The 144,179-nt window shown below is 38.1% G+C and overlaps 6 protein-coding genes and 4 long non-coding RNA genes across 14 annotated transcripts; 2 read left to right on the top strand and 8 right to left on the bottom strand.

Moving 5' to 3' along the window:
- Nucleotides 1-4,342: 4,342 nt before the first annotated feature.
- LOC136237711 (uncharacterized) lies at nt 4,343-14,825 on the bottom strand. Its single transcript, XM_066027925.1, has 3 exons — nt 14,571-14,825; nt 12,755-12,846; nt 4,343-4,510 (listed from the first exon to the last, which is right to left on the bottom strand). The coding sequence occupies exons 1-3, from the start codon at nt 14,803-14,805 to the stop codon at nt 4,343-4,345; spliced, it is 495 nt and encodes a 164-aa protein (XP_065883997.1). The 5' UTR covers nt 14,806-14,825.
- A 6,144-nt stretch (nt 14,826-20,969) lies between these two features.
- LOC136239241 (uncharacterized) lies at nt 20,970-23,683 on the bottom strand. The gene is made up of 3 exons (XR_010693387.1): nt 23,042-23,683; nt 21,333-22,782; nt 20,970-21,273 (listed from the first exon to the last, which is right to left on the bottom strand). It is a non-coding gene; the product is annotated as an uncharacterized lncRNA (long non-coding RNA).
- A 10,229-nt stretch (nt 23,684-33,912) lies between these two features.
- On the bottom strand, nt 33,913-42,073 carry LOC136238562 (uncharacterized). The gene is made up of 3 exons (XM_066029116.1): nt 41,792-42,073; nt 39,981-40,072; nt 33,913-34,095 (listed from the first exon to the last, which is right to left on the bottom strand). Exons 1-3 carry the CDS (start codon nt 42,024-42,026, stop codon nt 33,928-33,930), a joined length of 495 nt encoding a protein of 164 aa, XP_065885188.1. The 5' UTR covers nt 42,027-42,073; the 3' UTR covers nt 33,913-33,927.
- Nucleotides 42,074-53,013: 10,940 nt separating this feature from the next.
- LOC136238563 (proline rich transmembrane protein 1B-like) lies at nt 53,014-67,130 on the bottom strand. Its single transcript, XM_066029117.1, has 4 exons — nt 66,828-67,130; nt 59,198-59,286; nt 54,539-54,679; nt 53,014-53,252 (listed from the first exon to the last, which is right to left on the bottom strand). The coding sequence occupies exons 1-4, from the start codon at nt 67,060-67,062 to the stop codon at nt 53,085-53,087; spliced, it is 633 nt and encodes a 210-aa protein (XP_065885189.1). The 5' UTR covers nt 67,063-67,130; the 3' UTR covers nt 53,014-53,084.
- Nucleotides 67,131-68,574: 1,444 nt separating this feature from the next.
- On the top strand, nt 68,575-73,931 carry LOC136239011 (uncharacterized). The gene is made up of 4 exons (XR_010693311.1): nt 68,575-68,779; nt 70,542-70,739; nt 72,431-72,543; nt 72,591-73,931. It is a non-coding gene; the product is annotated as an uncharacterized lncRNA (long non-coding RNA).
- On the bottom strand, nt 73,392-78,013 carry LOC136239010 (uncharacterized). Its single transcript, XR_010693310.1, has 3 exons — nt 77,741-78,013; nt 75,192-75,388; nt 73,392-73,743 (listed from the first exon to the last, which is right to left on the bottom strand). It is a non-coding gene; the product is annotated as an uncharacterized lncRNA (long non-coding RNA).
- A 52-nt stretch (nt 78,014-78,065) lies between these two features.
- LOC136239008 (uncharacterized) lies at nt 78,066-85,444 on the top strand. 5 transcript variants are annotated; one of them, XM_066029745.1, is made up of 6 exons: nt 78,066-78,210; nt 84,384-84,448; nt 84,509-84,537; nt 84,628-84,720; nt 85,166-85,230; nt 85,292-85,444. In XM_066029745.1, the coding sequence occupies exons 1-6, from the start codon at nt 78,185-78,187 to the stop codon at nt 85,365-85,367; spliced, it is 354 nt and encodes a 117-aa protein (XP_065885817.1). In that variant the 5' UTR covers nt 78,066-78,184; the 3' UTR covers nt 85,368-85,444. The 5 variants fall into 5 exon arrangements, with proteins under 5 accessions (XP_065885817.1, XP_065885819.1, XP_065885816.1 ...); XM_066029747.1 differs by having other exon boundaries at nt 78,085-78,210; nt 84,588-84,720; XM_066029744.1 differs by lacking the exon at nt 78,066-78,210 and adding an exon at nt 78,230-78,273 and having other exon boundaries at nt 84,588-84,720.
- Nucleotides 85,445-89,003: 3,559 nt separating this feature from the next.
- Nucleotides 89,004-92,523, bottom strand: LOC136237712 (long-chain-fatty-acid--CoA ligase ACSBG2-like). Its single transcript, XM_066027926.1, has 6 exons — nt 92,458-92,523; nt 92,129-92,209; nt 91,942-92,043; nt 89,670-89,717; nt 89,512-89,619; nt 89,004-89,024 (listed from the first exon to the last, which is right to left on the bottom strand). Exons 1-6 carry the CDS (start codon nt 92,521-92,523, stop codon nt 89,004-89,006), a joined length of 426 nt encoding a protein of 141 aa, XP_065883998.1.
- A 4,418-nt stretch (nt 92,524-96,941) lies between these two features.
- Nucleotides 96,942-97,392, bottom strand: LOC136237979 (uncharacterized). The gene is made up of 3 exons (XR_010692691.1): nt 97,171-97,392; nt 97,069-97,123; nt 96,942-97,018 (listed from the first exon to the last, which is right to left on the bottom strand). It is a non-coding gene; the product is annotated as an uncharacterized lncRNA (long non-coding RNA).
- Nucleotides 97,393-105,830: 8,438 nt separating this feature from the next.
- Nucleotides 105,831-113,973, bottom strand: LOC136237514 (proline rich transmembrane protein 1B-like). Its single transcript, XM_066027689.1, has 4 exons — nt 113,702-113,973; nt 111,894-111,967; nt 107,318-107,458; nt 105,831-106,093 (listed from the first exon to the last, which is right to left on the bottom strand). Exons 1-4 carry the CDS (start codon nt 113,934-113,936, stop codon nt 105,926-105,928), a joined length of 618 nt encoding a protein of 205 aa, XP_065883761.1. The 5' UTR covers nt 113,937-113,973; the 3' UTR covers nt 105,831-105,925.
- Between the last annotated feature and the right edge of the window lie 30,206 nt (nt 113,974-144,179).

Consider the following 144,179-nt stretch of genomic DNA (forward strand, 5'->3'; position numbering starts at 1 on the left):
TATTAGCTTACCAATGTCACAGGGATGACTGCTTTCTGGGTGTGCACATGTGCGACTTGCATCATTTATTGAACCACTGCAGGGTCAAACCATTTGGTAACTCCACATTTGTACTGTTTAATCATTATTTCCTTCAAAATCATCACCAGTACCAGGGGCGTAGGCAGGATTTCCAAAAGGGGGGTTCTGCCATAAGTATAGAATCTCCACAGCAGGGGTCGTGTACACGTGTAAACATGTGTATTCTTATAAATTCATTCGCAATAGCGAGTTTTTTTTTGGGGCATACTTTTAACTGACTCATAAATTTTTCACACATTCTTTCTGGATTGATAATGTTGTGATTGTAACACCAGATACTAACTTCAGATTGGTTCCCTGATTAGTTAGCAGGGCCTCAATGTTGTGTTCTTTGCCAGGTTGATAGCAGAAAAGAAGGACAAAATTCTTTAGGGGAAATGTGTTTTCTCACAGGCTGCCTCAACTGCATATCATGTCTCGCACTATAATACCTCGCAGCACAGAGCTACCTGGCGGTGCTCACAGCTATTGGTGGAACTGATTAGCATGTGAGTACTCAGCAGCCAACACCAGTTTGATAGTGTATGTCACGGGGATTGTGAATTCATAACTGAACAAGGATAGTCACTACCTATGGCCCTCTGTGACCAGGATCAAGATGTTTGATCAACTATATTATCATCTGAATAAAGGCCTTGAAGGTCCTTGATTACTTGACTTTGTAGTGTAAAGCTTGTCATTTTGTTAATAAAGGTGCTTGTTTGCCTTTTTTGAGGAACTCTTGATAGTGGAATTTATGGGCTCATTTTTCACAACGTATAACGCAGTTTGGCACTCTCCCTCCCCATTATATACTCTTGATTATGGGTATTAGTCAGGGAATATTGCTAAAATCTGGGAATTAATTCCTTGCCAAGAAATTTTCTCACCAATGTGTTTGTAAAGGTCTCTACTGACTAACATATAAATTATGAAAAAGTTTAAATTCAGGGAAACCTGTAACAGCTGCTGGAATGTGGGGTACTTGGAACCATATTGGAAAAATTGAGAAATCAACTTTTGCCTTATGTGGAGTCAAAATAGGGGGTTTTTCACGATTCTGAATTGAATAAAAGCATTTGTTTTGTACAAAACTGCTCCTTGGTGGATAAAAGGCCATACCCACTTTCCGCTATTTGTAAACCCCCTTTCAATAGGTATGTGGATTTATTTGAATAGACACAGCAATTTAAATGACTCCCACTGTCAAACACCTCAAAAGTGAATGTCTGAGTCTTCTCTAGATTCTACGCCATCATTGATGCAATTCTTGCATGTAATGCCTTTGCAAATTCTGCATGCAGAGATACACTGGACACTGTTCTTCATGCTTCATGACAATTACAGCTCGTGAACCGGAGTAGCTCCTTAGGAGCCATGAGGTGTAGTGTAGGAACTGGTTCATAACCTTGAATCCCTACAGTCCATCCATACTCATGGGGATTCAAAAACATGCTTCACAACAGCATCCAGTCCTGGGTTTGGAGAAAGGCATGAAGAGAATGCTGTGCAGCTGCCCCTTCTGTTCGGGGTAGAATCACTGGCTTGATCAGTGCAGCGGCTGCCTTGTGGGTGAACATGTTGTATTGAGTTTCTCCCAAAGTACATAGTACCTGGTGCATTGTAAATGTACTTGAAAATGGCAATACCACCCCTAATCACTGTGTCTTTAGTAGTCTATATGTCAAGGAAGATGTCCATGTGCTTGTCAATATCCCCTGCACAATACTAGTCAAATCTGGTACTTTTCCAATGGCTTACAATTGAAGAAACAGTATCTCAACCACTGAAAGCATAATAAAAGAGCAAGTAGCGCCTCTGTCTTTCAGAGAGTGCTTCATGGATCATCTTCGCATCATAAGAGCCCTTTGACATGGTGAAAAAAGTGGATGATAGGTATTTGAGCATGGTGCACGATATCAGCAAATCGGCATCTTCTGCCTGCCAGACATGGGACCAAGTACATTTGAAAGTACTTAAGTAAAGTACGAGTACTTTTGAATTTTCCAAGTATAAGTACAAGTACTCTGGCGACAATCAAGAGAGTACTTAAGTAAAGTACAAGTACATGCTGGAAGTACTCAAGTAAAGTACAAGTACATTTTGCTGTAGCAAAATGTACACTTATTCGGTGTATTGTAGTATGTAAGTGTACCAAGTGGGGTTGGTACTTTCAGGTTTTTGTCAACTATTCACTCTCTTAAACACTTAAAATGCACTAACTTTAGCAGCAGCATTGTTTTTATTTGCCAGAATTCTATGACATCATTAATCGTGGCTACATGCTACATAGTAAGGTTAGGGAAGGCACTAGAAGAATTGTACAATGCACCTTCATGCAATTTTGTTATGTACCCACTGTGTACAAACTACGTACAATGTTTGCAGTACTTACAAGTACTTAAAAGTACTTTAAGTACTCAAGTACATACAAGTACTTAGCAAAGTACTTGAGTATAAGTACAAATACACTGGGGAAATCAAGGAAGTACTTAAGTAAAGTACAAGTACTTTCAAATCTGTACTTAAGTGTACTTAAGTATAAGTACTCATGTACTTGGCCCCATGTCTGCTGCCTGCACCTGTAAAATCAACAACCGTGCAAAGCGGTGTAAGTAAAAGAAATTGCACTGACCTCAACAGAGTCATCTGTAGCAGCAGTCAATGCTACTCTCACAATTGAAGTGTCAGCATCATTGTCACACTGCACCCGGCATAGTGATCTGATATTTCTGGAATGTTAAAGAGAGGAGATGAATGAGCTCACTTTTGTTGTGAGTGTTGTCCATGAGTTCTGTCCTTGATGGCAAATGTATCATATCTGGTACAACCTGTAGATCACAGCAGGAGTTCTTGGTACATCGAATGTGGTCATGATCTTTTGGTGAGCTGCTATAGTAATCGAAGACAGAAATGGTAATCTTTTGAGAGTGTCTGCCAAGATACCGAACATAGCTGAGGTAGTTGTCAGCAATCTCCTGATCTTATTCCCACTTCGCCATGTAGAGAAGCCATCCACCATCAACCACCAGACTGGAGCAGGATTGGTCATTGAGGTTAAGCAGATTAGTTAATCCCTTCAGGCTAGTATTGGAAAATCCGGCCTAATTTGTTTTGTTCATTTTCTGGTCTTTGTTGCTAAACAAGGACAATGGGAAGGCAGTCAGCTCATAAGCTTGTCTCGACTGTTATCCCTGTGAGAAATAATTATCAGTTGGTTGAACAACTTGAGTAAGTTTATGCGGTGAAGCTTCTTTTCATTGACCTTGGGAGTGATGAGAGGGCCTGTACCTTGAACTTTATCTGCATGGTAGATGTCAATGACTTTCCATCAAGGTTTATCTGCACCTCCCTCCCTACTTCAGCCACTCTCTCAGCATTGACTGCATCATCTGTACTGCTTGTGAATCCTGTTGAGAAGGATACAAGCAACTGTTTGTCACGATCAAAGTCAAAAGGGTTGTTTTCCTCTAGCCATTTGAGGACAAATCCAATGGCTTCAGTGTCTCGCTTTATCTGTGTTTTAAGTAGGTTGTGGGGTGGAACATGTTTCTTGATATACCCTCTTCCATGCAGTGGTTGATATAGGAAAAGTGGCTGAGGGTTTCTATCCATCACTTGTGGCCAGAATCACTATTCCTCATCCTCCCTCTGCTCAACTCACCTTCTGACTTGGCCGCCTTCATTAGTCTCTGCTCAATGCAGATGTCACACCAGGTACCAGACCATTCATGACAAGAGTAATAGCCAACATGGTCCCATATGCATGGGCTGTAAAACTTTCAAAGGTTTCCTTGTATTCAGGTAAAGTTTCAAGTAGTTCTTGTGAATAGCATAAAAGTAGGCATGACATTTCCTCACATAGGAGTGGTTTTGGTGCAAAAAATGCTTTTATTCAATTCAGAATCATGAAAAACCCCTATTTTGACTCCACACAAGGCAAAATTAAATGTTCAATTTTTGTGATATGGTTCCGGGTACCCCACATTCCAGCAGCTGTCATGTGCTGCCCTACAAGAGTTGAAATTAAAATATATCAGCAGACACAAATACATTGGTGAAAAATTTCTTGGTAAGGAATTTATATTCCCAGATTTGCCTGATATCTGATAATATTAAGGAATGAATAATAGAAAAATAATGAATAAAAATCAAATGATGAATAATAGAAAAATTCAGTATTCACAATAGTGACACGATTGCAACAATAAAATTAATAAAGCCAAGAAAATTAGTTATATAGCTATACGTAGCAATAAAACTCACAACAATTGAACAATAATTAGAATACACCAACTGCAACAACAAAGGCAATAATAATAGAAATTACAATAATGAAAATTATGAAGAGGATGATTCCTAGCATTATACGATGTACATTTATTGTCTTAGCTGCTAGAGATGCTTCTCGAGCTTCTGTACATCGACCAGCATTATATTCAGTGTCCACCTATACATATTACAAAGCCATCATTTGAATAAGGAATTTTACAAATAACACACACACACACACACACACACATATATATAGTTTGTATTACACATGCATACATGCATACATGCTAGGCTTGAGTCTGTTATGCTCCAAAATTTGTCTATTATGCTTTTTGGCATTTCCCCAATTTTCTTCCTATTATGCTCATTTTTATGCTTTTCAAAAATGCATTATGCTTTTATTTTGTGTGTTTTTTCTTTGTGCAGAGAAGTTCTTCATATGATACAGTGCAAATGGAGAGGTGTCACTTCAACTGCAACATACAAATAATAGCAATAGCTTGAAATTGGATGTGTTCCAGAGTTCATCATATTAGAGCAGGGGGTCTGGTGGCATATCTATAGTCCCTCAGAAGCTATAGACATTTTAATTGTCTAATATCTTTGTAGTTTTGTATGGCAAATAAAATATTATGCATTGTTTCTGATTAATCTTCTGAGTTGTAGCGATTGGTATTCAAAGGACAGCAACTGCTCAGTATAATATGTAACTTGCATTTGCATCACCATGCCATGAACATATTAGCCTACTGGGGATATAGTTCTGTTGCATGTGATGACTGTTCTATTAGAGTGTTTGACTGTTCTATTGGAGAATCTCAATCTTTTAAAATAATTTCCTAGCTTGATATTAACCTCAGTCTCACTCCAGACCTCATGCACTATTGTCAATGACTAGCTATCTACTAACCTATAGTATCATCAGATCTTCTATTGTATTGCTTTCCAATCGAACTTCCAATAATCATAATCACTATTATTTTATTCAAAATCAGATGATGAGACATGTTATATAATACCAAATTTAATGATTGAAGCTCAGCTATACTGCTTTTCCATGCCTTGGTACTAGTTAGCACATGACTGCATGTGTGACGTGTCCTATAAAACTCAAACTCACAATGAAAAATATTCATTTTGTCAAGGGGTGTAAACATGTACTTCTGCATTTTTTCTACTTGTTATCAGGATTCATTTCACCATCCAAAACAGGTCAGCCCTTGACTTTGTGACTGTTATGGCAGAAGTTATACTTAATGTGGCGGAAATTTTCCCATTATGCTCCTAATTATGCTCCATTATGCCAGCATTATGCTTTATGCTTTTCATCCCCTTTTATGCCAAAACTCATGCCGGCATAATTGACGCAAGCCTAATATATGTACATATTATAGGTTTATCTTCAAAGACCATTTCAGTGCTAAGATGCCCATTATAGGGCAACAGCATAACAGGACAAACAGTGACAACTTCATATAGTTTTCAGGCTTAGCTTGTCCAAATGTAGTTGTCTGCGGGATTGATAGTGGCGTCACCACTCCCTGGAATAGGAAGACATGTGTAGTGTATTACATACTGTACATAATGCAAAAACTGATCATAGCAAATAATAATAATATAATATGTGAGATGTAATTTCATACTATTTCTTTGGTGTGTAAGTTTATTGTACACCTAAATATGAAATGATACAGGTGACCATGATAATAATGTACTGTTTCTTTCTGTGTTGGTATAAAGAGTGGACCCAGGAACTGAGGAAGGATGCAGCTTAGTTTAGAATACAATCTTTGTCTTGTACTAGCTCACTCCATGTCCAGCATTGTATAACTAGACCACTATATCTCAGTGTAGTGACTCTTATCAAACAGAAACTTTATATGTCTGTTCAGATAAAGTTTTGACTGGTTAGCAAAAGCTATTCATTGTTTATACTTCCAAGGCTAACTCCAACAAGTCTTTGCCCCAACCATTCAACATGTGCATAATGTTTCAAGCATGGGGCCTGCATGTTGAACTGCCCATGCTGCCTGTGGTTTGACTTCCCTGGAATAGTTGGTATTTAAATAAAGTTTCTGTAATAAACAACTTGCTTGTCTAGCAACATATTAGATTAGCGTGCATCTTGAAGAAAAGTATATTCCCATTTTGGAGAGTATACGTACTTAAAATAAGTGCTGTGACAAAGAAAAGTGGTTTATCAAAGCAATGGTGATCTGCTGAGTTAGCTACACTGTAAAAATGTAATGATGTACAGAATATCAGTGAAGTGCCTAGAAAAGGTAGTTTCTCTGTGGGTTTCCACTTTCTTGATCCTCAGTCTCTGCATAGGTTCACTGCTCATAATTCAGGAAGAAGGGTGTAGTCGGAATTGTATGGAAAATATAAAGTATACTTGTTCCATTAATCTTTGACCAAAATGCATAGGCAGTGGGCTAGGGGGCCACTTAAACAATGCCTGTAAGAAAAGATCAAGATACTCTAATAGAGCAGTCAGCTACTCTAATAACACAAACATAATGAAATTGGCTTTCTGGGCTTCTAAACTATGAAAATTCCCCAGAACACCAAGAATAACATACTTCTGTTGTATGCTTTCAAATTGCATGGTAATGGATAGATTTCATTGTTAAAGTTTGCCCCTCACTCTTTGGCCGGCTCACCGCCCCTGCCAAAATGTACTGTAAAGTAGCAAGATTACACTGTCTAGGAATTAAGTGATGCCACAAACAACATTTGAATTAGGCTTGTGAAAATTGTGCTCAAATTTTTCATTGATATGGTATTCCAAATTTCTCCAAAAATATATCATTATGCTTTTATTATTCCCCAAAAAATAATTTCCAATTTTTATAACTTTTTCTTAAGTGTTATGATTTAATCACTGCATCAAATGCTGCTCAATTCTTTTTCTCCTTCATTATTCTCAAAATAATTTGGGCATAAGCTAATTTGAATATCTATATCATATTTTAAAAATTGTTAATTTAAAAATGAAGTAGGGATCTAGTGCAATAAAAAGTAGTGAAACAAGAGATGAATGATGGTGTTACAGCATAGCTCAGTGGGAAATCCCTACTTTGACATTGAACAAAATAGTCATAGCTAATGTGCCAAAGTAGGGACTTCCCACTGAGCTATGCTGTAACACCATCATTCATCTCTTGTTTCACTACTTTCTATTGCACTGGATCCCTACTTCATTTTTAATTTAACAATTTTTAAAATACTAGTTTGTTTAGTTTTTTTTGTTATGGCACAGCTAGCTACAGTGTAACTTATATATTAGTCCACTTGTATTTTCCACATCTGTAGGTATGGGAAAGGCAGATACCATCACTTATAAACATCTTGCCCATTTGCTCAGTGAGAAGTGGAGTTCCTCATATTCTGTCGTTATGCTGTAGTTTGGGGTTCTGCTTGCTGCACTCTTCAATAATGAGTATCAGGGGATTGCCCGTTCTAGATGCAAGCGTCTCTGTATGCCTCCAGCTGTCGACCTTGCTGTTGCTGAGGGGTACCTGACTCATTTAGAACTATATTATACTAATTTTATATTGTGCTTGCTTCTTTTTCTTATAAAAATAACTATGTCTTCCAGAACAATATAACTTGTAACTGTTCCATCATACATGACTGTGTGTATTAGAGTGACTGTTGTATTAGAGTATATCTGAGTCAGCCAAGGGATGTGCAGCTAGCTAGACCAATAAAGAGTGAGGTGATCTTGTTTATTGTTAAGTAAACAGCTAGATTGTTAAGAGGTCGGCTACTCTTTCGCTATTATCTTTATTTGGGGGCGTGGTCACAAACCTATTGCAAACTGGATCCCAATTGTGAAGTTGCAGATGTCTAGCAAGTGTAACTCTTATAGTAACGCTGGGACTGAAGCGCTTCTGAAATCCAGTTCTGAAATAATTCTGTAGTGTCTAAATATGCTGCTGATAGAAAGCGTTAATGCGGAAAATTAATGCCTCGATATGGTTTTGTAGGATGAAGAAGAAGAAAAGCAGCCTGATTGAAGATAAAAGAAAAGACAAGGCGCAGAGGGCCTACATTCATTGGAACCCCAAAAGGCACATCCCACTGGTGAGTTTGTTATTGTGGCATAAAATGGTGGCCATGCGCTGCTTCGTTTGGCCTCTAGCCTTGCAACTGTGGTCAGTAAGGCAGTGAGGCAGTCAGTGAGACTAAAGTTCAAATATTGGCAATGTTTTAAAATTCTATATCTGGCCACCTGTAAGTGTTGTTATAGTTAATGCTGTAGTATATATATTATATGGACTAGTACTATTCTGTAAACGTGATTTGTATTGTGTAAAATGTCTCTAGGGTGATTTTTGAAGGCAAATTTTGGGTGGCACGCAAAAGTTTCGCCGCAATCCCTACTTAAACAGTACGACTGTACTATTTGATATTGCTTTAATTTATGTTTGTTCTATGGCTATGTTACTTTTGGATAAAGAGTTGCACCGATAATTATCAATATTCCGGAAACTTATATATTGGCTACAGAATCACCAATTCTGATACCAGTACTGATACCAATATGTTTTAGTGGTGGGTTGTATGTCTGAATATAGAAGGTTTTTGGTATGTGACATTAGAAATAATTGTAGAAAAAGCATAACAAAAACGTTATAAAGGTGGTTGCCAAATTGTTTTTGTTAAGGAAAAACAAGACTTGTGAAAGAGGTATGATGATAAGGTCTAACCAAGCAAAGAAAAAAATTATTTACCTTGGGGATTTAACCTGGCCATTTTGAAAAGCTTAGTAATTCAAGCCTCATGTAGTGCTACAAAGTCAGTCCAATAGCGGATTCAGCATGGGGCATCCCCGATCCTCTGTTCTTTCCTTTTTACTTTTTAATAGGAAGAGCTAGCTATATCTTGTAAGATGCCAGTAAAGGCAATACAGTAAAGTAAATTAAAGTACCGACACCTTTAATACTAATAAGGCAAACAAATTTAGTTTCAGGCAGATTCCCCTGAAACCAAATTAAATTTGCTGCTATATGTATGTACTAACAATAACAGACTGTAGTTAGATTATACTAGTTGCCTCAGAGTTTGTATTTTTAATGGTGTGGATCCAAACTTGTTTGTGTCCCTCCCCTTTCCAGTCCTGGATCTGCCTCTGCAGCCATGCACAAAGATGTGCAATTATTGTATAAAATGTCTGCTGGAAAGTCTGGCAACTTTTCACCAATTTTTGATACCACTGCATAGCTGATGTGACAGCAAACCACTACAATTCAAACTAAAATACACCAGTTAAAGCATCCTGGACCTTCACCTTTAGCTATATTAGTGTATATGAAAAATAAAATACTTGGGGTGTGTTTGATGAGTACAGCACTCTACTTTGCCTCATTCTTTATTAATTCAACATGCTTCCTAATATATATTATACTAGTTAAAGCACTGCTGCACATACAATATGGGTCATTCCGTGTCAAATCAACAAGGAATTTAGGGTCACCTCTCGGATTTTGACGAAACTTGGTGTGTTTGTAGTACCTATGGTGCTTACCACTCATGCAAACTTTTAGCTCCATACATTCCATAGTTTCTGATTTATGACCACAAATATTTTGAATATCTCATGAAAAATTGGTCCATCTCTAGTTACAAAGTCAATTGCAACCTTGCACTGTGTAAATATTTGTAAGCACAATTTTCAGAGATGGAAGACTGTTGATTGACCTTTCCAGTAATCCCTAAATTATGGGATATCTACTTAACTATGGTTCAAAAGTACTTCACTGAAAACTTTAATCCCTTATATTTTGAAAAATGCTGCTTGAAATTTTTCGAATTCTTTTGTGAATAATGATTGGGTCATAGTCTATGTTTGATAAAATTTTTGTGGTGGGACCACAATGGGCTCAAGAGATATAATGAATTATGTTGTGGTATGCGGTGGAATTTATTGCTGTATTGGAGTGTACACCTCCAATGACCACCCGCAACAAGGCCATGTCAAGTTTGTCTTACAGAGTGAAGGTGTCTAGGTACATTGCAACTTATATTAGTGACCACCTGTATTGAAAGGCCATCTATGTGCTGCAGTTAAGTTATACTTCTTTAATGTATAGCACCAAAGCATCAACCCTTTCTAGTAAATCCAAAAATGGTCCTAATTATACAGGTTGACTATAAATTACAGATCTGACCACCATGTGTCCATGAACATCATGTAAATGTACCATCTCTTCACAAATACCTTCTTTATTAAGTTGAATACCACTGTAGTGGACTTAGCCATATTTAAGTTGCGTACGTGGCTACATAGATACATAGTACAGAACTCCTCAGAAGGGATACCTGGGTACCTTGGTAACCAGGACACCTGTTTATACACTGTACTCCCACTCTAGCGGTGCACATACATTTAGACCAAGATACTTCTGTGGCTTCTGTAATATGAGCACTTTATTATGGTCCTAGCAATGGAGGGGTTTTACTATATGCATGTATTACTTGTGCCTCAATGTGTGAAATTAATTGCTACATTACTTTACATTCATGACCACTTTGAAGATCAAGTCATAAACTCATACACATACTCATATAGGACATGCTGACCACATACTTAACATTTGCCTGTACTGATCTTCAAAGCGTCAACCCAAAATACTTTGAAAAACCATTTTAGTAATTACAGTGCTATAAATCACACATTGAGGTGCAAGCAAGTATTACTAATATAAAAACTCTTGGTACAAGTAATGCATCTACCGTATATAGTGTAACTATTCTATTCCCTGGACCATTGATGAAGTGTTCATTTTTGAGAAACCACAGACTTGTCTTGGGTCCAAAATGTATGTACAATTATAAAGTAAGATCATGAGGCTATTAAGGTACCCAGGTATCCTTTTTGAGGAGTACCTATGCAGCCATGTACGTAACTTGAATAGTGTAGAGTGGGGATATGTATATGAGTGCACTACGGTGAGATTTTACTTAATAAATAAGGTATAACTGAAGAGATGGTACAACATTAATGTGTTTATGGACGCATGATAATCTCAATTATAGTCAACCTGTCTAATAAGGACCATTTTTGGATTTGCTAGAAAGGGTTGATGTTTTCGTGCTATACATTAATATCCAATTAAAGTATAACTTAACTGCAGCACATAGATGGTCTTTCAATACAGGTGGTCATTAACACAGGTTGCAATGCACCTAGACACCTTCATTCTGTAAGACAAACTTGGCATGGCCTTGTTGCGAGTGGTCATTGGAGGTGTACACTCCAATACAGCAATAATAGACTGAAAATTCCACCGCATACCACAACATAATTCATTATATCTCTTGAGCCCATTGTGGTCCCACCACAAAAATTTTATCAAACATAGACTATGACCCAATCATTATTCACGAAAGAATTCGAAAAATTTCATGCAGCATTTTTCAAAATATAAAGGATTAAAGTTTTCAATGAAGCACTTTTGAACCATAATTAAGTAGATATCCCATAATTTAGGGATCACTAGAAAGGTCTATCAACAGTCTTCCATCACTGAAAATTGTGTTTAAAAATATTTACACAGTACAAAGTTGCAGTTGATTTTGTAACTAGAGATGGACCAAATTTTCATGAAATATTCAAAATATTTGTGGTCATAAATCAGAAACTATGGAATGTATGGAGCTAAAACTTTGCGTGAGTGATAAGCACCACAGGTACTACAAACACACCAAGTTTCGTCAAAATCCAAGAGGTGACCCTAAATTCCTTGTTGATTTGACACGGAATGACCCATATGGAATAAAAGCGCAAGGGTGTGGGCGAGAGACTAATATAGCACAAACTAGTGCTATATTAGACTTGAGACCATGCCTGAGTGCTTTTATTTTCATTATATAGCGTAGCAGTGCTTTACTGCTTTCTGGTCGTCTTTGTTTGGAGCATTCATTTTGTAGATTGAACCACATTGGTTTTCACCCATCAGACAATTGGTAAGTATCTTTATAGTACAAGTTTGGTTTGAAAACAGATAGTAACTTTTGGTTACTTCTGATGATTATAAATGTTACACGCATGCATGAACATGCAACCATGCTGTATTTTCTGTACACAGTGCTGTATTTTCCATTCAGTGCTTTATGGAAATAATAGCACTCTTATTCGTTTGATTTTCACCCACACAGGTGCTTTAATTCCTACTATAGACTTTTCCATGTAGTACAGTAGCTCCTGAAATCACCTCTCATCTATTATGCATGCATGCAATGGTGACTATTCAATTAGAGTTCATTAGTTGGTGTCAACAATAGAATGCTGTATCAGTTTAATTATTTGGAACACAGTATAAGAAGCATGGCTTAAATAGTAGTTTAAATAGCAGACAATCTGTATTATAGTACTATTCAAATTAGTACAATTTGCATAACAAACACTCACCATATTAGTAGCATCCCGTTGAGGTGGAGGAGGATACGGTTGCTGCTGATAAGTTTGTTGATGATAATAAGCTTGTTGAGGATATGGCTGATCTGCACATATTCAAATAGCATTGATCAAGTGCAACAAAAGGTGTTAAACTGAGGGAGGTGACTATCTGTGCTTTAATAGTTATAGAGGTATTTATACAAAAAAATTGCATGTCAGGTGATAATATCCCTTACATGCAACTTCTTGTTGCATTAGGAATAATCTCTACTGGATTCTTACACTTGTTCTCTTATTGTACTGAGCTCAGATTTAACAGCAGTTAAACAGTTTACAAAGGTGCTTTTCACTATCGGTTAATGTAGCTAGCTATACCCCATGTAAAAGAAAACTACCTGCATAAAAAGCTTCCTTCAATGCTTAACCATTTTAGCCTTACTATTTTCACTTGCTCTGACTACCTTGGTGTTATGTGATGAAGCATAGTTGTATCATTTTATCATTGTTGAAGTGACGAGTCACTACAGGTGATGATTCAAATTCTTTGCAATGTAAAGTCTTCAATGTCAGGGCTGCCTGACTACTTACTATACGCAGTGTAGCAGAAATACGAGAACAACTTTGTTGGTATTTTTATGATACATAATAATATGCTTTATGCTATGTGACTGGATTATGAAAAGGTACCTTTCCATATATTTTACATACCAACAAACAAAATGATGTAACATTTGACTCCTTATACTGATTAACTTGCCCTTAGTCTGAAAATGCAGCCAGACGCTGCAGCTATATTCATTGAAAAGTTCTGGTAATTATATGTCATGATCAAAAAGTTATGAAGCTTCAAAGTTCAAAATATTGGTCAAGTTTTGTGTGTGAAAAAGGTACTTTTATGCTAGCACAGTGTTTGTTATTACAGCAAGAGGATGTGGGTGACAGCAACATTACTATGACATGCATGAATATAATTGCTATCATGAATATATTTGCCCTATATCACACCTACATTTATAGCATATAGTTACAATGCCTTGTGACCAAGTAACCTTTTAAATATGATTCATAAAAGGTGATCAAAGGTTCACATGATGTACTGTAAGGGTCACTATTGTTGCATTCTAAAAAAGCCATGTTATGGTTTCTTCTATTGCTTGTCCCGATCCTTCTATGGGAATAAAACAAAACCAACTTGTACAAGTGTGTCAACCGCATATGTCAGAACCAAAATGAAAGTTAATACTGCTGCTTTAAGGCAGTGGGATAAACTGCAGCCAGAAAGCCATTGAGCTACATATAACTGATGGTACAGAGTAGTCACATACAACTATACTCCAAAGAAAATAGCTAGCTACCAGTTTTGCACTGAAGTGATCCCCAGATTTATTAGTTGTATGCTGGGGTGGCCGGCAGTACCCAGACATGATTAACCTAGCTAGCCAGAGACGATCAAAACTTTTATTAATCCATTGTACGACATCCATGCACACACACGAGTCAGTTTTATGCACCTATCAATGTCAAGCCCCACCCCCCCCACCCAGGGGTCCCTATACATCTACTGGGGGTTGACATCTACACTTTTCCCACCTCTGGGGCTTTTGACAGTGGCAGTTTGCTGAACCAAAAATTATTTTAATCCTGGCAAATCCCTATAGAAACCCTTTATTGAGGTGGGGACATAGTGGGCAAGCTTCTTAGCCCCAGTACTGGGGAATTTGACACTAAACCTTGTCAAATCTCCTGTATTCCCACCCACCGTGGGGCATGACATTGATAGGTGCATAATAGTTAGCTACGTAGCTACATGCATGGCTATAGCACTCACTAAATCCGGAGTTGTAAGGAGGTGGTCTCTCTGGTGCGGATGGATAAGGAGCTAGTGGATTATTCTGCTGTAGAGGATGTGGTTGTCCTGGTTGAAGATGTGTCTGTGATAATAGTGACCCCTCCGGATTGTAGGGAGGAGGCGGACGATCGTTCGACGCTGTTAATGCTGAGTAAGGTTCTGCTGTGTGATTCACATCACCTAGAAGGTATTTCGCTTTTGAATTCTCCTCCATGTTAATGATACAAGGCTGTACACTTATAGCTGTTTTCAAGTCATCGACAAAATTTACGAAAATTCACGGTAAACTGTCATACTAATTTGCTGGAATTAGAGCATTCCAATTTTATTCTTTTGTTAAACAATTACATCATCTGGTAAAGAGTTTCATAGCTTTAGCCTTACTGCTTTAGCACTAGCTACGTACTTGGGGAAAAGAATTTGCATCAGCATTAACTTTTGCATACCTAAGAATGTAACGATGCATGATGATTAAAAAAAAAGAAAAGAAAAACGATTCATGAGGTACAGATCGATTGTATGCATATGTGAGGGTGCGATAAAATTTGAATTACTGACTTGCTCCGAACTGTATTATACCACTCTCTGTTCTGAGGCCTTTTTAAAAAATCAATTTGACCATAATTTTCACACTTGTCTTCATATCAGTGCAGTGTAGTCTTTCCACAGGGCCGGCTCTGGCCAAATTGGGTTGGGTGGGCCATCCATGGTTGGTGGTAGGTAGTGTGTGAAGTACACTCAACATGCATAGCATAGGGGGTCTGGGGACATGCTCCCCCAGGAAAAGTTTTATCACCTAGGAAATGCCATCTAGAAGCATATTTCAGTTGGGCATTATTATCTACACTGAATTTGTTCATCAACAGCTGCATGTATAAGCATCCAATCTAAGCTTATTAGTGGTGTGGCCTAAATTGTACCACATAGACAATAAGACACGCACAAATATTTTGATGCATGCTCCTGCCAAGGAAAAGTTTTATCACCTAGGAAATGCCATCTAGAAGCATATTTCAGTTGGGCATTATTATCTACACTGAATTTGTTCATCAACAGCTGCATGTATAAGCATCCAATCTAAGCTTATTAGTGGTGTGGCCTAAATTGCACCACATAGACAATAAGACACGCACAAATATTTTGATGCATGCTCCTGCCAAGACTTTTCCGAAATACTCCGTGTTTGAGAGACTGGTATACTTGTAGCACGGTCTAAGCCCTCTAACCTATTTCATGCAGTACAGTCTAGTCATTAACTGAAAGCAGCAGGTGTGATTGTATGGCTTCTTGTACTGTTAGTTGGGGAAATGTTTGGTGGGCCATGGCCTACTCGGCCGGAGTTGGCCCCCTTCCAGAGCCAGCCTTGTTTCAATCACTCTTGGTGCCAAGCCACTCCACTTTTTGCCTAGGCTGGTTAGGTTTGCAGGAATCTGTCCTTTCTGCTTCGGCTGCCTTGTGTAACAGTAACCGTGATTTGCCTTCAATCCTTCTTTCTATTGATGTAGACTAGCTTAGTTTTCCTGATGAAAGGGCTGCTGCCGCTGTTTTCTCTAACTTTCCCAGTGATTGTTCCATCTCATCAGCATCTCAGCAAGATTTGCAAGCGCTTTTAGATCAACATTAAATTGTGTTTGTTTGGTGATTTGTATGCGTCTTTCAGTATTCGGGATCAGGCTCATTTGGTTGCCTTGGCACATTTTTCTGGTACCAGTAGTGGTTGGCTTAAGGTTATTCCTCGAGCTTGTCTTGGATTAGTCATTCCTGGACCTGAATTTGTTGTGGTCTTATGTCTGTGGCTAGGAGTTGCCTTATTTCCTCATTCTGTGTACTTTCCTCTCACCTATAGATTGCTTTGGTGATCATTCATTACCAACTTTGGGTGTACAGCAAGGGACACGGCTAAAGGCTTACAAAACACCCTAATATAGCGCACGATTGGCATAATCATTATCTGTCTAATTTTTGCTGGTATTATTGTCCTGTCATGGTGCTTCAGTATTGATGGAATATCAAGACACACGGTAGTGTGTCGTGCGGCCCAAGAAACCGGCGCGCCACACCGTGAGTATATTGACAGGAAGAAGAAAACGTCATTTTGTGTACAAAAGTGACCATAAAGGCCACCAATGGTCAAATCCTTATATCTAAAACTACATGTCATGAAGAGTAATATTTATGTGGAAAGTTTTATGAACAGGTGCACGACACAATACTGGATTTTACAAAATCAGTAATAGCAGGGGCGGATCCAGACTTTCCAAAAGGGGGGTTCCACTCAGGGCCTGGAGACAAAATTACTGCAAGGAGCCCACTGGGAAATGACTGTGATATTGAGTGGAGTTTCAACTATATTGAATGATGCAATAGTGGATACTCCAACAGTGTGCAAAGCGCAATCAACATGCTGTTTATTGTTTTTATCTGCTTTGCTAGTTAGGCACTGGAGGGTGAACACTGGATGCGAGGCCTGTATGCTCCTATTAGGGTGTCTGGGGGCATGCCCCCAGGGAATTTTTGGACACAATACCCAGGAAATGCGATCTTTAGTCAAATTATTCAGTTGCACAATTTGAAACTACATACAGGCTGCTTTTACGTTTTGCTTGAGATATACATGTAAAATGTAGCTAGCTTGCTTAATATAATTATATAGTAATTGTGTGAAATAGAGGGTTTATCCAAATCACCTAAATTTGAACTGATTAAGTTGTCCTGCACAACTTTAAAAAATTCATTATGGTAAAGGTGGCTATAATGCTTTACCATAGTATATACATCTTTCAAATATATAATAAATATAATAATAGATAACAAATTCATGGGTATAGATAATTTAATGTACATTTATTACAAGTCAAAAGTTTACATTGAACTGTCATTTGTGATAGATAGGACATCATTATCATCTTGCATCATAAATGCTAATTTCATTTTTCTAGGATGAAGCTGTTTGAATTTTTGGACCATTTGACTAATTTTGAATGAAGAATGCTGCAAATGTTCATACCATGACCTATTGATCTTTAGCATGGCTATAATGAGCTGAGTATAGTGGCTGTCATGGTGGATTGAATAGGAGTTTTTAGAAGTTTTAATTGACTAAAGCTGCATTCACTCTCACAGGAAGTTATGGGAATAGTCAAAGTTATTTGTAAAAGCAGATAGATGTTAGGATATGATATCCTGTCACATAACCTGAATGCATCAATCATTTTGTATGGGACTTTTGAAGTGCACTCCTTCCATTTTCTAACCCACATCCTATATTCAGTGGTAAACATAGCAGAAAAAAGGCAAATCGTGCTGGTAGAAATCAACACCAGACAGCTGATTCTCTGGTACATCAAAGTCTGATAAATCTGATACTGTTTTGCAAATATGACTAGGCAGTAAATTGAGTAACCCAACACTATTATTTTCATTAGAAGTAAATCTAGTCTCCATCTAACTGACCACATGAGAAACAAATTCATTGTACAATGATATTTGGTTATAATCTTCCACAGTAGAAGTCTGGACATTGTTCCTGTGAATTTGTTTTCCAACAACTCTTGGCTTTGTAAATGAAAAGCCATCTCCATGAAGGATGTACCCATTCTCATAGCATGCATGTACACTTTATGAAATTCAGAAGAAGAATTGGATCTCATGCTATTCAAACTCCTGATTATTTCATTAACTTCTTTGTATGCATAAATAACACCAACAGCTTCCATTTGTAACTTCTTTGTTAATCATCTAAAATTAGAAAGTATTTCCAGAAGAATTGCAAAGCAAATAATGAACACAGAGGATTGAAGTTGGTATAAAAAGTCATTAGCTTTTGTTAGCGTTTCTCCATCCCAGTCCCAATCTGTACCCAAATCAGAGAAGTGATTTGGTGAAACAATAGCCTGCATTGATCTCTGTACTGCAGGAAGAAGTTATAAGAAAACTGCATAAGAATCTATACGTTCCACCCATCGTGTTCTGCATGCATCTTTAATTTGTGTGCTTTGGGTGATACTGCCATAGTTACAGAGTCAATGCACTTTTCTAACAAATGTTGTTGCTTAGCTGAGTATTTAAAGAATCTGGAAATTTCCCCAATGCAAGCTTCAGTGCTTTTGAATTCTTGAATACGACAAGCAGACACAATTGCAAGATTCAACCTGTGTGCAGCACAGTGAGTATATACAGCCATTGGGGCTTGCTTCTGCACAATTTCTTTGCAGCCATTTCTTGCACCTGACATGTTTGAGCTTCCATCGTAGCATTGTCCATGCATATCGGAGTATGAGATCTAGAGGCCCCATAATGCAAGATAGTGTAGTAGTTTATTTGCTAGAACATGTCCTGTAATTCGCTCTACTTCAACAAAATCAAGGAAAGCTTCCTTCACAACTTTGTCATGCACATAACGCAAACAGATTGAGAACTGTTCCTTATTTAACACATCACACACTTCATCTGCAATGACAGAGTAGTATTTAGCTTCTTTTATTTCTGACAAAATTTCATTGTGGATTTGCTCTGCCACAACATCATTTTGAATTGTTTTTGATGTATATTTTGCATTCTTTGGGGTATTCTGCAGATGGTTAAAAAGAATAGGATCAGTTTCTGCTCTGAATTTGACTAGCTCAATAAAATTACCCTCATCATGACTATAGAGGATCTCTTCTGAATCGGAAAAATTTATTTGATCATCACAATGTCCTCGATAAGCCAAACCCTTGCTTTCCACAAAATATTATAATTTTAAGCAGAGTTTCTATTACCTTTTGATTGCACTCCATTCGATCTTGATGCTGTTTATTGTATTGTGTATCAATAACCTTTTCGGGTTTCTTGTGTCGCTGTATAAACTCAGACATTTTAGCTAATGATGACAAATGATATTGAGTTTTAGCATGACTTTCAAATTTAGAAGACTGCTTAACCCATTGTTTAAATGGTTTATTAACTAGTTGACCACAACTCTGTCCACCTGGGTTATCTGTCGCAAACACTGCACAGGTGCGACAAAACACACCATCTGTAAACCAACTATAGTGTAGCCAAGCATGCTTCTTTAACCAGCTTGGTTGGAATTTTCGAAATGATTGTGATGGAGATGCTTGTGTCCGAGGATAGACAGAAGCGTTTTGGTTTGGTTCATGAGTAAAAATTTCATATAATTGTTCCCTGGTTAAAGCTTTGAAGTCTGTATTTTCATCTATTAGCTTACCAATGTCACAGGGATGACTGCTTTCTGGGTGTGCACATGTGCAACTTGCATCATTTATTGAACCACTGCAGGGTCAAACCATTTGGTAACTCCACATTTGTACTGTTTAATCATTATTTCCTCCAAAATCATCACCAGTACCCCCCTGGCTTGACTGGATATCACTCTCAGTGACCACCTGGCTTGACTGGACATCACTTTCAGTGACCACCGGCTTGACTGGACATCACTCTCAGTGACCACCTGGCTTGACTGGCTATCACTCTCAGTGACCACCTTGCTTGACTAGCTGTGACTTTCAGTGGCCACCTGGCTTGACAGGCTACCACTCTCATAGTTGATTTACTACTTGCTGACTGGCCACAGCTGACTCAGAATCATTCAATCCTTCTTGTGAGGTATGAGAATTAGCTGTAATTAAAATTCAGAGGTTCATCAATTAATTAATACACATTGTAGCAGCCCAATATTATACTCAGTCTTTATAACATGAACTTGGTTGTACACCCAGTTACAGGGGCGTAGCTAGCCAGACGGTGATGGAGGGGCAGGCATGCCCCCACAAAACGCTCGAAATCACTTACGATTGCAAAAAGGGCTAATGACCCAATGGTGGGCTAGCCAACATACAGTGTTGTATTATTACAGCTTACACAACTAGCTACGTAACTATTTCAGTACTGATTGCTTATCACTTATCAATGGAGGTATATTCGTCGAACATCATCGCACGTGCCACAACTGTACTCCAACAAATTCATCCACAGTCCGGTAGAACTATATTGTTACTATTTTGGCAGTTGCTATCGCACGGTCACGTGTGAATAGCATAGAGCTATTCACACGGTCACGTGCAAATAGCACGGAGCTATTCGTACGTGACCGTGCGAATAGCACACTCGGAGCCTCGCTCAGAGCTATTCGCACGGTTACTAAGAGAAGACAGATGCAGTTGGCATGTGTGTACACATAGATCCTTTACTATGGCATACATCTTCGGGGTGTGTACGTGCATGCGGGAAGTGTAATGGAAAGATCATACGTCACCAAATTTTGGTCGTGTGAGTCCAAGGATACACCATGCATGCACACGCATTAAATGCGTTTTCTCTGCTATGGACTGCTAGCTGTTGGTTGTGTACTTACATATTATAGCCATCATTATAAAACATGCAAGCATGTGTTAGACCCAACTGCATGGATGGTAAAATGTATGCAGTCATGAAGTTCATAATCAGTTAGGGATTTACAAACTGATATGATAAAATTAATAAGTAGAGATTTACAAAAACAGCACACATTGTAAAGTAGCAGATTAATTAGATAAAATAATCCAATAGGAGTCATGCAGTCTGAGTCAAAAACATTGCCAAATGAATCCTCGCATCCCTTCTAGTTACAAAACCACATTTTCCAACAGCATTCATTCACTTCCCTCTTCCAAAGTGATGCGAACGCAAGAGTGATGCCATCCTACAGTAAACAAAGAAATTTATCATTAGCATACAAGCATAGACAAGGCTGAATTTTACCTTAATTCCATCACATACATCACTTTCATTGTTTCTCCAGTAGAACAAGTAGCATCCCCTTGTTTAGTTATTGAACTGTGGCTAGGGGGTCTACAACTCCGAGGAATCATAACAATGGACAGAATTCAATTTCAAAATTGAAAAAATTTTCTGTAATACCCAACAAGCAAGAGTCAGCACCAGGATTCACTGGGTATTAATTGTCAAATCACCGACAATGTCAAAACAATTCAGCCTATGTGATAACAAAAGTGGCACACACCAGGGGTGAATCCATGCAGACTTTCGGAAAGGGGGTCAAATTGGCATGCTACATTGTTTGGTTTGGTAAGGTGAGACCACTGAAAAAAGGTCACAGCCTGCTGACAATATAGCTGCCCACTCTACCATGTAACTATGCATTTATCACTGCCTGAAAAAGAAGCTCACTACACTGTTCTAATACTATGACAGCTTTATTAGAATGACTGCTCTATTAGAGTATCTTGATCTTTATTATGATTGTTATTATGATTAAAGTACCTGGTAAAGACAGAGCCTGTATACCAGAAGGCCTTATAAAGGCCTAAGATGTTTATATCACCTGCACTAAGTATGTTTGAAAAGTTAGAGAAAGAAGAAAAAATCCATGACGGGATCTTGGTATATACTCAGTGTGTACCTTGGTATACTCCCTGCTTAAATGCAGTCCGAACATTTTCCTCAGTGTGCACAAACAAAATCTATTTTTCTATACCTCAAATCTTCATTGTATACCTTCGATGGTGCACATTTCGCTGCTGAATCTATATATTGCCGGATTTTGATCATGTTGATCATTGAACGTTTAATTAGAGATTTCCAACTAAATTAAATAATTAACATTCCATGCATTCATTGGTATGATAAATATTGTGCTATTTTCCAGGGTCATTTTAGTACAAACCCCACCTCAATTGGTGGTTCCTATCAAAAGATATAAGCAAAAGAAGTTGACAGTGTGATGATTTTTGTGTACAGTATTTTCAATGCTTTTTACATACATTGCATGGCACCAAACACAATATTCAAAGTTTCATAAATCTAGATAGGAAACTAATAATGACATGAAATTTTCACCACATAACTATTTTATGGAGAACAGCATATGAGCTAGGTAAAACCTCTCAAGAGTGACCACTTCTTTGTAGACTGACCACTCAGAATAATACATGAATAAAGCAAGTGATTCACAAATAAAACTGTGTGTAATGTGTAACACTAAGTATACACAGGTACCCAATGCATTTTCAAGGATAACTAACTAGAAAAATCAGTAATATTACATAACATGGTAAGTAATGGCATCAGAAATCACAATTAACAAATACTTCGGAAACATGACAATCAGATAACAAAATATAAGAGAAATATTATTATTAAAATAGATTTGTTTGGACACTGTTCAGCTTTATTTGTCACATTGTAAGCACTAAGGATGATAATTATTATATAGCACAATGACATCACTATACTACAAAGAGAAATTATAAATAGTTTCTGACCAAAATTAAAATCACTGAAGCTGCTATAAAATAGATCAAAACAGTAGTAAATACACCAGAATATAACAACAGGTAAGTGTGGAACCATGTAAGGCTGGTATCACATGCCAGTATCCACTTTTGAAAAGATTATGCTCAACCTTGAACCTTCTATTGCAATTCCGCGCAAGACAACAAACTGCTCACCTTCAAACTATACTTGCATCGATGCAGAGGGATGCCTTGAAGTCCAGGGTGATTGTAATGCTGAATTCTGAACAGTGTTAGATGGCGATTTACCTTTAAAAGGGCCATATTTTCGTCGTAATCCAACGTCAATCGTCCTCCAATCAAAAAACACACGGCATAATCGAAATCAGCATATACGGTTTGCCCAGGAACACTTTCTTCGTCCTCATCTGCCACAGATTCACGCGGAAACACTCGGAAACTTTGGCTATCACCGGTGCCGTATTCTTCCAATTAGAATTACGTACGCAATTATTTGTATGGGATTCCTATGGGGATATTTATTTCTCAAACTTTGATTTGACATATTTCAATAAATACCGCGTGGATTTTAATCCAGTAAAGTGCATTACGAAGTACGAAGCACTGACTACCATTAACTAGAACGGCAGCTTGTGAAACATTTATTGCAGGTATGTAATTTAAGTAGCAAAAATATGTGTGAAAAATTGGTTGGTTGGAAATCGCTAGTTTAATTGGACGAATTCCGTTCTTTCAAAGGCAGAGACCGTCTCTTTAAGATCATCGTAACTCTTGAACTCGTCTCCTATACAAAACATCGGGCATGTGACGAAAGACCACAAAGCGAGGGGTCCGTCACGGACTGGAATCCCGTACAAGTCATTTGGAATCCCTCGGAATCTCGCACAAAATCTGGAATCTTGCCTTGGAATCTGGAATCTTTTGGTTGATTAAAGTCCGTCAATTTTCGAATAATTCCGGATATTCTAATAGCGTGCAACTCGAGATGTAGCTATAAGCTTGTTGGCCGGTTATAACTTGCCTTGAGCTGTTAATTTCACTTCGCTTTAAACTTACTGTGTCTATATAGGTGTTTAAGAGCTTTTATGGATTCAACAGAGCACGAGTGTAGAGTCGAACTGCTGAATAATCGAGTCTCGAGTTTTTCCGAGTCTGTAGTTGTGTCTCCGATTAACAGCGAACCACAAGGCGAATCCAGAGCCTATCCCAGGTACAGCGAAGTCTACAATGAGTAGCTAATGAAGTTTAGGTGCCGAGTTAGGTGCGAGTTGAACACGAAGTTGAGCAGCATTGTCTGAGCTCGCCGGCATTCGAGGAGTGTCCGAGGCACTGATCGTCTATCCAAGAGAGTAGCTCGAGGTAGCTGTTACCTTTCCACGCATTGCTGTACGGCTAGCGTGTCATTAATTTTGTTTGAGTACAGGATTTTAATTTTGTTAATTGGATTTCAGTAATTTAAATATTTCTTGGAATCCGGAATCTTGCCTGAAATTTCGTGGGATTCGGAATCTCGTACAGGATTTTAAGGTCGTGGCAGACCCCTCGCCACAAAGAAACGTCCAGAAAGAAAAATCCCACGTGTAGTTTTCGGAGATGAATGAACCGTGTACTATCCGTAAAATAATAACATCACGTGACTGCCGTGCGAATAGCACGAAGCTATTAGTACGTGACCGTGCGAATAGCCACTCCGTAATATTTTAGTGCTAATACAAGTTACTTTGTTAGCCACAGCTTGTACTGCAGTCCTAGCGCACTGCCGACAGGATGACATGTTCACTCACTACACTCCGCGAAATTCAAATGCCACGTATTGCATGAAATCCCACCTGTCTCTCTTGCTAGCAGAACTTGTAAGCTTGTGACTGATCCGCCTGACTGACTGATAAAGTAAAAAAATAGACTGCACTGCCGTAAAAAGATCTAGTGTGATCGACTCGAGAAAATAAACTTGGTACATTTAACACTTTATCACCTCGTATCGGGCAGTAGGTTCGTAGCGTCACTCGGTCTCCTTCGTCACTTGTGAGTTGCGACCCCTGCCGTGGCGAGGATCTTTAGAGCGGGTCACTCTTTAGATTCGAAATGCTCTATCACGCGAGTAATCTAGGCTAAATATAGAAGTGTGTCTCTAATATTTTCGTTCGGTGGATTCACGAGCGAGTTGAATGTTGTGTGTACACGTTCACTAGCAATCCCCTGGTGATACCGCTGAGTAGCGCACATAATTTATAGTCATTTGCGTGTCAGTTTATTACTGGTAAGCTTGTGACGGAGGTTTTAAAAAAAACCACTACGGTGATGGGGGGGGAGGGGGCAAATGCCTCCCCCTGCCCCCCCCCCCCCCCCCCCTGGCCACGCCCCTGCCCAGTTAGCTGCATCATGTACAGCAAACTGATATTAATTCTCATAATAACTTACTAGATTTCTTAACCTTGGGGAAAAAGTGTGTAATCAAAGAAACTGAAGGGCGCTTTACAGTAGCCTTTTGCATAATCACTAACAAAAAATAGCGCGAAATCTAAATAATGCCCACCAAATCACATGATTTAATGTGAATGGGCTTGTGTTGTGTAGATTGACAGAAACTAAGAGCAAGGTTGGTGAGTGAATGTAAACAGTTGTTGGATGCTGCTGAATGGTAAAAACAACTTTTAAGATAGTTAATTTTGGTTGATTCAATGAAAGAAAGTTTGTATGAGTTTCTCTTACAACCAAACATAAAATGGGGTTCCATGGAACCCTTGGAACCCCCCCTGGATCCGCCCCTAAATAGGTACAAAGTCTAAATTTAGATAATGCCAGCATGAAGTTGCTACACTTTATATGTTTGTTTTGTGAGATTTAGCCTATAAACTGCCCTTGACAGGCTGCTTGTGGCCTTGTACCGTCAATTGCCATCCCTATCCATTTTGAACCCTAACTGTTGCCCACCCACCACCATCCTCCCCTTTGTGAAGAAGCTACAGTTGTGAAAAATTATCTGAAACTCGACAAGGATTACCTTGGCCACTGGATACTCTGAAAGGCTGTGAATGCCTCCATCTTCGTCCACATGGCCGCCAGGGTTGGTGAGTTACAATGCAATTCATACCCAGGGGGGTTTCCAGGGGTTTCAAGAACCCCCTTTGGATTTTACATGGTACTTGAAACATTAAGAATTAAAACTTCAGGTTTCCAGAATCTGGAATCTATTATGGAACAAAACACATTTTAAACTTTTAAATAATAGTTTCTCACATACACTTGTAGAATTATTCTGGTGAGAAAAGATTGAGATACTAAAAGCAGTCAGGCAATGAAAACTACTCTAATACAACAGTCTCTTAGCTGTAGTGGAAATACCTTTTCAAAATTCCTGCATACACCCCTGTGTAAAATATCACTGAATAAACAATGTGCCCAAAAATGGGTGATTTTCCAGTATTCAGTCACATGTTGGGGGCTATGCCACTATACTAATACCTTCAATCAATAATTTTTAGTTTGTATGCATGGGTGTGTGTTTGTGTGTGTGTGTGTGTGTGTGTGTGCGTGCATACATCTGTTTTGTATGGTGTAGTGTGTTGTACATGCATGTGTCTCTGTAGTATCATATCTGTCACTTGTATTGATCGTATCTGCATAATTCAAACCATTTTGTTTTGTTTGTTGTAGGACTTTGATTTGTGTGTGACTTGTAGGGTCACGAACACAAGATGGAGATGCTTGGTCTTGGAGTAGAGTATGAAGGTGAATCCGAACCACAGCTGCCTCAGAATCCCCATGAAGCAAAAAGGCAATCAATTCAGAAGTGCATCTAATCAATTGTGCACGCTCGTCAGTGTCGTGACATGTCATGTAAGCTGCAGAGTTGTATAAAGATTAAGAGAGTGATACGACACGTACGTGATTGCTGACTACGAAACAATGGAAACTGTTCCATCTGTAAACAATTTGTGGTTCTCTGTTTGTATCATGCACGAGACTGTAAAGAAGCTCGTTGTTCAGTGCCACTGTGCAGCAATATCAAACAGAAACTGGAGAAACAACGTAGAGAGCAAGAGATTCATCAAGATTGTCTGATCATGCGTAGGATGGTTGAGATGAGAGCATACTCTGGTGCCTCTTCACCTTCTGCTCATGTTGTAGCATCACCCACCCCAATTACACCTAATAGGAACAACAAAGATCTCCATCTACATTTCCCCATTCTTCTCAGCCAGTGATACATCAGCATTGCTAAAACCAGAGCTATAGCAGCAGAGTGGGGCTAGTGCAGGAACTGGTATAGCCACAGTTTTGTAATATTAAACTGAGATTTACAGATGCACAATCATTAAGATTCACACAAAATGTTGGTGCCAAATGTCACATTTGGATCACCTTTGTGTGTAAATAAGTCACTTGGATTAATTTGCACTTGATCTTTATGGAATTTTATTGAAAAAAAAACTGGGACTAACCTTAAGGGAATTATTATTTAGGTGATTTTTACTTGAATCTGGTTTCTGACGTATTGTACAATGTTACTGGAGAAATTGTTAAAATCTATAAATGCATGAAAATTACTTGTTTTAAAAGTGTGCTTGTACTTGTTCTAGCTTTTTGGCCTGCATGACTATATTGCATGCCTTATTTTCATTATTATGTGTGTAATTTTTTCTGCTATTTTTGACATCAGAGAAACTTTTGAGGCTTTAACACAAATGTTTGTGAAGGTGTGGCCTGCAGCAGTAACTCCATAGTATCACATTCATTTGTTGTAATATTGATTTTTGTTTCTTAGCAAATATCTTACCTTATGTATAATGGTGATCAATAACCATTATAGTTTTTCTATTAATTTTTTATTGTACATCTCTTCATGTAACACTTTAACACCTCAGATCAAAGGAACCGCCCGGGCTACATTTCGTATGTAGCTAGGCCTGAGCCTATTATGCTCAAAATTTTACCTATTATTCTTTCCAGAATTTCCCAAAAAATTCTCCTATTATTCTTTTTGTTATTCTTGTATCCAGCCTATTATTCCATAATTATTCTCATTCAGTATATATCTGTGGCTAGTCACTTAGTTTTCAAGATGTTGCTATAAGTAGTTTTGTCCGAATTATTAATAGCCATATATGAAGCATTCCACCTTATACATCATTTTTCTATCCATAATAGTTACAGCAGGGTTAGAATAGCTATCTACAGTAATAATTCAAGTGTATTTAATTATTAGTGTATTATAATAATATGCTGTAACTGCTCTATAGCTACTAAGTTAGGTAGATAATAATGCTCAAAGACTTGAAGAAGATACACTGGTATAAGATGTACAATTTCAGAATTGCAGATAATCATGCAGCTATCTACAGTAATAATTCAAGTGTATTTAATTATTAGAGTATATCGATCTTTTAGAGGCTTTTCAGCTCCTTTCAACCAGCACTCCGTCAGCTTTGTATCATTTGTAGAACCTTACCTCTTTCTTCTAGGTAATCAAGAAGAGACATGCCCCCTAATTCCACTGATCATTCCCATGGTCGTCCGATTATTCTAAAATTAGTTACCAATTATAGGTAATCAAGAGGAGACACGCCCCCTAATTCCACTGATCATTCCCGTGGTCGTCCGATTATTCTAAAATTAGTTACCAATTATAGGGCATAATCTTGAGAATAATAGGTCACCAATTATTCGCACCAAATGTAGCAGGGCTACAACTAGGCTGTTTTGACAACTAGGCTGTTTTGACAGCTAGACTATTTTGACATATAAGGAAGATCAAGGGTGAATGTGGTAATTACAACTATTATGCAATACTTTGAAGTTGTATTTAAAGCCTTAAAGGTATTAAATCAATCAGTTTAAAGTCTTTGAAGTTACTTCATGTATTTGAGAGTACTTTTGATGTACTTGAAAGTGTTTTGATGTGGTTTGATATAGTTTCAAAAAAGTTTCAACTATAGCACTAGCACTTACTATGTAAGGTTTTCAAAATGTATAAGAAACCTATATCACCAAGAGATAGTTTTATTGTGGGATTCAGTTTGTCTCAATTGAGAGCCACAGTAGACTCAATTGTAAGCCACATGAAACCCACAATGTAAAGTGCATCTTGCCTATATAGGTTTTATATACATTTTAGTAGTTTTTAAAAGTAAGAAATACTTAACAACATAAATAGGCAGATGATCTTCAAGATCTTCCCAGATCATGTTACAGCTAATATGTAACACTTTGCACGGAGCATTCGGGCCTTGCCTGAAATGTATGCCCTCTGCCCTCGGGCCTGCAGCCCCCGGGCCCGAGGGCAGAGGGCATACATTTCAGGCAAGGCCCGAATGCCCGTGTTACAACCATTACTTGTACCATTTGTATATAACTACATGTAACACTAGAGTTAGGGCACTCCCATGGTGGTTTCTACTAGCTGTATTTTAAACATGTTAAATTGTAATGCCACAGTAGGGTTTTTTCTCACATACATAGCTACAATATGTTGTACCATCCATCCCTCTTGTTTCACTATGCATTATTGCTTGGATTCTTACTTCATTTTTTAAAATTAACAGTTAATTTTATATGCATCAAATTTCACTTTTTTGCTATAGCATATAACTATGTTTATGATGTACGAGTGTGATCATAGATGAGTGTTGTATTAGGGTGACTGCTTAATTAAAGTATATCGATCTCACTGCTGATCTTGAGTGAGCTTCTGGTAGAGGTGTTAGAGCTGCTTAAAGTTTTGCATTGTGAGTTTGAGTTTAGCATGTTAATTTACTTAGGCTAAGCATCCTCTTGAAGGAAAAAATAATTGAGTGAATTAGCATTGCATATAGTTCAGCTATAGCTAGATGATAGCTTTCGCTATGTGGGGATCATTTTTCTACACAGCACATTTCAACCACGTGAAAAGATGGTTCAGAAATTCTTGACCTATATTTTGTGTCCAAAAATTTAAACACACAATCGATGTTTACAAATATCTGTATATAAGTAATGTGGTGAATGTAGGTTTGTCTTTTTTAAATTTTCCTATTAGGTGAGCAGACGGGAGTGGTATAATTTATATTACTTAGAAAATGATATGCATAGAATCAAGAGTACATCAATATTTATGTGGGTATTATGTACTCTTGATGATCTTTGGGTATATTGAGGTATTTAAAATCATCAAAAGACCTCTGGAGAGGGAAATTTTTTGGGGCATACTTTTAACTGACTCATAAATTTTTCACACATTCTTTCTGGATTGATAATGTTGTGATTGTAACACCAGATACTAAATTCAGATTGGTTCCCTGATTAGTTAACAGGGCCTCAATGTTGTGTTCTTTGCCAGGTTGATAGCAGAAAAGAAGGACAAAATTCTTTAGGGGAAATGTGTTTTGTCACAGGCTGCCTCAACTGCATATCATGTCTCGCACTATAATACCTCGCAGCACAGAGCTACCTGGCGGTGCTCACAGCTATTGGTGGAACTGATTAGCATGTGAGTAAAGACCTTGAAGGTCCTTGATTACTTGACTTTGTAGTGTAAAGCTTCCATTTTGTTAATAAAGGTGCTTGTTTGCCTTTTTTGAGGAACTCTTGATAGTGGAATTTATGGGCTCATTTTTCACAACGTATAACGCAGTTTGACACTCTCCCTCCCCATTATATACTCTTGATTATGGGTATTAGTCAGGGAATATTGCTAAAATCTGGGAATTAATTCCTTGCCAAGAAATTTTCTCACCAATGTGTTTGTAAAGGTCTCTACTGACTAACATATAAATTAAGAAAAAGTTTAAATTCAGGGAAACCTGTAACAGCTGCTGGAATGTGGGGTACTTGGAACCATATTGGAAAAATTGAGAAATCAACTTTTGCCTTATGTGGAGTCAAAATAGGGGGTTTTTCACGATTCTGAATTGAATAAAAGCATTTGTTTTGTACAAAACTGCTCCTTGGTGGATAAAAGGCCATACCCACTTTCCGCTATTTGTAAACCCCCTTTCAATAGGTATGTGGATTTATTTGAATAGACACAGCAATTTAAATGACTCCCACTGTCAAACACCTCAAAAGTGAATGTCTGAGTCTTCTCTAGATTCTACGCCATCATTGATGCAATTCTTGCATGTAATGCCTTTGCAAATTCTGTATGCAGAGATACACTGGACACTGTTCTTCATGCTTCATGACAATTACAGCTCGTGAACCGGAGTAGCTCCTCAGGAGCCATGAGGTGTAGTGTAGGAACTGGTTCATAACCTTGAATCCCTACAGTCCATCCATACTCATGGGGATTCAAAAACATGCTTCACAACAGCATCCAGTCCTGGGTTTGGAGAAAGGCATGAAGAGAATGCTGTGCAGCTGCCCCCTCTGTTCGGGGTAGAATCACTGGCTTGATCAGTGCAGCGGCTGCCTTGTGGGTGAACATGTTGTATTGAGTTTCTCCCAAAGTACATAGTACCTGGTGCATTGTAAATGTACTTGAAAATGGCAATACCACCCCTAATCACTGTGTCTTTAGTAGTCTATATGTCAAGGAAGATGTCCATGTGCTTGTCAATATCCCCTGCACAATACTAGTCAAATCTGGTACTTTTCCAATGGCTTACAATTGAAGAAACAGTATCTCAACCACTGAAAGCATAATAAAAGAGCAAGTAGCGCCTCTGTCTTTCAGAGAGTGCTTCATGGATCATCTTCGCATCATAAGAGCCCTTTGACATGGTGAAAAAGTGGATGATAGGTATTTGAGCATGGTGCACGATATCAGCAAATCGGCATCTTCTGCCTGCCAGACATGGGACCAAGTACATTTGAAAGTACTTAAGTAAAGTACAAGTACTTTTGAATTTTCCAAGTATAAGTACAAGTACTCTGGCGACAATCAAGAGAGTACTTAAGTAAAGTACAAGTACATGCTGGAAGTACTCAAGTAAAGTACAAGTATACACTTATTCAGTGTATTGTAGTATGTAAGTGTACCAAGTGGGGTTGGTACTTTCAGGTTTTTGTCAACTATTCACTCTCTTAAACACTTAAAATGCACTAACTTTAGCAGCAGCATTGTTTTTATTTGCCAGAATTCTATTACATCATTAATCGTGGCTACATGCTACATAGTAAGGTTAGGGAAGGCACTAGAAGAATTGTACAATGCACCTTCATGCAATTTTGTTATGTACCCACTGTGTACAAACTACGTACAATGTTTGCAGTACTTACAAGTACTTAAAAGTACTTTAAGTACTCAAGTACATACAAGTACTTAGCAAAGTACTTGAGTATAAGTACAAATACACTGGGGAAATCAAGGAAGTACTTAAGTAAAGTACAAGTACTTTCAAATCTGTACTTAAGTGTACTTAAGTATAAGTACTCATGTACTTGGCCCCATGTCTGCTGCCTGCACCTGTAAAATCAACAACCGTGCAAAGCGGTGTAAGTAAAAGGAATTGCACTGACCTCAACAGAGTCATCTGTAGCAGCAGTCAATGCTACTCTCACAATTGAAGTGTCAGCATCATTGTCACACTGCACCCGGCATAGTGATCTGATATTTCTGGAATGTTAAAGAGAGGAGATGAATGAGCTCACTTTTGTTGTGAGTGTTGTCCATGAGTTCTGTCCTTGATGGCAAATGTATCATATCTGGTACAACCTGTAGATCACAGCAGGAGTTCTTGGTACATCGAATGTGGTCATGATCTTTTGGTGAGCTGCTATAGTAATCGAAGACAGAAATGGTAATCTTTTGAGAGTGTCTGCCAAGATACCGAACATAGCTGAGGTAGTTGTCAGCAATCTCCTGATCTTATTCCCACTTCGCCATGTAGAGAAGCCATCCACCATCAACCACCAGACTGGAGCAGGATTGGTCATTGAGGTTAAGCAGATTAGTTAATCCCTTCAGGCTAGTATTGGAAAATCCGGCCTTATTTGTTTTGTTCATTTTCTGGTCTTTGTTGCTAAACAAGGACAATGGGAAGGCAGTCAGCTCATAAGCTTGTCTCGACTGTTATCCCTGTGAGAAATAATTATCAGTTGGTTGAACAACTTGAGTGAGTTTATGCGGTGAAGCTTCTTTTCATTGACCTTGGGAGTGATGAGAGGGCCTGTACCTTGAACTTTATCTGCATGGTAGATGTCACTGACTTTCCATCAAGGTTTATCTGCACCTCCCTCCCTACTTCAGCCACTCTCTCAGCATTGACTGCATCATCTGTACTGCTTGTGAATCCTGTTGAGAAGGATACAAGCAACTGTTTGTCACGATCAAAGTCAAAAGGGTTGTTTTCCTCTAGCCATTTGAGGACAAATCCAATGGCTTCAGTGTCTCGCTTTATCTGTGTTTTAGGTAGGTTGTGGGGTGGAACATGTTTCTTGATATACTCTCTTCCATGCAGTGGTTGATATAGGAAAAGTGGCTGAGGGTTTCTATCCATCACTTGTGGCCAGAATCACTATTCCTCATCCTCCCTCTGCTCAACTCACCTTCTGACTTGGCCGCCTTCATTAGTCTCTGCTCAATGCAGATGTCACACCAGGTACCAGACCATTCATGACAAGAGTAATAGCCAACATGGTCCCATATGCATGGGCTGTAAAACTTTCAAAGGTTTCCTTGTATTCAGGTAAAGTTTCAAGTAGTTCTTGTGAATAGCATAAAAGTAGGCATGACATTTTCTCACCAAGGAGTGGTTTTGGTGCAAAAAAATGCTTTTATTCAATTCAAAATCATGAAAAACCCCTATTTTGACTCCACACAAGGCAAAATTAAATGTTCAATTTTTGTGATATGGTTCCGGGTACCCCACATTCCAGCAGCTGTCATGTGCTGCCCTACAAGAGTTGAAATTAAAATATATCAGCAGACACAAATACATTGGTGAAAAATTTCTTGGTAAGGAATTTATATTCCCAGATTTGCCTGATATCTGATAATATTAAGGAATGAATAATAGAAAAATAATGAATAAAAATCAAATGATGAATAATAGAAAAATTCAGTATTCACAATAGTGACACGATTGCAACAATAAATAAAGCCAAGAAAATTAGTTATATAGCTATACGTAGCAATAAAACTCACAACAATTGAACAATAATTAGAATACACCAACTGCAACAACAAAGGCAATAATAATAGAAATTACAATAATGAAAATTATGAAGAGGATGATTCCTAGCATTATACGATGTACATTTATTGTCTTAACTGCTAGAGATGCTTCTCGAGCTTCTGTACATCGGCCAGCATTATATTCAGTGTCCACCTATACATATTACAAAGCCATCATTTGAATAAGGAATTTTACAAATAACACACACACACACACACACACATATATATAGTTTGTATTACACATGCATACATACATACATCTTAGGCTTGAGTCTGTTATGCTCCAAAATTTGTCTATTATGCTTTTTGGCATTTCCCCAATTTTCTTCCTATTATGCTCATTTTTATGCTTTTCAAAAATGCATCATGCTTTTATTTTGTGTGTTTTTTCTTTGTGCAGAGAAGTTCTTCATATGATACAGTGCAAATGGAGAGGTGTCACTTCAACTGCAACATACAAATAATAGCAATAGCTTGAAATTGGATGTGTTCCAGAGTTCATTATATTAGAGCAGGGGGTCTGGTGGCATATCTATAGTCCCTCAGAAGCTATAGACATTTTAATTGTCTAATATCTTTGTAGTTTTGTATGGCAAATAAAATATTATGCATTGTTTCTGATTAATCTTCTGAGTTGTAGCAATTGGTATTCAAAGGACAGCAACTGCTCAGCATAATAATGCAACTTGCATTTGCATCACCATGCCATGAACATATTAGCCTACTGGGGATATAGTTCTGTTGCATGTGATGACTGTTCTATTAGAGTGTTTGACTGTTCTATTGGAGAATCTCAATCTTTTAAAATAATTTCCTAGCTTGATATTAACCTCAGTCTCACTCCAGACCTTATGCACTATTGTCAATGACTAGCTATCTACTAACCTATAGTATCATCAGATCTTCTATTGTATTGCTTTCCAATCAAGCTTCCAATAATCATAATCACTATTATTTCATTCAAAATCAGATGATGAGACATGTTATATAATACCAAATTTAATGATTGAAGCTCAGCTATACTGCTTTTCCATGCCTTGGTACTAGTTAGCACATGACTGCATGTGTGACGTGTCCTATAAAACTCAAACTCACAATGAAAAATATTCATTTTGTCAAGGGGTGTAAACATGTAGTTCTGCATTTTTTCTACTCGTTATCAGGATTCATTTCACCATCCAAAACAGGTCAGCCCTTGACTTTGTGACTGTTATGGCAGAAGTTATACTTAATGTGGCGGAAATTTTCCCATTATGCTCCTAATTATGCTCCATTATGCCAGCATTATGCTTTATGCTTTTCATCCCCTTTTATGCCAAAACTCATGCCGGCATAATTGACGCAAGCCTAATATATGTACATATTATAGGTTTATCTTCAAAGACCATTTCAGTGCTAAGATGCCCATTATAGGGCAACAGCATAACAGGACAAACAGTGACAACTTCATATAGTTTTCAGGCTTAGCTTGTCCAAATGTAGTTGTCTGCGGGATTGATAGTGGCGTCACCACTCCCTGGAATAGGAAGACATGTGTAGTGTATTACATACTGTACATAATGCAAAAACTGATCATAGCAAATAATAATAATATAATATGTGAGATGTAATTTCATACTATTTCTTTGGTGTGTAAGTTTATTGTACACCTAAATATGAAATGATACAAGTGACCATGATAATAATGTACTGTTTCTTTCTGTGTTGGTATAAAGAGTGGACCCAGGAACTGAGGAAGGATGCAGCTTAGCTTAGAATACAATCTTTGTCTTGTACTAGCTCACTCCATGTCCAGCATTGTATGACTAGACCACTATATCTCAGTGTAGTGACTCTTATCAAACAGAAACTTTATATGTCTGTTCAGATAAAGTTTTGACTGGTTAGCAAAAGCTATTCATTCTTTATACTTCCAAGGCTAACTCCAACAAGTCTTTGCCCCAACCATTCAACATGTGCACAATGTTTCAAGCATGGGGCCTGCATGTTGAACTGCCCATGCTGCCTGTGGTTTGACTTCCCTGGAATAGTTGGTATTTTAATAAACAAGTTGCTTATCTAGCAACATATTAGATTAGCGTGCATCTTGAAGAAAAGTATATGCCCATTTTGGAGAGTATACATACTTAAAATAAGTGCTGTGACAAAGAAAAGTGGTTTATCAAAGCAATGGTGATCTGCTGAGTTAGCTACACTGTAAAAATGTAATGATGTACAGAATATCAGTGAAGTGCCTAGAAAAGGTAGTTTCTCTGTGGGTTTCCACTTTCTTGATCCTCAGTCTCTGCATAGGTTCACTGCTCATAATTCAGGAAGAAGGGTGTAGTCGGAATTGTATGGAAAATATAAAGTATACTTGTTCCATTAATCTTTGACCAAAATGCATAGGCAGTGGGCTAGGGGGCCACTTAAACAATGCCTGTAAGAAAAGATCAAGATACTCTAATAGAGCAGTCAGCTACTCTAATAACACAAACATAATGAAATTGGCTTTCTGGGCTTCTAAACTATGAAAATTCCCCAGAACACCAAGAATAACATACTTCTGTTGTATGCTTTCAAATTGCATGGTAATGGATAGATTTCATTGTTAAAGTTTGCCCCTCACTCTTTGGCCGGCTCACCGTCCCTGCCAAAATGTACTGTAAAGTAGCAAGATTATACTGTCTAGTATTTAAGTGATGCCACAAACAACATTTGAATTAGGCTTGTGAAAATTGTGCTCAAATTTTTCATTGATATGGTATTCCAAATTTCTCCAAAAATATATCATTATGCTTTTATTATTCCCCAAAAAATAATTTCCAATTTTTATAACTTTTTCTTAAGTGTTATGATTTAATCACTGCATCAAATGCTGCTCAATTCTTTTTCTCCTTCATTATTCTCAAAATAATTTGGGCATAAGCTAATTTGAATATCTATATCATATTTTAAAAATTGTTAATTTAAAAATGAAGTAGGGATCTAGTGCAATAAAAAGTAGTGAAACAAGAGATGAATGATGGTGTTACTGCATAGCTCAGTGGGAAATTCCTACTTTGACATTGAACAAAATAGTCATAGCTAATGTGCCAAAGTAGGGACTTCCCACTGAGCTATGCTGTAACACCATCATTCATTTCTTGTTTCACTACTTTCTATTGCACTGGATCCCTACTTCATTTTTAAATTAACAATTTTTTAAATACTAGTTTGTTTAGTTTTTTTTGTTACGGCACAACTAGCTACAGTGTAACTTATATATTAGTCCACTTGTAGTCCACATCTGTAGGTATGGGAAAGGCAGATACCATCACTTATAAACATCTTGCCCATTTGGTCAGTGAGAAGTGGAGTTCCTCATATTCTGTCGTTATGCTGTAGTTTGGGGTTCTGCTTGCTGCACTCTTCAATAATGAGTATCAGGGGATTGCCCGTTCTAGATGCAAGCGTCTCTGTATGCCTCCAGCTGTCGACCTTGCTGTTGCTGAGGGGTACCTGACTCATTTAGAACTATATTATACTAATTTTATATTGTGCTTGCTTCTTTTTCTTATAAAAATAACTATGTCTTCCAGAACAATATAACTTGTAACTGTTCCATCATACATGACTGTGTGTATTAGAGTGACTGTTGTATTAGAGTATATCTGAGTCAGCCAAGGGATGTGCAGCTAGCTAGACCAATAAGGAGTGAGGTGATCTTGTTTATTGTTAAGTAAACAGCTAGATTGTTAAGAGGTTGGCTACTCTTTCGCTATTATCTTTATTTGGGGGCGTGGTCACAAACCTATTGCAAACTGGATCCCAATTGTGAAGTTGCAGATGTCTAGCAAGTGTAACTCTTATAGTAACGCTGGGACTGAAGCGCTTCTGAAATCCAGTTCTGAAATAATTCTGTAGTGTCTAAATATGCTGCTGAAAGAAAGCGTTAATGCGGAAAATTAATGCCTCGATATGGTTTTGTAGGATGAAGAAGAAGACAAGCAGCCTGATTGAAGATAAAAGAAAAGACAAGGCGCAGAGGGCCTACATTCATTGGAACCCCAAAAGGCACATCCCACTGGTGAGTTTGTTATTGTGGCATAAAATGGTGGCCATGCGCTGCTTCGTTTGGCCTCTAGCCTTGCAACTGTGGTCAGTAAGGCAGTGAGGCAGTCAGTGAGACTAAAGTTCAAATATTGGCGATTTTTTAAAATTCTATATCTGGCCACCTGTAAGTGTTGTTATAGTTAATGCTGTAGTATATATATTATATGGACTAGTACTATTCTGTAAACGTGATTTGTATTGTGTAAAATGTCTCTAGGGTGATTTTTGAAGGCAAATTTTGGGTGGCACGCAAACGTTTCGCCGCAATCCCTACTTAAACAGTACGACTGTACTATTTGATATTGCTTTAATTTATGTTTGTTCTATGGCTATGTTACTTTTGGATAAAGAGTTGCACCGATAATTATCAATATTTCGGAAACTGATATATTGGCTACAGAATCACCAATTCTGATACCAGTACTGATACCAATATGTTTTAGTGGTGGGTTGTATGTCTGAATATAGAAGGTTTTTGGTATGTGACATTAGAATAATTGTAGAAAAAGCATGACAAAAACGTTATAAAGGTGGTTGCCAAATTGTTTTTGTTAAGGAAAAACAAGACTTGTGAAAGAGGTATGATGATAAGGTCTAACCAAGCAAAGAAAAAAATTATTTACCTTGGGGATTTAACTTGGCCATTTTGAAAAGCTTAGTAATTCAAGCCTCATGTAGTGCTACAAAGTCAGTCCAATAGCGGATCCAGCATGGGGCATCCCCGATCCTCTGTCCTTTCCTTTTTACTTTTTAATAGGAAGAGCTAGCTATATCTTGTAAGATGCCAGTAAAGGCAATACAGTAAAGTAAATTAAAGTACCGACACCTTTAATACTAATAAGGCAAACAAATTTAGTTTCAGGCAGATTCCCCTGAAACCAAATTTGCTGCTATATGTATGCACTAACAATAACAGACTGTAGTTAGATTATACTAGCTGCCTCAGAGTTTGTATTTTTAATGGTGTGGATCTGAACTTGTTTGTGTCCCTCCCCTTTCCAATCCTGGATCTGCCTCTGCAGCCATGCATAAAGATGTGCAATTATTGTGTATAAAATGTCTGCTGGAAAGTCTGGCAACTTTTCACCAAATTTTGATATCACTGCATAGCTGATGTGACAGCAAACCACTACAATTCAAACTAAAATATACCAGTTAAAGCATCCTGGACCTTCACCTTTAGCTATATTAGTGTATATGAAAAATAAAATAATTGGGGTGTGTTTGATGAGTACAGCACTCTACTTTGCCTCATTCTTTATTAATTCAACATGCTTCCTAATATATATTATACTAGTTAAAGCACTGCTGCACATACAATATGGAATAAAAGCACAAAGGTGTGGGCAAGAGACTAATATAACACAAACGAGTGCTATATTAGACTTGAGACCATGCCTGAGTGCTTTTATTTTCATTATATAGCGTAGCAGTGCTTTACTGCTTTCTGGTCGTCTTTGTTTGGAGCATTCATTTTGTAGATTGAACCACATTGGTTTTCACCCATCAGACAATTGGTAAGTATCTTTATAGTACAAGTTTGGTTTGAAAACAGATAGTAACTTTTGGTTACTTCTGATGATTATAAATGTTACACGCATGCATGAACATGCAACCATGCTGTATTTTCTGTACACAGTGCTGTATTTTCCATTCAGTGCTTTATGGAAATAATAGCACTCTTATTCGTTTGATTTTCACCCACACAGGTGCTTTAATTCCTACTATAGACTTTTCCATGTAGTACAGTAGCTCCTGAAATCACCTCTCATCTATTATGCATGCATGCAATGGTGACTATTCAATTAGAGTTCATTAGTTGGTGTCAACAATAGAATGTTGTATCAGTTTAATTATTTGGAACACAGTATAAGAAGCATGGCTTAAATAGTAGTTTAAATAGCAGACAATCTGTATTATAGTACTATTCAAATTAGTACAATTTGCATAACAAACACTCACCATATTAGTAGCATCCCGTTGAGGTGGAGGAGGATAGGGTTGCTGCTGATAAGTTTGTTGATGATAATAAGCTTGTTGAGGATATGGCTGATCTGCACATATTCAAATAGCATTGATCAAGTGCAACAAAAGGTGTTAAACTGAGGGAGGTGACTATCTGTGCTTTAATAGTTATAGAGGTATTTATACAAAAAAATTGCATGTCAGGTGATAATATCCCTTACATGCAACTTCTTGTTGCATTAGGAATAATCTCTACTGGATTCTTACACTTGTTCTCTTATTGTACTGAGCTCAGATTTAACAGCAGTTAAACAGTTTACAAAGGTGCTTTTCACTATCGGTTAATGTAGCTAGCTATACCCCATGTAAAAGAAAACTACCTGCATAAAAAGCTTCCTTCAATGCTTAACCATTTTAGCCTTACTATTTTCACTTGCTCTGACTACCTTGGTGTTATGTGATGAAGCATAGTTGTATCATTTTATCATTGTTGAAGTGACGAGTCACTACAGGTGATGATTCAAATTCTTTGCAATGTAAAGTCTTCAATGTCAGGGCTGCCTGACTACTTACTATACGCAGTGTAGCAGAAATACGAGAACAACTTTGTTGGTATTTTTATGATACATAATAATATGCTTTATGTTATGTGACTGGATTATGAAAAGGTACCTTTCCACATATTTTACATACCAACAAACAAAATGATGTAACATTTGACTCCTTATACTGATTAACTTGCCCTTAGTCTGAAAATGCAGCCAGACGCTGCAGCTATATTCATTGAAAAGTTCTGGTAATTATATGTCATGATCAAAAAGTTATGAAGCTTCAAAGTTCAAAATATTGGTCAAATTTTGTGTGTGAAAAAGGTACTTTTATGCTAGCACAGTGTTTGTTATTACAGCAAGAGGATGTGGGTGACAGCAACATTACTATGACATGCATGAATATAATTGCTATCATGAATATATTTGCCCTATATCACACCTACATTTATAGCATATAGTTACAATGCCTTGTGACCAAGTAACCTTTTAAATATGATTCATAAAAGGTGATCAAAGGTTCACATGATGTACTGTAAGGGTCACTATTGTTGCATTCTAAAAAAGCCATGTTATGGTTTCTTCTATTGCTTGTCCCGATCCTTCTATGGGAATAAAACAAAACCAACTTGTACAAGTGTGTCAACCGCATATGTCAGAACCAAAATGAAAGTTAACACTGCTGCTTTAAGGCAGTGGGTTAAACTGCAGCCAGAAAGCCATTGAGCTACATACAACTGATGGTACAGAGTAGTCACATACAACTATACTCCAAAGAAAATAGCTAGCTACCAGTTTTGCACTGAAATGATCCCCAGATTTATTAGTTGTATGCTGGGGTGGCCGGCAGTACCCAGACATGATTAACCTAGCTAACCAGAGACAATCAAAACTTTTCAGTATTAATCCATTGTACGACATCCATGCACACACACGAGTCAGTTTTTTGCACCTATCAATGTCAAGCACCCAGGGGTCCCTATACATCTACTGGGGGGTTGACATCTACACTTTCCCCACCTCTGGGGCTTTTGACAGCGGCAGTTTGCTGAACCAAAAAATATTTTAATCCTGGCAAATCCCTATAGAAACCCTTTATTGAGGTGGGGACATAGTGGGCAAGCTTCTTAGCCCCAGTACTGGAGAATTTGACACTAAACCTTGTCAAATCTCCTGTATTCCCCCACCCACCGTGGGGCATGACATTGATAGGTGCATAATAGTTAGTTACGTAGCTACATGCATGGCTATAGCACTCACTAAATCCGGAGTTGTAAGGAGGTGGTCTCTCTGGTGCGGATGGATAAGGAGCTAGTGGATTATTCTGCTGTAGAGGATGTGGTTGTCCTGGTTGAAGATGTGTCTGTGATAATAGTGACCCCTCCGGATTGTAGGGAGGAGGCGGACGATCGTTCGACGCTGTTAATGCTGAGTAAGGTTCTGCTGTGTGATTCACATCACCTAGAAGGTATTTCGCTTCTGAATTCTCCTCCATGTTAATGATACAAGGCTGTACACTTATAGCTGTTTCCAAGTCATCGACAAAATTTACGAAAATTCACGGTAAACCGTCATACTAATTTGCTGGAATTAGAGCATTCCAATTTTATTCTTTTGTTAAACAATTACATCATCTGGTAAAGAGTTTCATAGCTTTAGCCTTACTGCTTTAGCACTAGCTACGTACTTGGGGAAAAGAATTTGCATCAGCATTAACTTTTGCGTACCTAAGAATGTAACGATGCATGATGATTAAAAAAAAAGAAAAGAAAAACGATTCATGAGGTACAGATCGATTGTATGCATATGTGAGGGTGCGATAAAATTTGAATTACTGACTTGCTCCGAACTGTATTATACCACTCTCTGTTCTGAGGCCTTTTTAAAAAATCAATTTGACCATAATTTTCACACTTGTCTTAGTCATATCAGTGCAGTGTAGTCTTTCCACAGGGCCGGCTCTGGCCAAATTGGGTTGGGTGGGCCATCCATGGTTGGTGGTAGGTAGTGTGTGAAGTACACTCAACATGCATAGCATAGGGGGTCTGGGGACATGCTCCCCCAGGAAAAGTTTTATCACCTAGGAAATGCCATCTAGAAGCATATTTCAGTTGGGAATTATTATCTACACTGAATTTGTTCATCAACAGCTGCATGTATAAGCATCCAATCTAAGCTTATTAGTGGTGTGGCCTAAATTGCACCACATAGACAATAAGACACGCACAAATATTTTGATGCATGCTCCTGCCAAGACTTTTCCGAAATACTCCGTGTTTGAGAGACTGGTAGACTTGTAGCACGGTCTAAGCCCTCTAACCTATTTCATGCAGTACAGTCTAGTCATTAACTGAAAGCAGCAGGTGTGATTGTATGGCTTCTTGTACTGTTAGTTGGGGAAATGTTAGGTGGGCCATGGCCTACTCGGCCAGAGTTGGCCCCCTTCCAGAGCCAGCCTTGTTTCAATCACTCTTGGTGCCAAGCCACTCCACTTTTTGCCTAGGCTGGTTAGGTTTACAGGAATTTGTCCTTTCTGCTTCGGCTACCTTGTGTAACAGTAACCATGATTTGCCTTCAATCCTGCTTTCTATTGATGTAGACTAGCTTAGTTTTCCTGATGAAAGGGCTGCTGCCGCTGTTTTCTCTAACTTTCCCAGTGATTGTTCCATCTCATCAGCATCTCAGCAAGATTTGCAAGCGCTTTTAGATCAACATTAAATTGTGTTTATTTGGTGATTTGTATGCGTCTTTCAGTATTCGGGATCAGGCTCATTTGGTTGCCTTGGCACATTCTTCTGGTACCAGTAGTGGTTGGCTTAAGGTTATTCCTCGAGCTTGTCTTGGATTAGTCATTCCTGGACCTGAATTTGTTGTGGTCTTATGTCTGTGGCTAGGAGTTGCCTTATTTCCTCATTCTGTGTACTTTCCTCTCACCTATAGATTGCTTTGGTGATCATTCATTACCAACTTTGGGTGTACAGCTAGGGACATGGCTAAAGGCTTACAAAACACCCTAATATAGCGCACGGATTGGCATAATCATTATCTGTCTAATTTTTGCTGGCATTATTGTCCTTTCATGGTGCTTCAGTAGTGATGGAATATCAAGACACACGGTAGTGTGTCATGCGGCCCAAGAAACCGGCGCGCCACACCGTGAGTATATTGACAGGAAGAAGAAAACGTCATTTTGTGTACAAAAGTGACCATAAAGGCCACCAATGGTCAAATCCTTATATCTAAAACTACATGTCATGAAGAGTAATATTTATGTGGAAAGTTTTATGAACAGGTGCACGACACATGACTGGATTTTACAAAATCAGTAATAGCAGGGGCGGATCCAGACTTTCCAAAAGGGGGGTTCCACTCAGGGCCTGGAGACAAAATTACTGCAAGGAGCCCACTGGGAAATGACTGTGATATTGAGTGGAGTTTCAACTATATTGAATGATGCAATAGTGGATAATCCAACAGTGTGCAAAGCGCAATCAACATGCTGTTTATTGTTTTTATCTGCTTTGCTAGTTAGGCACTGGAGGGTGAACACTGGAGGTGAGGCCTGTATGCGCCTATTAGGGTGTCTGGGGGCATGCCCCCCAGGGAATTTTTGGACACAATACCCAGGAAATGCGATCTTTAGTCAAATTATTCAGTTGCACAATTTGAAACTACATACAGGCTGCTTTTAAGTTTTGCTTGAGATATACATGTAACATGTAGCTAGCTTGCTTAATATAATTATATAGTAATTGTGTGAAATAGAGGGTTTATCCAAATCACCTAAATTTGAACTGATTAAGTTGTCCTGCACAACTTTAAAAAATCCATTATGGTAAAGGTGGCTATAATGCTTTACCATAGTATATACATCTTTCAAATATATATATAAATATAATAATAGATAACAAATTCATGGGTATAGATAATTTAATGTACATTTATTACAAGTCAAAAGTTTACATTGAACTGTCATTTGTGATAGATAGGGCATCATTATCATCTTGCATCATAAATGCTAATTTCATTTTTCTAGGATGAAGCTGTTTGAATTTTTGGACCATTTGACTAATTTTGAATGAAGAATGCTGCAAATGTTCATACCATGACCTATTGATCTTTAGCATGGCTATAATGAGCTGAGTATAGTGGCTGTCATGGTGGATTGAATAGGAGTTTTTAGAAGTTTTAATTGACTAAAGCTGCATTCACTCTCACAGGAAGTTATGGGAATAGTCAAAGTTATTTGTAAAAGCAGATAGATGTTACGATATGATATCCTGTCACAAAACCTGAATGCATCAATCATTTTGTATGGGACTTTTGAGGTGCACTCCTTCCATTTTCTAACCCACATCCTATATTCAGTGGTAAACATAGCAGAAAAAGGCAAATCGTGCTGGTAGAAATCAACAGCAGACAGCTGATTCTCTGGTACATCAAAGTCTGATAAATCTGATACTGTTTTGCAAATATGACTAGGCAGTAAATTGAGTAACCCAACACTATTATTTTCATTAGAAGTAAATCTAGTCTCCATCTAACTGACCACATGAGAAACAAATTCATTGTACAATGATATTTGGTTATAATCTTCCACAGTAGAAGTCTGGACATTGTTACTGTGAATTTGTTTTCCAACAACTCTTGGCTTTGTAAATGAAAAGCCATCTCCATGAAGGATGTACCTATTCTCATAGCATGCATGTACACTTTATGAAATTCAGAAGAAGAATTGGATCTCATGCTATTCAAACTCCTGATTATTTCATTAACTTCTTTGTATGCATAAATAACACCAACAGCTTCCATTTGTAACTTCTTTGTTAATCCTCTAAAACTAGAAAGTATTTCCAGAAGAATTGCAAAGCAAATAATGAACACAGAGGACTGAAGTTGATATAAAAAGCCATTAGCTTTTGTTAGCGTTTCTCCATCCCAGTCCCAATCTGTACCCAAATCAGAGAAGTGATTTGGTGAAACAATAGCCTGCATTGATCTCTGTACTGCAGGAAGAAGTTATAAGAAAACTGCATAAGAATCTATACGTTCCACCCATCGTGTTCTGCATGCATCTTTAATTTGTGTGCTTTGGGTGATACTGCCATAGTTACAGAGTCAATGCACTTTTCTAACAAACGTTGTTGCTTAGCTGAGTATTTAAAGAATCTGGAAATTTCCCCAATGCAAGCTTCAGTGCTTTTGAATTCTTGAATACGACAAGCAGACACAATTGCAAGATTCAACCTGTGTGCAGCACAGTGAGTATATACAGCCATTGGGGCTTGCTTCTGCTCAATTTCTTTGCAGCCATTTCTTGCACCTGACATGTTTGAGCTTCCATCGTAGCACTGTCCATACATATCGGAGTATGAGATCTAGAGGCCCCATAATGCAAGATAGTGTAGTAGTTTATTTGCTAGAACATGTCCTGTAATTCGCTCTACTTCAACAAAATCAAGGAAAGCTTCCTTTACAACTTTGTCATGCACATAACGCAAACAGATTGAGAACTGTTCCTTATTTAACACATCACACACTTCATCTGCAATGACAGAGTAGTATTTAGCTTCTTTTATTTCTGACAAAATTTCATTGTGGATTTGCTCTGCCACAACATCAATCAATCCATTTTGAATTGTTTTTGATGTATATTTTGCATTCTTTGGGGTATTCTGCAGATGGTTAAAAAGAATAGGATCAGTTTCTGCTCTGAATTTGACTAGCTCAATAAAATTACCTTCATTATGACTATAGAGGATCTCTTCTGAATCGGAAAAATTTATTTGATCATCACAATGTCCTCGATAAGCCAAACCCTTGCTTTCCACAAAATATTATAATTTTAAGCAGAGTTTCTATTACCTTTTGATTGCACTCCATTCGATCTTGATGCTGTTTATTGTATTGTGTATCAATAGCCTTTTCGGGTTTCTTGTATCGCTGTATAAACTCAGACATTTTAGCTAATGATGACAAATGATATTGAGTTTTAGCATGACTTTCAAATTTAGAAGACTGCTTAACCCATTGTTTAAATGGTTTATTAACTAGTTGACCACAACTCTGTCCACCTGGGTTATCTGTCGCAAACACTGCACAGGTGCGACAAAACACACCATCTGTAAACCAACTATAGTGTAGCCAAGCATGCTTCTTTAACCAGCTTGGTTGGAATTTTCGAAATGATTGTGATGGAGATGCTTGTGTCCGAGGATAGACAGAAGCGTTTTGGTTTGGTTCATGAGTAAAAATTTCATATAATTGTTCCCTGGTTAAAGCTTTGAAGTCTGTATTTTCATCTATTAGCTTACCAATGTCACAGGGATGACTGCTTTCTGGGTGTGCACATGTGCAACTTGCATCATTTATTGAACCACTGCAGGGTCAAACCATTTGGTAACTCCACATTTGTGCTGTTTAATCATTATTTCATCACCAGTACCCCCCCTGGCTTGACTGGATATCACTCTCAGTGACCACCTGGCTTGACTGGACATCACTCTCAGTGACCACCGGCTTGACTGGACATCACTCTCAGTGACCACCTGGCTTGACTGGCTATCACTCTCAGTGACCACCTTGCTTGACTAGCTGTGACTTTCAGTGGCCACCTGGCTTGACAGGCTACCACTCTCATTTGCCATTAAAATGGCAGTTGATTTACTACTTGCTACATGCTGACTGGCCACAGCCTCGGCCACAGCTGACTCAGAATCATTCAATCCTTCTTGTGAGGCATGAGAATTAGCTGCAATTAAAATTCAGAGGTTCATCAATTAATTAATACACATTGTAGCAGCCCAATATTATACTCAGCCTTTATTTTATAAACGCAGCCTTGTAACATGAACTTGGTTGTACACCCAGTTAGCTGCATCATGTACAGCAAACTGAATTTAATTCTCATAATAACTTACTATATTTCTTAACCTTGGGGAAAAAGTGTGTAATCAAAGAAACTGAAGGGCGCTTTACAGTAGCCTTTTGCATAATTACTAACAAAAAAAGCGCAAAATCTAAATAATGCCCACCAAATCACATGATTTAATGTGAATGGGCTTGTGTAGTGTAGATTGACAGAAACTAAGAGCAAGGTTGGTGAGTGAATGTAAACAGTTGTTGGATGCTGCTGAATGGTAAAAACAACTTTTAAGATAGTTAATTTTGGTTGATTCAATGAAAGAAAGTTTGTATGAGTTTCTCTTACAACCAACCATAAAATGGGGTTCCATGGAACCCTTGGAACCCCCCCCTGGATCTGCCCCTAAATAGGTGCAAAGTCTAAATTTAGATAATGCCAGCATGAAGTTGCTACACTTTATATGTTTGTTTTGTGAGATTTAGCCTATAAACTGCCCTTGACAGGCTGCTTTGTGGCCTTGTACCTTCAATTGCCATCCCTATCCATTTTGAACCCTAACTGTTGCCCACCCATGCACCACCATCCTCCCCTTTGTGAAGAAGCTACAGTTGTGAAAAATTATCTGAAACTTGACAAGGATTACCTTGGCCACTGGATACTCTGAAAGGCTGTGAATGCCTCCATCTTCGTCCACATGGCCGCCAGGGTTGGTGAGTTACAATGCTTTTCATACCCAGGGGGGGTTTCCAGGGGTTTCAAGAACCCCCTTTGGATTTTACATGGTACTTGAAACATTAAAACTTCAGGTTTCCAGAATCCTGAATCTATTATGGAACAAAACACATTTTAAACTTTTAAATAATAGTTTCTCACATACACTTGTAGAATTATTCTGGTGAGAAAAGATTGAGATACTAAAAGCAGTCAGGCAATGAAAACTACTCTAATACAACAGTCTCTTAGCTGTAGTGGAAATACCTTTTCAAAATTCCTGCATACACCCCTGTGTAAAATATCACTGAATAAACAATGTGCCCAAAAATGGGTGATTTTCCAGTATTCAGTCACATGTTGGGGGCTATGCCACTATACTAATACCTTCAATCAATAATTTTTAGTTTATATGCATGGGTGTGTGTGTGTGTGTGTGTGTGTGTGTGCTTGTGTGTGTGTATACATCTGTTTTGTATGTGGTGTAGTGTACATGCATGTGTCTCTGTAGTATCATATCTGTCACTTGTATTGATCGTATCTGCATAATTCAAACCATTTTGTTTTGTTTGTTGTAGGATTTTGATTTGTGTGTGACTTGTAGGGTCACGAACACAAGATGGAGATGCTTGGTCTTGGAGTAGAGTATGAAGGTGAATCCGAACCACAGCTGCCTCAGAATCCCCATGAAGCAAAAAGGCAATCAATTCAGAAGTGCATCTAATCAATTGTGCACGCTCGTCAGTGTCGTGACATGTCATGTAAGCTGCAGAGTTGTATAAAGATGAAGAGAGTGATACGACACGTACGTGATTGCTGACTACGAAACAATGGAAACTGTTCCATCTGTAAACAATTTGTGATTCTCTGTTTGTATCATGCACGAAACTGTAAAGAAGCTCATTGTTTAGTGCCACTGTGCAGCAATATCAAACAGAAACTGGAGAAACAACATAGAGAGCAAGAGATTCATCAAGATTGTCTGATCATGCGTAGGATGGTTGAGATGAGAGCATACTCTGGAGCCCCCTACACCTTCTGCTCATGTTGTAGCATCACCCACCCCAATTACACCTAATAGGAACAACAAAGATCTCCATCTACATTTCCCCATTCTTCTCAGCCAGTGATACATCAGCATTGCTAAAACCAGAGCTATAGCAGCAGAGTGGGGCTAGTGCAGGAACTGGTATAGCCACAGTTTTGTAATATTAAACTGAGATTTACAGATGCACATTAAGATTCACACAAAATATTGGTGCCAAATGTCACATTTGGATCACCTTTGTGTGTAAATAAGTCACTTGGATTAATTTGCACTTGATCGTTATGGAATTTTATTGAAACAAAACTGGGACTAACCTTAAGGGAATTATTATTTAGGTGATTTTTACTTGAATCTGGTTTCTGACTTATTGTACAATGTTACTGGAGAAATTGTTAAAATCTATAAATGCATGAAAATTACTTGTTTTAAAAGTGTGCTTGTACTTGTTCTAGCTTTTTGGCCTGCATGACTATATTGCATGCCTTATTTTCATTATTATGTGTGTAATTTTTTCTGCTATTTTTGACATCAGAGAAACTTTTGAGGCTTTAACACAAATGTTTGTGAAGGTGTGGCCTGCAGCAGTAACTCCATAGTATCACATTCATTTGTGGTAATATTGATTTTTGTTTCTTAGCAAATATCTTACCTATGTATAATGGTGATCAATAACCATTATAGTTTTTCTATTAATTTTTTATTGTACATCTCTACTCATACCATTTGTATATAACTACATGTAACACTGGAGGTAGGGCATTCCCATGGTGGTTTCTACTAGCTGTATTTTAAACATGTTAAATTATAATGCCACAGTAGGGATTTTTGTCACATACATAGCTACAATATGTGGTAGCATCCATCCCTCTTGTTTCACTACACATTATTGCTTGGATTCTTACTTCCTTTTTTAAAATTAACAGTTAATTTTATATACATCAATTTTCACTTTTGCTATAGCATATAACTATGTTTATGATGTATGAGTGTGATCATAGATGAGTGTTGTATTAGGGTGACTGCTTAATTAAAGTATATCGATCTCACTGCTGATCTTGAGTGAGCTTCTGGTAGAGATGTTAGAGCTACTTAAAGGTTTGCATTGTGAGTTTGAGTTTAGCATGTTAATTTACTTAGGCTAAGCATCCTCTTGAAGGAAAAAATAATTGAGTGAGTTAGCATTGCATAGTTCAGCTATAGCTAGATGATAGCTTTCACTATGTGGGGATTGTTTTTCTACACAGCACATTTCAACCATGTGAAAAGATGGTTCAGAAATTCTTGACCTATATTAATTTTGTGTCCAAAAATTTAAACCATAATCAGTGTTTACAAACCTCTGTATATAAGTAATGTGGTGAATGTAGGTTTGTCTTCTTTCGATTCTCCTATTAGGTGAGCAGACCAGAGTGGTATAATTTCTATTACTTAGAAAATGATATGCATAGAATCAAGAGTACATCAATATTTATATGGGTATTATGTACTCTTGATAGAATGCTTTATGATCTTTGGGTACATTGAGGTATTTAAAATCATTAAGAGACCTCTGGATAGGTTCTCTCAAATGGTTAAAGACTTCTGGAGAAGCTGATTTTTTTGGGGCATACTTTTAACTGACTCAGAAATTTTTCTCGCATTATTCTTTCTGGATTGATAATGTTGTGATTGTAACACCAGATGCTAACTTCAGATTGGTTCCCTGATTAGTTCACCTCAATGTTGTGTTCTTTGCCAGGTTGATAGCAGAAAAATTCTTTAGGGGAAATATGTTTTCTCACAGGCTGTCTCAACTGCATGTTGTGTCTCGCACTATAATACCTCCCAGCACAGAGCTACCCGGCAGTGCTCACAGCCATTGGTGGAACTGATTAGCATGTGAGTACTCAGCAGCCAACACCAGTTTGATAGTGTATGTCACACGGATTATGAATTCATAACTGAACAAAGGGTAGTCACTACCTATGGCCCTCTGTGACCAGGATTAAGATGTTTTATCAACTATATTATCATCTCAATAAAGGCCTTGAAGGCTCTTGATTACTTGACTTTGTAGTGTAAAGTATGTCATTTTGTTAATATAAGGTGCTTGTTTGCTTCTTTTGATGAATTCTTGATGGTGGACTTTACAGGCTCATTTTTCACAACGTATAACGCAGTTTGGCACTCTCCCTCCCCATTATATATACTCTTGATTATAGGTATTAGTCAGGGAATATTGTTAAAATCTGGGAATTGATTCCTTGCCAAGAAATTTTCTCACCAATGTGTTTGTAAAGGTCTCTATTGACTAACATATAAATTATGAAAAAGTTTAAATTAAGGGAAACCTGTAACAGCTGCTGGAATGTGGGGTACTTGGAACCATATCAGGAAAATTGAGACATCAACTTTTGCCTTATGTGGAGTCAAAATAGGTTTTTTTTCACAATTCTGAATTGAATAAAAGCATTTGTTTTGTACAAAACCGCTCCTTGGTGGATAAAAGGCCAAACCCCCTTTCAATAGGTATGTGGATTTATTTGAATAGACACAGAAATTTAAATATGACTCCCACTGTCAAACATCTCAAAAGTGAATGTCTGAGTCTTCTCTAAACTCTACGCCATCATTGATGCAATTCTTGCATGTAATACCTTTGCAAATTATGCATGCAGAGATACACTGGATGCTGCTCTTCATGCTTCACGACAATTACAGCTCGTGAACCAGAGTAGCTCCTCAGGAGCCATGGGGTGTAGTGTAGGAACTGGTTCATAACCTTGAATCCCTACAGTCCATCCATACTCATGGGGATACAAAAACATGCTTCACAACAGCATCCAGTCTCGGGTTTGGAGATAGGCATGAAGAGAATGCTGTGCAGCTACCCCCTCTGTTTGAGGTAGAGTCTCTGGTTTGATCAGTCCAGCTGCTGCCTTGTGGGTGAACATGTAGTATTGAGTTTCTCCCAGAGTACATAGTACCTGGCGCATTGTAAATGTACTTGAAAATGGCAATACCACCCCTGATCACTGTGTCTTTATTAGTCTGTATGTCAAGGAAGATGTCCATGTGCTCATCAATATCCCCTGGTCAAATATGGTACTTTTCCAATGGTTTACAATTGAAGAAACAGTATCTCAACCACTGAATGCATGACAAAAGAGCAAGTAGCACCTCTGTCTTTCAGAGAGTGCTTCTTTGGATCATCTTCGCATCGTAAGAGCCCTTTGACATGGTGAAAAAAGTAGATGATAGGTATTAGAGCACGGTGCACTATATCAGCAAATCGGCATCTTCTGCCTGCACCTGTAAATTCAACAACCATGCAAAGTGGTGCCTTCTGACTTGGCCGCCTTCATTAGTCTCTGCTCAATGCAGATGTCACACCAGGTACCAGACCATTCATGACAAGAGTAATACACAACATGGTTCCCATATGCATGGGCTGTAAAACTTTCAAAGGTTTCCTTGTATTTAGGTAAAGTTTCAAGTAGTTCTTGTGAATAGCATAAAAGTAGGCGTGACATTTTCTCACCAAGGAGTGGTTTTGGTGCAAAACAAATGCTTTTATTCAATTCAGAATCATAAAAAAACCTATTTTGACTCCACACAAGGCAAAATTAAACTTTCAATTTTCGTGATATGGTTCCGGGTACCCCACATTCCAGCAGCTGTCATGTGCTCCCCTACAAGAGTTGAAATTAAAATATATCAGCAGACACAAATACATTGGTGAAAAATTTCTTGGTAAGGAATTTATTCCCAGATTTGCCTGATATCTGATAATATTAAGGAATGAATAATAGAAAAATAATGAATAAATATCAAATAATGAATAATAGAAAAATCCAGTATTCACAATAGTGGCACGATTGCAACAATAAAGAAAATTAGTTATATAGCTATACGTAGCAATAAAACTCACAACAATTGAACAATAATTATTATGGTACACCAATTATACCAAAGACAATAATATTAGGAATTACAATAGCAATAATGAAAAGTATGAATAAGATTCCTAACTTTATACCATGTACATTTATTTTCTTAGCTGCTAGAGATGCTTCTCGAGCTTCTGTACATCGGCCAGCATTATATTCATTGTCCACCTATACATATTACAAAGCCATCATTTGAATAAGGTATTTTACAAATAACACACACACACACACACACACACACACACACACACACACACACACACACACACACACACACACACACACACACACACACACACACACACACAGAGTTTGTATTACACATGCATGCATACATACATGCTAGGCTTGAGTCTGTTATGCTCCAAAATTTGCCTATTATGCTTTTTGGCATTTCCCCAATTTTCTGCCTATTATGCTTGTTTTTATGCTTTTCAAAAATGCATTATGCTTTTATTTTGTGTTTTTTCTTTGTGCAGAGAAGTTCTTCATATGATACAGTGCAAATGGAGAGGTGTCACTTCAACTGCAACATACAAATAATAGCAATAGCTTGAAATTGGATGTGTTCCAGAGTTAATCATATTAGAGCAGGGGGTCTGGTGGTATATCTATAGTCCCTCAGAAGCTATAGACATTTTTATTGTCTAATATCTTTGTAGCTTTGTATGCAAATAAAATATTATGCATCATTTCTGATTGATCTTCTGAGTTGTAGCGATTGGTATTCAAAGGACAGCAACTGCTCAGCATAATAATGCAACTTGCATTTGCATCACCATGCCAAGAACATTATTAGCCTACTGGGGATATAGTTCTGTTGCATGTGATGACTGTTCTATTAGAGTGTTTGACTGTTCTATTGGAGAATCTCAATCTTTTAAAAATAATTTCCCAGTTTGATATTAACCTCAGTCTCACTCCAGACCTCATGCACTATTGTCAATGACTAGCAATCTGATTCAACGCTAACCTATAGTATCATAAGATCTTCTATCGTATTGTTTTCCAATTGAGCTTCCAATAATCATAATCACTATTATTTTATTCAAAATCAGATGATGCAACATGTTATATAATACCAAATTCAATGATTGAAGCTCAGCTATACTACTTTGCCATGCCTTGGTGCTAGTTAGCACATGACTGCATGTGTGACATGTCCTCAAACTCACAATGAAAAATATTCATTTTGTCAAGGGGTGTAAACATGTAGTTCTGCATTTTTTCTACTCGTTATCAGGATTCATTTCACCATCCAAAACAGGTCAGCCCTTGACTTTGTGACTGTTATAGCAGAAGTTATACTTAATGTGGTGGAAATTTGCCCATTATTCTCCTAATTATGCTCCATTATGCCAGCATTATGCTTTATGCTTTCATCCCCTATTATGTCAAAACTTATGCCGGCTTAATCAACACAAGCCTAATATATGCACATATTATAGGTTTACCTTCAAAGACCATTTCAGTGCTAAGATGCCCATTATAGGGCAACAGCATAACAGGACAAACAGTGACAACTTCATATAGTTTTCAGGCTTAGCTTGTCCAAATGTAGTTGTCTGCGGGATTGATAGTGGCATCACCACTCCCTGGAATAGGAAGACATGTGTAGTGTATTACATACTGTACATAATACAAAAATTGATTATAATAAATTATAATATGTGAGATGTGATTTCGTGCTATTTCTTTGGTGTGTAAGTTTATTGTACACCTAAATATGAAATGATACAGGTGACCATGATAAAATGTACTGTTTCTTTTTGTGTTGGTATAAAGAGTGGACCCAGGAACTGAGGAAGGATGCAGCTTAGCTTAGAATACAATCTTTGTCTTGTACTAGCTCACTCCATGTCCAGCATTGTATAACTAGACCACTATATCTTAGTGTAGTGACTCTTATCAAACAGAGACTTTATATGTCTGTTCAGATAAAGTTTTGACTGGTTAGAAAAAGCTATTCATTGTTTATACTTCCAAGGCTAACTCCAACAAGTTTGCGCCCAAACCATTCAACATGTGCATAGTGTTTAAGCACGGGGCCTGCATGTTGAACTGCCCATGCTGCCTGTGGTTTGATTTCCCTGGAATAGTTGGTGTTTAAATAAAGTTTCTGTAATAAACAACTTGCTTGTCTAGCAACATATTAGATTAGCGTGCATCTTGAAGAAAAGTATATGCCCATTTCGGAGAGTATACATACTTAAAATAAGTACTGTGACAAAGAAAAGTGGTTTATCAAAGCAATTGTGATCTGTTGAGTTAGCTAGAAAGTGCACTGTAATAATGTAATGATGTACAGAATATCAGTGAAGTGCCTAGAAAAGGTGGTTTCTCTGTGGGTTTCCACTTTCTTGATCCTCAGTCTCTGCATGGGTTCACTGCTCATAATTCAGGAAGAAGGGTGTTGTCGGAATTGTAAGGAAAATATAATGTATACTTGTTCCATTAATTTCTGAAAAAAATGCATAGGCAGTGGGCTAGGGGGCCATACCCCCAAGTAAACAATGTTTGCAAGAAAAAATCAAGATACTCTAATAGAGCAGTCAGCTACTCTAATAAAACAGACATAATAAAATGGTTTAAAATAGGTTGTCTGGGCTTCTAAACTATGAAAACTCTCCAGAACACCAAGAATAACACACTTCTGTTGTATGCTTTCAAATTGCATGGTAATTGGATAGATTTCATTGTCAAAGTTTGCTCCTCACTCTTTGGCCGGCTTACCGCCCCTGCCAAAATGTACTGTAAAGTAGCAAGATTATACTGTGTAGTATTTCAGTGATGCCACAAACAACATTAAATTTTGAATTAGGCTTGTGAAAACTGTTCTCACATTTTTCATTGATATGGTATTCCAAAGTTCTCCAAAAATATATCATTATGCTTTTATTATTCCCCAAAAAATAATTTCCAATTTTTATAACTTTTTATTAAGTTTTATGAGTTAATCACTGCATCAAATGCTGCTCAATTCTTTTTCTCCATCATCATTCTCAAAATAATTTGGGCATACACTAATTTGAATATCTATATCATATTTTAAAAGTTGTTGATTTAAAAATGAAGTAGTGAAACAAGAGATGAATGATGGTGTTACAGCATATAGCTCAGTGGGAAATCCCTACTTTGGCATTGAACAAAATAGTAATAGTTAATGTGCCAAAGTAGGGACTTCTCACTGAGCTATGCTGTAACACCATCATTCATCTCTTGTTTCACTACTTTTTATTGCATAGATCCCTACTTCATTTTTAAATTAACAATTTTTTAAATACTAGTTTGCTTAGTTTTTTTTTGTTATGGCACAGCTAGCTACAGTGTAACTTGTACATTAGTCTACTTGTACTCCACATCTGTAGGTATGGGATCGGAAAGGCAGATACCATCACTTATAAACATCTTGCCCATTTGCTCAGTGAGAAGTGGAGTTCTTCATTTTCTGTGGTTATGCTGTAGTTTGGGGTTCTGCTTGCTGCACTCTTCAATAATAATCAGGGGATCGCCCATTCTAGATGCAAGCGTCTCTTTATGCCTCCAGCCATCGACCTTGCTGTTGCTGAGGGGTACCTGTCTCATTTAGAATTATATTATACTAATTTTATATTATTGTGCTTGCTTCTTTTTTGTATAAAAATAACTATGTCTTCCATAAAAATATAACTTGTAACTGTTCCATCATACATGACTGTGTATATTAGAGTGACTGTTGTATTAGAGTATATCTGCAGTCAGCCAAGGATGTGCAGCTAGCTAGACAAATAAAGAGTGAGTTGATCTTGTTTCTTGTTTTTATTGTTTAGTAAACAGCTAGATTGTTAAGAGGTTGGCTACTCTTTCACTATTTTTATTTGGGGGCGTGGTTGCAAACCTATTGTGAACCGGATCCCAATTGTGAAGTTGTAGATGTCTAGCAAGTGTAGCTCTTATAGTAGTGCCGGGACTGAAGCGCTTCTGAAATCCAGCTCTGAAATAATTCTAGATCTGTAGTGTCTAAATAGGCTGCAGAAAGAAAGCGTTAATGCGGAAAATTAACGCCTTGATATGGTTTTGTAGGATGAAGAAGAAGACAAGCAGCCTGATTGAAGATAAAAGAAAAGACAAGGCGCAAAGGGCCTACATTCTCGGAACCCCCAAAAGGCACATCCCACTAGTGAGTTTGTTATTGTGGTGTGAAATGGTGGTCATACGCTGCTTTGTTTGGCTTCTAGCCTTACGACTGTGGTCAGTAAGGCAGTGAGGCAGTCAGTGAGACTAAAATTCGAATTTAGGCAATTTAAAAAAAACTCTATATCTAGCCACTTGTAAGTGTTGCTATAGTTAATGCTGTAGTATATATTATATGGACTAGTACTATTCCGTAAAGGTAATTTTTATCGCGTAAACTGTCTCTAGGGTGATTTTTGAAGGCAGAATTTTGGGCAGCACACGAAAGTTTCACCGCAATCCCTGCTTAAACGCTATGACTATACCGTTTGATATTGCTTTAATTTATGTTTGTTCTATGGCTATGTACTTTTGGATAAAGAGGTGCACCGATATTGCCAATATTCCGGAAACTGATATATTGGCTACAGAATCACCAATTCTGATACCAGTACTGATACTGATATGTTTTAGTGGTGGGTTGTATCTGAATATAGGAGGTTTTTGGTATGTGACATTAGAATAATTGTAGAAAAAGCATACAAAAATTTTATTAAGGTGGTTGCCAAATTGTTTTTGTTAAGGAAATACAAGACTTGTGAAAGAAGTGTGATGATAAGGTCTAACCAAGCAAAGAAAAAAGATTATTTACCTTGGGGATTAAACCTGGCTTTCTGAAAAGCTCAGTAATTCAAGCCTCATGTAGTGCTACAAAGTCAGTCCAATAGCAGATCCAGCATGGAGTATCCCCCAATCCTTCTTCCTCGTCTGCCCTTTCCTTTTTACTTTTAAATAGGAAGAACTGGACAGTAAAGTAAATTAAAGTACCGGCACCTTTAGTACTAATAACGCAAACAAATTTAGTTTCAGGCAGATTCCCCTGAAACCAAATTTGCCGCTATATGTATGCACTAACAATAACAGACTGTAGTTAGATTATACTAGCTGCCTCAGCGTTTGTATATTTAATGGTGTGGATCTGAACTTGTTTGTGTCCCTCCCCTTTCCAGTCCTGGATCTGCCTCTGCAGCCATGCACAAAGATGTGCAATTATTGTATAAAATGTTTGCTGGAAAGTGAACTTTTAACCAATTTTTGATACCACTGCATAGCTGATGTGACAGCAAACCACTACAATTCAAAGTAAAATATACCAGTTAAAGCATCCTGGACCTTCACCTTTAGCTATATTAGTGTATATGAAAAATAAAATACTTGGGGTGTGTTTGATGAGTACAGCACTCTACTTTGCCTCATTCTTTATTAATTCAACATACTTTCTAATATATATTATACTAGTTAAATCACTGCTGCAAATACAATATGGAATAAAAGCGCAAAGGTGTGGGCAAGAGACTAATATAACACAAACGAGTGCTATATTAGGCTTGAGACCATGCATGAGTGCTTTTATTTTCACAATATATAGCGTAGTGGTGCTTTTCTGCTTTCTGGTTGGTTTTGTTTGGAGCATTCATTTTGTAGATTGAACCACATTGGTTTTCACCCATCAGACAATTGGTAAGTGTCTTTATAGTACAAGTTTGGTCTGAAAACAGATAGTATCTTTTGGTCACTTCTGATGATTTTAAATGTTACACGCATGCATGAACAATCATGCTGTATTTTCTGTACACAGTGCTGCATTTTCCATTCAGTGCTTTATGGAAATAATAGCACTCTTCTTCGTTTGATTTTCACCTACACAGGTGCTTTAATTCCCACTATAGACTTTTCCATGTAGTACAGTAGCTCATGAAATCACCTCTCATTATTATGCATGCATGCAATGGTGACTATTCAATTAGAGTTCATTAGTTGGTGTCAACAATAGAATGCTGTATCAGTTTAATTATTTGGAACACAGTATAAGAAGCATGGCTTAAATAGTAGTTTAAATAGCTGACCATCTGTATTATAGTACTATTCAAATTAGTACAATTTGCACTACAAACACTCACCATATTAGTAGCATCATGTTGAGGTGGAGGAGGATAGGATTGCTGCTGATAAGTTTGATGATAATAAGCTTGTTGAGGATATGGCTGATCTGCACATATTCAAATAGGATTGATCAAGTGCAACAAAAGGTGTTAAACTGAGGGAGGTGACTATCTGTGCTTTAGTAGTTATAGAGGTATTTATACAAAAAAATTGCATGTCAGGTGATGATATCCCTTACATGCAACTTCTCGTTGCACTAGGAATGATGTCTACTGGATTCTTACACTTGTTCTCTTTTTGTACTGAGCTCAGATTTAACAGCAGTTAAACAGTTTACAAAGGTGCTTTTCACTATCAGGGTTAATGTAACTAGCTATACCCCATGTAAAAGAAAACTACCTGCATAAAAAGCTTCCTTCAATGCTTAACCATTTTAGCCTTACTATTTTCACTTTTGCTCTGACAGACTACCTTGGTATTATGTAATGAAGCATAGTTGTATCAGATATGCCCATAATTGTTCATTTTATCATTGTCGAAGTGATGAGTCACTACAGGTGATGATTCAAATTCTTTGCGATGTAAAGTCTTCAATGTCGGGGCTGCCTGACTACTTACTATACGCAGTGTAGCAGAAATACGAGAACAACATTGTTGGTATCTTTATGATATATAATAATAAGCTTTATATTATGCGACTGGATTATGAAAAGGTACCTTTCCACATATTTTACATACCAACAAACAAAATGATGTAACACTTGATTCCTTATACTGATTAACTTGCTCTTAGTCTGAAAATGCAGCCAGATGCTTCAGCTATATTCCTTGAAAATTTATGGTCATTATATGCCATGATCAAAAATTATGAAGCTTCAAAGTTCAAAAAATTGGTCAAATTTTGTGTGCAAAAAAGGTACTTTTTTTTTTGCAAATCTGGTCACAATTATTACAAAACTCATTAGATTATGGATATAGCTAGCACAGTGTTTGTTATTACAGCAAGAGGATGTGGGTGACAGCAACATTACTATGACATGCATGAATATAATTGCTATCATGAATATATTTGCCCTATATCACACCTACATTCAGCCTTGTGACCAAGTCACCTTTTTTAATATGATTCATAAAAGGTGACATGATCAAAGGTTCACATGATGTACTGTAAGGGTCACAATTGTTGCATTCTAAAAAGCCATGTTATGGTTTTTTCCATTGCTTGTCCCGATCCTTCTATGGGAATAAAACAAAACCAACTTGTACAAGTGCGCCAACCGCATATGTCAGAACCAAAATGAAAGTTAATACTGCTGCTTTAAGGCAGTGGGTTAAACTGCAGCCAGAAAGCCATTGAGCTACATACAACTGATGGTACAAAGCAGTCACATACAACTATACTCCAAAGAAAATAGCTAGCTACCAGTTTTGCACTGAAATGATCTCCAGATTTATTAGTTGTATGCTGGGGTGGCCAGCAGTACCCAGACACGATTAACCTAGCTAACCAGAGACAATCAAAACTTTTATTAATCCATTGTACGACATCCATGCACACACACGAGTCAGTTTTTTGCACCTATCAATGTCAAGCACCTAGGGGTCCCTATACACCTACTGGGGGGTTTGTAACATAGTGATGTATTCTATGATGATGCATTGTAGCAATGATGTATGACTGATTATGTAATGATTGATGATGTAACTACACTGTATGACTGTAGTATATGTGTTTAACATTATTATGATGAATCAGTCGTGATCGTAACATGGTGTCAGAAGTGCTGTTGTAAAGATGTCCATTCTTTGCAAACCACCAGAGCCTTTGTCCTTCACAGGAAATGTCGCACAAAACTGGCGAGAGTTTGCAGAGCAGCTGCAATGGTTCCTTGCAGGAACTGAATCAACCGAAAAGGGTGACGAAGTCAAAATTGGCATAATGCTGTCTTATGCAGGCAAAGAAGCACGAGAAATTTACAAGACGTTGCCGTGGACCTCCGAAGGAGATGCACACAAATTTGATAAAGTGCTAGAAGCCTTTCAGAATTATTGCTCGCTGCGCAAGAACATTATCTACGAGAGATATACATTCTGGAGCCTTCGACAAGAAGAGGGTGAATCCATTGACGCGTACCTAACGCGACTGAAAGTCAAGATAGACACGTGCGAGTACAACAAAGAAGGCTGGCCTGCAGCTGTGCGACAGGAACTAATTCGCGACAAGTTCGTCTTCGGGCTGACCGATGATTCCCTGAAAGAGAGACTTCTTCGCGAAGCATCCTTGACTCTCAGCAAAGCGATAGAGATAGCTCAGCGTTCAGAATCGTCGAAACAGCAAATCAAAGACATGACTCGGTCTTCGCACAGTCCGAATGTACACACTATGAAAGGACGGAGTGGCTCAAAACCTACCTACTGTGGACAATGCGGACAGACACATAAACCGAAAGATTTCCCAGCATATGGACAAAAATGCTCAATATGCCACAAATTGCACCATTTTGCTAAAGTGTGCTGCAACAAGACGTCCCTACCAAGACACAAATATAGTACAAAACCACAGAGAACCTCATTCAAAAGTGATCGCGACTCAAGAACTGGCACCAAACTGAGACGAAAACTCCATGAAATACAAGAGACTGACCACAGCACACAAAGTGATCTGAACTCAGACAACGAGAGTGATTCTTATCAATCATCTGATGAATTTGCTCTAAGCCCACTACAGATTGAAGGTATCAAGAAATCTTCTGCATGGCTCACTGACATTCTAGCCAATGGCAATCGTGATAAGCTGACAGTAAAGCTGGACACTGGAGCAGAAGTAAGTGTCTTACCATTGCATTTGTACAATAAGTTACAAATAAAACCCCCACTCAAAACCACAAGCATGAAACTGAGTGCCTATGGTGATACTTCCATTAAACCTACTGGTACATGCAAACTTACCTGTACTGGTAACAGTAAGGTGTGTGACGTTAAGTTTTATGTTGCACCAGTAAATGCACAAGCAATACTGGGTCTAACTGATTGTGTACAACTTGGCTTAGTCAAGAGAGTGAATGCCCTGCAATCTGAGTTGCTGACTAAGGATGCCATCAGAGACAATAGAGGAGTTTAGCATAAGTGGAAATATTTTAATTGGTCTGTTAATTGCTGTTGTGCAACCACTGGATGCTGTGGTTAGCCATAAAAATGTACAGAAACCATTGGGAAACGGATGACCACGGACACTAAAACCTTTGTTATCCGGAAACAAAAGGAGATACGCTAGTCTTGTAAACAGTAAGGCTCAAACGAATAGTAGCTTTCTGTATTCGAATATTTACTCAACTATTGTCCGAATACTCGAATATTCGGTGTAAGGTTTCATTGCTATAATCCAGTGATTAAGGTGGCCACTACCAAGAAACCTATAAAGAACCACAAACAAGTTTGTGGCTTCGTATGAATAGATGGAAAGTGTTTATAACAAAGTAGAAGTATCTGGAGTAAACCATGAATCCATATGAAGTCTTGTGCTTACGGCGATCTGCCACAGCATTAGTACATCTTCACCAATTAGTGGCTGCCTAATGCTATTTCTACTGTTCGCTTCTTCAACACCATTCTTTCCATTCAATGACATCGTCTCCGCTTCCTTAATTGCTTACAGCTAATCACGTGCCATTGTATAACGATCATGTGCGAATATTCGGGGGTTAATTTTATTATTCGAATACTATGCCAACGAATATTAATACGAATAATCGGTTATTCGTTTGAGCCTTAGTAAACAGCTCCTGAAACTACATTGATTTCTACGCGTTTTGGTGGTTGTCTGCTCGTCATAGGGTATGTGGTTAGCTAGTTACAAGCTTCTGAAGTTGAAAATGCCTGGCGAAAAAGTGTTCTGATTTCGAGGAAAGCAAGCAGATGCTTGTTTCTATGTTTTGATTGAAGAACAACACAAGAACAAGCATTAGGATCACCTGGATAGTGTTTACAAGCGCGCTAAACTTCATGTTTGCTTGTCGGCCCGTCTGGTCGATTGTAGCGTTCATAATCCATAGAATCAATGAAATTATCTATTACCAAGCTTTGCCAATCAGTTCTGAGTGGTTTTCCAGTAGAAACTCAGAAGTATCAGCCTTGGAAAGCGTTGTATTGTAAAATCTTTAACTTTACGGCTCCATAACTCGATAACCCTTTATCCTATTAACAGCAGGCAACCACGAAACGAAAGGGAAATCAACGTAATTCCTATCTGTGTACAGAAAATTGGAACATACCGTATACTTTGTAAGCAACGGAGGTTTTATTGTCGGTTATCATCGTTTTCCCAATGGCTTCAATACATTTTTATGGGCATCCAGAGCATCCAGTGGTTGCGCAATATGCAATTAACGCTAATTGCATTCCTAGACGCTTATACTAAACTCCCCTATTATCCTAGCTGTTTTAGAGGACTTGGCAACCTTGGGAGGTACCACATCACCATGGTAGCTAATTGCACACCTGTTGTCAACCCACCTAGGCGAGTCCCACACTCACTAAAGCAAAGGTTGCATCATGCCCTAGACAAAAATGTGAAGTCAGGTGTTTTGGTAAAGGTTGACCAACCAACAGACTGGGTCAACAACCTGGTCATAGTAGAAAAGAAGAATGGCTCATTAAGACTTTGCCTTGACCCAAGAGACCTGAACAAAGCAATAAAGCGTGAGCATTACAAGATCCCAACAATGCAAGAAATTGCTAGTGAGTTTGCAGGCAAAACTGTTTTCTCAACCCTAGACCTAAAAGATGGTTATTGGCAAGTGCAATTAGATGAGAAAAGCTCACTGCTATGCACCTTCAACACACCATTTGGCAGGTACAGATTCACTAGAATGCCCTTTGGTATTAAATCAGCCAGTGAAGTGTTTCAAAAAAAGAATGAAGAAGCCTTCTCAGGCATCAATGGAATCCATATTGTGGCTGATGACATAATCATAGCAGCTGTGAATATTGAAGAGCATGACCAAATTCTCAAACAAGTCCTTGAGAGAGCCAAAGAGAAAAACATCAAATTTAACTTTGACAAACTTCAATTACGTGTGAGTGAAGTTAGATACCTAGGAACCATGGTCACCCCAGAAGGGATTAAACCAGACCCAATGAAAGTCAGTGCAATTGTCGAGATGGCTAGTCCCACTGATAAAGCAGGTATCAGACGCCTACTAGGTATGATCAACTTCTTAGCAGCTCACATCCCAAATGTTTCCACCATCACAGCACCCCTAAGAAGCTTGCTTAAATCTGACATACTTTTCACCTGGGGTCCAGAGCAAGCAAAAGCCCTCACAAACATCAAAGAAGTCCTCTCCACAGCTCCTGTATTAAGCTATTTCGATCCAACCGTCACCAGCACCATACAAGCTGATGCAAGTCAACATGGCCTTGGAGCATGTTTACTACAGAAAGGCAAACCTATTGCTTATGCCTCCAGAAGCCTTAATCCTGCAGAGTGTAACTATGCTCAAATTGAAAAGGAACTGTTGGCCATAGTATTCGCTTGTCAGAAATTCCACCAATACATTTATGGCTTCGAAACCAAAGTACAGAGTGACCAAAAGCCACTAGAATCCATTGTACACAAACCACTGTACAAAGTTTCACCAAGACTTCAGAGAATGCTACTTAAACTCCAAAATTATGACCTATCTATCAGGTATGTAAAAGGAAAAGACCTGCATATAGCAGATACACTGTCACGAGCATATCTAACCAACCTTGATGACTCAACTCAGAGCAAAGACTTAGAGTTTGCAATACATGCCATGATAGAGAATCTTCCTGTATCTGAAGAGAAAAGGTCCCAACTCCAGGTAGCAACAGCTACAGACCACCAGCTACAGCAGTTACTGGCACTGATGAGAAGTGGATGGCCAGAGGATGTTTCTAATGTACCCATATCACTTCGTGAGTACTGGAAAATAAGACACAATCTATGCTGTGCTGAAAACCTCATTTTCATGAACAACCGAATTGTGATACCATCTACCATGAGACAAGAAATCTTGAAGTGTATCCATGAGGGACACATGGGCATAGAAAAATGCAAAGCTAGAGCTAGAGTATGTGTGTACTGGCCTGCAATGTATGAAGCCATTGAGAATGAAGTGAGGAAATGCCCAGTATGCAACAAGTACGGCAAGGGAAACCAGAAAGAGCCAATGATACCACATGACATTCCGAATCGTCCATGGGAGAAACTTGGTGCTGATTATTTCTCTTTTGCCGGAAACGATTATCTGTTAGTTGTTGACTATTTCTCAAAATATCCAGAAGTAGTTCGTGTGAACAGTAAGACAGCTGAAGCAACCATAAACAAGATGAAGCAGATATTCTCCCGACATGGCATTCCCAACACTCTTGTAGCTGATAACATGCCATTTAACAGCAAAGCATTCAGGCAATTTGCAAAAGAATGGGATTTTTCAGTTGTCACCTCCAGTCCCAACTATGCACAGTCAAATGGTCTTGCAGAAAGAAATGTCCAAACCATAAAGACATTACTGAAAAAGGCTAAAGAGGGGATGAAAGATGAACAATTAGCCTTGTTAGAATTCAGAAACACTCCAATTACTGGACTGCAAGAATCCCCCGCACAGTTACTAATGAGTCGAAGGCTGCGTTCAACTCTTCCAATGATTGTTCCGATGCTACAGCCACATGTTAGTGCAAATACTAAGAGCAAACTTAAACTTAGACAAAACATCCAGAAGAAGCACTACGATAAGACAGCCAAGAACTTACCTACATTGCAGCCTGATGATGTAGTTCAGTACCAAGGCAAACAATCATGGGAGCCTGCCGTGGTACTCAGTCACCATCCTGCTCCCAGGTCGTACAATATCAAGACTGCTGATGGAACATTGCTGAGACGTAACAGGCGACACTTAAAGAAAACTATTGAGAATCCCCCAGATGTAACTACCAATCTGGATGACTCATTTACTATTGAAGACTCAGCCCCAGCAGTCAATAATCAGATGCCACATCCAGAGCAACCATCAGCTAGAGTTCCAACATGTAATGAGAAACGTACAAGAAGTGGCTGAATAGTACGACCTCCTGCTAGATTATGTGATGACTGCTACTGACTGACTTTATGCATACATGTAGAGTAAGTTGTTGTGTTTATTTTGACTTAGTTGTAGTTATGATTTTAAAGTTGATTGTATAGGTTTTGGTTGTATACACCTGTTAGTTATTTAGTTTTGTATATCTGGAAAGGAGGGTGTAACATAGTGATGTATTCTATGATGATGCATTGTAGCAATGATGTATGACTGATTACGTAATGATTGATGATGTAACTACACTGTATGACTGTAGTATATGTGTTTAACATTATTATGATGAATCAGTCGTGATCGTAACAGGGTTGACATCTACACTTTCCCCACCTCTGGGGCTTTTGACAGCAGCAGTTTGCTGAACCAAAAATTATTTTAATCAAATCCCTATAGAAACCCTTTATTGAGGTGGGGACATAGTGGGCAAGCTTCTTAGCCCCAGTACTGGAGAATTTGACACTAAACCTTGTCAAATCTCTTGTATTCATGACATTGATAGGTGCATAATAGTTAGCTACGTAGCTACATGCATGGCTATAGCACTCACTAAATCCGGAGCTGTAAGGAGGTGGTCTCTCTGGTGCGGATGGATAAGGAGCTAGTGGATTATTCTGCTGTAGAGGATGTGGTTGTCCTGGTTGAAGATGTGTCTGTGATAACAGTGACCCCTCTGGATTGTAGGGAGGAGGCGGACGATCGTTCGATGCTGTTAATGCTGAGTAAGGTTCTGCTGTGTGATTCACATCACCTAGAAGGTATTTCGCTTCTGAATTCTCCTCCATGTTAATGATACAAGGCTGTACACTTATTGCTGTTTCCAAGTCATCGACAAAATTTACGAAAATTCACGGTAAACCGTCATACTAATTAGCTGGAATTAGAGCATTCCAATTTTATTCTTTTGTTTATAAACAATTACATCATCTGGTAAAGAGTTTCATAGCTTTAGCCTTACCACTAGTTACGTACTTGGGGAAAAGATTTGCATCAGCATTAACTTTTGCATACCTAAGCTATTAAAGAAGGTAACGATGCATGATGATTAAAAAAAAAGAAAAGAAAAACGATTCATGAGATACAGATCGGTTGTATGCATATGTGAGGGTGCGATAAAATTTGAATTACTGACTTGCTCCGAACTGTACCACTCTCTGTTCTGAGGCCTTTAAAAAAAATCAATTTGACCATAATTTTCATACTTGTCTTAGTCATATCAGTGCAGTGCAGTGTAGTCTTTCCACAGGGCCGGCTCTGGCCAAATTGGGTTGGGTGGGCCATCCATGGTTGGTGGTAGGTAGTGTGTGAAGTACACTCAGCATGCATAGCATAGGGGGTCTGGGGACATGCTCCCCCAGGAAAAGTTTTATCACCCAGGAAATGCCATCTAGAAGCATATTTAGCAATTTCAGTAGGGCATAGTTATCCAATATTATCTACACTGAATTTGTTCATCAGCAGCTCCATGTATAAGCATCCAATCTAAGCTTATTAGTGGTGTGGCCTAAATTACACCACATAGACAATAAGACACCCACAAATATTTTGATGCATGCTAGCGCTCCTGCCAAGACTTTTCCGAAATACTCCGTGTTTGAGAGACTGGTAGACTTGTAGCACGGTCTAAGCCCTCTAACCTATTTCATGCAGTACAGTCTATCTAGTCTTTAACTGAAAGCAGCAGGTGTAATTGTATGGCTTCTTGTACTGTTAGTTGGGGAAATGTTAGGTGGGCCATGGCCTACTCGGCCGGAGTTGGCCCCCTTCCAGAGCCAGCCTTGTTCCAATCATTCTTGGTGCCAAGCCACTCCACTTTTTGCCTATAGGCTGGTTAGGTTTGCAGGAATCTGTCCTTTCTGCTTCGGCTGCCTTGTGTAACAGTAACCATGATTTGCCTTCAATCTTTCTTTCTATTGATGTAGACTAGCTTAGTTTTCCTGATGAAAGGGCTGCTGCCGCTGTTTTCTCTAACTTTCCCAGTGATTGTTCCATCTCATCAGCATCTCAGCAAGATTTGCAAGCGCTGTTAGATCACCATTAAATTGTGTTTATTTGGTGATTTGTATGCGTCTTTCAGTATTCGGGATCAGGCTCATTTGGTTGCCTTAGCACATTCTTCTGGTACCAGTAGTGGTTGGCTTAAGGTTATTCCTCGAGCTTGTCTTGGATTAGTCATTCCTGGACCTGAATTTGTTGTGGTCTTATGCCTGGCTAGGAGTTGCCTTATTTCCTCATTCTGTGTACTTTCCTCTCACCTATAGATTGCTTTGGTGATCATTCATTACCAACTTTGGGTGTACATCAAGGGACATGGCTAAAGGCTTACAAAACGAGTAACGCTATATTCACCCAACTTGATGTAGCGCCTCAAAATAATAACGAACTTTGTAAGCGCTTAGTTATTAGAGTGCTCCACGCGGGCTCCACGCTGCATCGCTGGATGTCAGGGGGGTATATTATCTATGATGCCAGCATAGACTACTTCGGACTTCGCTAGAGATGGTAAGCAGGGTATACCAACATACATGACAGTAGTTTCGTGAGCTGCTAGATACACTACACTGTAAACACGGGGGGGGAGGGGGGAGAAAGAATGCAAGGTGCTGACCCGTAGCAGAATGGTAGATCTGTAGCTGCAGTCAAAGGCTAAGGCTGCTAAGCTTGTGCTACAGTCAAGGATGAAATCTGAAACCCACAATTGAAAAGTGTTTACTTGAAAAGTTCCACATTGGGGAAAATTTTGCAGTTGCAGATATTCCTGTGTCTATGTGACGCCCCTGTTAGGAAATGTTCATAGCTTTATAAAGTGTGTATGCTAGAATGTAACCTTGTTTATACAATGGAGTGTAACTACTAACTCGCTATTACAATGTGGTCTTTGTATGGGAAGCAGTAACCAAACTGAAGCACTGACATACTTCACGACCTCATTAATAAGACTATCACATTGTAGTGATTTCACTGTAGGTCCAGAAGGTAGCTAAGATGCACATTAGCAAGACCACATAATTGTATCCTGGTGGTTCCCGATACAAGGAACTAGGGCTGAAATGATCATGGAATTTTAGTATTCGAGTACTCTCTAGCATTAATGATCGAGTAATCACGAATACTTACCATACCTATATTGATGCATATCATATGCAGTTTAAAGCTTTTAAGTAACAGTGATGATAAATATGCTGTATTAAAGTACCCAGTAAATGTTCCTGACAACCAAAATGCTTCAATCAAACTCCACACCGTCACTGCCAGATAACAAATGCATCATGTGAGCTCCACATGATGTCAACGAGTACCCCAGTACCAATTTTACTATCCGAATTCTAAAATTCTTAATGAGTACCCATTTATTTATTTTAGCCATACAATGAACTGTGCAACTACCTTCTTCACACAACATGCATTATATGTGGAGCATTGTAAATGCAAGTAAAGTGTACATATATAGTACACTACAATTTCCTTAATCAAATTAAGCAAGAATTCATAATGTAATTATACTGAGGAGAGTATTCTACTCTCGTATACTCATATACACCTGTAGAAAGACATATCATGATGGTACTGTATGTCTTTTTGTAATTAATATTGATTGTGTGCATGCCAGCAATGTCACTAGCAGCTAAACTAACTCAAGCTCCTCAGTGTTTCTCACCAAACTACAAGTGTACCTTCTTGTCATGGGTTTAGACAATTGCTACAGGTATTTGTTGCTTGACCATTCACAGCTATCTTGTGCGACACGGTACTTTATGGGTACTTGTATGTCACAAACCACACTTACTGTAGTTGTTACATCATCACTTTAAAATACGCTCTTCTACAGGGGTATATGGGAGTAGGACACTCCTCAATAATTATGTTATAAACTCTTGCATTACGTAAGTCACTTACCGTATATTAAAAGAAGCAAGGTATGACCTTTAAGTGCCTATGTGAGGTGGTCTTATTGTGGTCATGAAATACACCTTAGCTACAGTATGTTTGGAACCAGCATGGTCACTATAATGTGTGTGTGTGTGTGTGCTTAGTGGTTTTGAGGTCATCGTGGAACTTTGGGTTCCATGACCTCTCTCCGTGAGACCTGGACAGTCCTCCTGTTGGTTACTAGCCCTGTCCCAGGAGGATTTGCCTACACAAGGCTCAAGTGTCTGAGGTGCACAGGCATCCCAGGGCGGCAATAGCTGTGTTAGTACGGCTGCCAAAGACTTTGCTTTTTGTGTGTGCATGTAAGTATATGTACAAATTTATTTTCTTATAGAATAATTTTTTTGGTGACCAAGTTGTCACAGATGGTAACATGCTCAATATGAAATCCCCACAACTCAGCACACTACAATGGACCAGAGATGGGACAGTACTCAGTGAGACTGGAACACTCTAAGGGTCTGTGCTACTGGATCATACTGCAGTGCTGTGAATGGCATCATCGTCCATTGTGCTCATATTGATATGCAAGGTAAGTAGTGTAACGAAATCATTCCAAGGGTCTTAAAGTTATGCAGTCTTGTCTGGAGAATGACGGTTATACAGCAATACAGGTATAGTTAAGAGAGGTGACAGTTTAGTATAACACCTATGCCTCCTTGTAATCTATCCTATTGTAATACTCTTTGGTGTGAAAAAGTTTAGCTCCTTTAACTTTATTGTATTTGTGGGAAAACCATTGATCTACGCACATGAATAGATTGTGAGATACACGATTTCAAAAATTTCAACTTAAGATGGCCAAAAGCTCTGAATTTGAAATTTTAACCACGGATACAGCCAATCATAGTGTTTAGTCCACAACCAGTTAGCTACTGACATAGCCACAATTTTGTGATTTTGAGCTGAAGTATTCACAATGGTATTTTCTGTAACACAAGCATATCACTATGGGGTGTTAGGTGGGCAGTTGGTATATGAATAGAATATATGGTCATATAGAGTTTCCAGTCTCTCAAGCCCAACTGTGCCACTGAAAGTGAAAGAAAAGTATGTATAAAACAACTGGGCAACTGTACGATGGTGTTTATGTTTCTAGCCTCGTGTTCCAGCTGGCCAGTAGCAGTTCAAGGTGTCAGATCATTTCTAGCTCATAAAATGCAGCCTGAGCAAATACAACTAATGTGGACTATTGTAGTCATATCTCAATACAAAGTGGTCCCCATTCTTGGAGGTCCTACTGACGTATATTCAATAGAGCAAATACATTAAAATGTGACCCAATATATATATATAGTTGATCTATGCACACACCACTGAAGTTCAATTTTCACCTTGCAATACACCACAGAAATGCTGCCACTGAGTGAAAAGTCTATATTACTTTATAATGTATCCTGCAGCAGTGAAAATCTTCCCCCTTGAAATTTTGGATGGTGCAATCTGCAAAATATCCCCCCTAGAAAAAACCTTCAATACGGTTACACAAATTATGTACAACATTTCAGTCTTATCTGGACAATACTGTACAGTGGCCTCAAGTTATTCAAAAACCACCTGGGTGCCCCTTAACTAGGAAATTTTTCATGGATAACTGCCAATCCACAAAATTTTGCCCCTTGAAAATAACTAGTGATGTGCAATATATCGATAATATTGCATATCGTGATAAATTTCTATAATGTGAATTATGATAAAATTATATCATGATATTATTGTGATGCATAACGATGCACTACTTTTTACACAAAGTTTACTGATATTGATATTTAAGACAGTACAGCAGAGCTTATAGAGACTTCCAGGTTAGGTGGGATTTTGTAGAATCCTATTGTTACTTTCACGTAGGTCCAAGTGCTAAAATCTCATTGTAGTAATTTATCACCATGCCTTCATGCTGATTTTTATATTGTGATAATTTATTGTATCGTGATAAAAAAAAGTTTGCAATAATCGTGATAGGTGATATACAAAATATCCTATATCGCACAACACTAAAAATAACCCACTATACTGTATGGTTAAATGGTTACCACATTTTGTGAATTGCTGGAATGTTACTTGCTGTCACCAAAAACAGACAACTGTTTATTCAACCTATCTGTTTTATTGTATTCTTTCAATATGTAAATACGTACTTCACATACGTTGCACATGTGTGTCTGTGTTCAGTATTGTACTGGTGAAATATTAGTGTATTAGTGACATTTGAACCAATTTTAGTAATCTCCTTGATGAAAGAACAATATTGTATCAGACATGAAGTACAATACTGAATAACTCTGGTGATGCATTCACCGCCTATGTGAAAAAGTCATGCATCCCAATCAGTAAAAGTACAGTTGAATTCGCTATGTATAGTTTACTGTAAATCTGTTTGTAGGTGACAAGCCTGTGGATCAGCTACCTGACTATTCTTCACAAATTCTGAAGTGAAGCTGACAGGAGAGTTGTAGCTATGAAGCCTGATGGCAGTTGTTGTTATAGGACCATCCACTCCTAACCAACTATTTGAGAACACCCAACACAACATGATCCATCCACTAAGTGAGTCAAAATGGGATCTACAATACCCAGTATTTCCAGAGCTACATCAATTTATTCCTTACTAAAACCCAATGACTTTGAATTTAAACTGTCAATAGTCATTTTGATGTCATCATATCATTCAAAAGTGGCAACAACACAACTGTACTGTAAGGTGATCAGAGTGAATTGATTGACTCAACTGATTAGAGCAAGGAATTCACTGGTTGACAAGTTTCACTATGTACTTTATAACTACATATTGAATTATTGATATCATAACTGAAATATTTTGCAAAGCCATCCTCAAAAATTTTGAGGGAGGAAATTTTGCTTCTGCAGGATGCAGTAATGCTATTTTGATCAGGCTGTGAAGTCTGAGAGGGGAAATTTCGTGGATAGGCAGGATAGCTGCCGATCCACAAATTCGTAAAAATTTCCCCCTTCAGAAAAACACTATATGGTATTTTCTAAAATCCTTATTTACCAGATCGAGGTATGGCATGTAAGTACTGGAACCTTTACTTCTAAGTGCCTGAGTTCATCACTAAATAGTCTTTGTGGCAACTAAAACTGAATAATAACCAATTGCTACACATCGGGTTGGGTTGTATACCCAATACAGAGAAACCTCATTAGTAGTGTAATCTGTAGGACACAAAATAAGTGGCTTCCTTATTGAGATTTTTTGACAAACCAACAGCTATGTATGTGATAAAATTTGGTCATGTTAGTGCATTTATACATTTAGACTGTTAAAAAATATAGCTACTTAAATTTCAGTTCATTGTACGTACACATGTATATAGGACTTTACAGTCTTGAGGTAGCGGTACACAGTGGCTAGTAGAGTACAGATTTACCAACGTATATAGCAGTCCCTGTAGCATGACTTCTTATGTTGTCTCTTAATGGATGGAGTACAAAGTAGCAGTGTACATAACACCAGTTCTCAAAGTTATCCAATTATCAGCTATTGATTCAACTCCATCAAGCTCATAACATCTTTGCTGTGATAAAAAAGTAAAGAATTACAGTAAGAATTTACCCACAGTTTGTTGTATGTAGCGATGTAAACAGAGTAAAAATAAAATGGTTATGTTGTTACAATTGTGACATTCAATATATGATGACATTGACATATCATATCTTATATAGCGCTAATATTTGACGATGGAAAAGTTTGACATATTGGATGATTGAGCATGTTGAACAAAAATAATTAAAGTAATCAAAATTTCTCATTTCACACTATAGGGCAGATCGCATAATGAATTTAGATATGACACTGGAAATAAAAATACCTCAGTATGGAGTACAAAAACATGAAGTATTTATACCCTCATAGCATTATTGAAGTATTTGCTGAAACGCAAATTAGTAGGCCTAGGTTCAATACTTCTTGTGATTTTGTATGAACTGTGAAACATGTGGTTGTGTATATATGCACATGAGATATTATTGTAATGAAATAGCCTATGCTTTCATCCCTACATGCTGTGAAGACAATCATGTTTGCAGTTTGAGGCATGAATTGGGTAATCACCAGTGTCCAGATAAACCATACACGCAGGCATACACAACCACACTACACGTTTCATACAAAATTGTATGGGGGTTAAATAAATTACAATGAAACCTGTTTAATCAGGTCATTTGTCTAAATTGTTATTGACAAATATGTGTCATTTGTGTACAAAGATACCACGACTGTATCCCCCCAGAGTGCTGTTCTTCACCCCTGACATGAGTAGTTGGGCCTTCATTTAGAAAATGACTTGAGGGAGGGCAAAATATAGTTTTGTCAAAATGGGGGGGGCAGAGATATAGGGGGGCTCAAGCCCACCCCACTTTGACATCAGGGGGGGCCAGCTCCCCCATATTTCACAGTACACATGCATTATGAACAGCAAAAGTGACATTACAAAGAACAAAATTATAGCTGAACTTATGTTTAAACTAAGCCTAATCCATGACACATCGACTTGCTCGACCAAAATTTCTATAATCAAGTGCCCTTCGCATCACATGACGTCATAGTTTAGCACCTGCTCCACAGATGGCATGGCGAAAAGGCAAACGTCTTTCACAGAGTATGGATGGGTAAAAGATGGAACATCAAAGACAGCTAGAGTGAGTGAAAACTTGCCACCAAATTCAATTTCTCAAAATTTCCTGGGGGGAGGGGCATGCCCCCAGGCCCCCCTAGATAGCTTGTGCTTCATACTTTGCCAAGTGTGCTCTGCACACTGTGAAGTCATTTCTATCAGTGTGCCCCCCTACCCCCCACTTTTTGATAGTTGTCTCTGCCCCTGGGGGGGCAATACTGTAAACATCTGTGTGCATACTTTTATGGGCATGCAGCTAGGAGCAGGAAAAATATTTGCATTTTAGACTCTTATATGTACACTGCTATTGGTGCATTCTGAGGTACTGTCTGTGAAGTTACACTACTCACCTTGCATATCAATGTGAGCATAATGGACGATGATGCCATTCACAGCACAGCAGTATGATCCAGTAGCACAGACCCTTAGAGTGTTCCAGTCTCACTGAGTACTGTCCCATCTCTGGTCCATTGTAGTGTGATGAATTCGGGGACTTCATATTGAGCACGTTACCATCTGTGACAACTTGGTCACCAAAGAAATTATTCTATAAGAAAATAAATTGTACATATACATAGATGCACACACAAAAAGCCAAAAAAGCAAAGTCTTCGGCAGCCGTACTACGTAACACAGCTACTGCCGTCCAATGAGCCAGCACTGGGATGCCTGTGCACCACTCAGACACTAAAGTCTTGTGCAGGCAAATCCTCCTGGGGCAGGGCTAGTAATCTGCAGGAGGACTGTCCAGGTCTCACGGAGAGGTCGTGGAACCCATAGTTCCACAATGACCTCAAAACCACTAAGCACACACACACACAGACACACACACAGACACAGACACACACACAGACACAGACACACACACACACACACACACACACACATTATAGTGACCATGCTGGTTCCAAACATACTGTAGGTAAGGTGTATTTCATGACCACAATAAGACCACCTCACATAGGCACTTAAAGGTCATACCTTGCTTCTTTTAATATACGGTAAGCTACAGTGTTGGGAGTAACGCATTACGTAATATTATTACTTTTGTGGTATCTAAGTAATATAACGAAATACCTATAAGAACAGGTAATATAACTCAAGTTATTTTACTTATCAATGTAATGTGTTACCTAAGTAATATAGTTACTGTAACGAGTCTAATATTACGTAATATTATTACTACAAGTAACATAGTTATTAATCTCGTTAGTTATCCTCTGAGTAACGCCTAGCCACAACGAAGTAACGAGGCCTACTGAATGAAGCTTATTCACCAGCTTCTTACTTATAACCAAGATTTGCACATTGTCCAACAATGCAATCATGTCACGTGATAAGGCAGTAGTTTCACATGTGACAGCTTAGAGCCGCGGACACAAAGTAATATAATATGTAATATTATTATAGTTACTTTATTTTATGGATAATATGTAACTGTAACTAAATAGTTCAGTTGCAAGTAATATGTAATATGTAACTAGTTACTTTTAAAAAGTAACTTGCCCAACACTGCTTACGTAATGCAAGAGTTTATAACATAATTATTGAGGAGTGTCCTACTCCCATATACTCCTGTAGAAGAGCATATTTTAAAGTGATGATGTAACAACTACAGTAAGTGTGGTTTGTGACATACAAGAACCCATAAAGTACCGTGTCGCTCAAGACAGCTGTGAATGTTCAAGCAACAAATACCTATAGCAATTGTCTAAACCCATGACAAGAAGGTACACTTGTAGTTTGGTGAGAAACACTGAGGAGCTTGAGTTAGTTTAGCTGCTAGTGACATAGCTGGCATGCGCACAATCAATATTAATTACAAAAAGACATACCGTACCATCATGATATGTCTTTCTACAGGTGTATATGAGTATACGAGAGTAGAATACTCTCCTCAGTACAATTATATTATGAACTCTTGCTTAATTTGATGTAAGGAAATTGTAGTGTACTATATATGTACACTTTACTTGCATTTACAATGCTCCACATATAATGCATGTTGTGTGAAGAAGGTAGTTGCAAAGTTCATTGTATGGCTAAAATAAATAAAAGGGTACTCATTAAGAATTTTAGAATTCGAATAGTAAAATTGGTACTGGAGTACTCGTTGAGATCATGTGATCCAATATTAATGAGCTCACACGATGCATTTGCTATCTGGCAGTGACGGTGTGGAGTTTGATTGAAGCATTTGGGTTGTCAGGAACATTTACTGGGTACTTTAATACAGCGTATTTATCATCGCTGTTACTTAAAAGCTTTAAACTGCATATGATATGCATCAATATAGGTATGGTAAGTATTCGTGATTACTCGATCATTAATGCTAGAGAGTACTCGAATACTAAAATTCCATGATCATTTCAGCCCTAGTTCCTTGTATCGGGAACCACCAGGATACAATTATGTGGTCTTGCTAATGTGCATCTTAGCTACCTTCTGGACCTACAGTGCAATCACTACAATGTGATGGTCTTATTAATGAGGTCGTGAAGTATGTCAGTGCCTCAGTTTGGTTACTGCTTCCCATACAAAGACCACATTGTAATAGTGAGTTAGTAGTTACACTCCATTGTATAAACAAGGTTACATTCTAGCATACACACTTTATAAAGCTATGAACATTTCCTAACAGGGGTGTCACATAGACACAGGAATATCTGCAACCGCAAAATTTTCCCCAATGTGGAACTTTTCAAGTAAGCACTTTTCAATTGTGGGTTTCAGATTTCATCCTTGACTGTAGCACAAACTTAGCAGCCTTAGCCTTTGACTGCAGCTACAGATCTACCATTCTACTACGGGTCAGCACCTTGCATTCCTTCTACCCCCCCGTGTTTACTGTGTAGTGTATCTAGCAGCTCACGAAACTACTGTCATATACCCTGCTTACCATCTCTAGCGAAGTCCGAAGTAGTCTATGCTGGCATCATAGATAATACACCCCCTGACATCCAGCGATGCAGCGTAGTGTATTAAAGGAGCACTCTAATGACTAAGCGCTTACAAAGTGCGTTATTATTTTGAGGCGCCACATCAAGTTGGGTGAATATAGCGTCACCCTTCCCCAACCCCCCAAGCCGGTCCTGAAGAGAAGCCACCTTATCGACAGCCTTGCCAACAAATGACAAGAAATAATCTACACAGTATTCCAACCTCGATCCTAATTCACGAACGAAGCCCACCTGAAGATAAACTTGTACCTATGATGACGCTATCAGATTTTAAAAAAAGGATAGCTATCACAAGTTGGCTTCGTTAGTGCCGGATTTGATCGCGTAGATTGCAGCGAGGGACGAGTTGGCTAGCTACAGGGCCCTTAGTCTACTAGAACGGCATGAAGACTTCAGATACAGCATCGAGGTGATTATATAGACACATGTTTAATGAGAGAATACAACATTACTGAGTGCTATGTGAATTACCGTGAGTGCCCTATAGCTACTACTGTAAATCTATAGCTAGCTATTTGCTTAGTTTCTGTTGCTAACAGCGAGGATAATAGTAAAAATCGACCCTCTTTGGATAAACTTGTAACTCAGGGGATGGAGCCTACCACTATGGTCTAGTTTTAAATGGTGGATTCGGTAGCGACCAAATGCCTTCCGTTTGGGATATATCCGGGTTTTACTCTTTTCACCACCTTTCATAACCCTTACGTAATATTAAGCTCAAAAGCATCCGGACTTCCTACTGTAGTTGTTGCTCTCTCTCTTCGACTTTAGGGCACGCATCTAGTAGTTTCCGCGAGCAGTCGACTTTAGGGGATGCGTCCAGTAGTTGCCGCGAGTAGTAGACTTTAGGGGAAGCGTCCAGTAGTTGCCACGAGTAGTAGACTTTAGGGGAAGCGTCTAGTAGTGTTAGCATTAGGGTTAGGGTTAGAGTTCAGTTTTGGTTTCTTCTTCACCTTTAGGGTTAGGTTCTTCTTACTATATACAGCTTATTTCGTTAGTCACATTTATAAGATACAAAAGAAGGGAATCAAGGGAGCTAGCAGCGGTAACATAATCGGTAGCACACTGGACCATCACACTGGGATTCTGGGTTCAATTCCCCTTCAATACTACACTTTTTTTTTCGCCTTTTTGGTTCACCGTTTTTTGTCTAAGTTCTGTAGGGTTATGAAATAGGGTGAAAAGAGTGACACCCGGATATAGCCATGTCGTAAATTTTAATGGATTTCGGCTCATCATGTTTTCATAAAAATGGGCAGGAACATCTAGAATGTTTTCCATTGCTGTTTTGGGTTATTGGTGAGGTGCTCTACAAAATACACTTACTTAAAAGGTGATTCGCTGTAGCTACTTCAATTTTCGCTAAAACGGCGCTTAGCTAACGAGTCTGCAATGAAAAATCAACCCACTGAAACTCACTTAACGAAGTCCAAGCTTAGTTTACTAACTCCCAGGCACCTTTTTGGACCTTATTAAGTGGAGATTTACAGTGTTTACGTGCCAACGCAAACTGATGCCCTCTCTCATGCTATATGATTTAGAAATTCGCAGCATCTGTTTCACCAACAATACGCATCCGTTTCGATAGCATAGTGACCACCATGTAATGCACCATTCATAGAAACATTGAAGTGCTCTAAATAGCATCGCTGATGCTGCTTCCCATTTTGATTTAAAAACCTGAAAAATCGCGAAAATTTTTAATGAGCGCTACAGAAAGAGCAAGGGGAATCACCTTCTTATTACACTACGGTTTTGATGTAGACTTGGGTAGGATTGATCACCCATAGTTGGAGAAGAAACTATAGAGGTTGATTTTTTCATTGCCAACCCTAATAACAGTTCGAACACTTTCGTGGCCTAAGTTGTTCGCGAAAACTAGTAGCTCAGTATTTTCGTGAGTGAAGTCAGTAATTCGCGAATTTCAATCCTTTTGAAGAGCTGTAGCTATATAGAATGGTGCCATCTGACCCTCAACACCACCACACTATTTTTGTACATAGCCTTTCTAATTCTGTAATTTCGAATCTGGCGTTGTAAAATAATAAATAAATAATTAAACGCATCAATTGCACCAGTGCTAAAGCACAGAAGCACCAATCGCACCAGTGCGTAAATCGGATGGCTGCAGGTTCAAGGCTACCTAGGTCCAGTCATGGATTTTTTCTCCTTTCTCCAACTTTTCAAACACACCTTAAGTAGCTAAAGTCTTTGAGCAGGCTGTAGGACCAGGTGTCCAACAGACCTTCAGCACTTGTGCTGTAAAACATTAATAAATAAATTAAAAAAAAGCAGGTAAATAAATAGCTATCTTTCACGAGTAGAAGTGTGCTTTTAAAGTTTATATTTAGGATATTTCTGTTGGTACGCTGGATTTTGGCTCCTAAATTGCATATATATATTTTTTGTATTAATGCTTTACAGTGACCAGCACTGAAGGTCTGCAGCAACATGTGCTGCAGCCTTAGGATTACCTAACCTAATTTCAAGGACTTAGACTTAGTGACTTATAGCTGAAAAGGTGTAACAGAAAAGGGGCCAAAGTAAGGAAAAAAAAATCGGAGATGCACACAAGGTGGAAAAATGAAGTTACGGGAAATTGCCTCCTAACCATCCACAAATGTTAGTCTTGGCGCCCATTCACAAAAACCGTCATGGAAACTGAAAGGCGTTTCTTTCTCTACCTTACATGGGTGCCCAAATATGCACGTGAATGCCGCTTTATGCACCCATACAAGGTAGAGAAAGAAACGCCTTTCAATTTCCATGACGGCTTTTGTGATTGGGCACCAAGACTATAACATTTGTGGGTGGTTAGGAGGTAATTTTTCGTAAATTCATTTTTCCATCTTGCGTGCATCTCCTTCATTTTTGAGCCAAAATGCAGTGTACCAACGAAAATATCCTGAATATAAACTTTAAAAGCACACTTCTACTCTTGAAAGATAGCTATTTATTTACCTGCTTCTGTGCTTTAGCACTGGACCCACTGGTGCAATTGATGCAAAAACATTAACTTTACTGGTGGGCATGGCTAAATTAATTAATAATAAAATGCGTCCGAATTTACCGCAAAAAAAATGTGAGGCTGCTACTTCCTCTATGCAGATCTATGCTACAGATAATGAAACCATTTTTTGGCTATTACTAGCTAATGAATACAAGTATATTGTATACAAATTTAAAATAAGTTGGACATTGTTTACTAGTAGTAAAAATCAAAGTCTGAAAACTGATAGTTTTGTCCGAACGTAGAATATATCTGACCGAGCATACTATTGCCGTGAGTGCCTACAACTTTTAAGCCATTAATCATGCATAGTTGATTATTGGAGGATAATCATTGCTTAGTGTTGCCTACCTTTTGGTACAATAACCTAAGCTGCAGGATTTCTAGGAAGTGAGTGGCAGCTGTTCGAACATCGTATTGTCCGTTAATCAACACTTAATTGACTCTAGACTGTACGGTAGATACACTGTTAAAAATAAAGAGTAACCACCACTCTGAGAGTTCCCAGTGTAGGGAGGATTTAACACTCCATGGAGAGTAACCAACACTCTGAAGAGAATAACCATTACTCTGAAGAGTAAGTGACACCACCTTCAGAGCATGTGTTACTCCCCAGTTACTCTTTTGGAGTAATGGTTACTCTCCAGGGGTGTTAAATCCTCCCTAAACTGGGAACTCCTTGAGAGTTGTGGTTACTCTTCATTTTAACAGTGTACTTGTTTAGGTATTTGACCCTTCGCGTAAATGTATGGTGCAATGAAAAAGCTGCTTAATGTTTTGATCTGGCTGTTTACATAGTCAAAACCCATAGAAGTTTGCATCATGCGGTCAAGCGGATTCCACTCTCCACTTTATTGTAACTAGGCTATCTAGCTAGTTACACTATAAGGCTTCCAGCAATTAGTGGGGGGTACCGTTGAAAGGCCTCTGTAACACAATCACACTGAACTCCCATATAACAATAGAAGGAAACCTTTTGGAGAATTATAAAGTCTCAAAAACAGGATACAACTGAAATTAGTTTGTTACAGACACCAACTGATCAAGTCACTACACCCAAAGAAATTGCAGAAACTGTAAATAACTAGTTTAAGTTTGTCTTTACAAGGGAGGATTTGGAAAATATCCCAGTATCGTCGTTTCCATCTATAAATGATATTGATATTTGTCCAAATGATGTTTTCAAACTCTTATATGAATTGAATCCTTACAAATCTCCTGGCCCTGATGCTATCTCTGGACATGTTCTAAAACATGTTGCTATTGAAGTTACTCCTATGCTAACCCATTCTTTCAACAATCATTGTCCACTGGTGAGATCCCTAGACAGTGGAAATCAACATATGTTGCTCCAATGGAACATCTACTCGCAAGTGAAATTATGAAACACTTGGAAACACATGACATTTTGGTTTCATGTCAGTTTGGTTTTAGGTCAAAGCATTTTTGTGAATTGCAGCTGCTTACTGTTATTGATGACTTTGCCAAGCAGTGTTGGGCTAAAAAGTAATATATTATTTATTACTCATTACTGCCACTTACATGAAATGCATTATTAGTATATTACTTCAGTTAAAAGTAACTAGTAATATGTTATATTACATATTACACAATGTATAAAGATACTTTGTTAGGTAATAATATTACAGTAACACGCTAGTTAATTAATGCGTTGGTACTTCACTAGGTAATATTATTACAGTAACGAGCTAGTTAAGTAAGTAAAGTAATGCTTTAGTACTTCATTAAGTAATAATATTACAGTAATGCACTGTGTTAGTACTTTGTTAGGTAATAATATTACAGTAATGAGTATAATGCGCTACTTTAGTAATGCATCACTTATGTAAAGTAACTATCTGTTAGATATTACTATATAGCTTTGGAAATGTTACTACATTAAATACTAATATTACATAACGCGTTACAAAAGTAACGCATTACGCCCAACACTGTTGCCAAGCATTAAATAACAAACTCCAAGTAGATGTTGTTATATTAGATCTATCCAAGGCATTCGATAAAGTCCCACACAAAAGATTGCTAGCTAAAATTGAAATTTACAGTATTAAAGGTGAAATGGTTAGAGTACTTTTTAATCAATTGTTCTCAACAAGTTGTCATTAATGGTTCCTTTTCTTCTCCTTGTCAAGTTGTATCCGTAGTACCACAAGGTTCAGTTTGGGTCCTACCCTCTTGTTATTGTACGCGTTACATAAGTAACGCATTACATAAGTAACGCGTTACATTAGTAGTAACGCGTTACGTAATATTATTACTTTTGTGGTAACTAAGTAATATAACGAAATACGCTATAAAAACGGGTAATATAACTCAAGTTACAAATGTAACGTGTTACCTAAGTAATATAGTTACTGTAACGAGTCTAATATTACATAATATTATTACTACAAGTAACGAAATTACTGATCTCGTTAGTTATCCTCTGAGTAACGCCTAGCCACAACGAAGTAATGAAGTCTACTGAATGAAGCTTATTTGTGAGCTTCTTACTTATAACCAAGATTTGCACATTGTCCAACAACACAATCATGTCACGTGAAAAAGTGGTAGTTTCACACGTGACAACTTAAGGCTGTGGACACAAAGTAATATAATATGTAATATTATTATAGTTACTTTATTTTATGGGTAATATGTAACTGTAACTAAATAGTTCAGTTGCAAGTAATATGTAATATGTAACTAGTTACTTTTACAAAGTAACTTGCCCAACACTGATAACTGAAGCTATTAGCAGCCAGAGAAAACTCTTTGCAGATGATTGGATATATGATATATAAAGTCATCCATAGTACAGTAGACCATCAAACACTTCAGCAAGACTTAACAATGTTGTCAGAATGGGCAAATAGCATTTAATATCAGTAAATGTAAGACAATGCAAGTTTCAAACCATCATAGTAAGAGTTTGTTCACATATGTAATTAATATTATTTATTATTATTAATACTTTACAATACAAGTATGTATTGATGGTCTGCCAACAACTTGTGCTGGCAGCCAGGAAATTACTTAATTTCAAAACTAATTACTTATTTCAGGTCGATCTGAAAGCTTGTTTTACCTAACCAATACTACCTCAGTGTCATCGGGGAAAAGTTAAGCTGGTTTTTGGGTGATGTTATTTTGTGGGCCACACCTACTCCTTTGTGGTCCCTACTATACAGTACTACCGTACTGTATGATTATGGTCAAAATCTCTTTTGAAATGTACTACAAAGTTAATGGTAGATATTATGCTCTAATTGCATTCTGAAATGATTTCTAAACACTTGTAAACCCCCATGCTGTTAATGTTACATTGCTTGAGCTTTAGAAGACAAGACTAGCCCACTGTAGTACGTATCTGTGTTTACTGGTTGGTAAATACTTTTGTTTGACTAATGTTTGACTAATGACCAAATGTTCTGGTTTACATGCTTACCCAACAGTTATGTTACTCACTTAACCTGCATATGGGATATATATTTTTAGTTCATTTTGATTATTCATCCTTTATTGGTACAGCCTGGTATATTGATTTTTTGCACATTCTCTTTTTAATTCAGTGCCTGCTGGATTGTTTCGTCAGATATCGAAACAGATGTCTTTGGTGTTGCGACCGATGTTCCAGGTCAGTTTGCGTGTGTATTTAATTTAAGGTTGACTTCAGTGCCTGCTTATTCTTTTACAGGTCTCGGTATTGAGTGTCATGAATTTCAGGTCAGTTGACGTACAGAAGAATTGTATTATTGCAATTGTTGTTTTTGCAGTTATCAATTATCACTGTATACTAGTGATGTGAATTTGCAGGTCAGTCTACTCAGATGTATCAGGCATAGTGTTGATGGATTCGAACAAGTATCCAGTGTAGACTGTAGTGGCATCAAGGGTGTTAATTTCCAGGTCAGTTTACATGTTGTGATGTTAGTGATTTTTTCCTAGTACCCAGATATTAAGTGTATTGTATTTAATGCCCACCTGTTATGTTTTTAAATTATGGTATATCAGTGTAGACAGTGCAACAGTAAGCCTTCTGTGTTGTAGTAACTATTTGTTTCATAATATTATGCTGTTGTCCCGGAATGGCACAATTTTTGGGCAACCAGTGTGAAGTCCGGTGGTACAAACATTGTATTATGACCAAGTTGTGATAGCGTACTTTTGTTTGACTAATGTCCTAATGTTCTGGTTTGACTAATGTCCTAATGTTCTGGTTTAACATGCTTACCCAACAGTTATGTTTTTCATTCACTTAGCCTGGGATATAATTTTTGTTCATTTCGATTATCCATGCTATTATTGACACAGCCCGGCATATTGATTTTTTGTACATTCTCTTTTAATTCAGTGCCTGCTGGATTGTGTCATCAGATATCGAAACAAGTGTTTTTGGTGTTGCGACCGATGTTCCAGGTCAGTTGCATGAGTGTTTAATTTAAGGTGTTAACTTCAGTGCCTGCTTATTCTTTTACAGGTCTCAGTATCGTCATGCTGACATACAAGAAATCATCACTATTGTTGGAACTATTTTTAGTCAAGTCTTGATGTGATGTTAATTAACGTTGTTACACATTGTTGTATGTTTACCATATGGCAAGAAATTATCATGGCCATCATGAAATTTGAATATTGTGTAAGTTGTGTGGACCAACCCCAACTCATACATGGTCACTGGCAAACCACGAGCCACATTCGAGCCACAACACCACCAACCACATTCGAGCAATCCATTACAAAATTTTGTTGCACTATTTGTGTGTGCATAATACTTAATGAAAGCCACAACACAAGCTACATGGTACACACTACATAGAGGTGGTAACCCCTAAAGGCTTGTTACCTTTTGTATTCACCTTATCGGCCTTTGTGGTTAATCTATTAAAAATTACATGTAAATAGAGAATTGAAGAGTATGCTTAAAGCACCTTCGCTAGTGATTTTGTTCTTCAAACCATATAAGACAACTGGCGATTTATAAACACTCGCATGGGGTGTGGTACTAAATGGAATTTAAAAGATTTCTGCTTAAAAGGCCATCCCTAGGGAACTTACGGTTCAGCATGCTGTCACAACTTGTTTATCAGGCATTAGAGTTTGTGTCCACGTCGTGTCTTTAAAAGTTATTGTAGGGATTAGAGGTTGATTGAAGAAAATACGCGTATAGGCAAACCAGGATTGAATAATGTCAGTGCTAGATGGACTATACAAACACAGCTATGTTGACTGGTTGACTGGTATAACGTGACAGTAGTTGTAACATAAGGTAGAGAAATAAAGTGAAATACGCTTATTTTTTATTTTGCGATGGTTACTTTTTTTATTTTAGCGAGGTCGCAAGAAAACTATAACGACTCCTAAAGATTTTTTATCACGTAACGCAATACAAATCTATTGAGAGATGTTGCGTAATTTAGGACTAATATTGCGAAACCGGCCCTACACGTAAATAACTCACAGTAGTGGCCGCGCGTCTTTTAATTGGGCGTGCGCTTTGTAGTTTCTTGGCCGCGCGACTCACTACCGTGAGTCTTGATATCTATTTTTAAACTTGATGAGGCCAAAACTAAAAGTGGTTAGCATGGAATACTTGACATTTATTTAATTGTAACTATGGACAGAAACACCACTTATCTAACCTATCTTCCTCTCAGAACAGCTTCATGTCAACTTCGTCCGTACTAAGCATCTCTAAAAATAATTACCAGTATACTAGTTTTGACCTTGTTTCTCTTTGTAGCTGCTTTGGAAACATTCCTTACAGTTTATCTCTTCATTAATAAACTCAAATGATAAGGTTTAATAATTAAACAGAATAATATAGGTGGTTTTTGGTCAGTCTCCAGTTTAATTTTATTATTGAACATCTGTCAGGTACAGTAACTAGCTAACTAACAAACTAGCTAGCACCTTACACACAGTACTACAGCCTAATGAGTGCCTCCAAATAGCATCTCAATATGTACAATATTAAAATTTTCCTAGGGCATGCTGAGCCTTACCACTTTCACTTTTACTCTGATGCCCCTGAGTCACTGGTTTTATAATATTATGCACATAGACCTCAAACCACAGGTTTTAAGTATCTACTTGGAATCGGGCAAGTATATGTACTATATATAACATGACTACAAGGTGTATTGCATGGCTGAGGAGTAGGGGAGTATATAAGTGCAGTACACCAAAGTAACCATGGTTCATATGATATACATAGCATGCCTCATAATTAACATGCAAACACTAACATACCATAAGCACAAACTTACTCACATGTAATTTGTCATAGTTTAGCATAGTAGAATTGTTCATAGACCATCTCTGATGGACTATCAATTGTGGGACTTAGTAAACATTCCATATATCCATAGGAGCAACGTTATCTGCTGCCACCCATCATAAGGTATGTATATAAAATGAATCTAGTGGGTGGACTTTACTGGCTGGGATCATTGGTCACCTGGTGTATTGTGGGCTATTATTCTACGCTCATGTGGGTGATCAATCATACTGATGTCCAGGGTGCAGGCTATTAGCTTGAAAATAGGCATGGCACACTTTAGTGTCACATGTCTCAAACCACAGATGTGTATATATATGCTTTCCTAACCATAAAATAAAATGTAAGTATAAAATCCAGTAATCATATCTTTTATTTGGTGGGCTAGCTAAACTCCTAGCTTGATGTATATCACTGTAATACAACAATATAATTTATGTGTACTCTGGTATTTCAAATTAGTAAGTGGGGTATGCACTGACACAATTATAAGGTGTCCTGCCAGCTTCAGGAATGTTGGTGACAAGTTTCCAAATTTTTTTATTGTATGTACAGTGGAGGAAAGGGGGAGACTTCCCTAGCAAATTTTTGAAATTATGTATTTTGAGATTGAAACTGGTAACAATTTTCACTAAAAAATCTTCAAAGCTGACAATTTAATATATATATATATATAATGTGACAGTTCTAAGGTACAACTCAACTATAACTTCACACACGCATGGTACCCCATGCATTATAGCACACGTGATTTTGTGTGGAACTGCAGCTAACTACTCATTAAAATATAATTTCCCTATATCTCACATAAACATCAATGATATTAAATTGTATGCTATCAACTCGCAACATTCCATCCACAGCTGAGACATTTGCATGATTTATTTCATGAGTCATCCCTACTGTAGCTGTACACGTACAGCTGTATATATTATATTTCTCGTACTTACTTGAATGTTCTGTTACAGGGTCATGTTCAAGAAGTATCAGGCATCCATTGCACTATGTAAAATCTGAATTCAATAACTTCAGATATAGCCAGCATCATTATCGAGCCATCATATCCGTAAACAAACTCATCTCAGATAGCTATCGCACATATCAAGGTACTGCTGGGTGGTATAAACCCTGTACGTCTAGGTCTGTTGAGTGTAGCGAGTCTGAAGGCGACTGTCACATTGTGATTGTAGTTTTATTTAGGCAATCACATGAATAGTGGTTCCCAAATACGTATACTGATGGTGAGTGCTTGATGTCGCTGTAGAGGACAATGTGTTTATTGACATGCATGTACTTACAATGAGTACTAGCTAATTGCGGTACACGTTATGTTACATTTCACTGCACGGTTTTCCACTGTATATTCCACGACAATAATGAATATTGCGTGTTTCCATGAGACCTTCCGCTCTAATGAGACCACACGTGTGCTTCCATGTGACCCTTCCATTAGAAGTGAGGTGAGTACACAGATGTGAGCCACATACAAACATGGCATGGAGTCATGCTAGTTAATGCATGGTATGATGAAGTTATAGTTGAGCTGTACCGTATCAGTGTCCTATTAGGATATTTCGATATTAACCTTGCAAATCAGCGTTGAAACCAGGTCACTACTGCTGACCCGGATGACCCACTGACCTGGATTTGACCCGGATGTGACCCTGATTGATTAATGCCAAGGCATGCACCAAGAGCTATGTTTTGGTTAGAGCGAGACTACGTTTTTAACGTTCGATTAATGTATTGAGTAAACAGTAGTTATGTGATAACGAAACCGGTGAGTTTATAATTTAAACCCAGTCAGTGGGTTTGGTTCCACATAGCTACAGACAGCAATTGGGTGTGGCTTCGTGCATACCTAGTATTACACCTTCCCAATATATTAAAGTGGGTGTGGCTCACAAAGTACTTATCCTGCTGCAAGACTAGACTATATACAACTCGTACAACAATCAATTAGTGGGTGTGGCTCCACATAAGCTTGGACATGGTTTCATGCTACAGACTGCAGTTACTAATAAATGGGCATGGCTGAACATATGCTTGCAGCATAAGTGGGCGTGGCTCATGAAAAAGCTGTGTGACTAACATCAATAAGTTTCCACTAATGATTTCGTTTCTCACATGATCCAATCCAGGTCACACCCAGATAATCTGTAAACCAGGATGACCTGGACAAAATGTGACCAGGCTGACCCAGATGACCCTACCCGGTTTCAACGCTGTTGCAAATCAATGCAAAATCAATTTTTAATTGCCTAAATATGCTTGACCAGTTTCTGGAAACTTCACAAATCTCCCCCCCCCCCCCCCCCCCCCCCCTGCAACAAATACAAGCAAGATATACAGCATGATGTATGTATTACTATTTTTTCACATCCACCTGCAATATTAGAGTACAGGAAAAATCCACTTACCATTCCAGATATGTGAGTTGATGGCAGGTAGCTAATAGTACACTTGGTAACTTCTTCAGCTTTATCAGAACCAATTGTGTCCAACAGAGCTTTTGTAGTCCATGTGAGCTATACAGAAACTCAACATAATTAAGCTTCACACAAATTTGTCAGCTTACATTGTCATGACTTAACATCACTCCTTTAGGATTAGCAGTAGTTCCTGACTGTAAAAGATAATAGTGACACACCTGCCTATATATATACCATCATATTTAATATGGAAAAATAAATTTGAGTAGGTGTCGAATAAATAAATAAGAAGTGCTGAAACAAGGGAAGTAGCCTACAAATGCAACTATATAGTGGTTATTTAATCCCTACTTCAGTCTTCTAGCTACAACTGAAGTACGGACTAGATGTCCACTATATAGCTGCACGTGTAGGTAACTAGCCTTGTTAATTTCTCCTTGTGCTTGTTTGTCATACTGTTTTGCAACACAAATGTGACTTGTGCTCATGCATACTACCTCATAAGAAAAAATGGCACCAGACATATCATTAACGAATTTTGCATCTGGAGGAACAACCATTACTGAAAACAGAGTGCTCATTTTCAGCTATGTTCCACCCATTACATGTCACAACAAATGAAGAATAATGAAACACCTCTTTGCAATCAGTTTAGTTACTACAGAAATTATGGACAGTTTCTGTTATATAAATGTAGTAGTCAGCACAAGGAGGCCATTACATGCTAACCACAAATCTTCACCTACACAGTAGTGGAGAAAACAATGGGACACAATAGACTAGCATAATCACCTCCATGATGCATCTAACGTAGCTTTTGCAGTAGGTAAGAGGCACATCTCGGGCCTAATCAATGGAGCCCATAGTTTACCAGTAGATGAGTTATGCTTGGCTGAAGGCATCAGTTACTTGGTTAGTTAGTCAGGAGAAGTATACTACTTTTAAAATTCCATTAAAATTGTTAGAATTGTTTGGAGCTGCTCTGAAAATGTGTTTGATCTTGACTGTGACTATCCACACAAAAACAACCCAGCTATGAAAAAAAGGGTGCAGCCTTCAATAGCCTGGGGAAAAAGTTGTGAAAAGTCAACAAAGAAATGACTGCAATGATGTTAATGCTTACTTGATATTTAAAGAAAATGTAAACATGGAGAATGCCCCCAGAAAATGTTTTAAAATAAAACTCTTTGGGATTGTATCTGGAAGTGATTTCAGCAGTTTATCACAATATTATAATTATATTTGTGACTGGATCTGCAAGAATCCCACATATTAGCACAAGCCTAATAGAATGCAATAAACACAATGTGTAAAACATTTACGAAATATAAAAAAAACCATGAATTTCTTGAGCTTTTGTTCTGCAATGAAGAAATGGTGCTAACGGTATAGACCTTGGTGGCATCATGTTTCTTAAAGCAAGAAATCTTTTTTGAATCAATGCTCTTAAAGAGATAGAAGATATGAGCATTTGTCTGTCTAACATTAGACAAGTGATTAAATGACATACATTGGTACAGGACTGCACTTCTGAGTTATGACTAATTATTTAAGCACCCATAGTTTATTTTCCATACTGTCACTGTACAAATAGATCTTTCTGTTGTTACCACTTTGTAGCACTGTAACTGTGAAAGTTCACAGCTTCTAGAGCTGAAAGTTTGATTGGCCATTCCTTTGGCTAGTCAGATAAAGAAAATGTAATAAAACGGATTCAAAAATGTTCTAAAATGTGGGGTTCTTGCAGATCCAGTCACTTTTATTTAAGCATTGTTAGGTGACTGCTCTATTAGGGTATCTCGATCTTGATACTTATAGTAAGCTGTCAACTAAAATTTATGTTACCCAGAAAGTTTTCCCTCTGAAGGATTGAATGTGAGATTGATTTCAACAGTTTGTTAGAATAGCTACTATTACTGAATATTTGCATGCCTGGCTGCTGACTGTTTTATTAGAGTATTTGTCCTGTAAGTCCAAAGGGGCAAAAAGAGCCACGAATACAGCCATTTTTAGCTCCCTCAGATCCGCCTATGAATATAAATACAATTGCATAAGGAATTGTCATAATTAATGTATGTTTTGGTACTTTTTATAAAGAAACATGCTAAATTCCTTTCAGCATAAATTCTGACATTTTTTTGTGTAAAACATCTTAATTTCCTTAAGATTTCATTTAGTTCTCAGTATAGAAACATTGAGGAAACAAATTTTTGTGCAGTGAATAAGGCTTATGTACTTTAAAAGTGACATGTTACATATATAGCTTAAAAGGATGATGTATAATTCTTGGTTCCCAATGCATTGATTCTTAATGTGGAATCTAAAGTTGTCCTGCACATATGGCAGGTACAAATACTAAAACTGAAGACTATTACACCAACACATGCAACAGAAATGTGTCACTAGGACACCACTCACAGTATATATCAACACAGCACACTGGCCTGGCTTTTGTTCTTTGATGATATTATCAACCACAGAATCTTCCACGCTCTTGCCCAGTTCCAGAAATTTTGCCCACTACAAGGAGACACATAAATACTCAATCACACACTATTACTAACCTATAGACTACCATTGTACATACAACAATACAACATCATACAGTGTAGGTATCAGGATAGTCCTTGTTGAGTTCTCCTTTGTACTGAACTATGGCCTTCAAGTAAGGGAGCTTGTCACGAATCTGCAAAGTAATAAAACATATAGCACTTGCAGATCTTAGATTGGATGATACCATAATTAACCAACAGCCAACAACCTAAATCATTTAGTGACACACCAAATCAAATTGGCAATTTAAGAAAAAGGGAGTGGCCTTTAATACTATAATAGCTAGTGTTATCAAAAGTGGAGACAAGACTAAAAGATGGAATGGTCTGGAAAACTGACTCATAAACAGACTGGAAAATTTGCCTTAAAATGTCTATTTACCACAATTATCTGCTTAGAAACAATGTCAAACACTACAATGACAGAGAATAAAGTTCTGAACACCATCTCGAAGCTCGATATTAAACTCTGCACTTATAACTGGTCTTCAATTTGTTTCTTTTGTGCTCAATTAAAATACACTCTTCACATTATGATTGTAAACAAACCAAGATACAGTAAATTCAAGACATGTTAAAGAGATGCTGTTACTTGGATCTGTGTTTAGTTTTGTGGCTGCTTCTCGGTCTAACAGGTGATACGTGGTGATGGGCAGGCTTTAGTCATACTATATGGTAATTCATTGCCTGGCTGTGCTACAATAGAATTTGTGCTAGGTTGTTTATTATATGGGATGATTTAAACCTTATTTACATCGTTAATAGTGATAAATTAGATTATCATTGACATTAATTAAATACTACAGTAGTTTTAAGTGTAGGGGCTTGATATTAGCTCAAGTGCACTTCATAATCATGTTCAAAGGCTTGTGCAAGATGTTTTTTGTGCTTAGTGTTGTTTATGGGACGCTGTACTGTAAGCTATATTGGAAAATCCATGTTTATAGGCTTGTATGAGCCAGTCAGTTTGTGTGTCTGCTTTCCAATCCTTCCTATACTTTATTCACGTTCTGATAAGAAAATATTTACCATTTCTTGGCCACCAATTTTTATATTACATATTTTTACACCAACAACTTAAATATCCTTGGCTGTTTGATTTAGATACCATTTGTTTGTATTTGCAAGCAACACACTACCATTTACAAGTATCTTCTATGCTACAACAATAGCCTCCATCACACTTTATCAACGAGTATCGTAAGTGTATTCTAATTAATTAGTGCATGTACTAGTGTCATCACTTATAAGGAAGAGCAGTACCAGCAGTTGCAGCTTAATAGTGGTGTCTCCAGTGTTGCAAGAGATCGATAATTCCTGGATTACTGGTTAAAAGCTGTTTCCCAGTTCAGTCTGTGAGTCTAGTCCGCAAGTCCAGTCCGCGAAATACATTACACCCAAAATTACAGGCCACATGATGCCATTGTATATCTCTTAATGGTTAACGATAACCATTGTAGACAATTTTTGAGGTGATATAAGGTACTACTATAACAAAGAGATATATTATATTACAGGCTATAAAGGAATGTTACTGTTTGCACATTTCGGGTCAGTGGCCTCTTTCATAATAATGTGCATGTACAGTTACTGAAGCATCTAAAAACCAGACCTAAAGACAATTCCTTCAACCAAATATCAATAGATTAGCAATATTTACTGTGTTGTATATTTTAAGATGGAACTCACCCTTATGGAATAATATTAGCTCATATAATCAGTCATTTTATTCACAATAGTAAGAATTGCTACATGACTCACCAGTGGCATGTGTCTTTTGGGAATCTGAAGAGTGCGTGCCCTCTGCACCTTATCTTTCATTTATCTTCAATCAATCTGGTCATTGTCTTCTCCATTTGACAAAACCATATCAAGGTGTTAATTTTCCGTATCAATACACTTTTAGATTCCACAAAGTTATTTCCGCACTTACACTACTGTAAAGGTACTGGACGCCCAGTAGATGCCAGTGAGTTTTGAAATAACAATCAAGCTTGAAGACCACACCTCTACTTAGTTAAACACAATGACCACACCCTAGCTGTATTATAATGATAGCATAGTGAAATAAGAAATAGTGACTATATCCCTAGGTAGGTGGGATGCTGACTCGAGATACTCTATTACAGCAGTCACCCTAACAGAATAAACACACATGTAAAACTGTATGCTGCAACAAAAAAACTAAACAAACAATGAAATAGGGATCCAAGTGATAAAAGAAAAGATGAATAATGGTATAAGGCCACATAAACTTAATTATTAGTTTCTCATCCTCGCCCGCATCACTGTTTTTGTTACCTCATCAAGGATTTTTTGCACCACTGGTGGCTAAAGGAGGCCAATAGTGCTAGGTAGTATTGAAAGTATACCTTCTATAAAAAGTATCACAGTATTACTAAATATCACGGTATTAATGTAAAAGCCATTGGAATAGATTACAATAAAGTTAACTGGGAGGACATGAACCAATTCCTTACAGAATATGACTTTACCTTAGCATTGAATTCTAAAAAGGTCGAGTTTATCTGGCTATACCTGAAAACTGCCATAAATCTACGTATATGTTCCTAAGATCTCTATTAAAGAATCAAATCATCCCAAGTGGTTTAACCCAACAATCCGTCACAAAATCAAGTGCCTCCGCACTGCTAAGAGACAACTTGTGAGACATCCTACAGAAAGGAAAAGACTTAAAGTGGAGGATCTACAAAGGAAATTACAACAGATGATAACTGAAGCAAAGCATGATTATGAAACAAATCTAGCTTTAAATTATGCTCACAGTAATAGTAACAAAAATTTTAAATATATATCAAGTATCAAAGGGCGAGAAAGCTTTCCTGCTAAAATGTACAACATAAATGAATCAGCATCTACTGACTTGGAAAAAGCTCAACTATTTAACAATTATTTCCACTCAGTTTTTTCTACATTTACAGGTTCAACATCATCTGTATCTGACTTACAATCAAGCAGTGTCACTCCTCATGTTCAAGATATTCTGTTTTCTGATTCTGATGTCCTTGACTTACTTATATCTCTTGACGAAACCAAAGCTTGTGGCATTGACAGCTTTAGCCCAAAAATCTTCAAACACTGTGCAGGGCCACTACTTCATATAATTTGCCATCTTTTTCACATGAGTATATCATGCAGTTTTATTCCTCTTGACTGGCGCACTCATTGTGTGGTTCCTGTGTACAAATCTGGGGACAAAAGTTCTGTGAGCAACTACAGACCCATCTCACTGTTATGTATTTTATCGAAGGTTCTAGAAAGAATTGTGTATAATAATATAATTAATCGTGTCAGAGAACAATCCACCAAACATCAGTTTGGTTTCCTTCCTAGAAGATCTACGTTACAGCAGCTACTAGTATTTGCAGAAAAAGTCTTTGAACCTAACAAATGTGAAGTGGATGTAGTATACATGGATTTCAAGAAAGCTTTTGACTCTGTCTCTCACCACCACTTACTTGGCAAATTACAAACCTTTGGAATAACTGGTAAAGCAAGACAGTGGTTTGAAGCATATCTACACAATCGCTATCAATGTGTCAAGATAGGAGATTCACTGTCAGAATTATGTTATGTACATTCAGGGGTGCCCCAAGGAAGTGTCTTAGGACCTTTGTTATTCGTCATTTTCGTTAACAACCTACCGGAATTCATTCAATTTGCAACTCCTTTTATATACGCTGATGATACCAAACTTCTATATGCAATTAGATCTCGTGAAGATACTGCAAAGTTACAAACTGATATCAACAGAGCTTCTAATTGGAGCACCCTGACTGACTTGCCTTTCCACGAATCCAAATTTATTCATTTACGTTTCTTCTCGACTACAGCAGTCCCCCCTACATACACCATCAATGGAAATCCTATTAAATGTCTAGCACAGCACAAAGATCTTGGAGTAACATTCACATCTGACCTCAGCTGGTCAGCACACTATAACAACATATGTACGAAAGCTTACCAAACCTTTGGACTTATCAGAAGAACATTCCAGGTTAACAGTGCTGAGGCAAAGAAACGTCTATACCTAGCACTAGTCAGATCACAACTATTATATTGTTCACAACTATTGAGGCCTCAACTAATAGGAGACATTACTGCACTAGAACGCATTCAACGAAGAGCCACTAAATATATTCTTAACGATTATACATCCTCATACAAACTCAGACTGGAACAACTGCATCTCCTGCCTCTCATGTATCACTACGAACTCCAAGATATACTGTTTCTAATAAAATCATTAAAGTCACCCACTGATAATTTTAACATCTACAACTACATTACTTTTGCAAGAGGCAACACCAGATCTGGGATTAACCAAAAACTGAATCATCCAAGGACATCATCAGTAACACAACATCATTTTTACTTTAACAGGATAGCCAGACTATACAATTACTTACCAGTCATTGATCTTTCACTATCTACCAACACAATTAAATATCGTTTAACTAACTACTTATGGTCGCATTTTACTAATAACTTCAACCCTGAGAGAGCTTGTACATTTCACCTTTTGTGCCCTTGTCACCGCTGCTCTAGAGCGCCAATTTCTACCAATTTTAACAAACTCTAGCTATCTATTGTAATTATAAGTAACTAACAGTTGTAATTATTAGTTATTGCTCTGTATTGTATGTATGTTTCTTTGGCAGTGGGTATCTATTACCCACTGACCTTTAATGCAGTCCTGAACTGCATTAAAAAGTATTAAAATAAAATAAAATAAATAAATACTCCAATAGAACAGTCAAGCAATAAATACTCTAATAGAACAGTCAGGCAATGAAATACTCTAATAGAACAGTCGTTGAACAATATAGCTGAATATTTACATCTCTGTCTGAAAACACTCCCAGATCCCAGATGCAATCTCAGAGTTGCTATTTCAAGATGGTGGCATTCCCCAAGATCACCTAGAAAAGCATGCTTTGCAAATAAGTGCTTTACACGCATCTTTGGTTACCCTGACTGTAGCCATTATTGCTTGGCATGACCAGTAATTTCCACTGGCCCTTGTCCTAAGAAAACTTAATAGCTACTAGAGGAATGTAGGTTATATGCTCACCACCTATCAGCAGATTTCTGTTTGGTTGCAACACCTCTACAAGGCAGAATTCATCAAACACCCCCATGGCTTGAACATTGGGTCTGTAAATTATATAACTGATAAAAATTAGTGATATCCCCCCAAAAACACCTTTGCTGTAAAAAAAGGCGCATCCAAGAAACTACAAGTATCTGTAACCCAATGTAAAACAGATAAGCTGTAGAAAAACACTCCATGAAATTAATGGGTAACTGAAAGAGCTGATACCTAGAGCGGCCAAGAATCAATAATGTTACTACAACTGACTATGATTACCAAAGAATACCTTGGCTGTAGAACAGGTAAATTAAAGTAACTGGCAACCAAAACAGCTGATATCTGAAGCGGCCAAGAATAAAAGTTAAGTTGATACAACTTACTACAATTATTAACTGAATCCTATTCATACAGCTGTTCTATACATTCACCCTTGCTACATCCAAAATTAATTCTTTGTAACTCTAATTGGCTGGTAATTTGGCTGCCTTTTTCAATAGTTGAGGAGTAAAGAAAAAAAGGCGGCCAAATTACCAGCCAATTAGAGTTACAAAGAATTAATTTTGGATGTAGCAAGGGTGAATGTATAGAACAGCTGTATGAATGTTGCAAGTTAATAATTGTAGTAAGTTGTATCAACTTAACTTTTATTCTTGGTCGCTTCAGATATCAGCTGTTTTGGTTGCCAGTTACTTTAATTTACCTGTTCTACAGCCAAGGTATTCTTTGGTAATCATAGTCAGTTGTAGTAACATTATTGATTTTTGGCCGCTCTAGATATCAGCTCTTTCAGTTACCCATTAATTTCATGGAGTGTTTTTCTACAGCTTATCTGTTTTGCATTGGGTTACAGATACTTGTAGTTTCTTGGAGGCACCTTTTTTTACAGCAAAGGTGTTTTTTGGGGAGGGGGGGGATAGATATTACAGTACAAGTAGGTAATACTACACCAGTACTGTTTGTTTAGGATATGTGGCTTCTAAAACATCAACATTTACATTCTAGTGGCTTTGATTCCCCGCCCTCCAGGAGGGTAGCAGCTGAATAGGCTAATTATCCACAAGCCACAGCCCATTACAACCCTGCAATATTATGCAATATATTATAACACAGCAATATCGATATGTTTCATCACATATATTGTATTGTATTGTGATAGAAAATATTGCAATATATCGATATATCGATATATTGTTGCGCCCCTAGCATGTACCTTTACAGTATCATGGGTGCATGGTTGACAAAAATCCTTGTTGTGGACCTACTGGCACCTGCATTATGTGGAGTGCCAACATGTCACCTACAAACAAACTAGAGCCTCTTCTTCGTGAAGGTAACACCAGAGGACATGATCAAAGATTTCATCATATCTATGCAAGGACCAATCAGTACAGTAATTCATTCTTCCCTAGATCAATTAGACTGTGGAGTTCACTCCCACCTGACCTAATCCAACAACAATCATTACAAATTTTTAAGTACCAACTGAAATTATTATTACTTTCCCCTACCAATCAGTAATCCCATAATCAATCATATTGTAAAACATTTTGTATGCATGTTTCATATGTGCGTTAATCCTCAAACTGAGGCTGCACATTTTTGGAAAATAAATTTTTGGAAAATAAATAAGGTAGCTGGTATGAGGGTACAGGTTTCTGTAGTATAGCTGGCTGGCTTACCCTCTTCAGCTGGGAGGCCAGAATGGTGGCAATAGCCATTCCAGTACTATCAGGTTTGCTGCTGCGTTGCACTTCAGCAAGTGTCTGATAACACATGGCACCAAGTACACAGGTGAGCAAAGCCAGTTGATTTCCATATGCCAGAAAACATCTGTGCTTGGATTCCAAAACCTAGATCTAAAACATGGGAACAGGGTATTATTATAGCTCACAAAGTGATTCATTTGCAGGGGGGCCCCACACTCTGTCCATGATTGTAGTAGTGTAATACGCATGCGTATAAACACATATGTGTATTGTAATATACATTGTAGTGATGGGCGATACCAGGATTTTCAGAACGATACGATATATCGATACGATATTGACTAAAATTGACTGATATTGATACTTTTCGATACGATATTGTAACATTAATTTACTCGTGTAAATTGCTAGTTTTCGTACATAAATTTGATAGTAGAGGTAGCTATGGTTATGCACAATGGGTATTTTCCGCCCACATGCATAAGAGTAAGTGATTTGAAAATTGCTGAAGGTAATGGAAAGCTACAATTAACCATTGAATGTGCCAAATACACATTTTAAAATTAATTCAGATCACGTGATGTGTCTTATCGTAATATCGAATTCTGAAAAATATATCGATACTTTTCGATATCAGCAAAAATCAAACGATACGATATAATATCGATATGTCGCCCAACACTAATACATTGACGCCATTGTAACTTTAGTCTGAGTTATTGTCTAGTTGTTGTATGATGTACAGTGGTGTTTTGCTCGAGCTTATCTATTTGCTGTTGTAGTTGTTTGCGTGATTTACATTTGTTGATTAAAGAATTACTAATCTATTTACCCACGATACCACAATGATCATAACATGATACAGACCCCAATCATCATAGTCTACATGCTGACTAAGGTAATCAGCAACCTCATTATCTCGCCTTGGTACCCATTCTGGCTCGATGCAGTGTGCTAGCGAAGTCAACAAAAAATAGCAAGTGCTTCATCCCGCAGATCTGGTTTCTTCAGTATATACACTTTTTCTTAGTTATTGGTGAACTGCCCATCCCATTAATTAGCCAGCTTAGCTGCCAGGGGTTCTAGTATTGCTCTTAACTCATGCCATATAGAGCTCCTATTGGATTCGTCTGGCAGCCATGTACCTTGTGCTACATGACACCCAAGTTGCACTGTATAACCCGCATAACAACATATCCCTTACTGCTGATGGCCTGATCCATATGTTATGCACATTGAATTTTTCAATTTCATCACACTAACCATCTTACATGGTCAGATAACTACTTACATGGTCAGATAATGGGAAGTTCTGAAGTCATGACATGTGTATGTTCAACAGGCCCCTGGTATTATCCTGGTAACTGGACCCAACCCTGGGGACATGGAAATGATCTGATCATCATACCTGTAATTCTAGCAAGGGCTTTGGAAGGGAGGGAGCACTTGCCTATTGCATTTTTATATAGAGATTGCAGTACATTAATTTTTACCTGTTGGACTGTTATCTTGCCTTGCAATTCAAAACCGCTATTTACAGACATTTCTGTTGTAATTTTTATGTAATTTATTGTTATTTTGTAGATGTAATTATAATTGTTGTTGATTTGTTTTGTTTTGTAAGTGTTATTTTGTGTGTGTTTTGTTTAGTGGTTGTATGTGTTTTGTTTTAGGACAGTACCTTGTACAGGCTTGCCTTTTGTACTGTTCCTTCCCTTGTGGTAAATTGATAATAAATAAATAAATAAAAACCAAGCCATGCACACTGTAGGAATGCACTTTGCATTGTTTGTGATAAAACCTCCTCTACTAAGGTCCTCCTGTACTTGTGCACTAGCATTCTGTGACTCCTTTTTGGCACCCACTGCTACGTACTATCCCATCATCCAAATAGATCACTGCCTGTCCCTCCAGCGCTGAACCAGAGACCTCCACAGTTTGGTGAATAGGTAGCATGTGGTGGATAATCCAAATGGTAACATATGTACAGGTACAAAAATGTAAAATTGCTGTTCCCAGCCCTGGCCCCAGGAGAACCCCAGAAGTTTTTATGGATAATGGTGGTACCCAGATTTGAAATCAAAGGTAAGTCTCCTTGCTGAAACATTGACATAGCTAGCCTTGGGTCCACATGCTTCAGTAGAAATTGGATAAGGTTCAGGACTAGTCTCAACTCACCAGAGCTGTTGGACACTATTGAGAGTGAGCTACATATGTATGTGCAATTTCTTTGTGACTGTTTGGATAAAGTAGTTCCATATCAATTCTGTATCTACCTTGTGGTTAGGTATAGTACTCACATCAGTGTGCTGTCAGTAGCTAAAAGTATTATTTTCGAATAACATGTGTAACACAAATTATAACAACTGATAATGCAACAGTCACTCAATGATAGATTCGGCCATTAATTAGAACAAATGTGTGTGCTACTGACAGCACACACATTGTGTGCGTGCATACATCTGTTTTGTATGTGGTGTGTTGTACATGCATGTGTCTCTGTGGTATCATATCTGTCACTTGTATTGATTGTATCTGCATAATTCAAACCATTTTTTTGTTTGTTGTAGGACTTTGATTTGTGTGTGACTTGTTATCGAAAGAAGGGTCGTGGACACAAGATGGAGATGCTTGGTCTTGGACTAGAGTGTGAAGGTGAATCCGAACCACAGCTGCCTCAGAAACCCCATGAAGCAAAAAAGCAATCAATTCAGAAGTGCATCCAATCAATTGTGCACACTCGTCAGTGTCGTGAAATGTCATGCAAACTGCAGAGTTGTATACAGATGAAGAGAGTGATATGACATGTACGTGATTGCAGACTACGAAACAATGGAAACTGTTCCATCTGCAAACAATTTGTGGCTCTCTGTTTGTATCATGTACGAAACTGTAAAGAAGCTCATTGTTCAGTGCCACTGTGCAGCAATATCAAACAGAAACTGGCGAAACAACGTAGAGAGCAACAGATTCATAAGATCATCTGATCATGCGTAGGATGGTTGAGATGAGAGCACACTCTGGTGCTCCTACACCTTCTGCTCATGTTGCAGCATTACCCTCCCCAAATACACCTAATAGGGAACGGCAAAGATCTCCATCTACATTTCCCCATTCTTCAGCCAGCGATACATCAGCATTGCTAAAACCAGAGCCACAGCAGCAGAGTGGGGCTAGTGCAGGAAGTGGTATAGCCACAGTTTTGTAATATTAAACTGACATTTACAGATGCACATTAAGATCCACACAAAATATTGGTGCCAAATGTCACATTTGGATCACCTTTGTGTGTAAATAAGTCACTTGGATTAATTTGCACTTGATCTTTATTGAATAACAACTGGGACTAACCTTAAGGGAATTATTATTTAGGTGATTTTTACTTGAATCTAGTTTCTGGCTTATTGTACAATGTTACTGGAGAAATTGTTAAAATCTATAAATGCATGAAAATTACTTGTTTTAAAAGTGTGCTTGTACTTGTACTAGCTTTTTGGCCTGCATGACTATATTGTATGCCTTATTTTATTATTTTGTGTGTAATTTTTTCTGCTATTTTTGACATCAGAGAAACTTTTGAGGCTTTAGCACAAATGTTTGTGAAGGTGTGGCCTGCAGCAGTAACTCCATAGTATCACATTCATTTGTTGTAATATTGATTTTTGTTTCTTAGTAAATATCTTACCTTATGCATAATGGTGATCAAAAACCATTATAGTTTTTCTATTAATTTTTTATTGTACATCTCTACTCATACCATTTGTATATAACTACATGTAACACTGGAGGTAGGGCATTCCCATGGTGGTTTCTACTAGCTGTATTTTAAACATGTTAAATTATAATGCCACAGTAGGGATTTTTCTCACATACATAGCTACAATATGTTGTAGCATCCATCCCTCTTGTTTCACTGCACATTATTGCTTGGATTCTTACTTCCTTTTTTAAAATTAACAGTTAATAAATTTTATATACATCAATTTTCACTTTTTTTGCTATAGCATATAACTATGTTTATGATGTACGAGTGTGATCATAGATGAGTGTTGTATTAGGGTGACTGCTTAATTATAGTATATCGATCTCACTGCTGATCTTGAGTGAGCTTCTGGTAGAGATGTTAGAGCTACTTAAAGGTTTGCATTGTGAGTTTGAGTTTAGCATGTTAATTTACTTAGGCTAAGCATCCTCTTGAAGGAAAAAAATAATTGAGTGAGTTAGCATTGCATAGTTCAGCTATAGTTAGATGATAGCTTTCACTATGTGGGGATTGTTTTTCTACACAGCACATTTCAACCATGTGAAAAGATGGTTCAGAAATTCTTGACCTATATTAATTTTGTGTCCAAAAATTTAAACCCATAATCGGTGTTTACAAACCTCTGTATATAAGTAATGTGGTGAATGTAGGTTTGTCTTCTTTCGATTCTCCTATTAGGTGAGCAGACCAGAGTGGTATAATTTATATTACTTAGAAAATGATATGCATAGAATCAAGAGTACATCAATATTTATATGGGTATTATGTACTCTTGATAGAATGCTTTATGATCTTTGGGTACATTGAGGTATTTAAAATCATTAAGAGACCTCTGGATAAGTTCTCTCAAATGGTTAAAGACCTCTGGAGAAGCTGATTTTTTTGGGGGCATACTTTTAACTGACTCAGAAATTTTTCTCACATTATTCTTTCTGGATTGATAATGTTGTGATTGTAACACCAGATGCTAACTTCAGATTGGTTCCCTGATTAGTTCACCTCAATGTTGTGTTCTTTGCCAGGTTGATAGCAGAAAAGAAGGGCAAAATTCTTTAGGGGAAATATGTTTTCTCACAGGCTGCCTCAACTGCATGTCGTGTCTTGCACTATAATACCTCGCAGCACAGAGCTACCCGGCAGTGCTCACAGCCATTGGTGGAACTGATTAGCATGTGAGTACTCAGCAGCCAACACCAGTTTGATAGTGTATGTCACACGGATTATGAATTCATAACTGAACAAAGAGTAGTCACTACCTATGGCCCTCTGTGACCAGGATTAAGATGTTTGATCAACTATATTATCATCTCAATAAAGGCCTTGAAGGCTCTTGATTACTTGACTTTGTAGTGTAAAGTATGTCATTTTGTTAATATAAGGTGCTTGTTTGCTCCTTTGGATGAATTCTTGATGGTGGACTTTACAGGCTCATTTTTCACAACGTATAATGCAGTTTGGCACTCTCCCTCCCCATTATATATACTCTTGATTATAGTATTATTAGGTATTAGTCAGGGAATATTGTTAAAATCTGGGAATTAATTTCTTGCCAAGAAATTTTCTCACCAATGTGTTTGTAAAGGTCTCTATTGACTAACATATAAATTATGAAAAAGTTTAAATTCAGGGAAACCTGTAACGGTGGCTGTAATGTGGGGTACTTGGAACCATATCAGGAAAATTGAGAAATCAACTTTTGCCTTATGCGGAGTCAAAATAGGGGTTTTTCACAATTCTGAATTGAATAAAAGCATTTGTTTTGTACAAAATTGCTCCTTGGTGGATAAAAGGCCATACCTACTTTCCGCTATTTGCAAACCCCCTTTCAATAGGTATGTGGATTTATTTGAATAGACACAGCAATTTAAATATGACTCCCACTGTCAAACACCTCAAAAGTGAATGTCTAAGTCTTCTCTAAACTCTATGCCATCATTGATGCAATTCTTGCATGTAATGCCTTTGCAAATTCTGCATGCAGAGATACACTGGACGCTGTTCTTCTTGCTTCATGACAATTACGGCTCGTGAACCAGAGTAGTTCCTAAGGAGCCATGTGGTGTAGTGAGGAACTGGTTTATAACCTTGAATCCCTACAGTCCATCCATACTTATGGGGATTCAAAAACATGCTTCACAACAGCATTCAGTCCCGGGTTTGGAGATAGGCACGAAGAAAATGCTGTGCAGCTGCCCCCTCTGTTCGAGGTAGAGTCTCTGGTTTGATCAGTCCAGCTGCTGCCTTGCGGGTGAACATGTTGTATTGAGTTTCTCCCAAAGTACATAGTACCTGGTGCATTGTAAATGTACTTGAATATGGCAATACCATCCCTGATCACTGTGTCTTTATTAGTCTGTATGTCAAGGAAGATGTCCATGTGCTCATCAATATCTCCTGCACAATACTAGTCAAATATGGCACTTTTCCAATGGTTTACAATTGAAGAAACAGTATCTCAACACTGAAAGCATGAAAAAAGCAAGTAGCACTGCTGTCTTTCAGAGAGTGCTTCTTGGATCATCTTCGCATCATAAGAGCCCTTTGACATGGTGAAAAAGTGGATGATAGGTATTTGAGCATGGTACATGATATCAGCAAATCGGCATCTTCTGCCCACACCTGTAAAATCAACAACCATGCAAAGTGGTGCCTTCTGACTTGGCCGCCTTCATTAGTCTCTGCTCAATGCAGATGTCACACCAGGTACCAGACCATTCATAACAAGAGTAATAGACAACATGGTTCCCATATGCATGGGCTGTAAAACGTTCAAAGGTTTCCTTGTATTTAGGTAAAGTTTCAAGTAGTTCTTGTGAACAGCATAAAAGTAGGCATGACATTTTCTCACCAAGGAGTGGTTTTGGTGCAAAACAAATGCTTTTATTCAATTCAGAATCATAAAAAAACCTATTTTGACTCCACACAAGGCAAAATTAAACTTTCAATTTTCGTGATATGGTTCCGGGTACCCCACATTCCAGCAGCTGTCATGTGCTCCCCTACAAGAGTTGAAATTAAAATATATCAGCAGACACAAATACATTGGTGAAAGATTTCTTGGTAAGGAATTTATATTCCCAGATTTGCCTGATATCTGATAATATTAAGGAATAAATAATAGAAAAATAATGAATAAAAATCAAATAATGAATAATAGAAAAATCCAGTATTCACAATAGTGACACGATTACAACAATAAATAAAGCCAAGAAAATTACTTATATAGCTATACGTAGCAATAAAACTCACAACAATTAAACAATAATTAGAATACACCAGCTAGATGAAGGCCAATAATACTAGGAATTACAAAAATAATGAAACATATGAAGAGGATGATTCCTAGCATTATACCATGTACATTTGTTTTCTTAGCTGCTAGAGATGCTTCTCGAGCTTCTGTACATCGACCAGCATTATATTCAGTGTCCACCTATACATATTACAAAGCCATCATTTGAATAAGGCAGTTTACAAATAACACACACACACACACACACACACACACACACACACACACACACACACACACACACACACACACACATATATAGTTTGTATTACACATGCATGCATACATACATGCTAGGCTTGAGTCTGTTATGCTCCAAAATTTGCCTATTATGCTTTTTGGCATTTCCCCAATTTTTCTGCCTATTATGCTCATTTTTATGCTTTTATTTTGTATTTTTTCTTTGTGCAGAGAAGTTCTTCATATGATACAATGCAAATGGATAGGTGTCACTTCAACTGCAACATACAAATAATAGCAATAGTTTGAAATTGGATGTGTTCCAGAGTTCATCATATTAGAGCAGGGGGTCTGGTGGCATATCTATAGTCCCTCAGAAGCTATAGACATTTTTATTGTCTAATACCTTTGTAGTTTTGTATGCAAATAAAATATTTCTGATTGATCTTCTGAGTTGTAGCAATTGGTATTCAAAGGACAACAACTGCTCAGTATAATATGCAACTTGCATTTGCATCACCATGCCAATAGCCTACTGGGGATATAGTTATGTTGCATGTAGTACTAGTTGCATGCGATGACTGTTCTATTAGAGTGTTTGACTGTTCTATTGGACAATCTCAATCTTTCAAAATAATTTCCTAGTTTGATATTAACCTCAGTCTCACTCCAGACCTCATGCACTATTGTCAATGACTAGCTATCTGATTCAATGCTAGCCTATAGTATCATCAGATCTTCTATCAATAATCATAATCACTATTATTTTATTCAAAATCAGATGATGAGACATGTTATATAATACCAAATTCAATGATTGAAGCTCAGCTATACTACTTTGCCATGCCTTGGTGCTAGTTATCACATGACTGCATGTGTGACGTGTCCTATAAAACTCAAACTCACAATGAAAAATATTCATTTTGTCAAGGAGTGTAAACATGTAGTTCTGCATTTTTTCTACTCGTTATCAGGATTCATTTCACCATCCAAAACAGGTCAACCCTTGACTTTGTGGCTGTTATAGCAGAAGTTATACTTAATGTGGCGGAAATTTGTCCATATGCTCCTAATTATGCTCCATTATGCCAGCATTATGCTTTATGCTTTTCATCCCCTATTATGCCAAAACTTATGCCGGCATAATTGACGCAAGCCTAATATATGCACATATTATAGGTTTACCTTCAAAGACCATTCCAATGCTAAGATGCCCATTATAGGGCAACAGCATAACAGGACAAACAGTGACAACTTCATATAGTTTTCAGGCTTAGCTTGTCCAAATGTAGTTGTCTGCGGGATTGATAGTGGCGTCACCACTCCCTGGAATAGGAAGACATGTGTAGTGTATTACAAACTGTACATAATGCAAAAATTGATTATACTAAATAATAATGTAATATGTGAGATGTAATCTCATGCTATTTCTTTGGTGTGTAAGTTTATTATACACCTAAATATGAAATGATACAAGTGACCATGATAATAATGTACTGTTTCTTTTTGTGTTGTATAAAGAGTGGACCCAGGAACTGAGGAAGGATGCAGCTTAGTTTAGAATACAATCTTTGTCTTGTACTAACTCACTCCATGTCCAGTATTGTATGACTAGACCACTATGTCTCAGTATAATGACTTTTATCAAACAGACATTTTATATGTCTGTTCAGATAAAGTTTGGACTGGTTAGCAAAAGCTATTCATTGTTTATACTTCCAAGGCTAACTCCAACAAGTCTTCACCTAAATCATTCAACATGTGCATAATGTTTTAAGCACGGGGCCTGCATGTTGAACTGCCCATGCTGCCTGTGGTTTGACTTCCCTGGAATAGTTGGTGTTTAAATAAAGTTTCTGTAATAAACAAGTTGCTTATCTAGCAACATATTAGATTAGCGTGCATCTTGAAGAAAAGTATATGCCCATTTTGGAGAGTATACATACTTAAAATAAGTGCTGTGACAAAGAAAAGTGGTTTATCAAAGCAATGGTGATCTGCTGAGTTAGCTAGAATGTGCACTGTAAAAATGTAATGATGTACAGAATATCAGTGTGAAGTGCCTAGAAAAGGTAGTTTCTCTGTGGGTTTCCACTTTCTTGATCCTCAGTCTCTGCATGGGTTCACTGCTCATAATTCAGGAAGAAGGGTGTTGTCGGAGTTGTATGCAAAATATAAAGTATACTTGTTCCATTAATTTCTGACCAAAATGGGCTAGGAGGCCACTTAAACAATGCCTGTAAGAAAAGATCAAGATACTCTAATAGAGCAGTCAGCTACTTCAATAAACAAACATAATAAAATTGGCTTTCTGGGCTTCTAAACTATGAAAATCCCTCAGAACACCAAGAATAACACACTTCTGCTGTATGCTTTCAAATTGCATGGCAATTGGATAGATTTCATTTTCAAAGTTTGCCCCTCACTCTTTGGCCGGCTCACCGCCCCTGCCAAAATGTACTTTAAAGTAGCAAGATTACACTGTCTAGGAATTAAGTGATGCCACAAACAACATTTGAATTAGGCTTGTGAAAATTGAACTCAAAATTTTCATTGATATGGTATTCCAAATTTCTCCAAAATTATATCATTATGCTTTTATTATTCCCCAAAAAATAATTTCCAATTTTTATAACTTTTTATTAAGTTTTATGAGTTAATCACTGCATCAAATGCTGCTCAATTCTTTTTCTCCATCATTATCCTCAAAATAATTTGGGCATACACTAATTTGAATATCTATATCATATTTAAAAAATTGTTAATTTAAAAATGAAGTAGCAATAAAAAGTAGTGAAACAAGAGATGAATGATGGTGTTACAGCATAGCTCAGTGGGAAATCCCTACTTTGGCATTGAACAAAATAGTAATAGCTAATGTGCCAAAGTAGGGACTTCCCACTGAGCTATGCTGTAACACCATCATTCATCTCTTGTTTCACTACTTTCTATTGCACTGCATCCCTACTTCATTTTTAAATTAACCATTTTTAAAATACTAATTTGTTTAGTTTTTTTTGTTATGGCACAGCTAGCTACAGTGTAACTTGTATATTACTCCACATCTGTAGGTATGGGAAAGGCAGATACCATCACTTATAAACATCTTGCCCATTTGCTCAGTGAGAAGTGGAGTTCCTCATATTCTGTGGTTATGCTGTAGTTTGGGGTTCTGCTTGCTGCACTCTTCAATAATGAGTATCAGGGGATTGCCCGTTCTAGTCTCTGTATGCCTCCAGCCATCGACCTTGCTGTTGCTGAGGGATACCTATCTCATTTAGGACTATATTATACTAATTTTATATTGTGCTTGCTTCTTCTTATAAAAATAACTATGTCTTCCAGAACAATATAACTTGTAACTGTTCCATCATACACGACTATGTGTATTAGAGTGACTATTGTATTAGAGTATATCTGCAGTCAGCCAAGGGGTGTGCAGCTAGCTAGGCCAATAAGGAGTGAGGTGATCTTGTTTATTGTTAAGTAAACAGCTAGATTATTAAGAGGTCGGCTACTCTTTTGCTATTATCTTTATTTGGGGGCGTGGTCACAAACCTATTGCGAACCGGATCCCAATCGTGAAGTTGTAGATGTCTAGCAAGTGTAACTCTTACAGTAGCACCGGGACTGAAGCGCTTCTGAAATCCAGCTCTGAAATAATTATGTAGCATCTAAATATGTTGCTGAAAGAAAGCGTTAATGTGGAAAATTAATACCTCAATATGGTTTTGTTGGATGAAGAAGAAGACTGATTAAAGATAAAAGAAAAGACAAGGCACAGAAGGCCTACATTCATTGGAACCCCAAAAGGCACATCCCACTGGTGAGTTTGTTATTGTGGCGTAAAATGGTGGCCGTGCACTGCTTTGTTTGGCCTCTAGCCTTGCGACTGTGGTCAGTAAGGCAGTCAGGCAGTCAGTGAGACTAAAATTTGAATTTTGGTGATTTTTTAAAACTCTATATCTGGCCACCTGTGAGTGTTGTGACAGTTAATGCTGTAGTGTATATTATTTGGACTAGTACTATTCCGTAAAGGTGATTATTATCACGTAAAATGCCTCTAGGGTGATTTTTGAAGGCGAAATTTTGGGCAGCATGTGAAAGTTTCACTGCAATCCCTACTTAAACGGTACGACCATACCGTTTGATATTGCTTTAGTATATGTTTGTTCTATGGCTATGTACTTTTGGATAAAGAGTTGCACCGATAATACCAATATTCCGGAAACTGATATATATTGGCTACAGAATCACTAATTCTGATACCAGTACTGATACTGATATGTTTTAGTGGTGGGTTGTATGTCTGAATATAGAAGGTTTTTGGTATGTGACATTAGAATAGTTGTAGAAAAAGCATACAAAAATATTATAAAGGTGGTTGCCAAATATTGTTTTTGCTAAGGAAAAACAAGACTTGTGAAAGAGGTGTGATGATAAGGTCTAACCAAGCAAAGAAAAAAATTATTTACCTTGGGGATTAAACCTGGCCATTCTGAAAAGCTTAGTAATTCAAGCCTCATGTAGTGCTACAAAGTCAGTCCAATGGTGGATCCAGCATGGGGCATCCCCCAATCCTTCTTCCTCCTCTGCCCTTTCCTTTTTACTTTTTAATAGGAAGAGCTAGCTATATCTTTTAAGATGCCAGTAAAGGCAATACAGTAAAGTAAATTAAAGTACCGACACCTTTAATACTAATAAGGCAAACAAATTTAGTTTCAGGCAGATTCCCCTGAAACCAAATTTGCTGCTATATGTATGCACTAACAATAACAGATTGCAGTTAGATTATACTAGCTGCCTCAGAGTTTGTATTTTTAATGGTGTGGATCCGAACTTGTTTGTGTCCCTCCCCTTGCCAGTCCTGGATTTTCCCGTGCAGCCATGCACAAAGATGTGCAATTATTGTATAAAATGTTTGCTGGAAAGTCAACTTTTAACCAATTTTTGATATCACTGCATAGCTGATGTGACAGCAAACCACTACAATTCAAACTAAAATATACCAGTTAAAGCATCCTGGACCTTCACCTTTAGCTATATTAGTGTATATGAAAAATAAAATACTTGGGGTGTGTTTGATGAGTACAGCACTCTACTTTGCCTCATTCTTTATTAATTCAACATGCTTTCTAATATATATTATACTAGTCAAAGCACTGCTGCACATACAATATGGAAAAAAGTGCAAGGGTGTGGGCGAGAGACTAATATAGCACAAACTAGTGCTATATTAGGCTTGAGACCATGCCTGAGTGCTTTTATTTTCATATTATATAAGTGTAGCAGTGCTTTACTGCCTTCTGGTTGTCTTTGTTTGGAGCGTTCATTTTGTAGACTTGGACCACATTGGTTTTCACCCATCAGACAGTTGGTAAGTGTTGTTATAGTACAAGTTTGGTCTGAAAACAGATAGTAACTTTTGGTTACTTCTGATGATTTTAAATGTTACACGCATGCATGAACAACCATACTGTATTTTCTGTACACAGTGCTGTATTTTCCATTCAGTGCTTGACGGAAATAATGGCACTCTTATTCGTTTGATCTTCACTCACACAGGTGCTTTAATTCCTACTATATTATGCATGCATGCAATGGAGACTAGTTCATTAATTGGTGTCAACAATAGAATGCTGTATCAGAGTAATTATTTGGAACACAGTATAAGAAGCATGGCTTAAATAGTAGTTTAGATAGCTGACCATCTGTATATAGTACTATTCAAATTAGTACAATTTGCATTACAAATACTCACCATATTAGTAGCATCACGTTGAGGTGGAGGAGGATAGGGTTGCTGCTGATAAGTTTGTTGAGGATATGGCTGATCTGCACATGTTCAAATAGCATTGATCAAGTGCAACAAAAGTTGTTAAATTCTGAGGGAGGTGACTATTTGTGCTTTAATAGTTATAGAGATATTTATACAAATAATTGCATGTCAGGTGATGATATCCCTTACATGCAACTTCTCGTTGCGTTAGGAATGATCTCTACTGGATTCTTCACTTGTTCTCTTATTGTACTGAGCTCAGATTTAATAGCAGTTAAGCACTTTACAAAGGTGCTTTTCACTATCAGGGTTAATGTAGCTAGCTACACCCCACGTAAAAGAAAACTACCTGCATAAAAAGCTTCCTTCAGTGCTTAACCATTTTAGCCTTACTATTTTCACTTTTGCTCTGACTATCTTGGTATTATGCAATGAAGCATAGTTGTATCAGATATGCCCATAATTGTTCATTTTATCATTGTTGAAGTGACGAGTCACTACAGGTGATGATTCAAATTCTTTGCAATGTAAAGTCTTCAATGTCAGGGCTGCCTGACTACTTACTATACGCAGTAGCAGAAATACGAGAACGACATTGTTGGTATTTTTATGGTACATAATAATATGCTTTATGTTATGTGACTGGATTATGAAAAGGTACCTTCCACATATTTTACATACCAACAAACAAAATGATGTAACATTTGACTCCTTATACTGATTAACTTGCTCTTAGTCTGAAAATGCAGCCAGACGCTGCAGCTATATTCATTGAAAATTTCTGGTAATTATATGTCATGATCAAAAAGGTATGAAGCTTCAAAGTTCACAATATTGGTCAAATTTTGTGTGTGAAAAAGGTACTTTTTTGCTAGCACAGTGTTTGTTATTACAGCAAGAGGATGTGGGTGACAGCAACATTACTATGACATGCATGAATATAATTGCTATCATGAATATATTTGCCCTATATCACACCTACATTTATAGCATATAGTTACAATGCCTTGTGACCAAGTCACCTTTTTTAATATGATTCATAAAAGGTGATCAAAGGTTCCCATGATGTACTGTAAGGGTCACTATTGTTGCATTCTAAAAAGCCATGTTATGGTTTTTTCCATTGCTTGTCCCGATCCTTCTATGGGAATAAAACAAAACCAACTTGTACAAGTGTGTCAACCGCATATGTCAGAACCAAAATGAAAGTTAATACTGTTGCTTTAAGGCAGTGGGTTAAACTGCAGCCAGAAAGCCATTGAGCTACATACAATTGATGGTACAGAGCAGTCACATACAACTATACTCCAAAGAAAATAGCTAGCTACCAGTTTTGCACTGAAGTGATCCCCAGATTTATTAGTTGAATGCTGGGGTGGCCGGCAGTACCCATAACCTAGCTAGCCAGAGACGATCAAAACTTTTATTAATCCATTGTACGATATCCATGCACACACACGAGTCAGTTTTATGCACCTATCAATGTCAAGCCCCACCCCCCACCCAGGGGTCCCTATACACTTACTGGGGGGTTGACATCTACACTTTCCCCACCCTTGGGGCTTTTGACAGCAGCAGTTTGCTGAACCAAACATTATATTAATCAAATCCCCTATAGAAACCCTTTATTGAGGTGGGGACATAGTGGGCAAGCTTCTTAGCCCCAGTATTGGGGAATTTGACACTAAACCTTGTCAAATCTCCTGTATTCCCTCACCCTACGTGGGGCATGACATTGATAGATGCATAATAGCTAGCTACGTAGCTACATGCATGGCTATAGCACTCACTAAATCCGGAGTTGTAAGGAGGTGGTCTCTCTGGTGCGGATGGATAAGAAACTAATGGATTATTCTGTTGTAGAGGATGTGGTTGTCCTGGTTGAAGATGTGGCTGTGATAATAGTGACCCCTCCGGATTGTAGGGAGGAGGCGGACGATCGTTCGACGCTGTTAATGCTGAGTAAGGTTCTGATGTGTGATTCACATCAACTAGAAGGTATTTCGCTCCTGAATTCTCCTCCATGTTAATGATACAAGGCTGTACACCTATAGCTGTTTCCAAGTCATCGACAAAATTTACGGAAATTCACGGTAAACCGTCATACTAATTTGCTGGAATTAGAGCATTCCAATTTTATTCTTTTGTTAAATAATTACATCATCTGGTAAAGAGTTTCATAGCTTTAGCCTTAGCACTAGTGAGGAAAAGAGTTTGCATCAGCATTAACTTTTGCATACCTAGAATGTAATGATGCATGATGATTAAAAAAAAAAAGAAGAAGCGATTCATGAGGTACAGATCGGTTGTATCATAGATAGTATATACTATATACTATCTATGGTTGTATGCATGTGTGAGGTGCGATACAATTTGAATTACTGACTTGCTCCGAACTGTATCACTCTCTGTTCTGAGGCCTTTTTAAATATCAATTTGTAATCTTCACACTTGTCTTAGTCATATCAGTGCAGTGTAGTCTTTCCACAGGGCCGGCTCTGGCCAAATTGGGGGTGGGCCATCCATGGTTGGTGGTAGGTCATGTGTGAAGCACACTCAACATGCATAGCATAGGGGGTCTGGGGACATGCTCCCTCAGGAAAAGTGTTATCACCTAGGAAATGCCACCTAGGTAATGCCATCTAGAAGCATATTTAGCCTAATTTCAGTTGGGAATAGTTATCCAATATTATCTACACTGAATTTGTTCATCAACAGCTGCATGTATAAGCATCCAATCTAAGCTTATTAGTGGTGTGGCCTAAATTGCACCACATAGACAATAAGACACCCACAAAATATTTTGATGCATGCTCCTGCCAAGACTTTTCCGAAATACTCCGTGTTTGAGAGACCGGTAGACTTGTAGCACAGTCTAAGTCCTTTAACCTATGTCATGCAGTACAGTCTAGTCATTAACTGAAAGTAGCATGTGTAATTGTATGGCTTCTTGTACTGTTAGTTGGGGAAATGTTGGATGGGCCATGGCCTACTTGCCCCCCCCCTCCAGAGCTGGCCTTGTTTCAATCACTCTTGGTGCCAAGCCACTCCACCTTTTCGCCTAGGCGGGTTAGGTTTACAGGAATCTGTCCTTTCTGCTTTGGCTGCCTTGTGTAACAGTAACCATGATTTGCCTTCAATCCTTCTTTCTATTGATGCAGACTAGCTTAGTTTTCCTGATGAAAGGGCTGCTGCCACTGTTTTCTCTAACTTTCCCAGTGATTGTTCCATCTCATCAGCATCTCAGCAAGATTTGCAAGCGCTTTTAGATCAACATTAAATTGTGTTTATTTGGTGATTTGTATGCGTCTTTCAGTATTCGGGATCAGGTTCGTTTGGTTGCCTTGGCACATTCCTCTGGTATCAGTAGTGGTTGGCTTAAGGTTATTCCTTGAGCCTGTCTTGGATTAGTCATTCCTGGACCTGAATTTGTTGTGGTCTTATGTCTGTGGCTAGGAGTTGCCTTATTTCCTCATTCTGTGTACTTGCCTCTCACCTATAGATTGCTTTGGTGATCATTCATTACCAACTTTGGGTGTACAGCAAGGCACATGGCTAAGGGCTTACAAAACACCCTAATATAGCGCACGGCTTGGAATAATCATTATCTGTGTGTCTCTTTCTAATTTTTGCTGGTATTATTGTCCTGTCTGGTGCCTTCAGTAGTGATGGCATATACGATTAGCCATTGATTTAATTAATTATTACTTAATTAACTCGTATGATGACAACTGTGTTGCTTTTGGAGTATGTGCTGCTCTGTGCTTTGCTATGCTGTACTGTGAAGTTATGCACTGTATGCATTCGTGTGTGTATGTGTGTGTGTGTTCATTTGCCCGCACTCATGCCTGCATGCATCATGATGCGTGCATTAGTGTTACAATGTTTTAAAGTAACATATTTTGACTTTTTAATAGGACAAGAAATTGAAGAAAACTACTGATGACTGAACTATTATAATACAATGTGTTGTAAATGTTTCAAATTTTATCACATAGTCACGTGATGTTTTTGAAATCACAATTGTGGGTTGGGGAGGGGCTGATGTGGGATAGGTGGCGCAATGTCTGGTACTGCTGCCCAACCAGCTGATTGTGTAGCTATATCCTCTGTTTGTGTAACAGGGCATTAACAGTGTAATGAAATCCTTCCTGTTTTTTCTTACCATAGTTTGGTAACAGATAGCTTTGATGTTAACATGCAGGGAATGATTTTAGGTTTCACTGAGGAAAACCTTTGATGTTGTTAGCCTTTGTTGTGATCTGTCTTATATTATAATATGCTCATTCCATGTTAGGTGTATGGGATACTTCTTTAATCTTTTCATTTTGTATATAGCAAGACGTGTGGATGGGGTTTGCTTTATTAGTGACTCTAATAAGAAACTTACATTTGGAAGGATTAAATATCATATACCACTTTTAGCCCCTTGTTCTAGGATGTTTTAGTTGGTTTGTAACTGGTCACAATCATCTAGTGTTGTGTTTGTTGAGTACAAAAGTACGTCACCAGCGTAAAGTCTTACTTTCTGTGGTAGGTCATTCATAAAATATAGGCAGGAATAGCAGAGGAGCTAGGACAGGGCCCCGAGGTGCTCCATGAGGTTGTAGAATTGTAATGTTTATTTATATTTATTTATTAAGGCTTTACAGCACAAGTGCGCATGCTGAAGGTCTGTAGGACACCTGATCCTACAGCTTGTTTAAAGTTGTTGCATAAAGAGAAAGGAGAAAAAATCCAACTGGACCTGGGAAGCCTTGAACCTGCAGCCATCTGATTATGTGATTAACGCAATGTCTCCTTCTATGATAAAATACTGAGTTCTTTTAGTTAAAAATTTCTAGCCAGGATAAAGGTTATCTTGTGTACCATAATAATCAAGTTTGTGAAATAAACAGGAGTGGTCAACTTTGTCCAAAGCCTTGGCAAAGTTAAAGATTATATCAGTTTGCAGGTTATTGTCCATGTTCCTTGCCGAGTCATTGATGGTAGGAGTATAATTGAGTTTTGCAGGATCTTCCTTGTCTAAAACCGTGTTGGTTATCACATAGTACTTGATGACTAGGTTATTGTGGATCCCTAGAAAACTTTCAGTAAAAGATACGTATGTATGATAACATTAAAACATGTCTTTTTTGCAATGCATATAATAGTTGCATGCCTTTTACAACCAACTTTTGCTGATCTGGTAAAGTATTTAGAGGATGTGAATGACTGGGATAAATTGGGAGTATTTTATTATCTAAGGAAAGTCATGCACAGAATTTCAGTCATTAAGAAAACACATGAATGATGTAAATAAGTGCAAGATAGCACTGTTTGCTCTGTATACTTCAGGGTTGGTGATGTATCTTGGACTACAGTGGTTAATACTTTAGTACCCAAACATTGTTACCAAGATTATACAAGATGTTCACTATAGTCTTGCAATTATATAGGAACCTCACTGTATTATGTCTGTTAAAATTGTACATTAAATTAAAAGTGTTGACATATACATATAGCTCTGTTCAAAATGGCATGATTGTGGAAAATTGTTATTCAATGGAACAACGAACGAGTGTGCTTTTCCACTGACTAGGGTATAGCTAATGACAGCTATGTGGATACCGTGCAATGCATGAATTTTAGTTAGTCCTAAACTATGCTATGTAAACCAGGAAGGGAAAATTCATCATCACCAGAATTTTGGCTGAAAGTTTGTATATACTGAGCAGTCACTATTATATCAAACACACAATAGCTTGTTTGAGTTCTACGTAGACTCTCAGAAAGTCCTAGAATGCAATAATAAAATGCTGCTGTATCACATTACACAACAACATGCAGTTTGTAGGATCAACTTATTTTCAAGACAACTAATTAAGTGTGGATGAAGAAGGAACTGTGTATAAGGGTCTGGAGTGTGACCATATGGCAATGGTGATTCTGAAGATACCACAGGAAATGTTTCGATGTTACTTCTGTAGTGGTGTTCAATAAGATTCTCACCGAACACTGAATTTAACAACTTTAAATACAGTGTCATAAATACTGTACGTTCAAAACAAAACAATATTTCAGTGAAATTATCACCTCGGGTAATCACCATGAATGTGAATTATTTGTACAATTTTGCTTGCTTCACACCACCTCATACAATTTTGTGTTTTTCAACCTTTACAATGGGTAAACCGTACAATCAGAATTGCTTATACAAAGATGACACTAAGCTTGTGGCCATCAATCATTAAATATCTACAGCAACCAACTATATACTGTGTTGTATAGACATCTTGGCTCCATGCAGCTTCATTCTTATATTCCATGTCTATTTTAGCCTTTTGCTTTGATCTTCTTCGCAGCTGGAACTGTGAACTTTTTTTTCAGCCTATGATGAAGTTTTTACTGTTTCTGTTACTGGTATATATACAGCTATTTTTGTGTCACCTATATATCCAGTAATTCACTGGCCTTGTCCATATAGGACTGTTCTTGGAACATTGGAGCATTATGATTTGCCCTGTGCTAGATCTCTGGAGTACCTTCTGTTTACTTCACTGTAAATTATTCCTCCTTTCCTGATAGGCAGTGAAAAAGTTGAGCTTATTTTCTTAAGAAAGTTAGCTCCAATCTTTGACTTCTTTGTATATACCCACACACCCACTAGGTTGGCATTAGTGTTGTATAGTTAACCAAAACTAAAACCAAAAGTGGTTTTAGTTGAGGTTTTTACTTTTAGTTATCTGAAACTAAAACTGAAGTTTTTATGATTTTTCAAAAGACTAAAACTATAACTAAAAGTGCCTCAATTTTTACATTGAAACTTATACTAAAGCTAAAAATATTACTAAATGTTTACAAATAACTGAAACTAAAACTAAAGTACTTACCATGAATACAATTAACTAAAACTAAAACTAAAAGTACAATTATAAAACTTGTTGCTTGTTTAAAACTAAAAGTACTTTGCTATGGTATAATATGTAGTAACACTTGAAGACATATTGACTATATACAATATGAAAGCAACAAAAAGTGCTTTGCTATGAATATATCTCAGCTTTAATGCTAAAACGTTACTACTGGTGATGTTTTCAAGCAGAATGTAGCTAATTTAAACTACTATTACAGAATATAAATTCATATAGTATGGTAGTACTGTATATTAGAGGTTTGGATTTTTCTGACCAAGAAATATCACCCAAAAACCAGCTTCATAATACCATACTGGCACCTTAGCAGTATTGGTTAGGTGTTACCAAACTCAAAAGTGCCTCCAATATGACCCTAAATGCTTCCGATAGATTGTTACAAAATTTTAGGAATTTTCTACTAACTAGCTATACTCAATACTTTCAGACAAGCATAATTCAATAATGGCTAAGGGACTAAGGGTACAGGCTTGATTTCTTTACCATTTGACGTCACTTCATCCTAAGACATGGCATACCAATACACACATCATGGACTTACCTTTGTTCTCATTTTTGTCCCATTTCTTTTTGCTGACAGTCCCAAGGTATCAATTCACAGTAGTGCGATGCATATGTTTGTGAATCGTATTTAATGTGATGACTTGGTTGATTACAGAGGTGCTTCTAATACTGTTCTTCATTTGTAACACTGTGTAATAGGATGAAAATAGGTGAAAGCAAAGTGTATAATGGCTACTTCACTTTAGAGTCAGTAACAATTTGATAGTTGGGGTTTGCAAAATGTCAGTATTTTTATGGTGACTGGATCCAAATGATTGCAGAGGTGCTTCTCCTACTGTTCTTCAGTTGTAACACTGTGTAATGGACTGAGCATAATGGCCACTTCACTTTTAAGTCAGGTGCACGTTCAGATGAAAATCGCATTACCGCTGGTGCCATCCTTTCTTTTAAAGCAGTATCAGTTATCAAAAAGTAAACAAACAAGCTTAAGGAATTTTTAGGATGGTTAGTGATCATAGAAACAAAGTAGGAAAACAAGAGAGAGGTCACCTACACCTGCAGATATACTAGTGAACATTTAATCCCTAATTCAGTCATGGGTACAGACTGAAGTGGGGATTAAATGTTTATTAATATATGTGTAGACAGCTTCCCTCTTGTTTCCCTTTCTATCCCTAATTGACCTAAAATTAATTGTAATAATAGCTCTTTATAGTGAAATCACATGCACTGTGTTCTTTGAAAGAGTCATGTACATTCATTATTGCAGAAGCAAACATGGTAGGTTGAAATATGCATCAAATTATTGAAGGATAGCATACAGACTGCTAAATTGGTCTTCATATTTACAGCAATTGTTTAACACTTGATCATTTTGATTTTGGTACCTTAGTGCATTGGTCTTGTGTTTACCATGTTTATCTTGGCACCTTAAAATTGTCACATTGTGTATCTTGTATTATGTAAGTGTTAATGGAAAAACAAACAATGTAATTATGCTTTTCAGTTTGCAGCTGTATAATTTGTAGCACTTAAATACATGCATGTATTATACCCACATTCATGGCTTTGGGATTTAGAATTATAGGGAAGCAAATAATATATAAGTTGAATTTTAGTTGTACTGGTTCAATTTTGGCCAGAAAAGCCCAAATGTTCACGATCCCTATTATATAGTACTATGCTAAAACTAAAACTCTTGAAATGTAACATCTAAAATATATTTTATTATAACTAAAGTGTATTGAAGATGGAAACTAAAACTAAAACTATAAAAATCTATAACATCTAAAACTATAACTAAAACATATTGAAGATGATAACTAAAACTTTAAAAATCTAGCATTTAAAGCTAAAACTATAACTAAAAATTATGGTAACTAAAACTAAAACTTTAACTAAAACGTTTTTCTATTTACAACTATAGCTAACTAAAACTAAAACTAAAAGTCAAATGCATTACTAAAACAACACTAGTTGGCATGCTTTGCATGCACACTAAGGTATGTCTTTCTTATATTGACTTCATATAAATATAGAGCTAGACCTTGGCATCACCAAAAGTCTGGCTATGCCCCTGCCTATTATGCTTTTGAGAAATTATGTGACTTCATGGCAAACAGATTGTGAGCATTGTTTACTTTGTGGGAGCACTAGAACACTATGCTTAATGCTGGGGTCCAATCATTTCAATAATATACATGATAGCTTCTCGCATAAATGTTTTATTTCAAACAGTCTTGTTGTGCTCACTTTGATACAGCAAGGTAGAGTGTTTAATGGCAATAATTATTATGCAAATTGTGACAAAACTCTATACCTTGTGTGTAAAAAAAAGTTACAAGAAATGATAATTAATTATGCATTCCTTCAAGAGACAAGCTGTGAAAAGATGAACTTTGAAGGTGTGTATTTCAGCAATGGCTGGGTGGATTCAGCTCAGTTAAATATAGAATAGGAGGTGCCTACCCAGAGAGAGTTTCCACAACAAAAGCGAATGGATTTTGTTTGAGCACTATCAAGTCAGGTACAGGACATTTTACTGGTTTATGCATAATACATATTTGTCTGTTGTGTACCTACACCAGCTGTACTTGGCCACATCACACACTTATTCTATGCCTAAAATGTGTGATAGCCTGTGATTACCATACATAAATTTTTGTGACCATCTAACTCTGAAGTTACAAGCTAGTTTTTTCAATCAGTAGCTTAGCCCACTAGCTATCCCTTGTAAAACACTGCACTTTATTAATAGCAACATAGAAGGTAGTGAAAACACATGCCACCAGTGCACTTCAACATTGGCTAACAAGCCGATCAAGGACAAATTTCGAAAATTTGAAGTGTACTATTGTAAAGGTATGCTTACCTTATACCTCTACCAAATTTAATGATCTGTGGTAGAGGCGGATGCAGGGTTTGATGAGGGGAAGGGCACTAGAGTAGTAGGTATATGGAACAGGAGGTCAGCCCTTCAGAAGCTAAAGCTATTTTATAAGTTTCAGGACTAAAAATGTGATGTAGAGTGGTTTTATGCAAATATCTAGTGATTTCTGAGTGGACTGCATCGATCAAGAGAATATAGTGACGGTCATGAACAGTTTAGCTAGCCGCTATATTCAGAACTATTCATGATTGTCACTTATCCCTACACAACTCTAGAACAATGCAGTCCACTTAGAATGCAGTCCACTTAGAAAGTAGTATGATTTAGATATTTGTGTATAAAGCCACTCTACATCAGTCCTTTAGCTATTCTTTAGGTCCATGGACCTAGAGAATGGCATACACATGATAAGTGTGATGTGCTTTATTTAGAAATATCGTTACAGTGTATTCAGTAATATGTATAGTATACTAATAGCCATTCCAGTATCCGAGATTTTTAATTAAAAAAATTCTCTATATATTCCCCAATAGAATCCTGGCACAACACAATAACTCACGTTCAACTTGGGATTGCTCCATAGTCCGAACTTCAATGAGGATAAAAATCGCTATGGGGTTTGTCAACATGCTGATCATCATGAAAATCTTAGTTTTGTCATGCGTGTTACATATAAGTAAGTTTTGTGTTGTTTTGTAATCTTTTCAAGTCTTGTAATGTATAATACTGACTTTAATAATAATAATAATATAATAATAATTAACTTTACAGTGTACATATACCTACATACATACAAGTTGCAGATGTTGGTATGATAGAATTGGGACATATGGCAGCACACTGATGGTCCACTGACATCCTGTGTCAGTGGCCGGAAGCTAAATTGTAGAGTGATTAGCTACAAAGTTTACTTACTAGTCTAAGATTACTTAAAAGGGGGGGAAATAACAGTTAAAGGGAGTTGAAGTTAGGTTGGTGAGGGATCTTTGAACACTTTGAGCATGGACATAGAAATGAAAAAGAGCAGGTGTTGTTGGAGGTGAAATTGGCAGTGAAATGATTCCACAGATAATCTAAAAGTTTGGCCTTTATCTTGAGTGGGTTGTCCTAGTAGTTGATAACGGGAAGGGCATTCCAGATGCGAGGAAGCCGGTTAAAATAAAAGTTACTAGTGGAATTGTCAGGTGATCTTGTTTGGAGTAGCTTGTTTCCAGAAGCTAGACGTGTGTGACCAGTTGCAAATTTAATGAAATTATTGATGTCAAATCCATTGTGGGGGTTGTGGAGATTTTTAAGAAAGAACATCACATCATTTACATCAAGAATGTACATCAGGGGTAGCATGTGGAGATTAATAAGACGAGACTTGTAGTCAGTAGAGTAATCATTTAGAATGTATTTAGTTGCACGCCTCTGAACACGTTCAAGTTGCTGAATGTGCTTAATTAGGTGGGGTTTCCAGATGACCGAGCAGTAGAAAAACTGGGATCTAACAAGAGAGGTATATAGTCGAGATTTGGCTTGGACATAATTTTGTAGGGAGAAAGATCTTCTTAGAAGTCCAAGTACCTGGTAGGATTTGGAGATAATGTGGTTATAGTGAGCATCCCATGACAGGTCGCTTGATAACATAATTCCTAGATCTTTGTATGTATCAACACAAGAAATCTGGGAGGTGCCGATATTGTAAGATGTTGGAGATTTCCTTTTAAAAGATAGCAGAAAGATTTTTGATAGACCGAATAGAAGATTCCAGTGGGTACTCCAAAAGTTTAAATTATTTAAGTCTTCTTGAAGTTTAAGTGAATCTAGTGGTGAGGAGATAGTTTTGATGCATTTGGTGTCGTCTGCAAATAGAAACAATAGACAAAATTTAATGATGTCCGGAATATCATTAACATATATGAGAAATAGAAGTGGGCCAAGTATACTTCCCTGTGGGATTCCAGAAAGAACTGGGAGAAGGTGAGACAAAGAGTTGTTAATCTTCACACACTGATAACGATTAAGTAGGTATGATTCAAACCATGACCAAAGCTTGCCAGAAATTCCAAGTGATCGAAGTTTGAATAACAGTTCCTTGTGGGGGACACTGTCAAAAGCCTTTTTGAAGTCAAGATAGACTACATCAGTTTGGTCATTAGTACTATGTATGGTGTTCAACATGAGAAGAAACTGTTGCACTGTGGATCGATTTTTTAAGAAGCCAAACTGCTGAGGTGAGAGAAAACTTGAAATGTAAGAAATGGTTTTGTTGTAAACTAGTTGTTCTAATACCTTAGATGTTATACAGAGTAGAGAAATTGGACGATAGTTAGTAACTTGAGTCTTGTCACCAGATTTATGTACAGGAACAATCGTGTGTATGCGCCATTCATAAGGTATGGAGCAACTATTTAAACTGATTGTAAACAAATGGTGCAATGGCTTAGCAAGAATGTTAGCATATTGTTTGAGAATCCTTGGGCCAATACCATCAATACCAGTGGCCTTGTCAGTATGGAGTGAGACGAGTGCTTCATATACTTCCTGTTCAGATATTTGGATTGATACTAAATGACATCTGACAGATGGGTCAATTTTGTCAGGGTAGGGTGGGAGTACGAAGTCTGAGGAGGTAAACACAGAGAAGAAATATTCATTAAAAAGAGAGGCTTTGTCAGCACTGTCAGTGGCAGGAGCACCGTTGTAAAGGACAGAGGATGGTATAGAGCTGGATTTTTTGACACTTCTTATATATTTGTAGACCATGGAGTTATTATTTGGTGCAAAGTTAATTATTAACTTTCTTTCAAACTCTGACCTGGCTTTATGGATTTCATCAGACAGTGACTGTTCAGCAGTGTGTAAACGATTCCTGATACTGGAGGAGGGAGATCTGCGAAGTCTTCGTTTAAGAGACCTGATACAGTTAATCTGATGTCTGATTGCTGGAGTGAAATATTTGGGCTGATGAGTAGAATTGAGCTTGATCTTTGGAATAAATTTTGCCATGGCATCGCATAAGGAGGATTTTATATATAACCAGATAAATTCAACATTGTTAGACTGGAAACAACTAGAAAAATCAATATTGTACAGAAAGTTAGTCAGGCCATCGTAGTCTCCCTTATTGTAGTCAAAAATGTACATTGGTTCAGAGGTGATACTGTGCTGGGTAGTTGATAGCTGGAATTTGAAGCTGATTAAGTAATGGTCAGACTTTGTTACCGGATTTAGATCATTAGATATAACAATGTCTGTGACTGAGTCGGGTGAATTAGTGAAGATTAAGTCAAGGGTATTGCCATGAATATGGGTTGGACTGTCAATAACTTGAGAGAAATCATATTGGAATGAAAGATCACATAAGCTTGAAGAAAAATTGCAGTTACTAGACAGAGTGGCCCAATCAATGTCTGGGGAGTTGAAGTCACCAAATATATAGGTCTTTACTAAGGATTGCATTGTAGTCTCTAAATAGGACAAGAGATCCTGCTTGTATACTTCAGAGCAGTTAGGTGGGTTATAAATAAGACACAGGTTAATAGGTTCATACAACATTAGCTGGACAGTAAGGGCTTCAACTTCATCAGGGATGCTAATAATTCTACTGGGGATCGTCTGTTTACTTGCTATCAATATACCTCCACCTCTGGTTTTACGATCATGACGGTAGATTGAGAAGGAAGGGGGTAAAATTTCATTGTCGTAGATAAAATTTGACAACCAGGTTTCGGTGATTGCAATAATTTGAAAATCATGCGAGAGGACAAAGCTTGACAGATCAGTTAACTTGTTTACTAGACTACGTGCGTTCCACAAACAGGCACTGAAGTCTAGTCAATTTGACTCTTCCATAGGGGATGGAGTGGAGACTGAGGAGTTGGTGGAAGCATTTGGGGCATTGGATGTGGCAGTGTTTGAAACATTGGTCACAGGTTGGAGGCTTGCAGATAGTAAGCAGAGTTGAGAGTTTTGCACTGCTGCATAGAGCTTATGATTGATGTACAGACCATTCCCACGAATTTTGATGTGCTTGCTCTCGGTGCCACTATCAATGAGGCTTCGTCTCTCTTTTAGTAGGATACTTTCGATTTTACGCTCCTCAGCTGACATATCAGGTTTGATTGCTATACCAGATGACAAAGAACTTTTACATGATAGAACAAGGGTAGCTTCAAAGGCTCTCAGGAATTTGACAAGAATGGGGCGGGGGCGAGTATTGCTTTGATCATATTTTCCGAGTCTGTGGAAGTCCTTCATTGATTCAGGTGTAATAGATAGCTTGAGGTCTGTAGTGTCGGGATTATTAGATCATTAGAATCAATAATAATAGCACTACAACACACAACTACAATCTAGCAACTACAATAACAACTAAAGCACACAGAGGCTCTACAACTACATATGTACATGCACGCATACATTACAGCATAATGTATTACATCATAGTGCGTGCACGTGTCCAGATACTACAGTTCCTCCCTTTTAGTTCGAAGGACTCCATGGCCTTCTGATCTTTCGAATTCTTGAAGAGCGTCTCAACACAGGAGGATTATCACTGTTCTGTGTCGGGGAGGTATGATTAGGAATGTCAGATGATATGGAACTGTCATTTGTAGGTAAAGAAACAAGTCGTGTACGAAGTTGATTTGCATGACGGCAGTGAACTGCTGTTTGGCCATCAATCAAAACTTTATACATTACTTTCCCCCTCCTATCTTTGACAGTGCCTGGGAGCCACCGTTTGCCAGGTCTGAAATTACGAACCCACACTGGATCACCAATCAGGAAGTGTCTAGGATGAGTATGGGCATCATTAGACTGCTTCTGAAGTTCTAGAGATTTCTGAACCTTCAACTGGCATGGGTGTAACAAATCCAACCTTGTACGCATCCGTCTGTTATTTAAAATTTCAGAAGGAGTTTGATCTGTCACAGAATGTGGGGTGGCTCTGTAGTAAGCTAAGAAGTTGGTCACACAATCCAGCAGTTCTGAAGTGGTTTGCGGATTTGCCTTATCTACACTCTGTTTAAAAGTCTGTACCAGTCTTTCAGCCTCGCCATTCGAGCGGGGGTGATATGGAGCTGTCGTTGTGTGGTGAATTCCACGAGACAAACAAAACTGCTTAAATTTTTCTGCCGTGAACTTGGGACCATTATCTGACACAATCTGGTGAGGAATTCCATGTGTGGCAAAGATCTGCTGTAAGTGTTTGGTAACAGTTTCTGTTGTAGTGGATTCCATCACATGTACTTCTGGCCACTTACTGTAAGCGTCAATCAGTAACATCCACATCTTGTTTCTATATGGCCCTGCAAAATCAATGTGTAGACGTTGCCATGGTTTGGCTGGAAAATCCCATTGATGTAATGGTACTTTTGTGGGATCTTTAGCTGTCTCAGCACAATTCACACAAGACTTGACATGGGACTCAATATCAGTGTCCAAGGATGGCCACCAAAGATGTAGTCGAGCAAGTGACTTCATTCTAGACATCCCTGGATGGCCCTCATGTAACAATTCTAGGATTGACCTCTGATGTCGTGAAGGAATTACCACTCGAAGGCCCCAAAGTAGACAACCATTGTGAGTTGTGAGCTGTAAACGTTTGTTGAAAAATGGAATTAGCTTCTTGTCCAAAGAGTGTGAAGTGGTTGGCCATCCTCTAGCACAAAAACTGTAGACTTGTGATAGCACTGGGTCCCTCGCTGTGGCTGCCTTAACGTCAGTCTCACGAATTGGAAGTGCCTGAAACTGTTGTTCTTCCAGAGCACAAACAATTTCGGCTTCGTCAGCTTGTGGAGGCAGTACCTCTTGTAATGGCAGGCGAGACAACCCATCAGCATTGCCATGCTGGGCAGATGGTTGGTACCTAACTTCATAGTCATAGGCTGAGAGGATAATGGCCCATCTCTGTAAACGGCTGGCTGTCATCTCTGGGATACCTTTCTGAGGATGAAATATAGTGACAAGTGGTTTATGATCGGTAATCAATTGAAACTTATGATCGGTAATCAATTGAAACTTACGACCGAGCAAGTACTGTCTGAACTTCTGGACTCCAAATACTATTCCCAAGGCTTCCTTTTGGATTTGTGCATAGTTTTGTTCAGCCGAGGTCAGTTTACGTGACGCATATGCCACAGGTTTCTCTTTACCATCAGGGTAAGTATGAAAAATCACTGCTCCTATGCCCACTGGGCTGGCATCACATGCAAGACTGAGAGGTAGTGATGGGTCGTAATGTGCCAGTGCATCAGCTGATGTCAACAATTTCTTAATTGATTCCATTGCCTTGGTATGCTCACTGGACCACTGCCACTTTTTGTATTTCTGTAAAAGATCATTAAGACAAGCACAATTGGTTGCTAACCCTGGTATGAATCGATCATAGTAGTTCACCATGCCTAGAAAAGATCGGAGTTCTCCTTGGTTCTGTGGACATGGCATGGCAGTAATTGCTTTGATCTTATCTGGGTGTGGTTGAATGCCTGCTTTGTCTAAGACATGGCCCAAGTAAGTTACACTCTCTTGAAAGAAATGACACTTCTCTAGTTTCAGGCGGAGACCAGCAGTGTTCAGCTTCTCCATTACTAGCCTAAGGTGGCTCAGATGATCCTGTTCAGAGCATCCTGTCACTACTATGTCATCCAAATAGCAAGCCACACCTGGTATGTCACCCACAAGTTGCTCAATTAGTTTCTGGAACAGGGCAGGTGCACAACTGAGACCAAAGGGAAGGCGTTTGTATCTGTATAAGCCTTGGTGAGTGTTGATAACTGTCAGTTCTGATGATGCCTCCTCCAATGGTACTTGCAGATAAGCTTCAGCCAGGTCTAATTTAGAAAACTTGTGCCCACCATTCAGTTTTTGAAAGAGTTCCTCTGGAAGTGGGAATGGGTAGATATCATTTTTCAGGGCTGGATTTAGGGTGACTTTGAAGTCACCACATAATCTAACTTTGCCACCTGGCTTCCTGACAACCACAAGGGGGGTAGCCCAGTCTGAGTGAGAGACTTTCTCTAACACTTGTTGTTTTTCTAGTCTGTCCAACTCTGCTCCTACAACTGGTTTTAGAGCAAAAGGTAGTTTTCTCACTTTGCAATATTTAGGCTGAGTGCCTTCACGGAGAGTCAAAGTAGCATTAAATGTGGTGCAACATCCAAGTTGTGGTTTGAACAGGGCTTCATTCATTGTGATAATTTCCTGTAAAGTGGTACTGGGTATGGTAACTGCTGTGACAAATTGCTCAGGGTGAATAGTGATGTTAAGTTTAACTTGTCCATCCCTGCCAATTAGATTAATGCCACATTGAGTGACATAGATTTTCAGCAGTGAGGATATGGTAGGGTCATCTTGGCGTTGAACTGTTGTCTGAAAATATCCAATAGGGTGGATAGGTTGACCCTCAAAAGCTCCAAGCACTTTTGATGTAGCCTCCAGTTTGGGTTGATGAAGGTCTGCCCAGGTTTTTGTGTTAATGAACGTGAGTGGAGAAGCAGTGTCTATTACTAGACGAAGACGTTTATCCAGTTCTGGTAAGTAAACAGTTTGAAACACTGGGGGAATATGTTTGTCATCACTATCCACTGTTTTGTTAACGGTAATGACTGCTGAGTCCAGTGACTGTTCTGGTATTATTTCTTGTACTGCTGCTGTGGAGCGGCACACTTTGGCAATATGGCCAATCTTACCACAGTGTCTACATGTAACATTTCGAAAACGGCAGGTGCTTCTTAAGTGTGCTCCTCCACAACTGGCACATGGCTTGGAGGTTGGCGGCTGAGAGCTTGGACCCTTAGTATTAGCAGTTCGCTGGCTCTTAGTACGAAGAGAGTTCTGGGGTTTAACGGTCCGTGGTTGCTTCCCGGTTGCTGCCACTGTGCCGGCGTCCGTTTCCTTCTTGTCGTTGTCGGCACGTTTGAGCGATTCATGCTCGGCCGCTTCAAAGGTGCGAGCTAGCTCTAACAACTCTTCTAGTGGCTTCTTGTGATCTTGAGCCCACAATTGCTGGAGTAAGCGTTCATTTCGCAGGCCCATCACGAACTTATCGTGGATGTTGTCGGCCAATTGGACTTCTGTCCAATCACAAGTGGCTGCCAGACGCCGTAGTTCAGCAATGTAATTTACCAGCGACTGCCCTTCTTGTTGCTTGTAGTTGTAGAACCGATAGCGTTCAGCCAAGACTAACTTTTTGGTGCCGTATTGTCCGTCGAGCTTAGCCTTCAACTGAGCAAATGTGAGTTCTTCTGGCTTCTTAGGGGCACACAAACTGCAGAGTAGTTTGAAAGTAGAGGAGTCAATATATGTGCAGAGGGCTGCACGTTGCTTGGCCTCAGAGCCTTCACCCGTAGCGTAGGGACTAAGTGTGAGCCACTGTTCGAAGCGTCTGCTCCACGAATTCCAATCATCCGTACGTGAATCAAAAGTATTAATCGGTGGAGCTGTAGCCATTCTCGTCGCCAATGTAGTGTCGGGATTATTAGATCATTAGAATCAATAATAATAGCACTACAACACACAACTACAATCTAGCAACTACAATAACAACTAAAGCCCACAGAGGCTCTACAACTACATATGTACATGCACACATACATTACAGCATAATGTATTACATCATAGTGCGTGCACGTGTCCAGATACTACAAGGTCAGAGAAAACTTTCATCAAACAGTCAAGGTCATGCTTCGTCCGGTCGTGCTTACTAGTGTTTGCTGGTGATTCCTTTAGGCCATAAACAACAACATTGAATTTCTTGTCAAGTGATGAAGCTGGTTTAGGGATAGATAGTTGATTATTATTTTTAAAGGTTGCAGCAGGGTTGGCGGCAGCATTTTTGGTTGGTGCAATTGGTTGGCTTGGCTTGAGGACTTGGTTGGACCGTTCGGTACCAGAAGTCACCTTAGCTTCAACATTTTCTAGCCTCTTCACAAATGAAGTTTGTTTACGAAGGTCGTCTTCAATCTTGGCAATTTTAGCTTCCAAAGCATTTTGTTTGTCTTGCATTTCGTTAAAAAATTTTAGATCTCCAGTGACTTTCGGTCGACAAGTGGTACAGAAGAACATGATATTGGGAGACGAGTCGCTGAGGATGTCATACGCTTCGTCAGAGATGCCAGCACATCGACTGTGTTCCCAATGGTAGCAAAATTCACATAGCAAACCGTTATCTTCAATCGATTGGTCACAAGAAATACACGACTCGGTTTCCGCCTGAGTGACTCCTTCTTTAGTTTTCTTGGTTGGTGGAGTGGAAATACCAGTCGATCTGTCACGTTTCTTCGGCATTATGGCCGAGTTTGACACGAATGTCGAGAGGATAGATGAAGGGAATCGAGAGAATTAGAAGGATGAGAGAGAGCAAAAATAACACAACCAACTTGCAATAACACGCAATTTAAAAAACGTAGTATCGGGTGGAAGGTAGTCACTGGTGCTTACTTTAAAGTGTGTAGTTACTTTGCTTAGGTTAGTGATTTTCAGCTCCAGAGCAATTTTCTGATGGCTGTGTCATCAGCTGAAAAATACAAACTACTTCAAAGTCAGCATCAACAATGCCGTAATTGAAACCACAACTCCACCTTAGGTATTGTTGCATCATTGTGGCACCTCCACTTTAGTTGTTTACCTTTATTAGTTGTTAACTTGGATGTTTTTACTTACTTGAGATAGCCACTTTCCTAGGATATACACCATTGTATTGAGAAGTGTGCAGTAGGTAAAACATATTTGCTCACCACAAAGCATACAAAGATCGCTGAGATCCGATAACATCTGAAGTTACTCTCATTCCATGTGCAAACTTGCAGCTAGAAGCGACTGCAGTTTCAAGACAGTCCAGATTGCTAGATGGCTTCCTGATTCAATTGTGCCATTTTTCCCTTTAAAATGTATGGGGAGTCCTGGAGAAAAATGTATCTTTTTCAGTTTTTAAGCACTGTGCATGCCAAAGCAGTTATATAATTCCAACTCAACAAACTATATATTTCTGAGATCGGCAATCAATACTCTATCTATTGAGCATATAAAAAGTCCCATTTTTCCAAATTTAAAAATCGGGCTGGAATGCCTAATACTAAATCCGTATTACTGATAATGAATCACTTTGTGAAAGGAATACTCTCGTAGTCTCGCGTGGTCTTTCTCGGCACAGTACTTATCGATTAGAATAGATGAATTTTATAATAAGGAATTTTAAACTGTTGCCCCTAGCAACCTGAATTTACATTATTTTGTAGGTGTGAATGTCAAAAGTAACATCTCCAATTTTTAAAAGGGTAGCATATATAGGTCATGAGATATGACATTTTAAAGTTTGCAGTTTTCCCATACATTATCTATGGGAGGGGGTAACAGTTGCCCCTTCTGGGCAATCACATGGATAATGTATAGAAAACCACAAATTTCAAAATGTCATATCTCACGATCTATATAGCTACTCCATCATTTTAAAATTTGGAGAGGTTAATTGTGAGATTCACAGCTACAAATAATGTTAAATTGAGAAATGACACTAATTGAATTTGTTGTTTTTATGTGATTGACCAGAAGGGGCAACTGTTACCCCCTCTAATAGACAATGTATGGAAAAATGACAAACTTTAAAATGTTATATCTCATGACCAGTCACCAATAGTGTGTCACCCTGGCATCACTGTGCCATTGCTACACCACTGATGAACCCTATGTAGCTCTAGTTGATGTTGATATACTGTGCAGTATGTTGGCTAATAATTTTTATCTGGTGATATTGCCTATAATGTATTGCTGCATACAATACTGCGATAATGTGTAGTTCTCTCCTGTATGTTTTGTATACATATAGAGTGAATGGTCATTCAACGGACACCATCACATGGACATCGTTATATCAGCCGGACCAGGCTACCAGCTGCAATTGAAACCACTGATTTGAAGTAGACTACTTTGTACACATCACTGTGCCATTACCACACCAATGATGTACTGGCACTTAGCTACTGGTGGCCTTTAGTTACGATGCCACTATTGTGTTATGCACCTATCAATGTATTGCCCCACCACCTCCCCCTCGGGCGTAAGTGGGGCTTTACAGGGGGAATTGACACGAAACTGCTGCCCCACTATGGGGCATTTGACGATCGTTCAGTAAGCACCCAAATATTTTTTTGTTGTAACTTCCTTCACTATGTCAAATCCAGAGTAAATCCCGCGTTGCAACTGGGGCCAATGGTGGGGATTTGACACGATAGGTTTGCCCTACTATGGGGCGTTTGACATTCGGCTGTGTCAAATCCCCACTATAGCCCCATATATGCCTGAGGGGGAGGTAGTGGGGCAATACATTGATAGGTGCATTATATCTGTCACTGATGTGACATTATTATTATTGAGATGATTTGGGGATCATGCCTTCGCCACCTAATAGCCTCACTGGGGGGCTGTCACGTTGGCGTATGTACTTGGTTGTATGTGACGCGGTCCTAGTTATACAACCAAGTACTAAGATAGGGTCCGTAACGTGAAATTTCGACCTCCGAGAATCAACTACCAAACCACCCACAAATGCTAGGCTAGGTACCACTTAGAAAACGCCAGATTGGTGTTATTTTTCATTAACGTCTTGTCGTGCAAATCGGCAAATGTGACTGGATTTTGGAAAAACGATCCAAATCGCACATTAGAAGTTTCGAGAGAAACGGTTTTAAAGAATTGAAGCCAGCGTAACTCTCCAAGGATAGCAAGCACGCGTATGAAATTTACACAAAAGATGCATCAATCTGTTACCTTTCAAGCCACTTCCAGTACTTGTACAGTTTCCCGCCAAATAAGATAGAAAATCAGAGCAGTTGGACGAGCGAAGTAGTATCACGAGTGCTCACAAAGGGGTGGAGGCTGGGGGTGGCGGGGAGGGCAAAAGGTAGGCCTCAAAATGGAGGCAGACCACGGATGGAGTCCAGACACGAGATTATAGGGCTGTGCTGGCTCCTTAGTGGCTGATATGTAGCACAATCTACAGAGAACACGTCTGGCCAACATTATAAGGCTGTCCACCAGTAAACCACTGATTCTTGCCAAGCCAGGTCCTTCACAAGGCCTGAAACCGCCATTTGGGCACTCCACACCACCCAGAAAAGACGTCTACTAAAACCAGCCTCGTGTAGTTTGAGTAGTGCTCAGGGTCAAAACTTGTAGTACGATATGTAGTACGATAGTGTAGCTATCCACTGGTGGTGTTAGTTTGATTTTGCCTGATGTGCGATTTGGTTCGGTTCTGTAAAATCTGGTCACAAATATGCTTACAAATTACGAGGTTTTTTTGCTATATCTTCAAGTAAATGTCTTTTAAACCTTTCTTACTAACTGTACTCTAAACTAAAACCATCAGTGGCTGCATTGTCTGGAGCGATTTCCAGCCGCAGCATCGCGAAAATGAAATTTCGGACTCGAAAAAAGTTTCGATGCCACTGAAGCACACAGTAGCGATGCCAAAGTAACCCTCCCAGGTCAAACTGGTCTGGCATGGGTCCAACTACTACCACACCAAATATCATGGAATTCCAAAATTGTTTGCCATCTGGCTGAGCTCGACGGATGTCAAAAATTCGTCAAAATGCCGATTTTATTCACTGACGGGAACCTTTGCTAGCCAGATGTGCTAGTTTACTTCTCAAAAGCTTACTAGACCCATATCCAGTAGCTTTCATTCTTAGGGTTAGTCTGGCAGCTCTTCTAGCGACCTCAAAAACCAACAAATGCCGATATCCACGAATTTTGCCGATATCGACCAATTTACAATGCGTTAAAGAAATCTTGCACATCAAACGTGATGCTTTGCCTCTCTAAAGTCATGCTGCATCCTTGTTTAGTTATATTCGTCCATAGGGTGGCACTGGCGGCTCTCTTATCGAGGCCAAAATCCATCAAAATGCCCATCTCACCATTTGTCATCAGTTTTAGGAAGTTTTACAAGTCAAAAATGCTGGTTTACCTCTCTGCATCCTTGCTGGACCATTCAATCACCTTCGTCTGTGTAGGCACCTTTCTTCAGTCTCTTGAAAACGTCAGAGCACACCAATTTGGCGCAACCACCAATACCAGTTAATGCTTATTTTTTATTTTTTTTATTTGTTAATGTACAAACTCAATCATGAGTATATTCGTACATATGTAGTTAGCTACTTATTTACAAATTTATATAATTGTTAAATAAATCAAGAGATGGAGCTTGGATAATATGATAATCTAGTTGGTTCCATAAGTTTTATTGTAAAAGGAAAGAAGGAGTTCATATAAGCATCTACCCTTGTTGGCAACTGCAGAAATCTTTGATGGTGACCTCTAGTTGTGGTGTTGCTTGGTCTAAACTGTTGGTGCACATTAATATCTACCATGTCATTAATTATTTTATACATTAGTGAGGCTCTCAAATTATTTCTTCGCTTCTCCAATGTGTGCCATTGTAAACTGTTCAACATTTCTGTCACACTAGCTGTTCTATTATAGTTATTCATCACAAACCTTGCTGCTCTTCTCTGTACCATTTCTAATTTATAGATGTTATGTTCATGGTATGGGGACCACACTGTACTGGCATATTCTAGAATGGGGCGAACAAATGTATTATAGCAGTAGCATTTAACTGTTGCAGGACACTTTGCTAGATTCCGTTGTAAAAGACTTCTTACTGAGTTTGCTTTTGCAGTGATCATGTTAACATGTTGTGTCCATTTAAGATTTTTGTCGATAATGACACCCAGATACTTTGTATGACTTACTGATGGTATTAAGGTATTAGATAGGTAATAGGATGATTGAACATAATTCATTTTATTGGTAATTCTCAAAAATTCAGTCTTTGAAGAATTAAATGACATCTGCCAAACATCAGCCCATTGTGATAAAGTATCCAAATCATTCTGAAGGGCTACCACATCTTGTTCAGAATGAATACTTCTGTAGAGTAAAGTATCATCTGCATACAACCGAATTTTTGATGAAATATTGTGTGCAATATCGTTAATGTAACATAGAAACAAGAGTGGTCCCAACACTGACCCCTGTGGCACTCCTGAAGTTACTTTACACAGTTGGCTATATTCACCATTCACAACAACTTGTTGGGATCTGTCTGTCAGGAAGCTTTTAATCCATCTTAATACATTTCCACAAATACCATAGTGACTAAGTTTGCTGCAGAGTCTGTTTATAGGTACGGTATCAAAGGCTTTGGACATATCTAAGAAAATTGCATCAATTTGTCCTGATAGGTTGAGAGTAGTGGCAAAGTCATCAATTGTTTCAATTAACTGGGTTTCACAAGATCTTCTGGATCTAAAGCCATGTTGTTGGTCAGCAAGAACATTGTGTTTATTTAAATGAGAGTAGATATTTGAAGATATTATATGTTCTAGGGTTTTGCACACAACACTGGTAAGAGAAATTGGTCTATAATTTGCTGGTAAACAGCGATCCCCTCTCTTAAAAACAGGTACCACAAAAGCTTTCCTCCAATCATCAGGGATAATTCCTTGTTCTAAGGATCCTTGGAATAACATTGTAAGGCAAGGTGCTAGTTCTGAAGAGAATTCTTTCAAAAATCTGGTTGGAATATTGTCAGGGCCACCAGCCTTTTGAGCATCCAAGTTAGACAGTAATTGTGTCACGCCTTCAACATTAACTTCAATACAGTCCATGTCTGGAAAAGGTGGGCCTGGTACTTCTGGTGTTACTGAAGTATCTTCTATTGTAAACACAGACTTGAATTGATCATTAAGAGCATTAGCCTTATCTGTATCATCTGTGATTGTGTTCCCTTCAACTGTCAGGGTTGTGATTCCAGTAGTATCTTTACGACAATTTTTAATGAAAGACCAAAACTTTTTGTTGTTCACTCTAGGGTCAGATATTCTTGACACATAATTGTAGTATGCTCTGCGGCATTCATGCTGAGATAACTTTTTTATGTTTTTGTAGTTGGACCAATCACTTGCTAACCCAGTAGAATGGGCTTTATTATATAACCTTTTCTTTTTCCTACAGATACGTTTGGTTCTGGTGGTGACCCATGGTTGGTTGAATCTAGAACTAGGATATGTGTAAGGCACAAGCTCCATACAATCCATACACATTGCTTTGAAGTCATTCCACATCTTCTGTACACATGAAGTGGTTGTATTAGAGCTAGTGAAACTTGAAGTAAATTCTGTAATAACTTGTGATAACAGTTGGAAGTCAGCTTTTGCCCACTGATAAAGTTTTCTTTTAGCTGGACACCTGTACTTTGCCGTAATGAATGATTCAACATAAACTGCATCATGATCACTGATTCCTGGGATGGGGATACATTTATTTATAAGATTTGGCCTGTTTGTAGCAAAAATATCCAGAGTGTTATTTCCCCTAGTGGGAAAGGATACCATTTGTGAGATACCTGAATCACAGAACAGTTCCAGTACTAAGTTACAAAAAGACACAGGGTAATTATTTCCATTATGTGAATTTGTAAGCCAGTCAATGTTAGGGAGATTTATGTCTCCTCCAATCTAAATAATTGCCCCTGGGAAGTCAGTTATTATGTCCTGTATAAGATTACACAATGACTGAAGATATGTAACATCACTATTTGGTGGTCTATACACAGCCAGTACTATAAGTAGGTGATGATTTAGCTGGAGTTTGCAAGCAACTGCTTCCACATTGGTTGTAAGAGTTAAGCTTTCCCAATTGTACATCTTACTACATGCCAGAAAGACACCGCCATAACCATCATTTCTGTCTTGTCGAAATGCTTCAAAGTGTTGTGGTGCAAATATCTCAGATGATGAAATGGTAGGATTTAGCCATGATTCTGTGCCAACTATTATGTCAGGTTTATATTCATGAATCAGATTATCTAGAACAGCCTTCTTTCCGGAGATACTTTGAAAGTTTGTGATTACTACTTTAAGTGGGAAATTATTAATTTCGGGGGGTTGATTATTACTATTGTGCAAGTTATAATTATTTACTGGATTAGAGCTTATTGAAGCTAGTCAATTGTCTGAGTTATTTGTGTCCATAGTAGAGGAGTTATTTGCCTGGGTGTTAGCTGCCTGTGGTTGTGTTGCCGCTGCATTATTATCCTGAGAGCTAGGGATAAACTCTGAGTTTACTACATTTCCATGCAACTTTCCTTTGAGAAGCAATTTGTTGCTAACAATTTTGATGTCTTTTCTATTTTGCCCAGCTTGTATCAATCTCCATCTCTCTTTCATCAATATCGTATCCGCAACTCTCTCTTCTGGTGAAAGATCTGGTTTTATGGTTAGGCCTTTAGGAAGATTCTTTCTGGCACTCAGAAGGTTAGAAACATCATAAGATCTGTTCAGCTTAACCAAGATAGGACGAGGACGATTGGCTGATTCATTATACTTTCCAAGTCTGAAACTGTCCCGGATGTTTTGAGGTCCAACATTGCTTCCAATACCAGTAAGGATTTCTACGATTTGGTCTAGTTCTTGCTTCATACGGGCAGATCTGCTAGTCCCCTTTGGGAATTCTTTCAAGCCATACAGCACAATGTTATATATTTTTGACTATCAGTTGTTAGATTTTTACTTAGTTTTGCAGAGGTAGGACAGGTTTTGGATGTAGGGGGCAAGGCTGGAGTAACACTAGTAGGTGAATGTGCAATTTGATTTGTGTTTTGACTATGTAGAGACTCCAGAAGTTCAGTAATTTTAAAAGTTAGAGTGTGAATTTGTTCTCTTAATTCAATAAATTCCTTTTTAGGCCACTACAATGAGATAACTTGTTTCTCATCAACTTCTCATAGAGTAACACATGCGGGCGGGCGGGTTATCTCATTATTTCATTACTGCACAAACCATAGCTATAAATTGCAGATGTGTACAAAACCAATATAATAATCCTTTATTTTAGGTAATTGGCAGGTACACACCAAGCAATGGTGCACACTGAGGGTAAAACTCCAAGTTCACATAAGCTTCAACTTCAGTAACAAAGCTTTCATTTCCTTTACGAGAGCTCCACCAGTTTTGGGGTCATGTACCATACCACAGTACAGCAACAACAGCAGCAGCAGCAGCAGCAGCAGCAGCAACAGTAGCACTGAGCAGTAGCAAACATCAGCAAACATATAGCAGCGGGGTTAGCATGTATAGGATGGTCAGTCTTATTAGGGGGGAGGGGCTGTCTTATGCTCTAAAGCTACTATGACTCTTAGATATGCACATAGGGCATGCAGGTCACGGTACCAATGCTAGTGTATAGTCTACTGTACACTGTAGTCACAATGTTGATGCCTTGATGGTTTTTGATGCTCCAGAAAGCACTTTAATCAACACAGAAGTAAAAAAACACTAATAAACGGTGTCTGTATCTCAATGGGGTTGTAGTTTTCCATGGAAATAGTGCTTTTCTACGTGATAAGCCCACTACCACAATACTCAAAAAAGTTATGCTGCAATTTCGTGCACTAATGAGTGTGCATGGGCAAAAGAAAACTTTGGTGCGGGCGGTTGATGAGAAACAAGTTATCTCATTGTAGTGGCCTTATACATAGATTGCATACAATACACACAGTAGAATGGTGATTCAGACTCACCAGCCATTGCATATGCCGACTTTGAGAGTCCAGAACATTTCCGATGGAACCATGCTGCACAACCACTTCACAGTAAACTGCTTCATCACCAGGCTGGCCATCTTGTGTAGACTCCTTTATAACCACGCAACACGTTTCCGGTTCGTCATCAGAATCACGAGTTGCGGCTTCGTTCTGGGTACCCTTAACATAAGGTTTATCTTTGCCTCGCCGCTCTTTCTTTCGATCATTTGGCATTTTCTGGCGGGCACAATGACAATTCTAATAAAAGCCACTCCGGCGAATTCTGAACTAGTAGTCAGCAATCTTTTTTCTAACGTCCGTAAAACTGTTTGTAGATCACTATCAATCAGTTACAAAGCATACAAAACAAGAAAATCTCAGGTCTGGCAGAGAACTCTGAACAGACCTTAGCCCAAGCTCACGTGATTTTTTCAATCGACATTTTGTTTCATTGGTTCCACGCAAAATGACAGGAAAACCAGCAGAAATGTAATAGAACGAAAATGGAGTTAGTCTAGCTCTAAATATTGTACTCTACAGGTTTATACAAATGATTACCGAAATGAAAATTCCGATTATCAAAAACCACAATCGAAATTTCCATTCGTGTAGAGTTCCGAAGGGTGGATATTTTAAACTAGACTAATTCCAGTTGGGTTATGTAATATTTCTGCTGGATTTTCGTGGAATCAATGAAACAAAATAAGCAGTAAGTGGTGTTGATGGTTGCGCCCAATTGGCGTGCTCTGACATTTTCAAGAAACTGAAGAAAGGTGCCTACACAGACGAAGGTGATTGAAATGTCCAGTAAAGATTTAGAGAGGCAAACCAGTATGTTTGACTTGTAGCTAAAACTTCCTAAAACTGATGACAAATGGTGAGATGGGCATTTTGATGGATTTTGGCCTCGATAAGAGAGCCGCCAGTGCCATCCTATGGACGAATATAACTAAACAAGGATGCAGCATGACTTAAGAGAGGCAAAGCATCACGTTTGATGTGCAAGATTTCTTTAACGCATTGTAAATTGGTCGATATCGGCAAAATTCGTGGATATCGGCATTTGTTGGTTTTTGAGGTCGCTAGAAGAGCTGCCAGACCAACCCTATGAATGAAAGCTACTGGCTATGGGTCTAGTAAGCTTTTGAGAAGTAAACTAGCACATCTAGCTAGCAAAGGTTCCCGTCAGTGAAAAAAATCGGCATTTTTGACGAATTTTTGACATCCGTCGAGCTCAGCCAGATGGCAAACAATTTTGGAATTCCATGATATTTGGTGTGGTAGTAGTTGGACCCATGCCAGACCAGTTTGACCTGGGAGGGTTACTTTGGCATCGCTACTGTGTGCTTCAGTGGCATCGAAACTTTTTTTCGAGTCCGAAATTTCATTTTCGCGATGCTGCGGCTGGAAATCGCTCCAGACAATGCAGCCACTGATGGTTTTAGTTTAAAGTACAGTTAGTAAGAAAGGTTGAGAGTGCATATTATAGCTTTAAAAGACATTTACTTGAAGATATAGCAAAAAAATCTCGTAATTTGTAAGCATATTTGCCGATTTGCACGACAAGACGTTAATGAAAAATAACACCAATCTGTCGTTTTCTAAGTGGTACCTAGCCTAGCATTTGTGGGTGGTTTGGTAGTTGATTCTCGGAGGTCGAAATTTCACGTTGCGGACCCTAACTAAGAATAATATGAAACGCGGTTAAAATTACGTCATTAATAATGAATGAAATAAATAAATAATTAATAAATGATAAATAATGTTTGAGAAAACTACAAGGCTTAAGGCTTCGCACTCACCGGGAATAGAATCCATGTTGTATGAAGAGATAATCGTATAATGGGTGAATGTTTCCGTGGAGGTGATAGAAACGTATGGCAATTCTATTTAATGCCGATCAAAACAGCACGTGATATACCCACTACTAATCGAGCAGATTCAAATGGCTATTTAGACGAGCGAACTACTGTTCAATTGCGTTTGAAAGTGTTGCCAGCTGCCACACTAAGTCTCAAGTCGCCATGCCAGCTGCCAGTGGATGCGCTCCGTGTATATATGGCTGCAGGACACCTGAATAAGTTTGACATGCCAGCTGCACAAGGACAGGTGTGTTTGTTTGTATTGTAATGTACATATGTCTTGTATTTTATATTTTTTCTGGCTTGCTAGGCTCTGGTTGGTTTGGTTGTCTGTTTGTACTAATGTATTGTAAGAGCGTGGTATGTTTTAAATGCAGTGTTGGGCAAGTTACTTTGTAAAAGTAACTAGTTACATATTACATATTACTTGCAACTGAACTATTTAGTTACAGTTACATATTACCCATAAAATAAAGTAACTAATAATATTACATATGTGACCGGATTTGCAAAAAGGTACCTTTTTCACACACAAAATTTGACCCATTTTTTGAACTTTGAAGCGTCATAACTTTTTAATTATAGCATACCATTGCCTGAACGTTTTCACGAGTGTGGCTATGGTATCTGGCTGCAATTTGATACCAAGTGCAAGTTAATCAGTGTAAGGATTCAAATGTTACATTATTTTGTTTGCTGGTATGTAAAATGTGTGGAAAAGGTACCTTTCGCAAATCCGGTCACATATTATATTACTTTGTGTTCACAGCCTTAAGCTGTCACGTGTGAAACTACCACCTTATCACGTGACATGATTGCGTTGTTGGGCAATGTGCAAATCTTGGTTATAAGTAAGAAGCTAGTGAATAAGTTTCATTCAGTAGGCCTTGTTACTTCGTTGTGGTTAGGCGTTACTCAGAGCATTACTAACGAGATTAGTAACTTCGTTACTTTTAGTAATAATATTACATAATATTAGACTCGTTACAGTAATTATATTACTTAGGTAACGCGTTACATTTGTAAGTAAAGTATCTTGCGTTATATTACTTGTTTTCATAGCGTATTTCGTTATATTACTTTGTTACTACAAAAGTAATAATATTACGTAACGCGTTACATAAGTAACGTGTTACTCCCAACACTGTTTAAATGTTTTCTTGTATTATTGTACATTTTTCCTTTCCCTAGCTTACTAGGCTCTGGCTGGCTTGGCTGCCTTCCTTTATCTGGTTCATCTGGCTTGTATACTCCTACAGGATTGTGCATCTCCTGTAGGTTGTGTATGCATATACTGTGTACACATCACTGTGCCATACCACACCAATGATGTACTGGCACTTAGCTACTGGTGGCCTTAATAATTACGATGCCACTATTGTGTTGTATCTGTCACTACTGTGACATATTGAGTTGATTTGGGGATCGTGCCTTCACCACCTAATAGCCTCACCAGGGGGCTGTCACGTTGGTGTATGTACTTGGTTGTATGTGACGTGGTCCTAGTAATAATAATAATAAATAGTTTAAATAAAGTTTCTGAAATAAACAACTTGCTTATCAAGCAACATATTAGATAAGTGTGCATCTTGAAGAAAAGTATGCCCATTTTGGAGAGTATATATAGCATAGGTCGCCATTTATCGAACACATTTCAATAATTGCTTATACTTCCTCACCACAACAACACACAGACTTCTGGTTTGGGCTATTCAACAGAGCAGCCTTTGGTCTCTCTGGATACCAAGTTGCAAGTAAATCACACCAACACATTGCGAGTTATGCGCGAAACAGTAGAGCCTATCATTTATCACTCCTCAAACACTGGTACGTATTACCGAACAGCCGTACTTCACTTAATGACCAATTTTCGAACAGTTCACACATTCCAATGAATAACATACTAGGGAATTACCCTGTCACTTTGAGGTTTCTATGGGATATCCAACTACTGGATAACAATCTGTGACAGAAATTTTACGGAAATTGAATACGCCGTTCACGAGTTATTCAAGTTACACTGAAACCATAGTTGTTATAGGCGCTACCGTTTTGCTTATAACTTGAGGACTGCTGGTTCGATTTACTTACAACTTGGTACTCAGGGAGAACAAAGCCTCCTCTATCGAATGGTCCAAACTGAAAGTACGTGTGTTGTTGTGGTGAGACGTTATAGATGTTTGTTAAAATAATTGTATTTTTGCTCGCTTCGTGCCACTGCACATCCACTAGAGCCTCTGGAGCCCTTTACCAATAGAAACCACCGAAGAAAACTGTTATAAATGTTGTATTGGTGGTCCATACAGCTCTATAAGTCTTTAGTTAGCGTTTATTGGTTTTATTATGTTGAGTAGCTCACCTAGTGTGTTAAGTTTGATAATACGTACCATTCGATAATAGGCGACTTACGCTACATACTTAAAATAAGTGTTGTGACAAAGAAAAGTGGTTTACCAATGCAATTGTGATCTGCTTAGTTAGCTAGAAAGTGCACTGTAAAAATGTAATGATGTACAGAATATCAGTAAAGTGCCTAGAAAAGGTGGTTTCCCTGTGGGTTTCCACTTTCTTGGTCTTCAGTCTCTGGGTTAATTCACTGGTCATAATTCAGGAAGAAGGGTGTTATCACAATTGTATGGAAAATATAAAGTATACTTGTTCCATTAATTTCTGACCAAAATGCATAGGCAGTGGAAATGGTGGGGCCAGGAGGGCATGGCCCCCACTTAAACAATGCTTGTAAGAAAAATCGAGATACTCTAATAGAGCAGTCAGCTACTCTAATAAAACTTTAAATTTCCCTTGCTTACTTAGTATCTAAAAACATACTACAATAGTCTAAAATAAGCTCTCTGGGCTTCTAAGTTCTAAACTAAAAATTTCCCAGACCACCAAGAATAACAACATAATATTAGCTGTTGTATGCTTTCAAATTGCATTGGGTAAATTTCATTGTCAAGGTTGGCTCCTCACTCTTTGGCCTGCTCCACTACCCCTCAGCCCCTGCAAAAATGTACTGTA

The sequence above is a fragment of the Dysidea avara genome, chromosome 11, assembly GCF_963678975.1.
Source record: "Dysidea avara chromosome 11, odDysAvar1.4, whole genome shotgun sequence".
Taxonomy (NCBI): domain Eukaryota; kingdom Metazoa; phylum Porifera; class Demospongiae; order Dictyoceratida; family Dysideidae; genus Dysidea; species Dysidea avara.

What these genes read in the sequence shown, in the direction of transcription:
- LOC136237711 (XM_066027925.1), bottom strand. Translation starts at nt 14,805, where the DNA reads ATGGAGGAGAATTCAAAAGCGAAATACCTTCTAGGTGATGTGAATCAC. An exon ending in TCCTTACAACTCCGGATTTA is followed by an intron (nt 12,847 to 14,570) that starts GTGAGTGCTATA and finishes GAATATGTGCAG; the next exon opens with ATCAGCCATATCCTCAACAA. An exon ending in AACGGGATGCTACTAATATG is followed by an intron (nt 4,511 to 12,754) that starts GTGAGTGTTTGT and finishes TAATATGTATAG; the next exon opens with GTGGACACTGAATATAATGC.
- LOC136238562 (XM_066029116.1), bottom strand. Translation starts at nt 42,026, where the DNA reads ATGGAGGAGAATTCAGAAGCGAAATACCTTCTAGGTGATGTGAATCAC. An exon ending in TCCTTACAACTCCGGATTTA is followed by an intron (nt 40,073 to 41,791) that starts GTGAGTGCTATA and finishes GAATATGTGCAG; the next exon opens with ATCAGCCATATCCTCAACAA. An exon ending in AACGGGATGCTACTAATATG is followed by an intron (nt 34,096 to 39,980) that starts GTGAGTGTTTGT and finishes TAATATGTATAG; the next exon opens with GTGGACACTGAATATAATGC.
- LOC136238563 (XM_066029117.1), bottom strand. Translation starts at nt 67,062, where the DNA reads ATGGAGGAGAATTCAGAAGCGAAATACCTTCTAGGTGATGTGAATCAC. An exon ending in AACATGATGCTACTAATATG is followed by an intron (nt 54,680 to 59,197) that starts GTGAGTGTTTGT and finishes TTCCTATTCCAG; the next exon opens with GGAGTGGTGATGCCACTATC. An exon ending in CACTGAAATGGTCTTTGAAG is followed by an intron (nt 53,253 to 54,538) that starts GTAAACCTATAA and finishes TAATATGTATAG; the next exon opens with GTGGACAATGAATATAATGC.
- LOC136239008 (XM_066029743.1), top strand. Translation starts at nt 84,252, where the DNA reads ATGCTTACCCAACAGTTATGTTACTCACTTAACCTGCATATGGGATAT. An exon ending in TGTTGCGACCGATGTTCCAG is followed by an intron (nt 84,449 to 84,508) that starts GTCAGTTTGCGT and finishes ATTCTTTTACAG; the next exon opens with GTCTCGGTATTGAGTGTCAT. An exon ending in TGTTGCGACCGATGTTCCAG is followed by an intron (nt 85,231 to 85,291) that starts GTCAGTTGCATG and finishes ATTCTTTTACAG; the next exon opens with GTCTCAGTATCGTCATGCTG.
- LOC136237712 (XM_066027926.1), bottom strand. Translation starts at nt 92,523, where the DNA reads ATGGTGTTCAGAACTTTATTCTCTGTCATTGTAGTGTTTGACATTGTT. An exon ending in GTGCTGTGTTGATATATACT is followed by an intron (nt 89,718 to 91,941) that starts GTGAGTGGTGTC and finishes TATCTTTTACAG; the next exon opens with TCAGGAACTACTGCTAATCC. An exon ending in CAACTCACATATCTGGAATG is followed by an intron (nt 89,025 to 89,511) that starts GTAAGTGGATTT and finishes AGTTGTATATAG; the next exon opens with TCTAGTCTTGCAGCAGGATA.
- LOC136237514 (XM_066027689.1), bottom strand. Translation starts at nt 113,936, where the DNA reads ATGGAGGAGAATTCAGGAGCGAAATACCTTCTAGTTGATGTGAATCAC. An exon ending in TCCTTACAACTCCGGATTTA is followed by an intron (nt 111,968 to 113,701) that starts GTGAGTGCTATA and finishes GAACATGTGCAG; the next exon opens with ATCAGCCATATCCTCAACAA. An exon ending in CATTGGAATGGTCTTTGAAG is followed by an intron (nt 106,094 to 107,317) that starts GTAAACCTATAA and finishes TAATATGTATAG; the next exon opens with GTGGACACTGAATATAATGC.